Here is a 132,395-nt window from a genome sequence, read left to right as displayed (position 1 = left end):
AAACTAAGTTGGAATAGAGTTAACATTTACTATTTTCCAAAAAAATCATTAATTATTTAGCAAAGTTAATATTTTTAAGTTTTTATGGTTGTGTAATGAACCATTTGTTTGAAATTGAACAAAATTGAACTGCAATTGAAAAAATAATAATTTTCAAGTTATTTTTTAGACCGTAAATGTTAACTCTGTTACAATTTAGACTCATTAATTCTTTTTAATAATATAATGACTAAATTGATTCATTTAATAATAGAGAAACTATTTGATACAATCTCTACAATTAATGCAAAGTAACATTATTCAAAATAATAACTAATTAGCATAACTAATTCTAATATTAATTAAGTGATAATTAAGATGCTTTGGATTTTATTAAATAATAACTTTATTTTAAATCAACAAAATTAGCACAACTTCTTTTTTTACATCAAATTTTTTACGAATGGATGGAGCTTGATTTACAGAATCAGCAACACATAAATCTAGTGGGAGGAGTCAATTGGTCTTGTCTGTTCAGTCATTTGGCGCATTTGGAAGATTCGGAACCTTCACGTATTTCAAGGACTTTAGTGGAGTACTGATGAAGTTATCAAAACATCACTATGTTGGGCAAAACAATATGTTTCAATGTCAAATTCGCAAGGCATTAAATTTTCGAGATAGAAACTAGTTCTAATTTCTTCGGACGGTTGGGTCTCTCTAAATACGAATGGTTCGGTTAAAATTGAGGAGATGTTTGTCGTAGCTGGAGGACTTCTAGAAGATCATAATGGAAATTGGATCGTTGGTTTCACAAGGTATTTGGGTAATTGTGAAGTTATTGATTCAGAGTTATGGGGTATCCTTGATGGGTTGCAAATTGCTCTTGATTGTGGCTATCGGAAAGTCATCATTCGGATTGATAATCTTGAAGCTATTAAACTTATCCACGAAGTGAGTAATGGTTCTAATTCTGCCTTAGTCAGGAGAATACTTTTACTTTTGAAGCTCCTGAGTCAATGGAATATTAATTTTATTCCTACAGAAGAGAATAGAATTGCGAACAAGATAGTCAAGCTTAGGCGGGATAGGGAACTGGGTTTGCGATTGGTTGACAAGGATTATGTGTTGAGTTTTTTTAATATCTGATACTTGAGTTGTAATTTCTTTTTCACCAAATTTTTTTTAACAAATAATTGTAATTTAAATTATAATTATAATTATCATTTTTTTCTATATTTATTGATTAGAATATTCAAGTAACAATTCTATTTAAAATTAGCACTAACTTTTTAACTAATAAGTCTAAATTAAATTATTATTTTTAAATGTATAATTATAAAAAAATTTATTTTTACTTCAAGTTTTTTATTTTTAAATGTGATTTTAATAATATAACGGAAAATAAAAGGTATTCTCATCAATTTAATTTTTTTTTCTAAATTCATGATTATATATACTAGTTCCAATGTTACGCTTAATCACAATCAATTCCTTTTTCAAATCCCGTTGCGGCTGTGCGAGCTCTTCCCGTGTGCCATAAATGCCCTACGAATAGGAAGAATCCTAGAACAAAATGAGAGATAGCTAACCAACTTCTCGAAGAGACATAATTAACTGCACTGATCTCGGTAGCTACGCCACCTACAAAATTTAAAGACCCTAAAGGAGCATGCATCATATATTACGCAAAATGTCGTTCTTGCCAAGGTTGTATGTCTTTTTTCAACCTACTCAAGTCCAAACCATTGGGACCTCTTAGAGGTTCTAACCAAGGAGCACGCAGATCCCAAAACATATAGTTTCCCTCCAAAAATGACTTCTCTGGTCGGGGAACGCATTAGATATTTACCTAACTCAATAGGCCCTTAAGCGGATCCCAAGTTAGCCCCAAGACAACTAGAAAAGTAAATGCTTGAACTTGAGAAACTTCTGGTCTAGTGGGCCCGTAAAACTCATTATGTAACAGCCCGTTTTCAGTGAAATCAGAACAGTGGTTTCGGGACCACAAATCCAAGGTTGGAAGAAAATTTATTTTAATATTATTTTATGGTCTATAGTATGATAGAAATATTGTATGAAAATTTCGTAAAGAAATTTTAACGTTTACATGCCAAGCTTGATAAAAAGGACTAAATTGTATAAAGTACAAAAGTTGAATTCTAGTAGCTAAAGGTATCAAATAGCTACGAAATTTTAAATTGGCGGTCCTTATATAGTAAATAGACCATTTATAGTACTTAGTGAATAAGAATGATTATTTATCATTGGAAATTGGATAAATTATTAAGGTTAATTTTGGAAATTAGAGATTTAAAGTACTATTAAATAAAAAATATTTTTTGAGCAACCAATTTAGTCTTTACTTATTTCCAATGTGTATTTTGAGCCTTGAGGGCTAGCATAAGAGACAGTATAATTGATTTTGATTGGTTTCTGATATGAATGTTAGATGATATGAAATGTCTGTTAATTAATATGTAAAATTCTGATAATACTCCGTAACCCTGTTCCGGCGATGGATACGGGTGATGGCTGTTACACATTAGGATAAGCGGTATTATTGAACCGGACAAAGCAACAAACAATGAAACCAAAAACAGATAAAGCACCTAAACAATAAGACAAAAGATTCTGTGTGTTTGCTTTTTAATCATTAGAAAAACTATTAATTAAATTAAAGTTAGTCTAATTCATAATAAAAGTTTATTAATTTTGAAAATAATTGAGAAAATAAAATAATATTTTAAAAGCAATGAGAATGAGCAAGTGGTAAACAACCAATAATAAAATATTAAGTAAGTAGATAAAATGACTTGTCATACAAATTTATTAAAATCAAATAACAATTAAATTATTAAATATCATATAATAATAACTAAACTTTTCAAATAATAATGAAAACCCATATCTTTTTTTGTGATCGAAATAGAACCTAAAATATTATTTTTATTAATAATTCTTTAGATGTTATTTGAATGAAAATATTTTTCTAATGCATATATTTATAGTGTTAAATATTAGTTTTAATTGTTACATAACACTAATTAAGTGGCAATTAGTCTAGAATAATAAGTATAATTTAATATGTGTTCATAGTATAAGTGATAATTAGTCTAGAATAATAAGTGTAATTTAATATGTGTTCGAAGTATAATTATGTGATAATAACTATTAGGCAAAGTAAGGTCTATTGGCCGTTTTTTTAATTAATTAGTCATTTAGGCTGGTTTTAAAATTAATTAGGGAAATAGACTGATTTAAATGGAAAGCACATCCAACTATGCGAGCTTTCTGCACAGGTGTCAGGAAAGTTCGCCTAGTTGGATGCGCTTTCCAACAACGGTAAAATAAATAAATATACCAACGCTGAAATTTTTTTTACCTTATAAATACTCCCAAATTTCGTTTTTTTTTCATTCACATCCATCTCTTAACTCACTTGACTCTCTCAAACCCTTTCAAACACTCTCAACTCTCTCGTTTTAAATTTTTTGATATTTTAATTTAAAAATATATTTTGTAATTATCTCGTTTTTATTTGTTCAAATCGATTTCTCACGAATGGACGCCTTTCTAATCCGTTTCAATGGCAAGCATATTTCTGCCGCCAAATTAGCAATGGTAAGCTGAAAATTTAAATTTCGTTAGTTTCAATAATGTTAATTTTTTTTAATTTTAAATTGTTTTTATTGTGTAAATAGGCGGATGATCATGTTTTGAAGGCCTTCATTCATAATATGGGAAAGCCTGCGATCCTTGAAATTCGTGGCCACTTGCAAGCGGTTGGATTCTTACATGTGTCTCGCATGTCTAGGGGCTACAAACTCGATTTGGCACTAATCAGCACGTTGGTGGAAAGATGGAGACCCGAAACACACACTTTGCACCTTCCATGCAGGGAGTGTACAATCACACTCGAAGACGTAGCACTACAAACCGATCTGCTAGTGGATGGGCCAGTCATCACGAGATCAACGATTGTTCTGGGCAAAGTGGGCCTCTAAAAATCATTGTAGGGGAAAGTCCCAGACAAGTTTAAAGGTAGTTGGATATTGATGAACCGGTTAAAGGACAATTTCAATGAGCTCCCTGAAGAACTTGAAAATTGAACGGAAGAGATCATAACATAATGCACCCAACTATACATGCTTTCCATTTCTCTCTCCTAAAATTGACCTATTTCCCTAATTAATTTTAAAACTAGCTAATTAATTAAATTAAACTGCCTATAGGCATTATTTTGCTTATTACACTAAAAATCAAAACACTATTCATAAAATAATTATAATTATTAATAATTTATTATGAATGTAAAACCAATTTACTAGTTTCATATTCAATATTTAATAGAAACATTATTAATAAAACAATTACTATCATATTAAAATAAAATCATACTTATAGATTTAATTTTTATTAATTATAAAAAATATTTTAACTTTATATTTAAAATTAAACCACATCTATAGAAATTATATTTATTTAATTAAAACTTATAACTAAACAACTAGGGTTTTATTATTTTTATTTTATTCGATTATATTCAATAATTTTATAGATTTACATTTTTATTAATTAATAATATATTATATTATTTTTATTTAGAAAATTTAAAAGATATGACATAACTAATTAGTTTCACATTAATTAATGTACTATTATATTAATTAATATTACTTTTTTATTATCATATAATACTAATAAATGATTTTTAATGTCTATTTAGGATATGCTTGAACAACGAACAAAGTAATTGAATAAAAGTGTAATTACTAAATATATTGGTTGATAGAGTGTAATTACATCGTAATTTCCTATGTCACGTTTGGTAATACAAATTGTAATTACATAAGTACATAATTTACATTTAAAAAAATGTTAATTACTAAAAAAATTATCAGTATGGTAAAAATAATTTCTAAATAAGTAAAAAAAATAAAATAAAATCATCATATATATTATGTTAGCCTAAAAAGTACGTAGTTAATAATATAATTACTAATAAAAATTAAAATAAAAATAAACCTCGTATGCAATTTTATCTAATTGTTTTAGTACATATTTGTTACGTTATTCCCTCTTTAATATTTAACATATACTCCTTATCATTATTTGTTGGTCCTTGACCAAGTTCATCATCATTTGAATTTGAATATGCATCATTAAGATTATCAAGACATTTTTCTTCCATATACCCTTTAAAGTATGGATAATCTCAATTCCACCTATGATTCAAGTTATGAAATATACGATATGCTAGTACGATTCACCTTGTTTTTTTATGCTATACTGAGATGATATTGTTAATATGGAAAATATGCTTTTTAGAACAACAAATGTTTTTCCAACCACATTTCGAAGTCTTGAATGTTTCAAATTAAAGAGTTCGCGAGTTGTCTATTGTGCTTATGTTTGGCATAGTTCTCTCAAATAGTATCATGCCCCATAATATGATGCAAGAAAACTTTTTGTACTTGTATAATTAGGATCGGCTTTATAATACTTGGTTCACATCCTAATAATCTGTAATTTTAATTATAAAAACTTATATAAACTTAATTTAGAGAAAGATCCATTTTATAATACATAAAATAAGTAAGAAATAATATAAAATTTATAATATATAACATTTATAAAAAAATATATTAAGGGTATTTTTATTGGTTTAATTTTTTTTTAAATCCGTACTTTTATATATATTATAAATAGAGATTATAAATATTACATAATATTTATTTTTTAAACTTTATAATTTAAATTGAATGGTTGATATTTTTTTATTATTTAAATTTTCAGCTTCTTAAAACAGTAAAAATCAAAGAGGAAAAAAAAAAAGGAAAGTGGGTGTAGTTGGTTTTCCAACTACCGAAGGAAAGCTGAAATATAGTCATAAATATATGGCAGAGAGGAGATTGGGGGCAAAAGCCTGATATCATTATAGTCTCCAATTTGATCTCCATTGACATTCTAAGGGATTGTCAAAGAGAAACCTCAAAAAGAAAGGGTGTCCAAAGAGAAGAGAAGAGAAATGGTGGGTCCAGTTAGGCCACAGTTCGTCCTCTTTGGTTCATCCATTGTTCAACTTAGTTTCAGCAATGGTGGATGGGGTGCTATTCTTGCTGACCTCTATGCCCGCAAAGTACTTTTTTTCTCTATACTTGCCCCCTTTTTTTCTGGGTTTTTTTCAGCGTCTTTGTTGAGCTATGTTTTGTTAGCATACAGGTTAAATTGATTCACTGTTTATGTGTATATTAGTGATAAATGATAATATGGGTCATTTGATTCTAAAATAAGAAAAAAGAAAGTTTCTTTATTGACGAGTGATCTGCTTTGTGTGCTTGTTTTAGGGTGTGTTCTTGTTTTATGATTGGTTAGAGAGAAAAAAGAGAAAGAAAGTTTAATGCTAGTGATGATCTTTTTTTTTATGCTTTAATGCATTATAATTAGCAATTCTATAATTTTGGATGAATTAAAGGAGGGAAATTGCGAATTGTTAGTATGGATAGTGATTTTTGAGAGTGGTAGAATCGAAAATGAACATGATTTAGAAATAAAATTCCAAAATTTATGATGCTAAGTGCATTTTGTTTAATTATTTTATTTCCTCATGAAATTCAGCCCTCAAATTATTTGATCTCATTATTTTCCAGTCTCTTAATTGTATGTGTGTGGCTTGTGTTCTATAGGAATCATGCTTTATTTGCTATCCTCTCGCAGGCTGACATACTTTTACGAGGATATTTCGGATGGAATTCACGACGTGCCATACAGGTTCTCGATCATGTTTTCCCAAAGGTACTAAAGTTTTAATAGTTATTACATCAAACTTGTTGAAATAGTGATTGATGCTTATGGAACAGCAGTGTATTGTCTAATTTGATTCACTAGGATGCTGCTTTTCCGATATACGAATCGATTCTTAATCTGTATCGTCTATGTATGATTTGATATTAACATCATGGTTCTGTTCTTTCGCGCGTTACAGGATGCTGCTACACAGCCTGAATTGATAATAACTTATTTTGGAGGTAATGATTCGATGGGGGCTCATCCATCTGGCCTTGGCCCTCATGTTCCACTTCCTGAATATATCGAGAACATGAAGCAAATAGTGAATTATCTGAAGGTATTTTTCTCAAATCTCTGTATATCTTTCTGTTGAGGTTGATACATCAATGTAGGATTTACGAGAAACTGACTGTTCTGCTAGTAGTAAAGCAATACTTGCAATATAAGTCCTGAATCCCGTAGCTGTAAGCACGGTTGAGTGTTGAAGTAGTTGGAGATAATGAGAAAATGGCTTCGTATGCATTGGATTTTCAATTCTTCCTTTGTTTGCTTGTATTTCTTATAGCAGGTCTTGGTAAACAAGCAATGGTCATTTCTAATTTTTGTTCTTTTTTTCTGAAAATCAGGGCCTTTCAGATTCGACGCGTCTCATATTTCTTACTAGTCCTCCTGTCAATGAAGAAAGAGTAAATAAATACGCAAGGTGCTGTAATGCATTTTTTTTCTGCGCCTTCTTTTCCCCACCTTATTTCTTATTATGAAATGTCAATCTAAGACGTCCTTTCGGTAAATCAGTGAACATTTTAGCCACCTTGTTCGAACAAACGAGTTATGCCAGACGTACGCTGATGCTTGTGTAAAGCTCTGCCAGGAACTGGACGTAAAGGTGGTCAATCTTTTTACTGCTTTTCAACAAAGAGAGAATTGGATGACCGATTGCTTCACGTAAGTTTTCTCGTCTGTGTTTTAATCTTCTTTCTTGATGCAATCACATTTTTAAAGTTCATTGGCTTTATTTGTGAATCATCCATGTGCTTCACTTTCCACTTTAGGGAACTTTCTTTTTGATACGGTACCTTGTCGTCCACTTGTGTTCTGAAGTTATGAGAACTTTGATTTTTCCTTATTCACATGAAAAATATTATTCGATGAAAGAGTTGAGGATTTTGCTGTTGTTAAAAGATAATAAAAGGGTAAAAGTACCATGTAGGTCTTTGTAAGAGTTGGATTGCATTTTGCCCTCTCTGGTAAAAAATGGGCAAATTAGTCCCTTTACGTTAAATCAAAGAGCGAATTGGTTTTCCTACTAAAAATTGGTCCTTATATGTCAGAATGAGGTACACGTGGCACGTCACGTGTAACTGTTTGGTTATTTTATCAACCACGCCAGTTTTTAACATTAGAAATGGATGAAAGTTTTAATAGAAAGGACTAGTTTGCTCTTTATTCTAATGTACAGGGACTGATTTGTTTATTTTTTGAGTAAATGGGGTAAAAATGCAATCTGGCTTCTAGTACAAGAATCTCCATGATACTTTCGCATAATAAAAGCAGGAAACATGAGGACATTAAGAATATCTAGGGTGATCCATGACTGAGAACTGAGTCCAAAGTAGAACGAGAGGCTGAAACCAAAATTCTTAGTCAGTGTACTCGAATGAAGCTTAATGGTGCTCGAACCTAAATCTTAGGGAGACCAAAATCGAACTGTTACTACAGTAGCAGTAGGTTTGTTTCTTTTAAAGTTTGTCTGTTCATTAATTTTCGGAAATGAAAGTGAAGCTTATATCGAAATTGAATTATTGAATTTATGCTATTCGACAGAGATGGAGTTCATCTATCTGCTGAGGGGAGCAAAATAGTGGTGGCAGAGATACTAAAAGTACTGAAAGAAGCTGAATGGAAGCCATCTCTGCATTGGAAATCCATGCCAACTGAATTTTCTGAGGACTCGCCTTATGATATTGTTGGCGCTGATGGGAAAACCACGTTGAATGCGTCCGAATGGACTTTTCACCGAGAGATTCAATGGGATTAGAGTTCAGAGTTCTGTTTAAGATCATGATCTCCAAATCCCATGGAAATTAAAGGAAGACAGAGTTCAATAGATAAACAAGATTTGTAGGAAGGACTGAACTACAACCATTTGAGTCCTAGTTGCTTCTTGCAAAGCTATCAAGAGTTTAATTCCATTTAGTGCAATATATATACATATGGTTAAATTCCTCATAAATAAACCTAGAAACATCTATTACAAGAATATATATATATATACATTTTTTTTAGATCGATATGATAGAGATATTAAACTAGTTTTAAAAATTTACATGCATGAAAAATATAATACTGGCCTCTTAACCATTTGATTGTTGGCATGAAAAATATGCATTATCTTATGTTACATGTTTATTCGTGTCATGCAAATTTTTCTAGAGGCATTAAAAAAAATGTGGTTTTGAAAATTACACATGAACTTTAGTTTAATGTGTAATGTTACATAAGAATTTTGATTTTGTGTAATTTTATACATAATATTTTGATTTGATTCAATTTCGTAAAAGGTTAACATCATTATCAATATAAATAGACATGTTCATGGGTTAGGCTATCCATTCAGGCTTAAAAGCCCGCCTGAAATTTGGAAAGGTTGGGTAAAAAAATTAGGCCTTTTTAAAATATTGGTTAGGCTCGTGCTTGAACATTCAAAACTCGAGCCCAGTTTGGCCCCACCTATTTTAAGTTTATAATATTTTATATTTTGTTATTTTTATATGTTATGTAATTTAGAACAAATTAAAAAAATAAACATATACAAAATATATAATACTACTCTGTAAACATTAAAATAATGTTAAGACGACTATATAAAAAATTTTAATAAATAAAGAATGTATAAAAATATTAAATATTAAAATAATATAATATAAATATTTTTTACAAAAATTAAAAGTAATATGGGTGGGCCTAAAATGTTCTTATACTAGTCCTTTGCAAATATGAATGAGTTTGGGCAAAATTTTAGGTCCAGATTTTGGACCAAGCTGGGCTTGAACAAGCATAAAGTATATTAATATCATGCTTAGACCAGGCTTGACTCGGCTCATAAGCACATCTAGATATATCATTTTACATTTACATATTATATACACAAATAATTATATTTATTTAAAAAAATTGATGTATTCATTTCCTTAAACGTGTAGAGTTAAATCGAAATCAAATTATATATTAGATCGAAATTCATGCATAGTTTTTATATTCATCTCATTTAGATATTATAAATAAATTTATTAAAATTGCTAAAAATATAAAATCATTATTTACACATTTTTAAAAATATATGATTAATTAATAATTAATTAAATTTTATTTGCATTGCTTGCAAATTCTAATCAATTGATAAACATATACATAACTTTATATTAATTTTTATATTCCAATTAAGTATTTTTTTATTAAATATATTGATTTTATAATTAATATACTATTTCCCATTCTAATATAAATCATTAAAAAGTAATACAAAAGATAAAATAAATGAAATATAAATAAATATGTTAATATATTCAAATATTAATAAAAAAATCAAATAAATTTCTTAAAATATTTATAACATAGTAAATATATTATAAACATTAAACAAAAAAATTATTTTTTTCCTTTTCCTTCCGTTCCTGCGCCATCTCTCCTTTCCCATTCTTTCTCTCCTTACTATCCCCAAAAAAGATGGCAAACACCTAAACACTAACATCTATAGTAATTGTATGTATGAAAGTACATAATGGATACTAAAAATTTATTCTACGTGTGTGTGAAAATTACGTATTTAAAATATATGTATGTGTTTAAAAATAACATACAATAACTTATAAAATGTACAGTTTGGAATTAATAATAAAAACATACAAATTATAGAACAAATTGAAATGTATCTAGAATACAGCAGTGTATTTAAAAATAACATATGGTTTGAGACTAATTAATAATAACATATGCATTGTACGGTATTAAAATGAAAAATTAGATTAAATTGTGAGTAAAATGAAATTTAAACACATAAATACACCAGATTAAGAATGTTTATCATGATGTTACTATCGATTTTTAGTTGGTGTCGTGTTAACTTATTACACCAAATCAATCAATAATTTAAAATTTTATTTATCCAAATGGTATGGGTTAAATCTCATTACATGCAAATTTTTTATCGACTTTTTTTTAAAAAGGTAAAAGGATTAAAAGGCCCTCAAATAATATATCGATTTTTATATTTTTCCTAATTAATTTGGTGTCGGATTCAATCAACAGCTTAAATAAGAATATATTTCACTTCATTTTTTTACTACATATAATGTAAATTAGTTCATATTTTTATAAAAACTAAAGTACGATTAATATTTTAACGATTTAACCTTTGAATTTATTGATATTATTGTATATACGATGCATGTAAATTTTTAAACGAATTTAATAGCATATTAGAAATGGGAGCATAGGAGGATATTACTAGAACCTGAATTCTAGACTTTAGGGTGTCAATACTGACTTCTTAACCATTTGGTTTTTTGGATTGTCGGCATTATCATATGTTACATGTTTACTCATGCCATGTATATTTTTCAGAAGCATTAAAAAAATGTGGTTTTGAACAAAATAATTAACTGCTGAAATGAAGAAAAAAATAGGGTTATCCTTCAAATGTTCAGTCTTCAATTTTGGTCAATGGAACTGGGGCCTTCAACATTATTATTATTATTGTTATTATTTCTCAATTTGCTGATTGGATGGAATACTTGGCACCAAACTTTTCAAAGTAGTCTAAGATAGATTCGAAGTAATGGTGTTGTTTTCTTTCCACAAAATTCAAACAAAGCTAGGTTAACTTTTGTAATATGCGGACCCACACTAATTGGAGTGAAACATAAACTAGTATTATTTAATTATAGTGTTGGATTGAATTATGATGCGACTAAAACATTAATTTTTTAACAATGTTGGCGTGACAATTCACATGTACTTTATCTTGATATGGTACAATTCGTTTTATGTAATATGTCAACAAATAATTTAAAAGTAGCATGAAGTGCATGCAGATTGTCATGTCGATTAACGTTTTTGACTCTTTTTGAAAAGTTAGTAATCAAATTTGAATATTAAATTGACAAAAGATATAAATATTAAGGGCTAAATTTAGATTAAATGAAATTTAAAAGTTGATATTATTATTTAAATAATATTAAATTAATTTTATAATGAATTATTTGTAATGGGGTTATTAACCCAATGACAAACAAGTTTGGTTTGAAGAAATTATTAGAATAATAAAGAGGAGAAAAATAAAAAAAGGGTTTCCAACAAGAGTGGCCCTTTCAAGGGAAAATAAAAAAGAAAATACCCAAAAAGTTAAAAATATCATTTGGAAGTGAAATTTGTAGACCCACTCCAAACCTACCCATTTCAACCTAACATTTATTGGTCTTTAGAGACAAAAAATCCACTTATATTTATAATTAATATCTACTTTTTCTATTTAATTATTTGGAATAATTAACGACATTATGAAATAATGGCGTTAAATTAAAAGGACATATAAACCGTAAATTTGAGTGAAGTGTTTATTTTAATTTTCATGTTTAGAGTTCGTAGCTGTCTTTTTTAATAGTATCGTTTTCAGGGTTTGAACTTACATTTTTCCTTAAGAGTGTATAGGATTAAGACGGGTGGAAATGTGTTTTATTTTTATTTTTTAAAACAAAGAGTATGAAAATGTGTTTTATTTGTTAAACAGTGTTTTAACTTTTTTTTTTATAAAATAATAAGACAATAAAAAAAAAGAAGGAAGAGAATTAAAAGTTGTTCCTTAAAAAACAACCAAAGTATGGAATATATATATATGTCACCATATGGAAAGAAAGTAAGATTCTTTCTAACTATTTCGAAGTGTTTGTAGATATCGGGAAATGAAGCAGCTGTTCTCAAAGGTTCTTTCTCCGACAGACATAGAACATAGGTTGGCGGTTCCATCAGAGATTTTATGGGCATTCGAGTTCGACCAAGCTCGTCGTTGTGCTGATTTTGAAGTGAAAGACAAACATGGACAAACATGGGAGTTTCGTTGCTCAACCAGGAAGAAAGATTTCCATCCAAAACCAGTGGTTTCCAAAGGTTGGCGTAAGTTCGTGAAGGATAAAGGTCTTCAAGCAGGTGACAAGGTTGTCTTTTACAAGGATGTTGAAGGTGATTCTTCTTACAAAATCATAACCATGAAGAAAGTCTTCAAGTTATTTGGTGAAGAAGTCTGGCTTCCCTCATAATTACCAAAATGAAATAGGATCATTTTGCAGTAATTAAAAGATAAATAAACTAGCATTTCGTATTTTTTTTTCCCTTAATTTTTGTTGTAGTTACTATTCATTAAAGTACCTAGAAGGTCCCTGTATTATAGGGATTGATCAAATTAGTCCCTTTAGTATCAAATGACTATTAAAAAGATTAAATAAATCCAAATTATAATAGAATTAATATTTACTGTATAAAAAATATCTTGAAAATAATAAATGTTAACTCTATTCCGACTGACTTCATTTAATTTTTTAAAATAATACAGGGATTAAATCAACTCATTTAATAGTAAAAGGATTAATTTAATCAAATCTCTATAATAGAGTTACCTCTCTGATACATTCACCTGTTACTATTCTGTATTAATAAGCAACTTTGTATTGTTGTTTTCAATAATATATCAGCTCAGCTTTTATCAAGAAAAAAAACAATCATTATGTACTTCCTGGTAATGAATTGCAAACTTGTGTACCCTATATTAGAAAACAAAAATGTTTATTTATTTCAAGTACCAAAATCTTTACCAAGTGTTTTTCTTGCTGTAGTTACTATTTGGGTGAATGCATGTTGAGTCACATCTACATCTAACATATTTTTGAAAGGGTTAATATATATTTTCGACCCTGATTTCTACTTTGTTGGTTCATACATATTTTTTGGGATCTAGTTAGTCCCTGAACTTGTGTTCTATCAATCGAGTCAGTACCTTTGCACTAATACTGTTAGTTTGTGCTGACATGGCATTGTTTGCCAATATGGTGTGCCACGTAGTAACTTCTCAGTATGTCATGTGGTAAACATAAATTAAAAATTAAAAAAATATAAATTAATTAAAAAAAGATATATTTTTTCACATCTAGAATGAACTTGAACAAATAATTTTTCACATCTAGAAGTATTTTTTGGTAATTTTATTTTTAATTTTTCAATAAAATATTAATTTTTTTAGGTCCTAACTTGGGTGTCCGCCATTGTTAGCAATGACTAATTTCTATGCCACAAGCGGAGATCGAATCCTCAACCACGTGATTAAGGGATAATGTGAGCAACCACCACACCTCATGTTATTTTAAAAAATATATCAATTATAAATTTATAAAAAAAACATATCTAAATATATAAAGCCTATAAATTTTATTCATTTGAAATTATCCATTCACTATTTTTATTAAAATAATATATTTCATAAATTTATAATATATATTTTATAAATTTATATATTATAATTTTTTTATAATACATACTTTTATAAAATTATACGTTTTTATATATTTTTATATATATTTATATATTTTATATATTTTTCAAAAATAATAATCTAAAAATTTGATATTTTAGAAAAAAAATTAAATATATATAAATTACCAAAAACACATCTAGAATGAACTTGGACAAATGGTTTGTCCAAATTCATTCCAAATGTGAAAAATATATTTTTAATTTATGTTTTTCATTTGGCGTATTGAGAGGCTACTACGTAATACCACCAAATTGGTTAGCAGTGCCACATCATCACAAACTAATAGTGTTAGTGTTAATGTACCAACTTGGTTGACTGGAGACAAGTTTAGGGACTAACAAAGTCCAAATTGACAAGTTCAAGACCGAAATATATTTAACTCTTTTTGATATTAGATATAAATGTTAATCCTTCAAAGATGTGAATAAATTTTCAAAAAGAAAAACCTTAAATTACTCATGTTTGATGGAGTTAAGGTTAAAAGTTGTGTTTTGACATGTGCCACCAATGGCAACCACAACAATGTTTTAGTTGGCAAATTTTAACTAAGTCATTGTATTAGTTTATCTTATGTATTTAAGAAGGATTTGAAGTTAAAGAGGGCTATTTTGAATAAAAATATATAATACATGTTTAAAATTAAAGATAAGGATAGCAAGGGAGTTCATCAACATTACTAACTTAATGATTAAGCGAGTAGATAGTGAGGACTACACTTAGATGTGTAAAGGTGAGGTTACAATTTGAGCATGAAAATGTTGGACTTAAATCATTATTCTTATATTGTGTTGACCTAGTGGGTTAGTTCTCTAAGCTAAGATTCACAAACTTAGGTTAAGCCCGAATTCTTTAAAAAATTTTGTGTGCAAAGTTTTCTTCTTGTTTCAGATACCATGGTCATAACGCTTAGATTCTGTGTCTAATAAGTTCAAATGGAAACAATGAAGGCCAAAGGATCAACTACTCAACCACCACTCTTATATGGATCAAACTATTCTTTTTGAAAAGTAAAAATGAGAGCATTCATTAAATCTATTAACAAGAAAACTCAGAAAATTGTTCCAACAAAATGGGAGTATAACCCCGAAATGTTTGATAAAAAGTAATAATAGTATATCAAGAGTAACAAATTCTCAAGAATTGAGGATATTAATCAAATAGTAATCATAGAGATCAATTAAGTACATAAAAATAGGTATGAAAAGAGAATATCATAAAAGGACTAAAATAGAACTTTTGTAAAAGTACAAGAACTAAAATTTAATTTGACCATAAAATAAATGGTGGAAAATTAATTAATCATTATATATAATAATAATGTTGAAAATATATTGATATTTACACAATAAAAATCAGGGTATAGAATAAATTGTAATTGCCAAGAAATTATAGGGACTTATAGTGTAGTTGTCATTAAGAGAAAATTTATTAAATTGTAATTATACCATGGAAAAATAATATCAACATAAATAATAATTACATAAGGACACATATGTATGTTATATGTCAAATAAATGAGTGAAATGACTATTTAACCTTTTATGTATTAAATATGACAAAAGAAATTTTAAAGGGTAATTTATAGTCATTTTGTCATTAAAGGTTTTTTTAAATTTTAAATTAGAAAAAAAAAGACATTATTGATGGCATTAATATAAGACATTAAATTAAATTTTAAAATATTAAATTGTAATCATTTATTTAATAATTAAATAAATGAATAAATGATGAAAAGTGTGGAAAATCTAGGGAAAAAAGAAAATTCATTCTTTTCCTATATATAGAGAGAGAGAAGGGGAAAATGGAGTAGAAGAGAGAGAGAGAGAAGAGTTTTTACTTGAATTTTTCATGAAAATTTAGTTAGTGTTTTTCTTCATGAATTGAATCAACAAGCTTGGAGACAAAAGAAAAGGCCAGAGAAATAAGGAACATGAGGAATTTGGCAGACATGTGAGTGACTCATTATTAGTCTATTGGGTTAATAAATGAAAAAAAATTGAATAAAGTGTTGTTTGATAAATTAAAAAGTTATGTGCCGTAGAAATAAGTGTTGAAAGATTAAGTACTGAAAATTTAAATAGATTAGATAATGGTTGATAAATTGAGATATAATTCATTTTAAAAAATGTACTTTTGAGGTTGCAAAATGAAGTCCATGCTCACATACATGTGCCATATGGCACATTGGTAAAGAGCCAAATGACTACACTACCACATGGAAACTTACTTGAATGCATATCAGTATGCATTGCAGCCTATCAATGGGGTCACATGAGTGGAAGGGAACTGGGATGAAGCCTATTCTGCCTCCAATGGGGAGAGTTGTGCCTAGAAGGCCCAAGAAAAATAAGAGAATGGCCAAGGATGAACCACAGAAGTTTAGACCTGGATAGCTGAGTATGAGAGGATTAGTTATGAACTATAGAAATCATGGACTGCTCGGGCATAACAAAAGGAAATGCCCTCGAAAGAAATTATCAACTACTCAGGTATTTTATAGTTTATTTATGCAATTTTAGTCATTCCTTTCCTTACTAGTACTGTTTAAGTTTAAAATTAATTGCAGTTCTTTGCAACAGACTACAACTCATTGTGCAGATACTCCAGCTACTTCAGGGACACCTCAAAACCCTTCTGCAATTGCTGACAAAGTGAAGGGAAAGAAGCCTACAACTGCAGCCAGACCTAACAGAGGAAGAAGACCAAGTAGATTTGAAGGCATTGGTCTCTACACCAATTTGAATACTAGAGAGTAAACATTCCATGTAAGTGATGACATTTTATTACAATAATTTGTAAGCCACCAATCTTGGGGTCTGACATTTGTCTTCTTTTGTTATAGTCTGGGATCAGCACAAGGAGAGGCATTTATGAACTAAATAATTCATCTGATGCACAGTCCTCGAACAAGAAGAGAAAGGCAACTGGAGATGAGATTGGCACTCAAGAATCTGTTGCACCCAAGAAGTGAATATTGCATTATATAATGCATTATTTTGTTGGATCTTTTTCGTGTTACACCGTTTTGGGGTATATATTTTTTGGTATATAAGCACCTGGTATAGGCACTTCGGGCACCTTTTATAGGCACGTGGAATTTTTTGGTATAGTCTTGGTTTTGGTATAGCTGACAGCTGACAAACTTGGTACAGACAGCTGGTTAATTGGGTATAGAACAAAAAAAAAAGTATTAGGGCTTAATTGCAAAAAAGTTGAAATGTTAGGGATGAAATTTGCAATTAATTGTTATACATATCCTGCTGTTGTGTTCAAGTGTGAGTTTCTTATTACTTTTGCATTCCCTTCTAGACAATCATCATGGGTCCATCATCCACCTAGTCTCGAAGTTTCGTCTGAAAAGTAAAAAGATTTAGATAAAAATATAAACTCAAAAAATAGATTTAAACAAAAAAATATGGCCCATTTTCTAAACGGGTCAGGTCTTGGGTAAGATTTTTTGGTTTGACCTCACCCCAAATTTTGCTAAAAAAATTTTATTCCGCTCTTTGTTGATGTTTTGTTGTGGTTTTACTGCTATTTTGTTATTATATTGTTACTATTTTATTATTGATTGGATATTGTATAACTCTTTTTTTATTGTTAATTTTGCTACTATTTGATTGCTAAGTTACAACTATATTAGTGTTATTTAAGTATAATTAATGTATTTTTAATTTGTTAGGAATATTTATTTTAATGTTTTTAATATATTTAATTTATTATATTTTTAAAATTTATATATATAATAATATCGAAATTTTATTACAGGTCGGGCTGAGCTCAAGTTTAGCATTTTTTATTTGGATCAAGCTTGAACAAAATTTTAGACTCATTTTTTAAGTCGGACCTAAACTTACTCTTGATCTTTGCACGAAATGCAAATCAAATATAATAGCATCGACCTTACTAAGAAGTGATAGTGAGTATTTTCTTTATACGTTTGAACTGAGTTCAAATCTCGAAGTCGTCATATTTGAAAGGACTAATATAAATATTATATTTGAATCTCATCTCATACTTGATCAATAATTTCGATTCTTTTAGATTATGTGCTCTGAAATTTTGTATTAAATATTGTAATTTGTGATTATAACAAAATTTTAGTAATTTTTTATATCGAATTTGTTATATTAAAAAAATTGATGTAATAGTAGAGATGGATACAACGGTAACACAATTCAAATCTGTACCAAACGGGTGAGTCAAGACCAATAAATTAAAATTTTATTTTTTGAAGTTCTTAAATAGTTTAAATATTTTATATTCCCCAAAATATATAACTTATGAAATTAAATAAATAATTGATTACAAGAGTGATGAATCAAATTCTTGACACCAACAAGAAGGCCCATGAAGAAATATTATTATACTAATTATTTCCCTATTTTATTATTTAAAATCATTAAATATAAATAAATTTAGAAAAGTAAAAATTTACTAGGAGTCCCTACACTTTTATGTGAAGTTTATTTTAATCCCTTTACTAAAAATTATTCTAATTAGTCTCTATACATTAAAAATTTATTCAAATCATGACATGATTAACAAGTTATTTTGGGTATGCTATATCTTATTTAAATTATCAATAACTTACTAACGATATGACGCAACTCATAAAAAATCCAACCATCCTAAAAAAAGCATATATTTTTTAACTCTCGTATGGCTGAAAAATACGTTAAATCTATTCTTTTTTAACCAAACGATAATTCAAAAATATATGATTTTTTTAAAATAATCGAGTTTTTTATAGGTCAAATCAAATCATGTGTAAATTTGTTAGGTATAAAAAATAATCCAAAGTAAATTTTAATAGAATAACAAGGTTCTTAATAAACTTTTGACAACAAAGAATCACAAGATTGAAATTTAATTTTAGAGTTTATTAGAATGGTAATAATCAAAAACAAAACTTGTCACAATCAAAATCAAGCAGTTGAAAAACATTTCAACACATTGAAAACCAAAAAAATCCTTATTCACACATTTCCTATAATAAAAAACCTTCCATTGACTAAACATGGATGAGTTGTTTTTATCAATCAACAGAGTTCTCTTTTAATAATCTTATTATAAGTTCTGATCATATCTGTTCTTTTTTATACAATGTATAAAATTATTTATAACCTATCTTCAATCCATAAATAGGAGATAATATGTTTCAACGCAATCAAATCGGCATCTTCCTATATTAACAATAATGTCCATGCTAATCGAGTTAAAGACTCAATCAGTAGGGTGTTCAAATTTCGGTTAAAACCATATTAACTGGCTGAACAAATCTAATTTGGTTAATTGGTCGATTAACCAATCTAATTTTATTGGAGGTCAATTAATGATTTTTTGAAAGTTCGGTTATCAGTTAATTCGATTTGAAATCGGGTAATTAACTGAACTTAATAATTAATAATACAAATTATATGTAGTTTTAATTTGGATAATTTAGTCAAGTGAACATTATCATTTTTTAAAATATGTTTATACTTGTTTTAACTAAAAAAAACATATAAATTTCTGTTCGGTTAATTTTTTGAAAAAATTTAATTCAACTAATTTATTTAATACTAATTTAATTCGGTTAACCGTTTGAACACCCTATCGATCAGCATCAATAAGCAGAGTTGAAAACATAGTTTCATACATTATTTCCACCACACATTTTTGTTGATTTTGAGAACACTTTCCACATAAAATATGGGGAAAAGGAAGAGGTAGGTCACCGGCATAATTCAATAATTTTTCATAATTGTATTGACCAAACTCCAGTTAAACCATATCCTTTTTTCCTTTCTAAATTCAAAGTCAATTTCCTTTAAAATTAAAACCTCCCTGATATTTTAAAGAACATGTGTCCAATGCATGGACCCAGTTTTCATTGTGTTTGTTGGACCATTTTAGTTAATGGGTTTTGACAAAATTTAAACAACTTCAAAACCTCATGCAAGTCAAGAAGGGGTTACTTTTTAGTCCCTCAACTTAATTCACTTAACAAATTTAGATTAAATCCGAGTTCAATGACCAAAATAAACTTAATTGTGAAATTCAAAGACCAAAGTGAATTTAATTATCGAGTTCAAAAACTAAAAGTTATATTAACCCATTCAAGAATTTCAAATCGGAGTCTTAATCTTTTTAGCTTTTTAGTGTGAAATGGACCCAAATGATCAAAGTTGAATCCAAAACAATAACAAGATTAAACCATCTAATCTCTTATCCTTTGCTTTCAATGTTCACAAAATCCCTAAAAAAATGAAAAATCTTTACACTACAAAATGATGTGTATCTAGATAAATCATTGATGGAAAAACAAAAAAAGGAGGAAAAAATTTCAATCTGAAACAAATGAAAATGCACCACTAGAGATACTGCCATGGCTACCATCACAGACATTGAATGCCCTTTCCAAATTAGAAACAATGTCACCAATTATAGGTCTTTCTTTACCTTCAGAATTCACACAATGCATTGCAGTATATGCCATTAGTTCCACTGCTTCAGTTTCATTAAGCTCTGGTGGTCCAACCCTTTGGTCCAAAACCTTAACCAATTCACCTGCCATAATTGCAGGCACTGCATAATCCACTAAGCTTATTGGGGTACCACCATTGTCATCATTCTTGAATATAGCTCTCTTTCCTGTAAGTAGTTCTAGCATTACAACTCCAAGTCCATAAACATCGCTCTTTGTTGTTAATACATTTAAGCCATAGTACTCGGGGTCTATGTAACCGACTGTTCCGACGGCCTTCGTCGGCTTGTAATTGTGGTCAGATTCTGGATCCATGAGTGAAAGTCCGAAATCTGAAACTCTTGCTGTCCAATTCATATCAAGTAAGATGTTGGATGACTTTATATCTCTATGGATTATAGGTGGAACTGCATAGTTGTGAAGATATTCGATCCCTCGAGCTGCATCCAAAGCGATTTTGATCCTCATTTTCCAAGAATTGATCAAACTACTAGTTTTCACAACATTGTTCTTATCATGTAAATGATCATGAACAGCACCATTCTTCATGTATTCATAAACCAAAAGCCTTTCATCTTTTTCATCACAATACCCAACAAGCCTAACCAAATGTTTATGATGAAGCCTTGATAAAAATGCCAATTCTGATTCAAATGCAGTCTCTTTCTCTTGGAATTTCTTGGTTTTTTGACCTGTTTCGCCTCGTTTAATGGCTACCTCGCGACCATCCCATAACTTACCTTTGTAAACGATACCGAAACTCCCAGCACCGATCTTGTTTTCGGGTGAGAAATCATTTGTGGCAGCAGCAAGTTCAGATAAGGTGAATTCTTCAGCTCTATCAGCATGTTTGGATGATGTTCCACTTCTTTGACGTTTCATTGCTCTTGAGCTATGGCGTCTAATAGTAAATGACCTGGATAAAGAACTGTTGTTTGATCCTGGACCACCATTAGAACCAACTCTTGTGATTCTTGGTTGAACAGAGTTATGTACTTTCTTTCTACCACAACAAACACCAGTCCATAAACAGTAAATAATACTACAAATCCCCATAAAACCTCCTACTGATCCAACTATGACAAAAGCCAATAACCCTCTCCTCAACGGAGAGGACTGCGTCGTAACCACTGGAAGTGGAGGTGACGCCGGTAATGGCGGTGATGGAGTGGTGAAATTGAAACAGGGTGAAGGTTTACAAATGTTACCATTGCCAAAACAAAGCCTGCTTGATTGAGGATATAATCCACACTCATTACAAGAAGATTGAAGACAAGGCCCTGGTAAAATCTCAGCTCCAAAAGGCAACTCCATTAGAGAAGAAATTGAAGCTGACCCATTGCTTAAAGGCCATCCAGGACCCCAACAAACAATGGAGAAATCCCTAGTGGTTAATCCACAAGTAAAATTTAAACCTGTAACAACGGATTCCATCTCGATACCTTCAATGGCGGATTCATTCATGGAACCCCAACACACAACTGTACCATTTGATCTCCTTATTGCACAACTAAAACCATCACCAAGAGCTAACCCAGAAACAAAAGTTAAACCTTTGTTTAAAGGAACATTTAATTGGCCATTTGAGTTATCTCCTTTACAAAGCAAATCACCAACTGAGTTCACTCCACAAACATGGGAAAACCCAGCTTCGATATTTGAAATTGACATGTTCCCAAATTGTTCTTCAATGGTTTTGCCTATTGAGTTACTTCCCCAACAAGAAACCCTGTTGTTTTCACTCAAAACGATCCCACATGAAAACCCAAACCCGGATGTGATTTTACCCATGGTGTAATTAGCATTGGGTAACTCATCCTTGTTATTTCCATTATTTCCAATGGGTCTCCAGCAAGATACAGATGACGTCGCATTCGTCGACGTTGCGCAAATCTTTCCGTCGCCGATTGCGAGGGATTTTAGCAAAATGGTATCGTTGTAGTACAAGCGTTTAACTGGAAATGTTGGGTCGTTTGTTTCCCAGCACAGGAGGCTGTTACCATTGGAACGGACGGCGCAAATGATCGTTCGGCCACCAGCGACGGTGGAGTAAGAGATGTTAGGGAGGACGGAAACCGCAAACGAGGAAGCGTTGCCGGCGCGGTAACAGACAATGCGCTGAGATGGTTGGGCTGCTACGATGGCGCATACGGTGGCGGTGGCGTAAGCGACGGCGAACGTTGAACCAGAACCCAAAGCATGGGTTAACGGCGGGAAGGAGATAACGGTGAAGAAACTAACGGCGAAAAGGAAAGGGGAGAATGGTTTCGTCATTTAAAACAATCAAGCTTGACGGCGGAAGAAATGGCGTTTCCGTCCGTCATCAGCTTCATTTGTAAAATAGTTTAAGAGCGTCTTAAGAAGAAAGGGAAAAGAAGGCCGTGTTTGGTATCAGAGAAAATTGAATTAAATGAAATGTAACCGCCATTTTTATTTTTTCTGTTGAGGATTTTATTAATTTTCCTTTTATTCCATATTAACTTATAATTAAAGATTTCTTTCTTTTTTGTTTTTCTCGCTAAATTATTAATTTACGATTTTGATCACCCAACTTTAAAAATTTACAAAATAATTATTAAATTATTCAAAAATTTTTATTTAATCATTAAACTATTTGAAAGGTTTTATTTAAGTCACTAAATTGTTAAGTAACGATTAAATGATCAATGCGATGGATCAATACCCATTGATGAGTTAAAAGAACTTACATTAAATCAAAATTGATAAACGATCAGTGGCAAACATCAAAGAAGAAAGTTGAAGTATAAATTTAATGATCATTTTGTAATTTTTTAAAGTTAAGTGATTAAAATATAAATTTACTAACAATTTTTTTTTATTTTTTAAGAAGATCTTTTTTATTTTTCTTTAGGTCCACTTGAATTGGAAGATTTTATGAAAATATAAGATATTGAAAACCCAAATTGTATTTTTGAGATTTGGTTTCTAAATCTTTTTTAAAATCCCAGATATTATTGACAAAATATATATATAACTAAGGTCTCCTTTGAATTAGCGTTTACTTTCAGTGCAGTGCATTTAGCTTTTTCTTACCTCACGTTACAGTATCATTACCGTATCTAACCTCATCACCATCGTTATTTTTACATTAATCATAAATAAATGCATCGTCCATCCAAAAAGGTCTAAGTTTGCCTAAAATAATAAAATCATAAAATTTTTTTATCTAAAAAAATTATATACTTGTTTGTTTTAAAATTATATACTTTTTTTAAATTAGTTACGTGATAGTCATTAATATTATTATATTTTTGTCGCTCGACGGTTTAATTTCTATTTAAAAAATAGTGTTGCACCTTAATTCAAAGGTTAATGGTTAATTTGATCCCTAAGCTATGGTTAAAAATTCATTTTGATATTTTAAAATTTTTCTTAACAATAATTATAAAATTTTCAACCTTTTTTTTTTAAAATTTAATATAAAAAAGATCTTACGGAAAGGAAAATCCAAGAATTTTGCAATTAATTTTTTCATATCTAATCTTATAAAAAATCACAGTTTTTGAACTTTTACAAAAAAATTTATTTAATTATTTTTAATAATAAACACATTTATATTCTAAATACATGGTTTCCACGAACATATGCATGTAATAAAATTTCTAGTATTTTATAATGCTTTTGTTGATATAATGTCTAGAATTACCTATAACCCTTCTCAACCCATAAATTGGAAGATAATACGTTTCAGCATACTCGAACCCATAATCTTTCTGTTTTGGCAACAATACTCATATCAATTGAATTAAAACTCAATCGACAACTCCTCCTAATTTTTAAATCAAAAGAAAATACGTACTTAAAAATACGTATTTAAGTACACCCGAGCTGATACCTCCATTATTATTACAATTGATATTTAAATACTCAATTAAACTAATTCTTATCCATTCTTTTTATATAAAATTAAATAAATAAAATACTAATTTTGGATCAAACAAGTTTGGTGAGGTGGAAGATTAATATAAAGCAAACGCGCTACGCTGGCTTATTCGCCTTAGGTAAGCAACACTACTACAAAATGGGACATCGTTTACGCGCCTCCGCGGTGAATAACACATGCCTCATAATAACGTTAAAATATACCATAAGTCCTTGAATTTTTTAAATTTTTTAAATTTAGTCTTTTTTATTTTTCTACTTTCATAATCTGAATTAATAGTATTAAACCGTTAATTTTTTAAAAATAAAAAATATAATAATTAAATTCTAATTTTTTAAAAATCTAATTATAATTAATAAACATATTCTTATTGAAAGTGTTGTCCACATGTTACCTAATTTAGACCAAATTGTGCTCTTTTTTTTGTCTTAGGCATACATTTTTTAAAAGATTATAAAATCCCTAAACTTAATTTAATGGCTAAATTTTGGGTAATTATTTTTCAATTTTTAAACCCTAAACTTAAATTAGGAAATGGACATATGAACAAACACTTCCTCAATAGTATTGAATTTGTAAATCAAAAGGGAAATAGTTGTAAAACATGGGGAAGAAGAAGAAGAAGAAAAATGGCTTCAAAATGTTATTCACATAATAATTATTTAATCCACTTATGGACAAGATGTCATGATTTTCACCAAATAAAAAAGGTATGATGATTTGATGTGAAACATGGGTGTTTTGGGAGATTAAATGATTATCAACTTTCAAATTGTCCTCCACTTATGATAAAAAAAGAAAAGAAAAAAAGAAGAAGTAAATTTAAATTTTATTTTTTATTTTTAAAAACTAAGTGTTTAACTGTTAATATTATTAAATTTATTTATATAATAATTTAAAATTAAAAAAATATTCATTCAGTAGTTATATAACTGATATGTAATAAATTTTAATTTAACAGTGTTAACAATTAAATCTAAATTTTAAAATTCAAAAAATAGAAGGATTAAATTTTAATTTTATAAAAAAGTATAAAAATTTATGTAATATTGTAAGGAAATTTCAACCATTTGATAAATCATTAAGATTCTATTAGATATTTGATTTTAGTAATGAGAAGCATAAAAATATTATTTGTTATTATATATAATAATTTCTTACAATAACAATTCTATTTTAAATTATATATTAATTAACATTAAATATATATATATATTAAAGTACTTACTAGCAAATTTTAAATATATATTAATTTATTATGATAATTTTTAGAGTTTGTTGTTTAAGTTTGTTACTGAAACGATTAATACGAACGATACCATCATGGAAGAGGCCAATTAAAGTCATGATTTTAAGTATGATCTTTGACTTTCATGATCATTGATACATATGTATTGAATTTTACCAACGATAAAAATTGAGATCATATTTAAATCGATGCCTTATATGACTAGTGTCGAAGTTAAGGGGGGTAAGTAGAGGCACCAGCCCCCTTTAAATGGAAAAATTTCATTTAGACCCTTTATAATTTATAAAATTTTAAATTAGTAATGATAAAATTGCACTTTAACCCCCTCAAAAATAATAAAAATTTGTTCTATCCTTTAAAAATTATAAGGATGTAGTCTATTAAAATGATGAAATTACATTTTCATTATCTTAAAAATATACAATTTAATTCCAATCCCCAAATAAAAATTTTCTAGCTCTGCCACTACTTATATCACTTTGCCTCTTTTTGTTTTTTTCTATCTTTCCGTCTTGTAAACTTTTTATTTGTTTTATCGTGTTTGACTTTACTTTTTGATGCTTTTATAGAATTTCTTAATATCCTTTTGTTTGGGATTAGTGTCTTTTAAGAATGCAATTGTGATTTGGTGTAAGGTTTTTACAATTGGATCAGTAGTCAAATCGATTAGATCATTAATTTATCGGTTTAATTATATAAATTATTAAAAAATTTAAAAAATTCAGTTTAACTGATTTAATAATTTCCTCTAAATTAAAAAATAATCAATCTCTGATCCGATTCAACTATCAAATCAGTAAAAGAAAATGTGTACATAATATAAGCACATCAAACATGATGAAAGAGGTCATTCCATATTGGCAGTTCATTCAATAGAAAAGGAAGAAATTGAGAGTTGAAGACCCATTTTCAACATGATGAGGTAAGTTGACTAAAAAGCATAACATTATTATTGATTTTGAGTGTAACAGAAGGTAGCCAAATGCAACAAAAGCAATTGATTATAAATAGGGCCCTATACCTCTTAAAGGTAATCATAGTTGTTTTTCACGAAGACACCGACATTGATTTTTAGGTAATGCATTCCAAATAAACACATCTATTGTTTATGTGTGATCCACTTTTATAATCCAAATTAAAAGTATCCCCCGTCTGTCATTTGGTTGGAATTTGATCATTGTTTAGTAGAGAATGGGCAGGCAATGCTTTTGAGTGTTGAATTCGATATGAATCTTTAAAAAGTGAGCTCAGTTTCGAGATGTTGGGTGACAATTACATGTTTTTTAAAGTGTGAATTTTATTATTGGATCTCTTTAATTAGATCGAGTTTCGATTTAATTTTTGATTTAATTGATTGTTGAGATCTAGATTAGGTTGCCTTGAGTGTCGAGTATGACACGAATGTTAACATGCTAGGTGAGCATAGCTCTAAGATGTTGAGAGACAACAATGTGTCTTTTAAAGAATTGAATTTTATTAATGGGTCTCTTAAGTCAGATTAATCTCCAATTTGATCATTGATTTAATTGATTGTTAAAATCTAGGTTAGGTTGTCTTGAATGTAGAATCTAACATGAATCTTAATATGTTAGACAAGCTAAACTCTGAGACATTAGGAGACAATCCCGTGTCTTTTTAAAATGGGAATTTTATTATTGGATCTCTCAATTTGCATCAAGTTGTGATTTAATCCTTTATTTAATTGATTGTTGAGATTTAGGTTATATATATATATATATATATATATTTCTTGGACTTTATTATTTCATCCTTTATTATTGGGTAGCCTACCCGGTTCAATAAATTGGTTTGTTTTGTTTAATTTGAATAATGGTTTCTTACTTTAAATTGCTCCAGTTCATATGAATTCACGTTAAATTATTTTTAAGGTATTTGTATATAAATTTAATTATAAAAATATTAATATCAATATAAAATTATATTGTTAGTATTTTATTATTTTTAACAATAAAACAAATTACTTGAATGGAATGAGCTTCAATCTTGACCTAAAACATATTTTAGAATCCAGCCATAACCCGTTCGAAAAATGCATCTAATTAGCATGAAGTAGAAAGGGAATTCATACCATTTGGAAGCCGAAGGAAAAGTTTGTAACATTTATTTGGCTTACTTACCAGCTGTCATGTGTTATCATCTGATTGGAGTTTGATAACCATCTAGTGGAGCATTGGCTAATAATGTCTTGCGTATAGGATACGACGTATATTTTAATGTGCTAGTTGAGCTTAGCTCCAAGATGTTGGGAGACAACCACGTCTCTTGAAAAGTAGATTATATTATTAAATTTCTTAAGTTAGATCGATCTCTGATTTAATCCGTAACTTATTAAGTTAAAAAAACGTACAAATAAATAATATAATCTAGTTGGTAAAAGTATCAAGGAAGCCATTGTATTAGGAGTCATACTACATTTTACCCCATCTACTCAAAAAATAGGGAAATTAGTCTCTGTTTAGTAGATTATAGAGCAAATTGGTAATTTGTATTAAAATTTTCATCCATTTGTACTATTAAAAATTGACGTGGTTGACTAGAAAACTAGATAGTGACATGTGGCATGCCATGCCATGTGTATCTCATGCTGTGTACGAGGATCAATTTTTACTAGTATAAATAGATGAAATTTTTAACAAAAGGATCAATAAGCTGTTTGATCTAATATAAAGGACTAATTTGTCTATTTTTCAATAAAGTGAGCAAAATGTAATTTCACCCCTAATACAAGAATCTTCATGATGCTTTTACCTAATTAAGTTTTATTTAGAGATTGGAATAATGGGTTTCTGTCTTTTTTTTCTCAAAATGATTCCTCTTCCCCCCATGACCATGTGAGATGTTCCCAAATCAATCTCATTACAGCTTAACCACACTGTCCTGTTGGAAAAAAAGGAAGATTGAAACTCAGAAATGCGAACAGTTAACAAGAGGTACCAATCAAAAAAAAAAAAACAAGTGGTAGGATTTTGTCTTGACAGACCTCGACCCTTTTCTGAAAAGGAAATAAATGAGAAAATGTGAGTAGAAAGTGTGTGTGATAGCATAGGTTCCTGTGGGGCTGCTGGGCTACCTAATTGTATTCAATTTGCAAACAATTATTATCAGCTAAAAGTGTACAAAAACTGAACAGACAAACCATCTCTCATTCATGTGGCCATTGCTCAAATTGTCCTGCTGATTCCAGTTCCATGATACACAACATATGCAATGAGTTAAGTGACACCAAACTTAATACATTGAGTCATTAAGTCAAGTGATGCTATATAGATATAGATATAGATATAGATAAAATTGTGTAAGGATTCTTTTATTAAAGTGAAGAGACGTTACAATCTAACTGTGAAAAGATGATGGAGAAGAAAATCGAAGCAAACCTTAAAAAACAAGTACGATAGCAAGTGGTGGTGATAGAAGCAATAAACAGTCAAAGACAATGAAAGCTGTGACGGTTGTAACAGTAATAGAGAAAAAACTACAGAGAGAATTTTAAAATGCTATAAAAGATCAAAAATCCCTAAATGAAACATTCAAACCTCTATTTATAGACCCAAAACGAAGTTATTAATGAATAATTATAGAGGAAGGAAAGTGGGAGTCAACATGCTAAAGCAGTGATATTGAGAGAAATTAGTGAATGCGTTTCTAAGAAAGTACAATTACGAAATTTAGTAGTTATACTCTGTATTATCTCTGGTAAACAATGTGTTACTTGTATGTTCAAATACAATTGTATTTTTTGTTTAGGGTAAACTACGATAGAGGTTACTCAATTATTTTTTTTTAGTCATCTAATTATGAAAAGTTACAAAATGGTCATTCAATTATTAGTAAATTTCCTTTTTGGTCACCCAACTATTCAAATTTGTCTTTTTCTGTCACCTACTGGCTAACATAAAAATGAAAACATCTAAAAATCTAAGATAATTGGATAACCAAAAAAAACAAAATTAAATAGTGGATGACTATGTTGTAATTTTTCATAGTGGTGTGGCCAAAATATGAAAAAAAAAACCATAGCTAGGTGACTACTAATGTAGTTTACCATTTTCTTTAACTAGGAAACAGAACATTTGTATTTAAGAGAAAAGTTAAAGAAGTGTATTCCTTTAACAATGCCTTTATTCTGATCTTTTGAGCTTTCAAGCTTGGGAGATCCCAATTTTGGAGCAATCTAGGAATCCTGTCAACCTTCCAGGGTTAGCTCCAATGCGTTCTCAACATAATATTATTCGAAGGTTAGTTGTTCCCAACATAGTTTTGTTCCCAAGATTACTTCTCCAACTTTTTTAGTACGGAAAGCTGTTCCCAAGAGATAATCCTGCAGAGAATGATATTTTCTAGAACTACTATTGATAGAAGTGCTAGCAACCAAAAACAAGCATCTACAAACTGTAATAGGTAGGAAACAATAACAGATCAAAATCTAACAATGCAATCAGTCACTAACAGCCTCACAACCATGGCATATTGTAGAAAGTAGTATAGAAATCAACATGGTAAATTATGTGTAAACAGCAAATAATCATTGATTGAGAACACATTTACAAAATTCCCAAAGATGCATAAACATCCAACAGAATCGCAAAGCTTATAAACAAAGTTACACTAAGAATCAAGAATTTTTTGGCAGATCTTCATCTAAATACAATAAAAGGTTTACCTAATCAAATAAGTGATATCATCACATTCATCCTTTTGCAGGTCTCTGATGGCATTCATAGACACCTCTAGAATTCAAATGTTATACACAAAGATCATGAATCCTATGATAAGATGCTGCCTTTGGAAGATAAGAGGCTTGCACGAAAAGTACCCAGAAGAACCTAAGGCATTGCCTACTATCTTTTTCCTACAGTGACCAACAAGAAGAGGGGATACCCTGTTTCTGAAACCATTCAGGCATGCGGAACCTATCATAAAGAACTGGTCTCACATCTTTTTCCTGAGAAAGGTGCTTGAGAAGTGGAAGGAGAACACCGAGAAGCTTTTCAACATAAACCAGATTTAGAAGTAGTAAGTAAACAAACATCAAAGACAAACTGATATCATATAAGGGTAACAGATTTAGCTTAATGCAAATCGTGACGGTACCTGTGTATCATGTGGCCGCCCAGCAGAAAACGGAATGCATGGAATCCCATTTACCGGTTGCAACAGGAAACTGAAAGGATTGTTGTCGACAATAACAGTTCGGCATAAATCCTTAGATATGCAGGTGAGGTCTTTCACATGCTCCCGGTACTCCCTGTTTACGTCAGAAGTAAAATTTACCAGATGAAACAACAAAGTCTTCGATCAAACTTGACATGTAATCACTTGCTTACGCATCAAACATTAAGGAAGCTCAAATTTGCTCAAGGCATCTAAGCTTGGCAAAAAGCGTGTTGGCATCTAAGCTCAAATATGCTGCCTAAATACACCCTTTATATTTCAGATAGAAAATGAAACGACATAATAATGATTTCCTAAATTTTATCAAGCAAAACTGAAAAGATCAAGTCACTAACATCAGCTCCAAAAAATGAACTCATGAAATTCTATACAGAACTCAAAAGGAATTTCCATTTCCATTTTGGAGATCTAAATTGCCTATAAATTTTATTTCATCTTACAACAAGATAAAATGGAAAAAAAGGGAATTTATGCATTAAACTAAGAACCAGCTTTGGATTCAAGACAGTCTAAAATAAAGACAGATTTTGGCCCTTATTCATGGATTCCACAGGAAGACGAGTCTCCCCCCCCCTTTTCTCTAAGTAATCATGATTAAGATCCATTTAACATAGGATTAATAGAAGAGCAGGCAGATAATAGGCAGTGAAATAGAAAGAACCAGCTTCAGTATAATACAAAAAGGCAAGAAATGTGTAACACAAAAGATGAAAAGGTTCCGTCATTTTCCATCTAGAAATCACAGAGAGAGTAGGCTGGAAGATTATAAATGGAGCATGGATAGGAAGCATACTTACGTGCTAACTGTAGAAGGCCTATAGAGTCGAAGACTAAACCGGTTTTCAGCATCAATTCTGTCAACAAGTGGTCTAGCATAGCCTGTGGGTAGCCATTAAAAGTCATGAGATAGTGGCAGGGAGAAACATAAGAAGAAAATTGGGTAATAAGTTGAAAACGAAACAATGTGTTGATATCAGCAAACCTTCAAGGCCAGCGGTAAATAGTACAAGTTCAGCAAATTCACTTAGTTGATTTAGGAAATCTTGCAACCCTGGGCGCTCAAACACCGTAACATAATTGATCTTAGGCTTTCCTTCACATTCCTTCAAAGATCAAAGCATCCAAATGACAACAGCCATCATTTAAAATAGAGAATCAAATAATTATTCATATCAAACCTTGTCCAAAGATACACATTCCAGCTCAAACCACTTTAATCCAGCATCCATTGCTTGATTATGAAGGGAAGGAGGCAGACTAGATGTCTCGTATGCACATACTAGAGTTTCATCCAAGTCAAGAACTACCTGCAGGAGCATGAACCAGACCTAGTTAGAACATCGACAATAACAATACACCACACAAACAACAATAATATCCATGATACGCTTCATTTATTTTTAATTTTCACTTTCACCTGTTTGAAATCCTTACTTCTTAACAGAACTTAACCATTAATAAAATTGTAGACCTACACGTAACATATTTTTATATTAACTATCCGTGCATTTGATTCAATTCCCAAATTAGTTGATCTACCATATAATCAGACTCTTTATTTTCTAAAGTATCTAAGTTCGACATTTATGTAAACATATTCAAATGAGCATATATATATATTAAATGCATAGCTGTATCTGGCACTCACCTCGAGTTCGGATAATATAGTTGAAACTTACAAGTTATCAACCCAATTGAATTGGCTCAAGTTAATTCCAGTGTTCATTTCAGTTCCATTAATTTCTGCATCTCTCAAAGTAATACTAATAACCCAAAATTTTAAATTGCTTAAATTCCCTATTTATTATTCATGTTTAAATTAAACTAAGTAGAACTATAAGTCCAAGTCTATGACAATGTTTTCATTTCCTTAAGAAAATACGTAACAACTTCAAAGAAATTAAGTTCAACAAAGCTAACTATTTATCGAACATAATTGAAAACCTCTATTTTGGGGAAATTTTGAAAAATAAAATAAAATCATACCGTGAGTTTTTCGATGCGGTCTTCATCAGGTGAGTCCAAAACGGCAGCGATCTCGACCGTAGCGGGAGACTCGGTTCGAGTAGAGTCAACAACAGGCAAGGGCTTAAAACGGTGCGTTGAAGTCGAAGTGATCGACGACGACGAAGAAGAAGAAAGCAAAGGATATTGACCGACGGCTCTGATGATTTGAGCAAAGATCTGATAGAAAAAAGCCAACCAGTTCAAAAGCGCTCTCCATACTTGTAACGACCGAGGTGAGTACACCTCGGCCTGAGTCAATTCAGCCATCGGAACTCGTACGGTTTACGCTAAAACAGATATAAAACCTTTCTTCTTCGTATTTGGTTAAAAGATTTTACGATCAGAGTGGTGATGATTCGAGGAAGTCTAAGAGAGGGAAATGAAAAATGAAAGTGACGTTGATTCACGCGCCAACATGAAGCGAGTGAGTGTCTAATTTGGGAGTGTTCCAAGGTTTTCTTTCTTTGGCTTTATCACTTTGAACCTTTGGATTGTAGTTTAGGTTCAATTTAGCAATTAAATTTTGGGTAATAAATTGTCGTTTTTTTAATGTAATTTGTGATTTATTTATTATATCAGTCCCTATACTTTTATAAAATTTGATGTTTAGTCCATGCACTTTAAAACTTACTTTTTCAATATAAAAAATCCTAATTCAATCATTATTATTTTCGGTAGTCTCAACTAAAATTTATTAACTTAACATGTTTAGTTTTCGTCAATCATGTGACATGTCATGTGAGAGCAACATAATCAGCACGTCAAATTCAAAAAATTTTAATGATTGGACTAAATTTTTTAAATCAAAATAGTTGGAGGACTTAATTTTTAACTTATTAAGTATAAATATTAGATCTCAAATTTTTTTATCAAAGTACAAGGACTACCAACATATTTTAACTTTATATTTAAAAAGTTAAAATTTATTTATTATTTTTGTATTTAAAATTTTAATTCAATGGTCGAGGCTATTAATTTATTAGATAAACAACATAAATGAACACTAATTAATGATAGTTAACGAATGAGTGAACAAAATGTAGAACCTCATAACGTGGGTGACCCTATTATAACATTTAATAGTTAATGTAGAAAAAACAAAAACTTAACCGTAGCTTGGCAATCATTTATATAATGTATTTCGTAATTTTTTTCTAATAACACGTATCCTATCACGTTTTTCAACTTGACATATTCTTAAAATTTTGCCAACTTAATATATCACATATTAATGGAAAAATTTTAAGCACTTTCCATGTTAATAAATATGTCCAAGTTGACAAAATTTAACGGTGATCGAAATTCAAATTTTACCAACGATTTATTTTTACCTAAGATTATGTTTCATTTGTAACACAAAGTGAACAAATTTTTGACATAATTTGACCCTTCAATTTTATAAGAAAAATTATTTTGGCCCTCTATTTAATTATTCACATCTTTTATCCCTTAAACTTGAATTGTTTGTTAATTCACACTAAAATGAATGGAAAAGTTAATGTATTTTAACTTTGCTAATATGGTATACACGTGAATTGTCACATTTATCCATGTCAACAATTAATTAATTTCTGTAAAAATTAAAATTTTTAAATTTTTATAAAGTTGAAGGGTCAAATAAATCATTATGCATAATTTTTTTGGTATAATTAAAAACTATTGGTGTTCTCATCCGTTTTACAAATCTAAGATTACTCATATTCAAGTTGAGTGATATTCAAATAAATCCCTACCAACAATAATAACTCTAGGATTCGAACTTCAGTCAATTAGATTAAATATACCTTCCAATTTGGAGGGGATAAGATGAAAAGGTGATACAAGCTTACGATTAGATTATACAATAATTTAAAATTAATATAAAGATAATAACAACTTTATTTGAAATATTTCAAATCCTAAAATTATGTTGTCATGCCCTCGTAAAATCGATGATTGATAGAGAAGCAATCTTGGAAATCTTAAGATTACGTTATTATGCCCCTGCAAGATTGATAGTCGATAAAGCAGTAATTTTGGATTGATGATGACAAAAAAAAAAAAAACACATGATTAATTGGTGGGGAAAAAATGAACTTTTTAACTGAGGACATTGAAATGACAAACTCTTGCTGTAAGTTATGACAGTTATATCCTTATATAATCACAAGAATACTTAATATTTTATTCGAGTTAAAGAGTAATTTTCAGATAAACCTCTTTCGACTTTGGTCTAGATACTTGTCAAAGAAGTCTATTACCAATTTTTTTCAACCAATTATTATTTTTGTACTTTTATTATTAAATCATTTAATCACCTTTACTTTTAATAAAACTTTTATATTAATTACGTGGGTGTATTCAATTAAAGGGAAATGAAGTGAGAGTGGATTGCACGCGCTAGGAGAGAAAGTGGTGGTGTAAAAGACATCGGAGAAGAACATAGTGAAAGTGAATCGGTCGGAAATTTCAAATGGATTTGGATGGAATCAGCCAATCAGAAGAGACAAGCTTTGGTTCTTTATCACACTGTTGCTTCTAATTATTACTGTCAGAGTAGGAATCTACTGTCTCTCTCCCTATTCAGCTTCTCATGATCTCATTTCCTACGTCATTTAGCAATCTCAACTTCGAAAAAAGAAAATTACAAAATAGTCATCAACTATTTAAAAGTTTTCGTTTAAGTAATTAAACTGTTAAAATTGATATTGTATGGCATTCCCCATTCGTACCGCTTGCACCATTTGAATGTTCTTTTTTCTTTCTCTTCTACAATTCATTTTTTTCTTAAAATAACTTTGAACTTCAAGAATCTACGAACCAAAAGCTAAACAATTTTCTTCTTCGATTTTTAACATTGGCAATAAGATTGACTTGGACCAAAGTTATATTCTTATACTCGTCAGTGGGTACTGATCCATTGTGCCAATTGTTGAATCGTCGTTTGGAACTTACTAGTTGAACTTTTTTAATAAAAACTTAGCATCCTAGTGTATTCAATAAAAAACTTCTAAATAATTCAGTGGCTTCAATGAAAATTTTTAATATTTCAATGATCATTTTGTAACTTTTTTAAATCAAATTACCAAAACGTAAACTTACTAATAGCTTTGCGACATTGGGTGCGGTTACCGTTAAGTATGTAATCATGCATGCTAATTATAAGTTTAGTCACTTATATAGTTACATACAGTTTAAATTATGTTTTGGTCACAAAACTTTAAAATATTACAATATGGTTGCTAACATTATCAATTTATTTCATTTTAATTACTATAATATTAATTACAATTAACGATGTAACAAGTTGATCCCAAAATTTTTATTTTGATCCCAAAATTTATAATTTAAATTTGCCCCGGTGAAATTTTAATTAATTCCTCTACAAAGTATATAGTTTGTAAGTTAATATAATGAATTTTAACATCTCCTAAATTGTAAATTAATTTTGGCCCATCCAAAAATAAAGATTTTATGGTGTCATTGCCATAAGCAAGCAATTCTCCTCTTGAACACCTGTAACCAATAAATTAAATTTGTAGTATTGATTCAGTCTAGTATTGCTACGGAGAAGCATTAAATCAATTGACCCACGAATTGATACAGCTCGATTGAACTAAGTTAAAAAAAAGTAATTAAACTGATTTTTTTTTATTTTTTTTAGTAATTTATTTAATAATCTGATCAGTTGGCTTACTAATTTAATTTTAAATCTTTTTTTAAAGAAAAAGACAAAATATTAATGAAACTTGTCTACTTTATTTTTGTTGGTCAAATTTGAACCACTAATTTGCAATACGATTCTTTTTCGAATTTAATGTGAATCAAGTCATTAGAAACGTGTGATTTGGTTAAGCTACAGACAAATGTGAAGGTGCTTTGAATTTGTAATCATTGGCTAACAAAAACAAAAAGGTCAAAATATGTCACAAGTACCTGCACTTTAGAATTTAGATCATATACTTTAATTTTTAGAAATTTAATCCTTTTACTTATTAGATTTTAAAATTTAAATTAATTGTTAACACTTTTATTTTTATTAAATTTATTGATGTAACATTTTGAAATAAAAAATTCACTTGATAGTTGTGTGATTAAAAAAATTGTAATTAGCCTAAATTTAATATAAAATTTTAACAGTTAGATTTTTAGAACTAAAATCTGAAAAGTAAAAGGACTAAATTATTGAGAATTAAAGTATAAAGACTAAATTCTAAATTTTCAAAAGTACAATGACTTGTGGAAAATTTGACCAAAACAAAATTGTGTCTGAATTTCTTTGTCCACAAAGGCATGGGCAGGCAATTTCACATGTCCATCTGAAAAAGAACTGAAAACTTACACATGCATCCACAGATCCATAGGTGCTGTATTTTTTTTTTTTGCCACATGTTGAAATAAAATTTAGTTCGGAATAAGGATGGTGAAATTTAAATTGTCCAGTAGATTTTGAATTAATCTGTCTTAAATGAAGTGGATATTTTTAAAGAAAATGTGGGATTTGGTCGATTTTTTTTTAACAATAAGTTTGGTTCGTATGAAGCAGATGTGGTAATTTCTTGCTTCACTCCGCCCTACTTCACTTTACAAAATTATTATTTTATCTTTGTAAATATTTAACTATTAAAAGGATCAAAATGTAGTAACATATTACACAAAAATCCATATATTTTATGTTTAAATTTTTTTGAAGAATTATGTTTAAATGTTTAATTGACTTTAAAAAAATTGAAAATATTAAAGGTAAGTAGCAAAAATTAAATTGGGATGGAACTGGGTAGGGTAGGGATGGATGCATGCAACATTCAAGGAGGTGATAGTGCTTTTCAAGATTATAGACATATAATGAGCGAGGCGGGTGATGGAACAATGATGGGTTTAGCAAAATTTGCTCTTGTCCCACTCCATTACCATCATAGCTTGGAATAGATCAACATTTACACAAATGTTACGGGACAATTTGTTAAATTAAAACTAAATTGAAAAAATATGTAAATTTTGAGGGCTAAATTTGTTATTATATCAACCAAAATCATGTACTTGATTGAAAATATTAATATTTTGATTATTTGTCCTTAGTTGCTCACTTTCGAAATTGATAATGATTAAATTTCTCTAATTTCGAATTTGGTTGCTTGTCTTATTTTATTTTACTTTAAAAAACATTATTTTATTTTTTATTTAATAAAGTATTCTCATTAGCATTAAATAAAAATTAGTTTAAAAATTCAAAATATTTTTATTTTAATATTAAAATCAAGGGCTTTCATGACTAAAAATCATAGGTTGGTATGGCAACTTATTTAACTATAAAAGAGAAATAGTACAAGGGCTTGTTTAAACAAAGTGTAGTAGTTAAGGGTTTTTTTAGTATATTAACCAAAAAAAATCTCTCTAGAAAATAATTGGGTAAACTACATTAGTAGTCACCCAACTATTTATAAATTTATTTTTTGGTCATCAACTAACTAACGTACAAATGAAAATACTAAAAAATCTAAGATAGTCGGGTGACCAAAAAAGATAAAATTGAATAGTTGAGTGACTATTTTGTAACTTTTCATAGTTGGGTGACTCAAAAAGAAATTCACTAATAGTCGAGTGATCATTTTTTGTAACTTTTCATAGTTGGATAACCAAAAAAGAAATTTACTAACAGTTGGGTGACTACTACTGCAGTTTACCCAAAATATTTTTCCATAGGCCCTATTATATTTTCTTTTGGGCCTAAACCAAACCAGGCCCAATTAATTACCATTAAAAAATCCGCTAAGCCTAAAAAAACCAAATCCGACAAATCTCATTTCCCTTTTTCAACTTTTTTCTCTCATCTCGTGTCTTTTTTGAGTTCCGTACACACAGCTTCAAAATTACTCTTTTATTTTTCATGTAATAAAAAATAAATAAATAAAAAAGAAAAAGAAAATCCGTTTCTGGGAATAACCGACCGATCCGTTTCCAAAAATAAGACACTCTTCTCTTTTTCATTTTTTTTCTTTTTATTTACGCACATAAAAAAATATTATAAATTATAATACAATATTTATTTTGGAGAAAAAGAAAAAAAAAAGTATGGCTTCTTCTAGTCCTCGCACTGTGGAAGAGATCTTCAAAGACTATAGCGCTCGACGCTCCGGTCTTGTTCGTGCTCTCACTTACGGTGATTTTCTCTTTCTGTAAACCCTAACTTCACTCATCCATTTTTTTTAAAAAAATTATTAATTTTTTTTTGTTATGCTTTCGTTTGGTTTTGATTCAGATGTAGATGATTTCTACTCGCAATGCGATCCAGGTAAGCTTCTTCTTCTTTTTTTTTCGTTTTTTGTTTGTTTTTATTTGAGGAGTATAGAGATGAGAATTCTGGTTTGTCTGTGGGAGTGAACTGAGGTTGATAGAATCGATCTGATTCAATTTTGAATCGCGGAGTTCCATTTGCCTTTGCATGCGATTTTCCTCGATTGTTTCAAGTTTCTGACCTCTGTCGGTCATTGGATTTCAATCTTTATCGTGAGTTTCTTCTTAGGTAAAATTTAAAATTGAGTTTTTTTTTTTAAAGTGTAGGAAGTTGATTGGAAATTATAGAGGAAATTTTTATCGAAGTTACTTTTATCTTCTTGATTTAGGTCATTTTTATGCCAGTTGTTTGATTTAGATGCGGAATTGTTTTCTTTTTGTCTTTTTGACTGTTAGAATTTTGGTTTGAGTCTTGATAAGGGATCGAAAATTTATTCATATGCAGTAAGCAATACATATTTGGTTTCTGTTTCATTTTCCCCTACCTTTTTTCTTTTAGATGCTAAATTTGGTTGAGCAATGTCCAAGTTGTGTTTCATTGTAGGTTGTAGTATTTGTGGTTTTGAACGTGGATATAATTTTGTTCTTGAAGTATTTTGATTTGTTGCTGCTTAGATAAGGAGAATTTGTGTCTGTATGGACACCCAAATGAGGCTTGGGAGGTAGCTTTACCAGCAGAGGAAGTTCCACCTGAGCTCCCTGAGCCAGCCTTGGGTATCAATTTTGCTAGAGATGGGATGAACCGGAAAGACTGGCTTTCACTGGTTGCTGTGCATAGTGATTGTTGGTTGCTTTCCGTGTCTTTCTACTTTGGAGCTCGGCTTAATCGCAATGAAAGGTACATTGTTCTGGCATCTACCTTTTCCCTACTAGAATTGAAATATTTCATTTGCACTGATATTGTGTTTATGATCTGAGTTTTCTTCTGTTGCTAGTTGATACTAAACAATTATTTATCTTAGTCATAGTGGTATATGAATGGCTATGATTTGACATAACATGAAGCTGTGTTGGGCTGGAATTGGGAAAAATAAGCATCAGAATTCTGGTGATGTTGGAATACTTTTATCTATATTGGCCACTCTTAGAAGTAATGTCCCTTATTGAGTAGAATTTATTCTATCAAGGTCATAGTTTTATTATATTTTCTTCTGGTTTTGTCTTGAGCTAGATCAATGAATGTGAGACTGCTAGAATGATGAGGCATATGTTACATATGCTTTTTTTTCTCCTCTTACCTGCTTTGCGGACATTTTATATTTTAGTTTTTAAATTGCTGGCAGTTGTTTCCATGCTGTTTGTGTGATATTTTGAGTGTGTGAAACCGTGATACTCTATAGTCACATGAAGCCATGAATAGTCTTTAGGTGGTTTATTTTCACTGAACTTTAGCTTGTTGAAGATTCAGGGTGGTTACATTGTGCTGTTAGGATTGAGGGAGTGTGCAATGTTGATTTGAAATTGAAGCGAGAGTGAAACAATCTAGAAGGAATTTCATTGGGTGGGGATCAGTGAGTGGATGGCCAAGTGCTTGGAGCTGAGAGGTTTATGGCCATTTAAGGAACTTCACCGCAAGCATTTAATTGTCAGTACCAATAGAACTCCTAATTGCACTTTGAGTGCACTACAAAGTGATATTTATATCAGACTAGGAATCCTTTTTTCACATTGTGGGTTTTGGCTTCCGATGCATTGCATGCAATCTAGGTGGATTCTCTGTCTAGCCACCAAGATACTAACCTAGATTTTACCAATGCAGTGCTAAAGACTTTATCTCTTTTATCTAGCGTTATCCACTCTGTTTATGGATAGTTAGATGGGAATCTAGAGGTTTAATACCTTCTGTCCTCTATCTTAGTAAACCTTTAGGTGGAGACCGACATCTCCTTATTTAATGCTTTTATTCTCAATCTTGGGAGGCTACTTTGAAGGTCCTTCCAAAATAATCTGAGAATGATCCCCTGTTTAAATAATTGCCATAACTCTTAATTTTAATTGAATTAAGATGCTTTGCACCTAATATTGATGTCATTTGAACATTCATTTAACCTTTCTTGGAGTTTGTGGCAGGATAGGCTTTCTAAGCTTATACTTGGGTAAGATGTGAGTATGTTTTTCTGCCTTTCTTGATTTGTTCCCGAGCTAGTTTTGTCAATTAAGTTCCTGATTGTAGGCATTACTCTTGTTCTTGGATACCTAATATAGTGCTCCAATGATAAAAGAAAAAAAAGAGATTCTTTTTTTTTTTTTTTGTTCATAAGAGAAATCGTTTCCTTAACTGCAACCTGAACTCATCAAAGGCCTCTTTTAGCATTCTTTCTCCTTCTCTGCCCTCTTTTTTTTTGTCTCAATTTAGAATCCAAGACAGCAGCTTAATGAAAGTCACTAGCTTACAAACTAAAGGTTGTTATGTTGCCCCAAAAATTGTATTGCCAATCCCCCTCCCAACCTTTCCCTCATAAATTTTCATTAATATCTCAAATCAGCTCATCCTAGTTTGTATTAGGTCAAGTTTGTTGTTTATTTGGGTAAAATTGTATTTTGCTGTTTCATCAATATAACATTATGTCTGGCAAAATAGGATGTTGATCAAAGAGACTTGTAAGAACTCTTTCTATCATAGATGCTTTATATATTGTACAAAATGATAATATATATATATACATATGCGCCAAAGTAGATAGAGGTCAGGTTGAGCCAGCACTTTGGATCTTTGAAGCTAGCTATGTACTTGAGAATTTCCAGATTCACCATTTAGGCCTTTAATTGGTAACTCCTTTGTTCTACTTGTGCTAAACAACCTTGACATGCATGCATATTTTAACAAGCATGCATGTTTTTACCTAGAAAGTTACCTTCTCGGGCATGTGTTTCTGGTTGTGGACTAGAAGTTGGTGTGCCCTTTTTTTTTTCTTTTGGTATGACCAAGGTGTTCTTCATGTCCGTTTTACGGTCCATGAAGACTAATCCTTTTAGGGTTCATGGATGCTCCTCCCGGCAATGGCGTCTCCTGGGTTTAAACATGAGTTTTTTCCTTTGGAGTGCAATGTGCCTTACTATTACACCCAACCCTTGTAGGTGAAGTTGATGTGCCTTTGCATTGATATTTTATTCAGTTTTCCTTTTAGAAAAGGTGTCATGTAGTCAAGATCCCAAATCAAAAGGGACCCAGCCCAGCTATCAGGTTGTTGGTTCCTGTGATGTCAACCCTCTGCTCTCTCTCTCTATATATTTATGTATTCAGGAAGTTCTTTGTGACAGAGAGTTTGTGCCTTTTACTCAACAGGAAGCGCTTATTTAGCATGATAAACGATCTTCCAACTGTCTTTGAAGTTGTAACTGGAAGGAAGCCCATAAAAGACAAGCCCACAGTAGAAAGTGGAAGCAAATCACGAAACAGCACGAAGGTAAATTTGCAATGTCCCCTCCATTCACAAGAATAATGAATGCAATTGAAACTGTTAAATGTGAGCTTCATAACATCATTGCTCTTTCACTTGTTTTTGTATTTATAATTTTACCTTCTGCCTCTCAGAGATCAATCGATGGACAGCCAAGAAGCAATCCTAAGTTAGTTGATGAAAATTATGAGGAGGATGAAGAAGAGCAGGGCGACACCTTTTGCGGGATTTGTGGTGGAGGATATAATTCTGATGAGTTTTGGATCGGTTGTGACAACTGTGAACGGTGGTACCATGGAAAGTGCGTGAAGATAACACCAGCCAAAGCCGAATTGATTAAGTTCTACAAGTGTCCATTATGCACGAAAAAGGCGAGACAGTAGCCAGCCGATGGAGGGAAGGACGACTAACCTGATCGGTTTTTATTCACAGATGATGTTTTAAAGCAGCAGCTACAATGAATGGAAATTCTTTCTTTTTTTTTTTTTTACTGAAAAAATCCTTCCTTAAATTGCAAAACCAAACTACTTTGGTACTTTAGGTTCATTAATGAGATGCAGTGGCATAAAATGCATAGGATTGGTGTAGATTAAAACTGTCCTTTTTAAACTTTTTAACTTACATTATCGTGTCGAGAAGCAGGGAATGCAGTCTTCCAGTTTCCGAATGTTCGGAATCTGGTTTGATACTTAGTTGCTCTTCAGTCCTAATGGCTGTTCAGGTGGCCGATGGATTTAGTTTTTATGTGCTTATTATTAATTCACATCATGCTCATTTCCCTAACTTAAAATAGAGTTGTTCAATTGAACTACTTGCTATGATCAAAAGGTTCCTCTGATATTTAGACCAAAATATTTAAATAGCATTTTTTTAATGTTGTCTAAAGTGTTTTTTTTTTAAATTGCAAGCGGAACCCACCGTTTTTAATGTTCAAATATTTTTTCATTTTTAAATAACAGAATTAAAATTTTCACTTCTTTTATAATTTTTTTAATAAAGAAAGGCTGTTTTTGGTTTTGGTAATATATGAGGTTTAGGGTCCGATATTTGTATGCAAACCCTTTTCTTATTCTTTAATGTAGACTTTATTTTAGGCCTGTATATTTATCATTTTTTTTGAAGTACAATTATTGCCAAACGCATGTCTCAAAACTGGGTATGCCAACTACAGAAAGATAACCCAAAAAAATACCCTACCAAAAAGATTGCTTCATTTATTTATCATGGCTAAGTTAGTGAACCATGCTCCTATTTTTAGATATTTTTCATGTATATAAATATGAGTATTTACACCAACTTCAGTGTATCACTTTTCGGTTCAGTTCTATCACTTTGTTGTTTTTTCTTTACTTATATTAATTGTGATATTATTCTTGTTTATTATAAAATTCAAGTGAGTCATTAAATTTAAGATGTGTGTGCGAAATGAAGTTCTACTTATTTGATGCTTGAATAGAGGTGTGCATGGGCTGGGTTGGGTCAACTAAAAATTTAGGCCTGTTGTTAGGCTCGGGCCGAAAAATGAGCCTAAAATTTTTCCTAAGCCCGAACCGAATAAAAATGTTAAAACCCAGACCCGACCCGGCCCACCCATATTAATTTTTATATTTTTTAAAATATATATAAACTATCAAAAATACTAAAAACATCAAAATAAATATTTCCCAACATATTGAAAATAAATTTTAAAAAATATGTATACTTAAATAACACTAAAATAGATGCAACTTAACAAACAAATGCTTCTAAAATAATAACAAAATTAACAAATGTGTTTAAAATAATAAAATAAATTTTATATAATATCCAAATAATAACAACAAAATAGTAGCAACATAATAGTAAAATAGTAACAAAATAGGGAGAAAACAATAAGAAAATAATATTAAAAAAATAAATTTTTTGTCATGTAGTGAATTCAGGCTGGGCCGGGCTCGGGCCAAAAATGCCTTACTCGAGGCTCGGCCCGTTTTTTAAATAGGCCTAATTTTTTCCCAAGCCCATTTTTCGGGCCTATATTTTTGCCCAAATCCTCCCAAATTTCTGGCGGGCCTTCGGGCCACCTCTATGCTTGAATATGCTCTTTACTATAAAGATGTGCTAGGTTGTTGGGGTCAATGAGGTAAGATTATCAAATAATTGTATTTTCTGACGAGGAATGGAGAATGTTACTATTCTTTGCAAAATTTTGAAAGTCTTTTATGATGTTACTTGTGTTCTTTCTGGTTCTAATTATCTAAAGACTGATCTTTATTTTAGAGGGGTTTGGAAGGTTCACATGGTCTTCCTTGATGTAGTTAAATGACCTCATTCTTTTTTAACTCTAATAGTTAAGCAAATGCAAGAGAAATTTAATAAATATTATGCTAAGTATTTTTTGATATTGTCATGTGCTACAATTTTAGACCCTCTTTACAAGTTAAATTATGTGAAATATTGCTTTACTACAATTTATGATACTCGGACTTTTTGCAAACCATTCTTAACAATTTTAAACTCTTATTTGATGAGTATGTTAAGAACTCCAAATTCACAGCTTCCTCTTTGGCCAAGAGTTCCAATATTTCTGATAATGATCCTATAGATTCTAGTTTGTATCAATTCAATGTTAATAGGGCTGATTTGGGAGGAGATTATAGTGAGAGTGATGATTACAAACAATATTTAATTGAATCCAGTACTAAGAGTGAAATTATAGTTGAACATTTACTTGGAAGAACCATAGTTTGAGTTGAATGGCCAAACTGATGTATTGGATTATTAGAGCAAAAGTTCAATTCAATATCATAAGCTATTATTATTGGCTCGTGACCTTTTGACAATTTTGATATCGATTGTAGCTTTCAAGTTAACTTTTAGTATGGGGAAGAAAGTTATCACACCTTTGAGGAATTCATTTAAATCAAAAACAGTTCAAGCCGTTGTTTGCTTTGATGACTAGATGTGCAAACTAAAGGATTTTCAACAAGTAATTATTATTCTCGTTTTATTGTTATAATTTTATAACATTTTATCAATTCAATTATCTAACTATTGATTCTCATTTAACTTACAATTTATAACTTGTTATAAAATCAAATATGTTAATTGGTTGATATATAGATATTTTGGTTGGTTGAGTACATTTTAAAAGTTGTTTTTTTTGTAGTGTTTTGGGTGCTGTTTCACGTTGTTCCACTTTCGCTTTTAATATTGTTTAGATATTGTAGAATATTTATTCTATTGTTAATTTTGTTACTATCTTAATTGCAACTATTTTAGTACAATTTTTTAAAATATATTTTTAATTTGTTTTTGTTTACTTATATGTAGACTTTTCATCTATACTTAAGCACTATGACAACTATATGAAATTTTATTAACCATAGTCTCTTTATATCTATATTTTCAAATTCATTATCAATAATATATGTGTTTACAAGAATTACTCTAATTTTGCTCATATTTTGTAAAGATTTGTTATATAATCCAAATCTTGACCTTGTTAATGGGGGATTTCCAATCCTCAGTATTTGAATTTTATATTGTTTTAATTTGGGTAAATATACTAGTAATCACCTAATTATTGATAAGTTTATTTTTGTCACTCATGACTCAACTATGAAAAGTTACAAAATGATCACCTAACTATTCAATTTTGTCTTTTTTGGTTATCAATGAAGTAATGATGTCAACTTTTAAAATTGACATAATAGCAACTTTAATCCTCAATGTTTACACATTGTGTAATTTGGTCCTTTTGCAGTTTACTTTTCTTTATGACCCTTTCACTTAAAAAGCTAAATAAATAAATAAAATTTTCAGCTAAAATTGATTGAAAATATATAAAAAAATAAAACACCTAAAAATCCAAGATAATAATTTTCATAAAATATTGCAAAAAGAGAGAGAGACCAAATTACACAATGTATAATGTTGAGGATTAATTTTTTTAGAATAAAAACTAAATTGATATAATTATAAATTTCAAGCGTTAAATTGCTATTAAGCTAATTCTAAAAACTACCACTATTAACAACTAGTGACAGGAAAAAAATAAAATTAAATAGTTAAATGGCTAAAAAGATATTTATTAATAGTTAGATCACTATTAGTTGAATTTACCCTTTTAATTTTAATAATGTATTTTATACATATTGTTTTCATGAATGATAGATCGAGAGAGAGAGAGAAGGAAATGATCGTTGAAACAGTGGAAAGTGGCAGGCTGAGTCAGTGCAGGGGCATATCTTGTCTGTCTGTCACCCACCTAAATGGAAGTGAAACGCGTAAAAGGGTGGCTTACAACTTGGAATCTCTCATGTCTTTGTGTCATCCTCAATTTCATTTCATTTTTTATTTGTAAATAAGCAAAAAAGCAATACAAAGGGGACCCCTTTAGCCCTTTCCCTTTGAAAATTTGAGCTTCTCTTTTGGTCTTGGAGTTTGACCATAACAGAAAGAGCAGGGAAGATAACTCACACTTTCCTCTCTTCTTCCTCAAAAATCAACACCAACCCATTCTTTAAAAGCCTCTCTACTTTGCTCTTCTTTTCTCCCTCAAAGCTTTTCTTCATATCCAATCCATCTCAAAGACTGCTTTTAGGTAAAAAAAAAAAGACTTCGACTTTGGCTTTGATTCTGATTTTATGAATGTTTTGATATAATCCTTTTTATGAATTCATAAGTTTTAGCTTGTTGGGTTTTTTTTTTTAGTCAAAAGTAGTGAATTTTAGAGTAAATGGAATTGTATGAATGAATTTTTATGGTATTTGGAATTTTGGAGTTGGGGTTGTTTTGCTTTCAGTCCTTTGGTCTAAGCACAACTATAGAGTGTTTTGTTCTTGACTTTTGCTTATGGAATGAGACACTGAACTCTTGTTGTTGTAATAACTATGCAGGTTTGTTGGGGAATGTGCCGTGGTTCAAAATCTGAACTTGTTCCTTCAAATTTCACCATGGAAGGTGAGCTACAAGAGCATAAAATTGGTGCTCTATGTAAATGTTCACTTTTGCTTGAATTGGCTGCTTCTAATGATCTAGTGGCCTTTAAAAATGAAGTAGAAGAGAAAGGTTTGGATCTTGGCGAAGCAAGTTTGTGGTATGGTAGAAGAATTTGGTCTAGAAAGATGGGATTTGAAGAAAGGACGCCTTTGATAATTGCTTCCATGTTCGGTAGCGTGGATGTTTTGAAATACATCATTGGAAGCGGCAAGATCGATGTGAATGACGCTTGTGGTACCGATGGAGCTACTGCTTTGCATTGTGCTGTTGCTGGAGGTTCGGATTCTTCGGTTGAGATTGTCAAGTTGTTGCTTGATGCATCTGCTGATGCTAATCGTGTTGATGCTAATGGGAGCAAGCCAATCGATCTGGTTGTGCCGGCTTTAAAATCCTTGAGTAGTTCCAAAAGAAAGGTGATCGAGTTGTTGCTGAAAGGTGTTAGTGGCTGTGTTCTTAACGAGAAGGATGAATCTGAAAAGACGGTGTTGCCTCAGTTGTTCAAAGAAGGGTCTGAGAAAAAAGAGTATCCTATTGATGTATCATTGCCTGATATCAACAATGGTATCTATGGAACTGATGATTTCAGGATGTATACCTTTAAGGTGAAGCCTTGCTCAAGGGCATACTCCCATGATTGGACCGAGTGTCCTTTTGTTCATCCCGGTGAGAATGCGAGGAGGAGGGACCCAAGGAAGTACCCTTATAGCTGTGTGCCATGTCTGGAGTTTCGGAAGGGTGCATGTCCTAAGGGTGATGCTTGTGATTATGCACATGGTATTTTCGAATCTTGGTTGCATCCTTCTCAGTATCGAACAAGGCTTTGCAAAGATGAAATCGCCTGCGCACGTAAAGTCTGTTTCTTTGCTCATAAACTCGAAGAATTGCGTCCCGTGAATGCTTCCACCGGATCTGCTATGCCTTCACCGAGGTCTGCTGTTATCAATGCAGCGGATATGGCTAATTTGAGCCCTCTAGCACTTGGTTCATCTGCCTTGCCATTGCCAACCACTTCAACGCCGCCCATGCCTCCTTTGGCTGTTGATTCCTCTCCAAAGTCTGGTGGCTTGTGGCACAAGCAAGTTAACCTCACCCCACCTACGTTGCAGCTACCGGGTAGCCGCTTGAAGACAGCTTTTAATGCCAGAGATTTTGATTTGGAAATGCAACTACTTGCGCTCGAGAATCATGCTAGCCAATTGCAGCAGCAACAATTGATGGATGAGATATCTAGTCTCTCCTCTCCATCTTGTTGGACTAAGGAATACAGTAGGCTTGAAGATTTAAAGCCTACCAAACTCGATGATGCTTTTGGATCTCTCGATCCATCTCTGCAATCTCCGTTGAAGGGACTGTCAATAGAATCCGTAACACAAACTCAATCACAATCTCGCCAAAACATGAACCAATTCCGTGCAAGCTACCCACCGAACCTTTCATCATCTCCGGTGAGGAAGCCCTCAGCCTTTGGTTTTGACTCATCTGCTGCTGTAGCTGCAGCAGTAATGAATTCCAGGTCTTCGGGATTTGCAAAACGGAGTCAGAGTTTTATAGACCGTGGAGCAATGACCGGTCGTGCTGGGCTTACTACATCTGCTAACTCAAAAACTATGATGTCTTCAAATATTTCTGATTGGAGCTCCCCTGATGGGAAACTGGATTGGGGTATTCAAGGAGATGAGCTGAACAAGCTTAGAAAGTCTGTTTCTTTCGGGTTTCGAAACAACAATCCCACCGCTACAGCAACAACGAACATGATGCCAACTGATGCTGATGAGCCAGATGTATCTTGGGTTCATTCCCTTGTGAAGGATACTGCACCTACGGAAGCTCGATTGCATCAACAACAACGATACAGTCTCAGTAAAGGTGTTCGAGAAACACTTCCACCATGGATGGAGCAAATGTACATAGAGCAGGAGCAGATGGTGGCATAAGAAAAAGATCCCTTTGCTCATTGCCTTATTCTAACTTATATTATTTCATATTGTATCAATCAAGAAGTAAACCTATATGAGCAGGAAGAATTAAGTGACTGCTCATATTAGAGAATTAGGAGAAAGATGGGATAAGCAACATGGAAATTTATTGATTATTTCATATTTTCTTTAAATAGGAGGGATAATTCTCTATGTTTTTAACGAGGAATGTGTTCTTATGTATTTTAATACGATTGAAGAAGTTAAATAACTTAATTTATTTCTTATCTTTGGTAAATTGAAGGACGGAAACGAAATGGTTCAAGAAAGATAATTAGTCTGCAAATAATATAAAACAACTTTACTAAGCATTCATTGTAATGACTGCTACAACGAAAACAGGCAGCGTAAGAGAAATAATAATAATAATAAATGACACAACTAATCGTTGTTTACGTAATTCAGGCACAACAATCTTACACTATAAGAGTACACTTCTTTCCCTATGGACTAAAACTCACAATTCCTTCCCAAGCATGTGCAGCCCCGGTAAAGAACTAATTATCCCACACCACACAATATCCACTCAACAGTGATTCGACCAAGTGTTACAAACTCCTTAGTCAACTAAGCAAACACTCAAAAGTAGAAAGAAATAAACAAGTTGATCGAACACAAGATGCACACACTCTCGGTAGAAAATTAACTCTCTGTTACAATTGTGTGACCCAAATTCTAAGAGATTGCTTACAAGTCAAGTTAAACAAAAATATATTTTCTTTCTAGAAGATTTAGTATTTATTAGTATAATATATTTAGCATTTATTAGTATAGTTTATTTGACTTACTAATTTAGCTTATAAATAGGCTCCTTTACAATCTTAGAATTAAGAGACACCCATTAGATTAGAACTCATAACACATTCAGAGAATTTTGTGTTTACGTTTGAGGGTTCTTTGTTTTTGGGTTTTTGGGGTTTAGTTTTTATCTCCATCTTTTGTACTCTTCATTCTTTTGCCATTATAGTAAATTTATCTTTGCCCGTGGTTTTTTATCCTCTTTTGAGGGGTTTTTCCACGTTAAATTTGTGTGTTCATCTTCTCAATTTCTTCTACTATTTTTACTTGTTCGTTGCTTAATCGGGACGATCCTAACACTCTCAAAACTTGATTTCCTAAGGGAGAATGTCACCTATTTACAGGCTCAGAGAGCAGCAAAATATTCTCCTCTAAAACAACTGATAAGTTCTTGAAAAACTCTCTTTTAAAGAGATAATAAGATTTTCATGCTTATCAAACTATCTCAAAGAAGTCGATTGAGAGACTAAAATTTTTAGTCAAACCCATACTACTATTTTGTCAAATATGTCCTATTTAAATGGACCAAATTTAGTTTAACCAAAACCTGTATAAGGCCCAAGCAAAGAAAGAAGTTCATTATAGTTATATGGAATGAGTAGCAACAACTTCCCTAAAAATCTCCCCTTAGCATTTTGAACAAAATGACTAAAGCACCTCCAGCACAAATGCATAGAACACCATATACAAAAGAATGTAGCATGATATAGATAACTGTGGGAACAAAAATGATAATTGCAAGAAAATTGAGTAGTGCTACGAGCAATGCCAATTGCTGCAAGCACTAGGGAAAAACAAAAATGAACACAAAGATATGTTTACATAATTCGGTTTCCTTATATTTGCGGGGCTTTGCCCATAGTGATAATTCATTATCTTAGCACCTTGTACAATAGGTGATTACAAGAACTAACACTTACCATATTAGTAACCTCACTTTCACTTTTGCACCTAAGATTTAGATTATTCTCCTCAAAGTTTTTCCCTGAAAACTTAGTTTGTAAGCTAAGTGACTTGCTAAGATAAAGATCAATTGCAGTCAATCTTTCCATCAACATAGCAAGGTAATTAGCATGGATAATATCTTCAATATGATCAATATAAGCTTTCAAATCTTCAAGATATGTTAACAAGGTACGTGATCCAATCCAATCTTGGTTCCCATAACAGTGTTTGGATATCATTGATAAGCTTGTACACGTCAAAAGCATAAACATAGATCATAACTTAACGATTTTGTTATCAAAATTTGCCAACACCATATACGGCAAGTTAAGAGATTAGGTGTCCGACACTGCTCTTGGGCAACTCCTCATAAACTACCTCAACACTACTTTAATTAAATTTCGTTTGGTTGGAGAAAAAGAGAATAAAATGGATCGATAAAAAGAAAAACTTTGATCATTCTTTTGGCATGAAAGAAATAAATTAAAAGAAAATTAAAAGGGTAATTATTTAATTTATTGGCCGTGAAAATTTTTAACTCTACAAGTAGGGTTGAGATGTCCTATTTATTTTTAAATTTTTTAAATATTTAGGCACATGACAAATTCCTGTATTTAATTTAGCCCAATTAAATATGACAAAAATATTCACTCCACTTAAACTAATAACTTTTCTTTTGTAGTTCAATTATGATTTATCCATGATGTAGATGAAAAAATTATGTAAAAAAAACTAAAAGTTGAAGGTTTAAAAATTATATTATTAAGTTTAAATCTCATTATATATTTTTTTATTAATTATATATATAAATATTAAGATTTAATTTGGTATCTGAGTTTGACACTTTTTTTAGTATGGTACTTTTTTTTTGTCCACAACGACATCTATATTTGGTAAAAATTATGGTACTTAAGAGTAACAGTTTTAATTTTTTAGTGTTGGGATAAATCACAAAATTGTAAATGAATTTTGGCTTAATACGCAATTTTATACATAAAATATCGATTTGAGCTAAATCTCACAAATTATTAATATATCATCATTTTATGTTTATATATTGCATACAAAAATAATTATATTTATCTAATATACAAATAAATCGATGTATTTATTTCTTCAAATGTGTATGATTGAATCAAAATTAAAGTTTGATCTATACATTTAAACCACAATTGAAGTTTCATGTGTATAATTGCACTAAATTAAAGTTTACATACCAAATTGCACATTTAATTACAGTTCATGTTTAACTTGAGATTTTTCCTTTTAGTGTTTAATTCTAATTTTAGAGTTGATTTGATGAAAATTCTGATTTTACTAGTAATTTTAGCAATTAAATTTTTTCAAATCAATATTAAAACTTGAAAAATATCACAACCATTAGACTGCATTTAACAAATTAAATATAAAATTAAACAAATTCACCATTATTACTAAATTTATTATAATAACAAAACCGTGAAAATTCAAATATAACACTATTAACAATTAACTTCCGTCAAAACAACTCTAAAACCCGAATCAAACTCTAAAAAAATAATATTGTTACCTTTGATACCAAAGTGTATTAATTTTGATAAAATACATGTACCACATTGGGAAAAAAATGTCAAAATCAAGTGTCAGATAACTTGTTTTGTAAAAAAAACATTGCTTTCTAATAATTTCTCAATTGAGTTGAAACTCGGTTAATAAGTGATACCAATGCAACCAAACATTTAATAAATAATATAAGAAATTTTATCACACTATGCGTGTGGAAACTATGTACTTAAAATACATATGTTAATTTAAAAATAACGTATGAAATATATACGATATTAAAATAAAAAATATATTAAATTATGAGAAAAACTAAAATTTAAACACATAAATATATTATATTAAGAATACTAAATGTATTACAAGTGTTTATCATGATGTTGACATCAATTTTAAATTAATATCGAATTGACTTGTGACACAAACTCAATCAACAATATTATTAATATAAACAAAACTCCCATATATAAGGAAACAAACATTGTTTTCCCCATTTTCTCCTCACTTATGTTTCCCATATTTTCTTCCCATCCAAACATCATATTAAGAAAGACATTGTCCCATGATTCTCTCTTCCTCACAGTCAAATTTAAAAGACATAAATAAATAAATTCATCATGGCTTTGGTTTCCAGTAATAAATAAAAATAAAAATTAACACATGTTTTAACCACATTTCTTAAATAAAAAATATTATTATTTTTTAAAACAAAATTTTTAATCTCTATCCACTTAAAGACATTTTCTCTCTATACAATACATTATACATCACTAATAAAATTATTAAATATTATATTTAATACAAAATCTTAATATTAATATAAAAACATAAAAAAATTGTTGAGATTCCAAGTGTTTGGTAATCACATTAGCTTCGATTAAATTTATAATTAAGTTGAATTGAATTGCTAAACGAGAGGTAAAATTCTCTCATTATTTTTTTTTTCATCCACAAAATTCGAATTAAGACCTTATTTAAAAAACATCGAGTTACTTACCCATCACCTAAACATAAGTTGATAAAACTTTTTAACTAATCTTGAAAGATAACATTAACCATATTACTATTTATTAGAAACCAGGTAAGATTAACTAGAAGAAATTGACTAATAGAAAATAATGAAAGAACAATTTGTAATCTGAAAACAATTTCTGATTTGATTCATGAAAACTTGCTTAATCACATGCTCTTTTGAAAAGCCTTTTTTAGACCTTCCTTAACTACTCCTAACAACTTAACAACCCTTAGCTCTATCAACAGCTTATTAACAGACTAACCACCTAGCTAACTGATCCTTTACACTATTAATCTAATATATGATAAAATTATATCTAAAAAAAGGTTAAAACATGCTTTAAGTTTTTGTACATTTTTTTTTATATTTGTGAGAGAATGTCTCTTATTTTGACCACAGTTTATTTTGATTTTTTTTCCCAATCAAACTCTATTTTTAATTCTCTATTTAAACTCTGATTAACCTAGAGTTGTTGTAATTATATATGCTACGAATTTTAGCTTATAAATAGGCCTTAGTTACTCTAAGTTTTACACAACAAAAATTATTTAGATTGAGAGAATTTTGTTATTTGTTTTAAAGGGTTTTTCTTTTAATTCTCTCAATCTCTTTTACTCTACTTTATTATAGCGAAATCTTTTTTTGCCCGTAGTTTTTTATCGTCTCTTAAGGATTTTTTTCACGTAAAATTTTTCGTGTTCGATCTTTTCGATTCTTATTTTATTCAGTTTGTTCGTTGCTTAACCGGGTTTATCCCCAACAATGTTTGAAATTCAATCTCTTTATTTTTTATTTTTATGAATTTAGTCTCTTTACTTTTTAAAATCTAAAAATGCAATTCTAATTGTTAATACCATTAAATTTTTTACCAAGTATATAATTTATTTTTATTTTAAAATATCACACCAACACATTTAATATTTTTTTGATGAACTTAAATTTTTAAATTTAAAAATTAAAGAGACCAAATTCTAAAAATTAAAAATAAAAAATAAAAAATCCAAATTTTGAATACAAAAAGATACATAAACTTACAGTATACTTTAACCATAAAAAATACAATTAACAACTTATTTACTTCAACCCACTAAATTTAATAAATTAAATTAAAAAAATCTAGTTTGAGACACTTTATTAACAAAATACATTCCAAAATACCTAATACAACCAATAACCATTGATGGCCACAATTTCCCTAAGAACAAGGCAGCAGGCTGCCACTCCCTGCAAAAAGCTAGGAATAATTTATTGGATTCCCAATATCACCATGCTGCTTGCCTATTGTCTTCTCTTCCCCCCCATTTTATCCTCTTAACCATATATTATTAATGCACTAAAAGCCTGAAAAAGTGATGATTAAAAAATATTTAAAATTTGAATTTGTGGGTTAATTATTTTTTGATGTCTGGTTATACTGACATTATATAGAATTGATTGCAGGCTCACCCATGTGCAACATCTATGACATCAAACCAATTTTAACATTTGTTAAGCATGTTCCAAGTTTTGTTATTTTTAACATTTATGTTTTTAAATTTCAAAAATTAAATTAAATTAATTTATTATTTTCACGTAAGATAAAAAAACATGTTATTTTAGTTAATAGATTTAATTAATTATTACGGTTTGGGTCATGACTAGAATTTAAACTTCGAAAGGAATAGAAACTGATAACATATTTTTGACTAAACTGATTTAACTATTACAGATAAACTCGATATTAAAATCAAAGCTGTATATATTTAAAGTAATTTTCCATTTCCTCAATTCATGCTTGTATAACCTAAAGTAGTCTTGCACCAATCTTTGACAACAAAAAAAATGTATACACATTTAATATATACTTTTTTTACAAAACAAGTTAAGGTTATTGTTTCTTCTTAATGTAGACTTAAATTTTCCTTTATTTAAGCATATGGACAATGTTAAAAAAACCATTATATATTAAAAGAGTTAAATTGATTCGACTGATTCGTCCGGTTCGATTAAATAAAATATTAAAAATCTATAAAAATAAAAATATAGATAAAATTAGTTCAGCTGATTTTAAAATTCAATTTTCTTTTCGAATAAATTTTTTAATATAACCAATCTAATTTGATTATGCAAATATTGTAGAAAATATTATACACAAATTATCAAAAATCTTCAATCTTCAAAGATCTATATACCTAAATAAAAGTTGTCTCCTAAAAAATATCCTGCTGGAATGATGGCACGTGTGAAAAGAAAAGCAATTATACGATGTAGAGGAATAAGTCACGGGTATAGATTTTCTTTAAAATAATTTTAATAAAAATTTTGATTAAATTAATTTAATATGTCAAAAAAATTTAATTGATTAAATAGATTGCTTTTTTTAATTTAAGAAAATAACCGTTTTTTGAAGAGAGAGTATAAGAGCACGTTCAATTGGGCATACTTTCTACATAGTTGATAAGAAAGCACGGCCAGTTAAACGAGCTTTCTTTAAAATTAATTGTTTTGATATTTTATTTTTTTAATTATTATATTTAAGAAAAGATAGTGTAAAATTTATAAAAATAAATAAATTCGGTAAAAGTACCATGAACGTTATTATATTAGGAGGTGGATTGTATTTTGTCTCATCTACTCAAGAAGTGGATAAATTAGTTCTTCTACATTAGATAAAAGAGCAAATTGGACTCTGTTAAAAAATTCACCCGTTTTTTACTATTAAAACTAGTATTTATAATTCACTATGAGGTACATGTGACACGCTATGTGTAACTGTTTGGTTACTCCGTCAATCACACTAGTTTTTAACAATAGAAATGGATGGAATTTTTAATAGAAATGACCAAGTTGCTCTTTGATATAATGTATAAAGATTAATTTATCCATTTTTTGAGTGAAAGAGACAAAATGCAATCTGACTCCTAATGCAGAAACTTTCATGGTGATTTTATGTAATCTTATTCATTAACCGTACATAGAATTATACGGTATTAATGTATCAAATATAATTTTTTTTAAAGAATCAAATATAAATCTTTGAAATAATTAAATTAAAAATCAAAGATTTGATTTTAATTAGTCCACACGTAAGAAAAAATAATACATACACACGTGTGACACACCCACTTTACTATATATTTTCAACAACTTTTATATTTCTGATATATACATATTATAGTATACAACTAAGGGTCCATTTTATCTTTCCATGTCCATGGCATTTTCAACTCACAAGCAACATCAACACCTGCCAAACTTGTACGGCGCCACCGCAGCCCCACCGCCAACCCCTTCCGCCCAACCCAACCATCACACTGTCACGTCATCCGCCGCCGCAGATGCACTCTCCAATCTCCTCCACCGCCTCCCTCCTACTCTTTCCCTCCCTAAACGCCGCTCCTCCACATCCGCCACCTCTCCTCCTCTTCCTACCCTCTCTTTCTCTGACCCTAACTTTAATCATCTACTTGTCTCCTCCGGTTCAGAACTCGGCTTCCTCCAACTCACAAACCATGACATACCATCCCAACTCGCTAACTCAGCCGAGACTGAGGCTCTGTCTCTCTTTGAACTCACCAGAGACCAAAAAGAATCGTGTTTCCCCAAAAACTTGCCTTTAGGCTTTGATGCTGATGACGATGACAAGGAAGAAGAAGATGGGGATGGAAAGGGTGAGTCCTTTTGCTTGGATACTGAGTGTTCAACTGAGACAACAGCCGATTTATCATTGACTTCTCTAAGAGAGTTCACACGGGCTTTAGAGAAACTGGGTTTGAAGATCATTGATAAGTTGGCAGATGCAATGGGGTTTGATAACTCGGTAGGAGAGGATCCGACCCGGTTTCGTTCATTGATGTGGATATCAGAGGGTTTACATGGGGACCATGATAAACCATCGGGCGGGTTTTACCCGTATGTGATCGGGTTGCAATACCAAATCAGGTGTCAAAAATATTCCTTGTTGAAGGATTCGGGTTCGGGTTCGGTTTCGGTTTCGCCCCAAGTGGACTCAATCATGGTCACTCTTGGTGACATTGCTCAAGTAACTTTTATTTCACCCTTAATTCATTTATTAGTATTAATTTTTAATTAATATTTGCCTAACTTTTATATCTTCCTTTTTGGCAATTTACAACGATCATTATCAACTCATAAATTTAATTTCTTTTCCAATCTCAATTTCTAAATTAATTTTTCAGATTAGGCTAAATTATTAGAAAATTTCTTGATAAATAATATGGTTGAAACTCGTACCAATCGAGTATTTGATAAAAAAAAATTAGTAACTAATCTATACATGTCAAAATAAAATAGTGATTTATGTTTAGAGCTTCCTTATATATGAATTAAATGTTAGGATCAATTTGGATTAGACCGGTTGAATCGAGAATCGATCGGAGGATTAAATTAATGATAGTTTTTCTTTATGAATTTTGTAAGCTGGCAAATCTAAAATTCAGTATATGTATTGACAGGTTTGGAGCAACGGGAAACTTAGCAAAGTGCGAGGAAGACCAATGGCATGTTTAGGCTGTTGAATATTGGCAATATCCCACATTAGGAAAAGATAGAAAGGGAGGGGGTTTGGTTTGTTATATATAGAACCCCTCCCCTTTGGTTGTATCATCCCAAAATCTTCTCCTTTGTAATATTTCTAGAGGAAATATTAATTTGGTAGTGTCCGAGGACGTAAGCTAAATTGGCCGAACCTCGTTAAAACTCTGGTATTTTATTTCTTATTTGTTTGCTTTTATTTAATAGCTTTATGTTGGTTATATTTATTTAGTTATTATTGCTATAAATATCTAAGTGAGTTCTGTCTAGTTGTTGGGTTTTAAGCGGGACCATTGTGACCCCTCCAATTTAACTGGGAATTTTCTTAGTATAATTGTTGGCATAATAATTATCTAAATATTTCTGATAATATTGTTATTAATATTATCGTCGCTTCCGCAACAATTGGTATCCGAGCCAAGGTTTTGTAGTATGCTCTGTGTTTGCAGCTTAGTCTGATCTTACACATCAGAAACATTTCCTAAAGCTTGTGGGTATTCTGCATTTGGTGGCTATTAAGTAGAAGCTATGGCAAAAATGACAGAAGAAAAACCATCCATATCAACAACTTCCACTTCGTACATTTTGCCGAGGATTGGAACTGCAAATACGAGATTTGTAGTGGAAATTTTTGATGGAACAGGTCATTTCGGCATGTGGCAAAGTGAGCTTCTAGATGCCCTATTTCAACAGGGTCTAGATATTGCCATTGAGGAAGAAAAACCAGAAGGGGTTGATGATAAAGAATGGAAGACCATCAACCGATTGGCATGTGGTACAATTCGATCATGTCTTTCCAGAGAGCAGAAGTATATATTCAGTAAAGAGACTTCTGCAAGTAAATTGTGGAAAGCATTGGAGGAGAAATTCCTGAAGAAGAACAGTCAAAATAAGTTGCATATAAAGAAAAGACTGTTTCGTTTCAGTTATGTTCCTGGTACCACAATGAACGAGCACATTACCAATTTTAATCAGCTGGTGGCTGATTTGTTGAATTTGGATGTGACTTTTGAAGACGAAGACTTGGCGTTAATGTTGTTGGGATCGCTTCCAGAGGAGTTTGAGTACCTTGAAACTACTTTACTTCATGGAAAGTCGGAAGTAACTTTCAATGAAGTAACTGCTGCATTGTATAGCTATGAACTACGCCGAAAGGATAAGTTGAAAGGTTCAAGTGAAGCAGCAGTGGAAGCATTGGTAACAAGAGATCGTCAGAAAAGTCAGTCTAAGGGGAAGAGAAGAAAGTCCAAAGGTCGAGTTGTTGCCAAAGATGAATGTTCCTTTCGCAAAGAAAAAGGACATTGGAAGAAAGATTGTCCAAAATTGAAGAAAAAAGGGAAGACTCCGCAAGATGCAAATGTTGCAGAATGCAATAGTGAAGCAGAGTCAGACTTTTCTCTTAGTATGACATCTTCAACATTACATGCAGATGAGTGGATCATGGATTCTGGTTGTTCCTATCATATGTGTCCCATTTGGGAATGGTTCTTTGAATTTCAAAAACTAGATGAAGGGGTTGTTTACATGGGTAATGATAACACGTGTAAAATAGCCGGGATAGGTTCAATTAAACTGAGGAGTCATGATGGATCTACTAGAATTTTGCGGGATGTACGATATGTCCCAAAGTTGAAGAAGAATCTCATCTCTTTGGGGTCGTTAGAATCTAAAGGCCTAGTTGTGACAATACGAGATGGAGTTCTTAAAGCAACTTCAGGAGCATTGGTGATGTTGAAAGGCATAAGAAAGAACAATCTGTATTACTACCAAGGTAGTACAGTGGTCGGGACAACAGCAGCAGCAATTTCGAGTACCAAGAAGGACGCTGAGGCAACACAGCTGTGGCATATGCGTTTGGGCCATGCTGGTGAAAAATCCTTGCAAACTCTAGCCAAGCAAGGATTATTGAAAGGTACAAAGACTTGCAAACTTGAATTTTGCGAGCATTGTGTTCTGGGAAAACAACGAAGGGTGAAATTTGGCACTGGGATTCACAATACTAAAGGTATTCTGGATTATGTGCATTCTGATGTATGGGGACCGTCCAAGACTCCATCACTTGGAGGAAGACGTTATTTTGTCACCTTTATTGATGATTTTTCCAGACGAGTTTGGGTGTTTCCTATGAAGAACAAAGATGAGGTGCTTGAAGTTTTCCTTAAGTGGAAAACTAAAGTTGAAAATCAGACAGGAAGGAAGATTAAGGTTCTCCGATCAGACAACGGTGGAGAATATAAAAGCGATCCTTTCCTGAAGATATGCCAAGATTGTGGCATAGTAAGGCACTTCACCGTAGGTGGAACACCGCAACAGAATGGGGTGGCAGAGCGTATGAATCGAACGCTTGTGGAGAAAGTTCGATGTATGTTATCTAATGCTGGATTAGATAGAAAGTTTTGGGCTGAGGCTGTGATGTACGCTCAACATCTCATCAATCATTTGCCATCATCTGCTATAAATGGCAAGACTCCTTTGGAGAAATGGTATGGAAAACCTGCTACTGATTATGACACCTTGCGCATTTTTGGTTCTATTGCATATTATCATGTGAAAGAATCAAAGTTAGATCCAAGAGCAAAGAAGGCTCTATTCATGGGCTTCAATGCTGGTGTTAAGGGATATCGTTTGTGGTGTCTAGAGGCAAAGAAGACGATAATCAGTAGGGATGTTACCTTTCATGAATCTGCCATGTTGAATAAGGTAAATCCAGAAGGAGTGAGTAGTACTTCGCAGCAGGTGGAGTGTACTCCGCAGCAGGTGGAGTTTGAGCAGAGTGTGGTAATTCCAGCAGAAGGTACCACTAGTGATTCTTCATTGGCAGATGCAGAGTCAGATGAGGAAGAGGTTTCTACCCAAGAACCTCAACAGCAATCAGAGCCAATTGCAGTCAGAAGGCAGAGACGAGAAATTCAGAAACCAGCTCGTTTCACTGACATGGTAGCTTATGCACTTCCAGTTGTTGATAATATTCCATCCACTTACACCGAAGCCATTCAGAGTTTAGAGAATAATAGATGGTTAGGTGCAATGGAAGAGGAAATGCAATCTCTAGAGAAAAACAAGACGTGGAAGCTGGCACAACTACCAAAAGGGAAGAAGGCGATTGGTTGCAAATTTGAAGACACTATTGAAGTTAGTGTTATGAGAAGATGTTCGAAGATGTGGAATATCGCCAAGGTGGAGATTTGTTGAATATTGGCAATATCCCACATTAGGAAAAGATAGAAAGGGAGGGGGTTTGGTTTGTTATATATAGAACCCCTCCCCCTTTGGTTGTATCATCCCAAAATCTTCTCCTTTGTAATATTTCTAGAGGAAATATTAATTTGGTAGTGTCCGAGGACGTAAGCTAAATTGGCCGAACCTCGTTAAAACTCTGGTATTTTATTTCTTATTTGTTTGCTTTTATTTAATAGCTTTATGTTGGTTATATTTATTTAGTTATTATTGCTATAAATATCTAAGTGAGTTCTGTCTAGTTGTTGGGTTTTAAGCGGGACCATTGTGACCCCTCCAATTTAACTGGGAATTTTCTTAGTATAATTGTTGGCATAATAATTATCTAAATATTTCTGATAATATTGTTATTAATATTATCGTCGCTTCCGCAACATAGGCGACGGAAACAAGTCTCGTTTCGTATCAATGTCACTATTAGTGACGCTTCCATGTAATAGTAGAGTTACACCTTTGCTTCCAAAGGTCGTCGGTGAAGAGGGAACTGGCGACGACGATGATGAAAGTCAAGTTTGTGGAAGTAAGGAAGAGCAAGAAAAGAGATTGTTTAATTCATTTTCCTTCGAAGACTATGCATGGAGAGTTTATAATGAATGTTACCTCTTTAATGATCCACTTGATAGATATCGCATTTAATGGTTTTTTTTTCTCAATTTTAGTACCGTTGTTGTTATAACAATTTGAAAATTGTGGATTTGGGTGTGTTTAAAAAGTAATATTTTTCAATTTGATCAATTGGGATTTAAAGAGATGTATGAGTAATTTAAGAAATATATATATTTCTTTTATATTTATAAATAATTGAATTTTTGTCAAAGAAATAGTAGTGTAATTTTGTTTTGTATTTTTATCATTATATGGTATAAGTTGTTATTATTAGGGTTGTTTTAACATTTAATTAAGTTAGTATTAATCGAATTTTTTAAACTTTTAACTGTTAATCGAACTGTTTTATGCTTAGGAAACACTAAGGGTGGTGACACTACCCTTTTTGGGACTAGGATTTGTCATCCCTATTATGTAGATGGGCTTATTGGGTACACTTATATGTATTATTTGGATTTAACCAATTTATACAATTTAATTAACCCAATAACCAATTTTTCAATTTCCCAAAATATCAATTAATTAAATTAATTCACCCAATTAAATTATTTTTGTAACTCAATTCTAATTTTATTAAAATCATGATGACGTTAGCGTACTAGAATTTATGAGGAAATATTTTTAATTTCCCGGTTCAATAAAACTATGATTTTTCATTTCGAATTTCAATTATTTAATTTCAATCAATTAAATAATAGTTTGAAGAAATTGATTTAATCTCTAATTCATTGTTTGTACTTATTGAGAAAATGCATTCAATGATGAAAGTGATACATGTGATTTATTTTTCTTAACCATCATTTTCATTCATGTCATAATATTAGTTCTACATGCAATCTATTTTAGGTTTTGTTAAGCTAGCAGAGTGACCGACTGGACATATATAATTTGTGCTCAAATAATTTGTAATTGTTGCGGAAGCGACGATAATATTAATAACAATATTATCAGAAATATTTAGATAATTATTATGCCAACAATTATACTAAGAAAATTCCCAGTTAAATTGGAGGGGTCACAATGGTCCCGCTTAAAACCCAACAACTAGACAGAACTCACTTAGATATTTATAGCAATAATAACTAAATAAATATAACCAACATAAAGCTATTAAATATAAGCAAACAAATAAGAAATAAAATACCAGAGATTTAACGAGGTTCGGCCAATTTAGCTTACGTCCTCGGACACTACCAAATTAATATTTCTTCTAGAAATATTACAAAGGAGAAGATTTTGGGATGATACAACCAAAGGGGGAGGGGTTCTATATATAACAAACCAAACCCCCTCCCTTTCTATCTTTTCCTAATGTGGGATATTGCCAATATTCAACAAATCTCCACCTTGGCGATATTCCACATCTTCGAACATCTTCTCATAACACTAACTTCAATAGTGTCTTCAAATTTGCAACCAATCGCCTTCTTCCCTTTTGGTAGTTGTGCCAGCTTCCACATCTTGTTTTTCTCTAGAGATTGCATTTCCTCTTCCATTGCACCTAACCATCTATTATTCTCTAAACTCTGAATGGCTTCGGTGTAAGTGGATGGAATATTATCAACAACTGGAAGTGCATAAGCTACCGTGTCAGTGAAACGAGCAGGTTTCTGAATTTCTCGTCTCTGCCTTCTGACTGCAATTGGCTCTGATTGCTGTTGAGGTTCTTGGGTAGAAACCTCTTCCTCATCTGACTCTGTATCTGCCAATGAAGAATCACTAGTGGTACCTTTTGCTGGAATTACCACACTCTGCTCAAACTCCACCTGCTGCGGAGTACACTCCACCTGCTGCGAAGTACTACTCACTCCTTCTGGATTTACCTTATTCAACATGGCAGATTCATGAAAGGTAACATCCCTACTGATTATCGTCTTCTTTGCCTCTAGACACCACAAACGATATCCCTTAACACCAGCATTGAAGCCCATGAATAGAGCCTTCTTTGCTCTTGGATCTAACTTTGATTCTTTCACATGATAATATGCAATAGAACCAAAAATGCGCAAGGTGTCATAATCAGTAGCAGGTTTTCCATACCATTTCTCCAAAGGAGTCTTGCCATTTATAGCAGATGATGGCAAATGATTGATGAGATGTTGAGCGTACGTCACAGCCTCAGTCCAAAACTTTCTATCTAATCCAGCATTAGATAACATACATCGAACTTTCTCCACAAGCGTTCGATTCATACGCTCTGCCACCCCATTCTGTTGCGGTGTTCCACCTACGGTGAAGTGCCTTACTATGCCACAATCTTGGCATATCTTCAGGAAAGGATCGCTTTTATATTCTCCACCGTTGTCTGATCGGAGAACCTTAATCTTCCTTCCTGTCTGATTTTCAACTTTAGTTTTCCACTTAAGGAAAACTTCAAGCACCTCATCTTTGTTCTTCATAGGAAACACCCAAACTCGTCTGGAAAAATCATCAATAAAGGTGACAAAATAACGTCTTCCTCCAAGTGATGGAGTCTTGGACGGTCCCCATACATCAGAATGCACATAATCCAGAATACCTTTAGTATTGTGAATCCCAGTGCCAAATTTCACCCTTCGTTGTTTTCCCAGAACACAATGCTCGCAAAATTCAAGTTTGCAAGTCTTTGTACCTTTCAATAATCCTTGCTTGGCTAGAGTTTGCAAGGATTTTTCACCAGCATGGCCCAAACGCATATGCCACAGCTGTGTTGCCTCAGCGTCCTTCTTGGTACTCGAATTGCTGCTGCTGTTGTCCCGACCACTGTACTACCTTGGTAGTAATACAGATTGTTCTTTCTTATGCCTTTCAACATCACCAATGCTCCTGAAGTTGCTTTAAGAACTCCATCTCGTATTGTCACAACTAGGCCTTTAGATTCTAACGACCCCAAAGAGATGAGATTCTTCTTCAACTTTGGGACATATCGTACATCCCGCAAAATTCTAGTAGATCCATCATGACTCCTCAGTTTAATTGAACCTATCCCGGCTATTTTACATGTGTTATCATTACCCATGTAAACAACCCCTTCATCTAGTTTTTGAAATTCAAAGAACCATTCCCGAATGGGACACATATGATAGGAACAACCAGAATCCATGATCCACTCATCTGCATATAATGTTGAAGATGTCATACTAAGAGAAAAGTCTGACTCTGTTTCACTATTGCATTCTGCAACATTTGCATCTTGCGGAGTCTTCCCTTTTTTCTTCAATTTTGGACAATCTTTCTTCCAATGTCCTTTTTCTTTGCAAAAGGAACATTCATCTTTGGCAACAGCTCGACCTTTGGACTTTCTTCTCTTCCTATTAGACTGACTTTGCTGACGACCTCTTGTTACCAATGCTTCCACTGCTGCTTCACCTGAACCTTTCAACTTATCCTTTCGGCGTAGTTCATAGCTATACAATGCAGCAGTTACTTCATTGAAAGTTACTTCCGATTTTCCATGAAGTAGAGTAGTTTCAAGGTACTCAAACTCCTCAGGAAGCGATCCCAACAACATTAACGCCAAGTCTTCGTCTTCAAAAGTCACATCCAAATTCAACAAATCAGCCACCAGCTGATTAAAATTGGTAATGTGCTCGTTCATCGTGGTACCAGGAACATAATTGAAACGAAACAGTCTTTTCTTTATATGCAACTTATTTTGACTGTTCTTCTTCAGGAATTTCTCCTCCAATGCTTTCCACAATTTACTTGCAGAAGTCTCTTTACTGAATGTATACTTCTGCTCTCTGGAAAGACATGATCGAATTGTACCACATGCCAATCGGTTGATGGTCTTCCATTCTTTATCATCAACCCCTTCTGGTTTTTCTTCCTCAATGGCAATATCTAGACCCTGTTGAAAGAGGGCATCTAGAAGCTCACTTTGCCACATGCCGAAATGACCTGTTCCATCAAAAATTTCCACTACAAATCTCGTATTTGCAGTTCCAATCCTCGGCAAAATGTACGAAGTGGAAGTTGTTGATATGGATGGTTTTTCTTCTGTCATTTTTGCCATAGCTTCTACTTAATAGCCACCAAATGCAGAATACCCACAAGCTTTAGGAAATGTTTCTGATGTGTAAGATCAGACTAAGCTGCAAACACAGAGCATACTACAAAACCTGGCTCGGATACCAATTGTTGCGGAAGCGACGATAATATTAATAACAATATTATCAGAAATATTTAGATAATTATTATGCCAACAATTATACTAAGAAAATTCCCAGTTAAATTGGAGGGGTCACAATGGTCCCGCTTAAAACCCAACAACTAGACAGAACTCACTTAGATATTTATAGCAATAATAACTAAATAAATATAACCAACATAAAGCTATTAAATATAAGCAAACAAATAAGAAATAAAATACCAGAGATTTAACGAGGTTCGGCCAATTTAGCTTACGTCCTCGGACACTACCAAATTAATATTTCTTCTAGAAATATTACAAAGGAGAAGATTTTGGGATGATACAACCAAAGGGGGAGGGGTTCTATATATAACAAACCAAACCCCCTCCCTTTCTATCTTTTCCTAATGTGGGATATTGCCAATATTCAACAGTAATTAAGTTTCGACTCTTCGTCTATTACTTACAACATTGTTTAATCATGGGCTCATTCCATTAAAGTACCGTGATTGAACTTTTCCTCATTATATATCATTACGAAAACAATTATATAGAAGCTTGCCTAATGATCTTGTCATAAGTGTGTTACCCTCATGTCATATCCTTAATCTCTTTGAGGTTAAATCAGTTCACCAATATGATCCTATTTTATCTCATGGTAACCGTTATATCTTTCATCATGAAAAAGTTAATTACTAACAAATAGTAATTAAATCATTCATTTTAGGAAAATGACCCGTGGCCACATGGGTTTTCTATCTATCATATAATGCTAAAGAGAGAATATCATTTACCCTTAATCGAGCAACGAATTCCACTATTGTAAATAAATTTATGTCATGTCGAAGTTGTATACTGATCTGTCATCAATGAATTTTTGTTATTTTAGCATTATGATATGATCACATCCTATAACTTAGTATAAGTTAAACATTAAGTAATCATTGAGTTAATATTTGCTTACATTTTATTTTGCGTACAAAAATCGTTTAGGACAAATACAAATAATATTAATGTCTGAAATTTTATTAAATCAATCTATTAAAAAAATTAAAAGATTATATTTAGGGCACTAGATTCAAACAGGCTCAACTAAGAGGCCAAAGTGAGTTAAGAAGGAATGTGTTATCCAAAGTGTAAAGGGATTATTAGAGTGAAGGATCTAATTCTCTAGAATAATGTTTGTATTCTAATGAATTTATGGTTTTTCTGGATCAAAGCAGGTTCACTACGGGTGGCTTGGATCGAGCGTTATAGGTTGAAAGCATGAAGTATCTTGCAAGCACAACCACTTTATGGATAAAAATGTTGAGGCTTAAGCCTTTAATTTTCGGCCAGGCAAGGCCTAAGATAAGCCTAGATAGAGGAGAGCAAAAGACCCTTAGCATAAGCTGATCTAGGGAAGCCTTACTATACCAAGACATTCTTTCATTGTTTGGTTGATTATACCAGACTAGCTTTCAGTGAAAACCAAATTGATCCTGGTTGTATTCTATGCATGGAGAGTAGGAAACTTGGGACCATCTCTTTGGTAGTTGTCCTTTGTCGAGGCAATTGTGGGAGCTTATTGTACAAGCATGTAGGCTACAACTAGTCCATATCTCCTTGCAAGAAAATTTTGAATGTAAATCCTTGTTTATCATCTATCCTTATAATTGCATCCAATGCTTTCATTTACATTATTTGGCACTTAAATTTTAAAGGGTCTTTTTTCCATATATTAGATAGATTTTTAGACTTGAACAGATATCTTATCCCTTAAATAGGTTTATTCATCATCTAATTTATCGATAATGTATATACATTATCAATACAATCAAATATTAACCCATATAAAATTCATCCAAATTATTTAATGTTTACAACGACGTTGAGTAAGAAAATATATTGTTGAATCAATTATAGAAAGTACATATACCTAAATTGATGTAGATGGACCCTAGAGATAAGAATATTGAAAACAAGTGCAAAAGCAAAAAAAGAATCTTTAATTGTAAGGTATTGTATTCTATAGCTTCCTTGGCTTGGAATAAAAGTGATGGCCCACCCTTCAAAACTACCACCCCCATAAAAGAGTGAAGTGAAGTACTCAAACCCAAATATAAATTATATTAAATTAAATTGTTAATACTTTTATACTTTAAAAATATTTAATTTATTCGATTACATCTTAGCTCGAGTGTGCTGAAGCTTATTATCTTTTTATTTAAGAATCGAGAAAAAACTATAAAAAATTCTAAACATTGTATCAAAAAATAAAAAGATTAAACATCTTGAAACTACACTAAATATGTTCAATAAACTAATGTGGTTGTCACCCAATGTGATATTTACCTAAAGGTGTTATTTTATTAAATTATTATCCTATAAAACATCTTTCCACGCGTTGTGGACAAATAAATATCACACAACTTTTATATCATTTATTTATACAAGATTTTGTTGGGAAAAAGAACATATGTATATATATATAAATATAATATTAAATATACAATAATTTTTGGTTTGGGGAGGTTTATGAACATTGCACCAACTAAAAACATTGACATTTGGAAGGATGATTAGGTGAAATATTTTACCATAATTATACTTTAAAGAAAGGAAAATTATAGTTATACCCTTTGAAATGAGAAAGTTACTGGATTTTGCTCCTTTAATTGTTTTTTTAAAGGGTGAATAGGAGAACTCAAAATCAAGTTTTTATCATAAGAATAAGGGTTAATATACTATTTGGTACCTGAGTTTAGTTTTAGTATTCAATTTGATGTTTGAATTTTGCGTTAATGTTCAATTTGGTTCCCAAATCAAACAGTCCAATGAATATTTGACACGTGTATTCTAATTTAAAAAAAAACACATTTACTTAATTAAGACCAAAGAAAAAACTCAAGTATCAAATTGCACATTCGAGTATCAAGTTGGGATAAAAAGAAACTCAAGTATCAAATTCAATATTGAAGCTAAACTTAGGTACTAAATAGTATATTAACCCTGAGAGTAACAAAGAGTTAAAGGTAATAAAAGAATATAAAAATAGAGGTAATATACTATTTGGTACCTAATTTTGGTTTCAGCGTTTAATTTGGTACCTAAGTTTTTTTCGTCCAATTTGATAGCTGAGTTTGACTTCAATATTTACTTTGGTACCTGAGTTTTTTCAATTTGATATTTGAGTTTCTTTTTGTTCCAATTAAGTATCTATGTTTTTTTATTAGAGCACACTTGTCAAACATTCATCAAGTAACATGATGTCATTTAGTTTGGATATCAAATTAAACATTGAAACCAAACTAAAGTACCAAATTGAGATAAAAAAATTTAAGTATTAAATTGAACATTAAAACTAAACTTACGTACCAAATAATAGATTAACCCTTAAAAATAGTACCATATCATCTTTTTTATTTGATATAAGCTTTCTTCACGAAAAGGATTGAATGATTATTATTTTTTTCGCTTGACCTTCTGCAACGTTTGCAAACTAATCCAACCCCACTTGGGAAACAGATTCTGAAATGCATCAGGGCCCTTCATTTAATCTAACCCCACATAAGAATCACACTCAAAACCATCTGATTAGAATACATCATTTTTCTTCCATCCTCTCTAGGTTGGCTGTTGACCATTTTGAGTTCCAAATTCCAAGGGGGTGAGAACCTGAAGTTTTTGGAGGATAGACAACAGGTTTCCATGTCTGATGAAGCTTCCATATCAGGATGTAATGGAGAAATTTGGGTCTACCTGAAAATAGTTTTCAACACCACACCTACCAATATTCAAAGTCTGTATCTTATAGTTTGGATTAAGACCAACCAAGACAAGCTTTGAAATCACTCTTTGAGCTTTCTTTCTGAGGGGGAGATTGTTTTGATTGAAAAAGAAATGTAAAAGAAAATATATATATGAAAACTTGAGAAAGACAACTCTCCCTCCACCAGAATATTTGCTAACCAGTTTTCATTTTGAAGAAAAACACCTTGTCACCACCAACCCTTATTTAAACAAAATACGCAGTGAAACTACCTGTCAGGTCCTTTTATTATAGGGAATGATTCAAATTAGTCCTTTTATTATAGGGAATGATTCAAATTAGTCATTAGTAAGTAGATCAATTTAGGTACTGCACCAGTAAATGGACTAGTTTGAAGCAATACTTATAATAGAAGGACCTTCCATGAATTTGACCCGAAATAAACCTAATTGTATGGTCTCCTAACATGTGTATTTCTTCATATTTTTTCCCCTCTCTATATATTCTTCTCATGCAACCAGGTCGTGTTGTAAAGTAAGACTCTTTGGAGTGAAAGAAGAGCGATGAAGCAACGCAAAACCAACAACAATCTTCCCATATTTGTTGTGGTTTTCACAGTGTTTTTGTTTGGGGTTTTCATGTACGATGAGGACGTCAAGTCCATAGCCGAGTTCCCATTTTCAACCCCTAAAGCTACCCCAATCCAAGACCAACAATCCAAACAAGCCAACAACCCAGAAAATGTGGTTCTGCCATTGAACTCGAAAGAAACAACAAAGGAACCAGATGATGATGATCATCATCATGACTTGGAGGAATCCATTGTTGTGAAAGATGATGAGCAGCAACAAAAGATTGAAATACCAGTGGTTGAAGAAGACGATGATGACGTTGAATTACCTCCAGAAGATTGTGACCTCTTCACTGGACAATGGGTTTTCGACAATGAAACATATCCTTTATATAAAGAAGATGAATGTGAGTTTCTTACGGCACAAGTTACTTGCATGAGGAATGGAAGAAAAGATTCTATGTATCAGAATTGGAGATGGCAACCTAGAGATTGTAATTTACCCAAGTAAGACCATTTCTTTATACACTTTTTTTTGAAGATACTGATAGATTCTGACAGTTTTTGTTTTGTGATTTGTCTGTTACTAGGCTTAAACCAAGATTATTCCTTGAGAAGTTGAGGAACAAAAGGCTTATGTTTGTTGGAGATTCATTAAACAGGAACCAATGGGAATCCATGATTTGTCTGGTTCAATCTGTTGTCCCTGCTGGAAATAAGAGCTTGAACAAATCTGGGTCTTTATCTGTGTTCAGAATTGAGGTAAAAAAATTTTCCATATGAACAAAGCTTGCAAAACACTTGGTTTCATAGTTCATGATTTTCAGACAATTTTTATTTTTTGTCTTTGAAGGACTATAATGCAACAGTGGAGTTTTATTGGGCTCCTTTTTTGGTTCAATCAAATTCAGATGACCCAAAACGACACAGCATCTTGGATCGTATAATTATGCCTGAATCAATCAAGGAACATGGCAAGAATTGGAAAGATGTGGACTACTTGATCTTCAATACATACATTTGGTGGATGAACACTTTCACTATGAAAGTCTTGTAAGTGGTTGAAAAAACATTAACATCAATGTTTGATTCTTTCTTTTCTTTTTCCTTTTTAATGGATCTGATGTGGGTGTGCGTACCAGACGAGGATCGTTCGACCGAGGCGACACCGAATACGATGAGATCGAACGTCCAGTAGCGTATAAGAGAGTATTGGAAACTTGGTCTAAATGGGTTGAAGAAAATGTGAATCCGAATCAAACCACCGTCTTCTTCAACAGCATGTCTCCTCTTCATATCAAGTAATAGATCACTGGTTTTCCTTCTATCCTTCGTTTAACTTTGAACCCGAAGTTTAATTTAATTGGTTCATATATTTGTAGGAGCTTGGATTGGAACAATCCAAATGGGATCAAATGTGCCTTAGAGACTACCCCAATTCTCAACCAGTCAATGTACCTAGATGTGGGCACAGACCGTCGACTACTTGTCATTGCCAACAACATTACTCAAAATATGAATGTTAAGGTTCATTTTGTTAACATTACAAGCCTGTCGGAATACAGAAAAGATGCACATACTTCTGTCTATACAATTCGTCAAGGTAAAATGTTGACACCAGAACAACAATCTGACCCGGAAAATTTTGCAGATTGTATCCATTGGTGTCTTCCCGGACTACCCGACATATGGAATGAATTCCTTTACACACGTATCATTGCTAACTCGTGACTTATAGACATAACTCATGTTATCCATTAAGTGTTTTTTTTTCTTTGACTCCATTATTACTTCAGTCATATGGATCATCAAAAAGTTTTGATTTTGTGCCATTGTTGATTTAATGGTGATTGGAGTAGGGAGTCTAAGAATGTTAAATTTTATCACTCATTGAGCAAACTTAGCCCAAGCACACAAAATTGTATAATTAAAGCATATGTTGGAAACTTTGCAAGAGGAAATAAAGGTTAATATACAAGCACTTTTTCTTCTTTAATAATGTCATGTTTGGTTACTTTATGTGTAATTTCTTTCTCTTTTCTTTCCTCCATTTACTTAATTAACCTAATACACAAAAATGTATTATAATCTTGTTTTTGGAACATTTAACTACAGGCATTTAAATGTAAGAAGTTTGAGAGAAAATCAAACTGTCACAAATATAAGGACTAATTCAGTTGAGTTTAAATATAACTCGATTGAAGGTTGAAGTTAATTGTTTAACCAATACTTCACTCGTAGAGAAAGGGGAAGAGATGAACGAGGAAAAACGAGCTAATTATACAATGCATTCAATTATGTTCATATAATTAATGATTGTCTGATTTATAGTATAATTCATTTTATTACATTATACATATTTCAATTCAACCGGATCAATGATTATATAATAAATGTTTTAAAGCATTCACTTACGTTCATAATTAGGTAAATGCAAATGCGTGTAACGTCATTACACTTGTATAGAAAGAATTTAGTCGGATCGTTAAATGTACAAGTAATTATAATTCATGTGATCAAGTTCATAAAATTAATTGTAGAAGTGGCAACCAGGCGAGTTTGGGTGGGTTCAAGTCAGATTATTTCGGGTTTGGATCTTTTCAAGTTCAGGTTTTTTTTAGTTCAATCTCGGAGCTGGTACACCGATTCGAAACAAGACAAAAATTCATTTGACTGCGACTCGGTAGGGATTGGTTGAACTGGATTTTATATTTTTTAAATAACTATTTTTATGAAATTTTATTAATTCATAATAATTGTTAAATCGAAAATATGTTGCTTAGTCAATTCAACTATTGGTTCAATTCCAAAAACATTGAAATACTATGAGAAAATATAAGTTTAAGATATGGATCATCAATTAAGTAAGTAGCAAGTAACAAATAAAAATGAGTTACATATTTAGGGTGAGTTTGGATAGACAGTGTGTCTACTTGTGGTAAGTGTAAAAACAGCTGTGGTGGTGAAATTAAATACTATAACAATATTGTAACGTGAGACAAAAAGTAAGTTAATATGATGAAAGTGAAGCGGAAATTCTCTACAATTTTATTTTTATAAGGAAAAGACAAATGATTGTAGAGAAGAAATATTATACTAATTTATTTGGCATTGGACTTCTTTCTTGTAGAATCTGATGTCAATGAAAATAAAGACTGTTAATCGTAAAATACAATTTGAATGTACTTATTTCTTAATAAAGAAAAACAAAAGGGGATGTAGCTCAGATGGTAGAGCGCTCGCTTAGCATGCGAGAGGTACGGGGATCGATACCCCGCATTTCCATTTTCTTTGCTTTTTCCCTTCTCAAATTCAAAGCTGCTCGTTCGTTTGGGCAACTACAGCAATGCGACATGCTGATGGTTTTAATCTTATCGGTCTTTGTATTTGTGAGGTCCTTTTCTACTAGTAAAATTGAAAGGCTTAATCCAAAAAATAATCCTTAATTTTTTCCGTATTCTTAAAATGATACTTTTTTTTTCAAATGTGGCACTCAAATTTAACTTTCGTTACCCATTTTACCTCAAAAGTTAACATCGTTGAGAAAAAGAATTTTTTTTGAACAATTTCCTTATAGATTTTGATTATATTTATTTTTTTTGACACAATGCTTAGAATTATCTATAGATCCTCTTCAACCCTTAAATGGAAAGATAATACGTTTCAACGCACTCAAACCCACGTCCTTCTGCATTAGCAACAATGTCCATGTCAATCATGCTAAGATTCAATCAGCATACATGACAACATTTTAACTTCACTAACGGAATTAAAAATAAATAAACTCCACCATTAGTGTATCAAATAATATTCACAAAAATATTGATAGTATTAAACCATAATGATATTTTTTTCAAACAATAAAGATTAATTCTATTAAAATCGGAACTTATTTAATTATTTTTAGTAAAAGAAAATTAAATTAATCTATTCAACAACAAATGGATAAATTTAAACTAATTCCTATATAAAAACCCGTTTCAAATACAATAATTGTTGGAATCATATCCGTCGATCGGATCGATTTAACTAAGAATCAATCAATATAGTAATTTAAATAAAAGAGTTATACATTTAGTTAAAACTAAATTGATAATAAAATCAAAAATTAATGATTTAACTGATTTCATCACCGGTTTTACTTTTAAAATCATGTGGTAAAGCAAAGGTTGTTAAGCATGAGTGCCCACTTGACAGTTGACAGCTTTGATATCACGACAACGGGACATTTTTCTAAAACAAATCTGCCAACCCAACCGCTGTTCTTTCTTGTCTGCTTCGATTTCCAGGAAAGACGACATCAACTACTGAACAACCACCAAAAGCAAAAGGCTCCCTTGAATATGTAAATAGTAATTTTTCAAATAATAAATATTAGATTATAATATATTAATTACTTGGGTGAAAAAGTTTATGAAATAAATTTATAAAAAATTGATGTATAAGGTTGAAGGTGAGATATTAAAAATCATAGTATGTTGAATTTAGATTTATTAAAATATGAAGACATAAATATTTTCGAAATAATATTTGTTACTTTACAAAATGAACGGGTTTTTAATAATTTTACAATTGAATCGAAACTCATATACCATTGAATTTCAAAAGTTGCTTTTCGACCCTAAAAGTGTTGTCAAAAAGTGCTCTTGCACCCAAATGTAAAAGTTGAAACTTAGGTGTTGGTGCGTAGGGATAAAAATAAATTTATGAGAAATTGATGAAAGTTTTAAGGCGTGTATCAATGCCATTTTTTTTTTAAGATTCTATTCGTCCCCATTTATATTTTGGTATGCAAAAGAGTTATTGACAAATAAATTTCGAAGATACAATGAAGGTCAATTACTGTTGATGTTTTACACTGACGGAAATGATCCATTGAGCATTGAGTGGAGCACAACAATAATATCATTTTCTATTAAAAATTTCTACAGTAATTCTTTCTTAAGACAATCTAGATCAAATCTACAAATCAACTAATTTTTTACCTCTCACATGACCAATACCCCAGCCGATTTTTGGTCCACCTAATCTGTAAAAAAATGGTAATATTTGGTCAACCTAATGTCGGCCCAAATGAAAATAACTTTGGGCTAATTTTACAGACCAGAACTTCACGGGCCGGAGATTCCTTTTGGTTTTTGTCCAAATAAAAATTTGTATTATTTTCCTTGGAATTGAAGCAAGTTTTGTAATTCGTCCAAAAGAAAAGTAGATTCGCGTAGCGCATTTGAACCCAAGAAGACAAAAGTTTGGTAGAGCGGTCCAAGGCAGGGTGGGTCCGCCCAACTTTAAATGGTAATATTTGGATTCTTCACCATTCAACCTCTGAATATTCATTTATTATGTTTTGTCATCTTCCCATATAATTTATGTTTCGGGTAAATTATGTCATTAATTACTAAATTATGAGTAAATTTTATTTTAATTATGAAACGAAAAAAAAATATAATTTAATTATTTGTTATTTAATAGTTTTTATTTAAGTCACTAAACTATTCAAAAAGTTTTATTTAAGTCATTGATATGTCGTAACTTATAAATAGTTTAACAACTTAAATGAAAACTTTCGAATAATTCAGTAACCATTTCATAATTTTTTATATTAAGTAATCAAAATGTAATTTTATTAATAGTTTGGTGAGGTGTAGTTTACCCTTTTAATAAATGGTTCGTTTAATTTAGTGATAAAGAATATATTACATTATGTCATACTCACTTTGTAAGTGAAATTTAAGGCTTAAATCACAAAATGGTACTTAAATTATCTAAGAAGGTACCTAATTTTTTTTTATCAGAAGTGATATATAAACTTACCTAAAGTGGTATCTAAACTACACTTAGTTACTCAAATTACCTTAGCCGTTAAAAAAAAAAAACTCTTAACCAATCATTCGATGAGATGTGGCACTTATAAATTGAAAAAAAAATAATTAAACTAAATTATAAAAAAAAAATAATTAAATTTAAAATTTTCAATTTTTTTAAGCTCTCTCCTTCCATCATTCTTTCTTTTCTTTTAATGCATTTTTTTAATTGTTAGATAACTTTTCTTTGCAATCTTTTTACTGTTTTTTTTTCCTACTAAGCGTTTTTCTAGAATCAGAATTTCATGCTTTATTTGACTTTTTTTTATTATATAAGTTCACCCAACATCAATTATTTATACAAAGAATAGAAAAGAATATAAAAAATTATTTTTTAAGAAAAATAATGTACAGGTTTTGAATCGGGATGAGAAAAGAATCGAAATAGAGGTTAAAAACGAAAAAGAAACTCATTGAAATTTGGATTTAGTTGCCGAAAATTGGATTTTGATGAGTTTTTTTAAATTTTCTATCACTAGAGATCTTAAGTGAAGAACAAAATAAATTAATATGTTTATAAAAAGATTTAATAAAATAATATTTAATTTTTCAAACTTTTTAGTTAAAAATTACTACGTGCCATGAAATAATTAGTTAAGAGTTTTTTTAATAGTTGAGAAAATTTGGATAACATAATATAATTTAAGTATCACTTAGGTAACAAAGTATAATTTAGGCATCACTTATGACAAAAAAAATTTTAAGTATCGACTAGGAAAAAATGATACAGTTTAATGATCATTTTATGGTTTAAGCCATTTAATAATTGTTAAATTTTATAACACTTCGAGTTCAAATCTTGTAATGTGTAAGTATTTTTTTATATGAAAATACAAAATTAACCTTAAAATAATATCATCTGCTTTATAAAAATAAGAGGCTTTTGGTAAATTTATGTCTGAGTTGAGACTTAATTGATAAACGACACCAACTCAATTAAAATCTTAAATATAATAAAAAGATAATAATATAAATAGATTGATTGATATTTTTTTCAATATTTAGTAAAAAGTTAAACATTTTTAATTCACTTAAAAAATTGAGATTTACAATTTAAATAATAAAATAAAAAATAAAAAATCAAATAAAATAAATGTAAAATTCTGAGTCAATAGCTTTATAGTCACTGAGAAAAGTATAATATTTGAAAATTCAAAGTGGTGCATTTTGTTTTCTTTCTATTTTTGGAATTATTAAGTAGCTAGGATGCAGGGGCTGTTTAACAAATCAGACATTGATAATTCCATGTAGCCACATTGTCAATGATGCCAAAAAACATTAGCAAAAATAAATAAAGTAATTGTCATTTTCAATACATATTAATGTGAATGTAGTCGAGAGATTTTTCTATTATAGGGATCTGATTGAATTAGTTCATTTATTATTAAATAAATTGATTTAGTTATTGTACTGTTAAAATGAATAAAATAACATCAGTTTGTAATAGAGTTAATATTTACTGTTTAAAAAAAATATTTATTATTTATCAAAGTTAAGATTTTTAAAGTGTGTATGATTTTGTAAATGGATTTTTTTTAATTGGAATGCAATTGAGAAAAAAAGTAAATTTTAAGATATTTTTTATAGACTAAATGTAAATTTTATTACAATTTGAATTTATTTGATTTTTTTAATAGTATAAGGACTAAATTGATCCATTTAATAATAAATAAATTAATTTGATTTAATCTCTATAATACAGGGAACACTTAGATATTTTAACCTATATTTTGAAGTTATTTTCAATGCAAAGACCATAAAAATGCATCTAATTATGAGAAATTATAATAATTTAAGTTCACAAACTCAATTTAAGTAAATAAATAAATAATATATTTATTATAACTAAAATTAAATTATTTTAAAGCATAAATAAATTGAAAATCAAAATATATTTGATTCAAAACCAAAACAAATCTATCAATGTCACACATGATGAGACTTAAATCTTATAATAAATAAGAAAATAAGTCACCATGTAATATTTACGTAGGGCAGCGTTTGGGGGTTAGCAGGATCTCGATCTTCTTACAATAAAAAAATTTACTTTTGATTTTTTAAGTTTTCCAATATTTTAATTTAGTAAATAGTAAAATTACACTTTATCCCTTAAAAATGATAAAAATTTGATTTAGTTCTTTAAAAATAATAAAGATATAAACTATTAAAATTTTGAAATTACATCCTTGCTCTCGTAAAAATTTACAACTTAAATTTGGCTTCTTAAAAGTTCTGGTTTCGCCCTTGTATTTACACATGATGAAACTCGATACAATATCAAAAATGCAAAAACTTCAATCTTAACATTACAACTAATTTACTCTTGAAACCATGGTAGTCCATTCTGTTTTGGTACTGCCCATACCTACTGTAATGCTCCATTCTGATAGTAAACCAGAACAACAAACTTTAAGTTTCAGTCAATATCAACCGTACCAGTATGTACCGGTTGATTTTGCTTGTACCAACCGAAATATGGTGTACCGATGGATACCAAAAATTTAAATTTAAATTTAAATTTTAAATTTTATTATTTATTTTGGATTTTTTGAATTATCAATCGTTTTATACATGATATGGGATGACCCTATTATTTAATTTATAGAATAGTTTTTTTATTGTTTATTTTGTTAGGAAACTTATTAAAGAAAATTTTATATTTAAGTTTATTAGTATCATAATTTAATATTTGTAAATATTTTTATCTACATATATTAAATATATTTTAAAAATAACGACAAAACAAAATAGATCAAATAAAAGACCTTACGTTCACTGATATGGTACTAATATATTAATAATATTAATTAATGAGATTTAGATTTCATCTTTAATAAAATTTACAAATACAATTTCATTTAATAAAATAAAATAAATATAAATTTACATAGAATTTAAACATTTTATGAGAATAATATTTTAACTAAAAATTTTTATTTTTATTTCTCTTAAGAGTAGAACTAATTTTATTAAAATTTAAGACAAAAGTTTATTATAAAAAATTAATGTAATAAAGAGTGTTGTTATCGATAAAAAGTTGTTATAAAAAATAAAAATAAAAAAACAAAAATAAGGTTTTATAATAAAGATAATTGCTATTATGAAAGGTTGTTATAGAGAGTCCTAATTGTGCAATAATATATTGTTTTTATAATATGATCCCATAAATAAAAAAGGTTAATTATGTCATAGGTTCTTGTACTATTTACAAATTTAAAATTTAGTTCATTTACCTTTATTTATACGAATTAGTCCTTCTACTTTTTAGATTTTTATATTCAAGTCTAATTGTTAACATCGTTAATTTTTTCTGTTCTATACATTTATAATAATGTCTGAGATATATATAACAACATTTGAGATTTGAATTTAAATTATTTTAAAAAATACTTAACATAAATTTATCACCATTTAATACTCCTTAAGTGTTATTTAGATCAAAACAAGGTTTTAATTTTTTTAATATTTAATACCAGTTTAATACAATCATCACTCTTTATAACATTTTATTTATTTATTAAAATTTTAAATGTTGTAAATACACAATTGTAATTTGTTAGTGTGACATTTTAAAACTAAAAAAAATACTTGATATCAATGTAACTAAAGAAATGACATTATAATAAATATAAATTTAACAAAATAATTTTAACAGCGTTAATAGTTGAACTTAAATTTTGAAATCTAAAAAGTAGAGGACTAAATTCTTAGAAATTAAAGTATAGGGACTTATGGGATATTTTAACCATAAAAAAAAAAAAAACCTCCCGTTATTTTATTTTAATACATATGCTGTAGGACTAATGGAATTTACTCATTGTTCCTTCTTCGCTTTTGTGTCATCATCAGTGGCTTAGATTGGATCGGTCTCTGCTTCTTTTTCCTTTTTCAGTTCTTCCGCAAGATTCCATCTTCATTTCATTTATCTTCTCAATAGATTTTCAATTGTTTCTTTTTAATCCCTGCTTCAGATCTCTTGGCAGAGTTTTTCCATTTCTTTTGGCGACTCGTTCTCGGTGTTTCCTTTGACTCGCAAATTGAAAGATTTGATCTCGGGCGTAGATCTGCTCCCGATTCGCCAATCCTCGTTCGTTGATCTGAGCCACCATGGCGGCTGCGAATGCTCCTATTGCCATGAAGGAGGTCTTAACTGTAAGTCTTGTCATTTTACTATTGTTTCGATTCGATTGGTTTTTATAGAAAGTTCAGCTGAATTATGGTTTGTAAATTGTTATTGAGCTTAATCTAATACTTCATAATCCTCATTGGATCTAATATCTGTTAGCATCTGCTTATGTTTGGTTTAAAGTTTGTCTATATGCTTTGAAATGGTTAAAATTTTGAGTGATATGAATGTTGTGATGTTTTGCAGTTGCCAAGCATTGGCATTAATCCGCAGTTCATTACATTCACGAATGTAACTATGGAATCTGATAAGTATATTTGCGTGAGAGAAACTGCACCGCAAAATAGTGTTGTGATAATCGACATGAGCATGCCGATGCAGCCGTTGAGACGGCCTATTACAGCGGACTCTGCTCTTATGAATCCAAATTCTAGAATCCTGGCTCTGAAAGGTCAGTTATCATTACTGCCAGAAGATATTTGTTTTTTATTAGATCACTTGAATTGCTTTATAATTGATTGTGATTATGTAGCATTTTTGTTATTGATTAGAGGATTGTATATTAAATATGTCTGTTTTATATGACTGTAGAGTTCATAGTGGATTAATGGTATTAAACTGGTTTTCTTATGTTGTTAGATTAGGCTCTGGCTGTTCAAGAACCTAGTTGCGTATGAGAGTATCTTTTATGGAACACTTGTGCAGTACAATCTTGTTTGAATTGACACTTAGGCTTCTTTTGATTGTTAGTTTGCTACTAGCTTTATGCTTTCTAAATTGAACAAAGAATGTGATACCATACTTGTTAATGAAGAATCCTGCTTATGGCATCATAGTGCGTTTGAATTACAGCATTTATAGTGATTAACACTTTTCTGCTCCACTGTTTTATCAGCATGCTGATCGGTTCAGTATCTGCCCATCTGCTTGTTTACTTTGCCTGGTACAATTTTCAGTAGTGTTGAGTGGTTTTTAGTTTCTTCATATAGAGAGTTGGCAATAATAGATGAAAAAATAACTTAATCACAACATAAAATATGGCACTACATTGAACAATAACACGAATATGACTCAAATTCAAAATTCATAGTAATATAAAATACCTTAAACAAGATTACGACACAGATATAAAAATTTCTGGGTCTATATGTATAGAAAATTTTGCTTCAATTTGGGTCTGCAAAGAAATGAAATATATGCTTCAAGTAGAGGTCATGAAGTACATATATTCCTGTAACTTGCTTCAATTTAATGGAGAAGGAATTCAATATCTCTAGTATTATGTTTCCTTTGATTTTGTATTTATCTATGCAGCATACTTATTATCTTTGACATTGCTTTTTGTAGCTCAACTGCCGGGAACAACTCAAGATCACTTGCAAATATTTAACATAGAGATGAAAGCAAAAATGAAGTCACATCAGATGCCTGAACAGGTCAAATTCATTTGTTATCTCAAATTTTCTTTGTAATGGTTCTATTACATTCTGCCATTAGCTTTTTGGCTCTCCACCTTCATTGTTTTTCCTTGATGGTAAACTTGATTGCATGAGCTTATCAAACCATCCTGGGTTCTTGTCCAGGTTGTATTTTGGAAATGGGTTTCCCCAAAAATGCTTGGCCTAGTCACGCAAACTTCTGTGTATCATTGGTCAATTGAAGGTAAGGTGTTATTTTCTTATCTGGTATCACAGGCAGCTCTGCTTTGTTAGTCTCAAAAAATTTCTGTCTTGAATGTGTGTGTGTGTTTATTGTATAATTTCTTTGTTGTTATGCGTCTCATTGCATCTTACTCCTGGCAGGCGACTCCGTACCAGTTAAAATGTTTGAGAGAACAGCAAATTTAGTGAACAATCAGATAATAAACTATAAATGTGACCCTTCTGAGAAGTGGTTGGTTTTGATTGGAATTGCCCCTGGTGCACCTGAGGTATGTGGTTGCCTTATTAATGCTTTCTAAAGGTGATACTTTTTCGCTGTGAAGAAGAGGATGTTGCTTCATTTGAATTCAGTTTTAAGAACAGAAAACTGCCACATATAAAGTAATTTTGTTGCGTGTCCCAAAAAACAACTTTTGAATTTTGAAGTAACATATTCATAATGCATCTAAGCTAACTGGGCCTAAGAAGTTATTCAAGCTGTGGTTTTTGTGTGGCCCACACTTCAAACTGCTAAGGTGAACTCTGTGAATTAATTTAGCAACTCATTATATGTGATTATCTCAAGGCTGTCATTTTGGATATGCATTCTGTAATCCCTCTTTATTTTTCTTTGCCTTTTCCTTTTTCCTCATTCTGTCTACTATTATCAGAATAGTTCTTTGCATAATCATTGTTACTTGTGAAATTCTCTCTAATAGAAAATCATGTTTGCTGTCACTATACAGTTTCAATTTTGACTGTGTCTTGTCTCTGTCAGAGGCCGCAATTGGTTAAGGGGAACATGCAACTTTTCTCTGTTGATCAGCAACGTAGTCAAGCTCTTGAAGCACATGCTGCTTCATTTGCACAATTTAAGGTCAGGGGTTTCTTATACTTGCTCTCTTTCACTAGATGTTATATTCCCTGATGAAGAGCAACTTATCGTACATGCTTGTAATTTGTTTATTTTGAGCAGGTTCCAGGAAATGAGAATCCTTCTATTCTAATTTCCTTTGCAACGAAGACTTTTAATGCCGGTCAGATTACATCAAAATTGCATGTAATTGAGCTTGGTGCGCAGCCAGGTCTGCTTTCTCTGCTGTCCTTTATACTTTTGCTATCTCCTTGTTATATATTGGGGGGACATGGAAGTCTTTTGAATGAACACATAACTGAAGAATTAAAATTAAAGAAAGAAAGAAACAAACAGTGTTGCCTCTTCAATGATGGAATGAACAAAAGTACAATCAGAAGTTCTTTTGTGTTCGGTGGGGACACTACTTTGGAATGTTTGTGGGATTTTAGTTCATAATCCTAAAATTTCATCCATTGCAAGCTCTAACTCCTGATCAAGACTATTTTAAGTTTGAACTTTTGATGGGGTCATGTTTAATAACTGTTCTTTTAATCAATATAGTAGCTATAGTATTGGGTTGTGTGTCTTTCAGTCTTTTATCTTTCATCTTCTTACAGAACAGATTCTGTATTGGCAGGTAAGCCATCGTTTTCAAAGAAACAGGCAGATCTGTTCTTTCCACCAGATTTTCAAGATGATTTTCCAGTTGCAATGCAGGTAGTATAAAATTTTCTTTATATTGTTTAGTTTTCTTGTGAAGCGTATACTGTTTTGCTGATAATAAGAGAAGCTTCTATTGATTGGCAGATATCCCACAAATATAGTTTGATCTATGTTATCACCAAGCTAGGACTGCTTTTTGTTTATGATCTAGAGACTGCAAGTGCTGTATACAGAAATCGGATCAGTCCAGATCCAATATTTTTAACCTCTGAAGCTACATCAGCGGGAGGGTTTTATGCCATCAACAGGCGAGGGCAGGTGTTGCTGGCTACTGTAAATGAAGCAACAATAGTGCCATTTGTTAGCGGTCAAGTATGTTTTATGTCTTCTACTTTTTTGTTTTCTCGTACCACTATGGTCAGACATGCTGGCTTAAATATATTATTGGTTCTTTCTGTTTCAGTTGAACAATTTGGAGCTTGCTGTCAATCTAGCTAAAAGAGGAAACCTTCCTGGTGCAGAGAACCTGGTAAGTCAATTGATTTCTAATTTTCTGTTCAGTGGTATCTTTGCATTGGGATGATCATTGAGAGGTATGAGACTCATATTATCTACTTTAGCTTTTAGTTTTAGACGATAATATCCAAAGGAAAAATCTAAATATAATAAACAAAGTGAAGGGGAGGGATACTTTTGTGCTAACTTTCTCCATGGATTGTGGGAGTTTTTTCAATCATGCTGTAATACTGAGGCTGAAAACATTCTGTCTTCCTGTTTCTTCCTTTACTTTAGCATATTTACTTTGATGTGATCTGGTCAGATTGCATTATAGAAAATGAGATTGAATACTTTATGTCTTCAATCAAAGTAAATGAATACTTTATGTCTTCAATCAAAGTAAATGAATACTTTTGTGGTAGCTTTTAGTGCTGTTGCTAACAGTAATATCTAATATAAGTTAATCAATTGGATCTGTTATGCTATTTAGCTCCTTATTCTTGTTGACTTTGTTCTTTCTGTATACTAGAACGTTGACTCTGTGATTTTGGATATCTCAGGTTGTTCAACGTTTTCAAGAATTGTTTGCTCAAACGAAGTATAAAGAAGCTGCTGAGCTTGCTGCAGAGTCTCCACAAGGGATCCTTCGTACACCTGATACAGTTGCCAAGTTTCAGGTCTTATTTTTGCTTTCTTAATCATGCAGATGTCTTTGTTTTTTTGGTTGATTTTATCTGAGGCAAGTCCTTTACCTGAATGCTGCAGAGTGTTCCTGTGCAAGCTGGGCAGACTCCACCGCTGTTGCAGTACTTTGGTACGCTTTTAACTAGAGGGAAGCTCAATGCATTCGAGTCATTGGAATTATCTCGGCTTGTGGTAAACCAAAACAAGAAAAATCTTCTGGAAAATTGGTTGGCTGAAGATAAGTTGGAATGTAGTGAGGAACTTGGAGACCTTGTGAAGGTTTGATTTGTACCCACTGGAACTAGCACCTTATTCAATTTTATCTAATTTCTACTTGAAAAGCAGTGCACTGATTTGGCTTTTTTTTTGTCTGTTTCTAATTGTTACTTGGATTTCGGGGTAGACTGTAGATAATGATCTTGCTCTAAAAATATATATTAAAGCTAGGGCAACTCCAAAAGTTGTTGCAGCTTTTGCAGAACGGAGGGAGTTTGATAAAATCTTGATTTACTCGAAGCAGGTGATTTCCACATTCTTTTTCCCTTTTGTATTGGCATTTTCTGGTTTGATTGATACCTGATCTCTCTAATCTGTTTGCTCAGGTTGGGTACACTCCTGATTACTTATTCCTTCTGCAAACAATTCTTCGTACAGATCCACAGGTTTGTTTCTATTTTCTGTAGTGTTTAGTGTTTGAAGTATTGAAGTTTTTTAATTTGAGTCACCCAAACAATAGATAAATATGTTCAAACATATTATGTGTTTTCATTAAAAGCTTTTAAGTTAGTTTTATGAATATTTTTATTAAATTAGGAGTTTTTCTTAATATATGTTTTGCTGATCAATAGGTGTTAGTATTATGGACTTTTTGGTGAGATTGGATGTGTAATTTCCATGGGGAAACTAGGTTTTTAGAGGGAGATGAATTATCAATTGTTGTTTTACTTGCAGGGAGCCGTAAATTTTGCATTGATGATGTCTCAAATGGAGGGAGGTTGCCCAGTTGATTACAACACCATTACTGATCTTTTTCTTCAGGTTTACAGCTGATGAATTGTTTTTCAAAATAACCTACTTTTTCTATACGAAATTCATGAGATTGATTTCTTTGGATATCTGCCTTTTGATTTCAGAGGAACTTGATACGGGAGGCTACAGCATTTCTATTAGACGTTTTGAAGCCTAATCTGCCTGAGCATGCTTTTCTACAAACTAAGGTTATTTCCTTGTTGTGCTGATTATGCTAATCTAGTTTTGGTTGTATTTTTCTTTCTTTTGAAAAGAGCATATGCTTAGTTCCATTCTTTTCTATTCAGGTCTTGGAAATCAATCTAGTTACTTTTCCAAATGTTGCTGATGCCATTTTAGCAAATGGCATGTTCAGTCACTATGACCGTCCTCGCATTGCACAACTCTGTGAGAAAGCTGGTCTCTATGTCCGAGCTCTGCAGGTAATTATTATTAAGATTAGTACATTTTTCATTGGTGTGATTTTCTACACTGAATTAATAGTATCTCTTGATTAAATGTAAAATGTTTTCTGCAGCATTACACTGAGTTACCAGATATTAAACGTGTCATTGTGAATACACATGCTATTGAGCCACAGGTATGTGTTGTCTACTATATTTATCTCTTGGTAAAATGGTGACTATGATGCCCCGACATTTTTTAAAATAATGTTTCTATTTTCAGTCACTTGTTGAGTTTTTTGGTACTCTTTCACGAGAATGGGCTTTGGAGTGCATGAAAGATCTTTTGCTGGTTAATCTAAGGGGCAACCTCCAAATAATTGTTCAGGTAAAGTATGTATAATGGTATGCTAATAATGTTTAGTTAATCACCCAAGGCTAAGTTTTGTGTCTGTGCAGGTTGCCAAGGAGTATTGTGAGCAGCTGGGTGTTGATGCTTGCATAAAGCTTTTTGAGCAGTTTAAATCTTATGAAGGATTGTACTTCTTTCTGGGCTCTTATTTGAGCTCAAGGTAAACTATATAGCAAACAAGAAATTTCCTTTGTTTGCTCATAGCAGAGCTATTCCTAATACAGTACTTACTATGATGTTTCCTTCCAATTATTGGACAGTGAGGACCCTGATATACACTTTAAGTACATCGAGGCAGCTGCTAAAACTGGACAAATAAAGGAGGTTGAGCGTGTGACCAGGGAATCCAACTTTTACGATGCTGAGAAGACAAAGAACTTCCTGATGGAAGCCAAGCTTCCTGATGCTAGGCCGTTGATTAATGTTTGTGATCGGTTTGGGTTTGTTCCTGATCTCACTCACTATCTCTACACAAATAACATGTTACGTTACATTGAAGGTTATGTTCAGAAGGTATGTAGTATTGCCTTCCAGATATGTTCATTGACATGCTGCTTGAAGTTAATTTAAACTCAAGTAATTGTGTTTGTTTACTTCTTTTGATAGGTGAACCCAGGGAATGCTCCTTTAGTGGTGGGGCAGTTGCTAGATGATGAATGCCCTGAAGATTTTATCAAGGGCCTCATTCTCTCAGTCCGTTCTTTGCTTCCAGTCGAGCCCCTTGTGGAGGAATGTGAGAAGAGGTGAATTTTTTACTGCATCCTCTGTCCTTGTTTCCTCCTTGATTACTATGTGATTCTCATTTTTCTGCTTTGCGGTTTCCAGAAATCGTCTTCGTTTACTTACACAGTTCTTGGAGCATCTTGTAAGTGAGGGAAGCCAAGATACACATGTCCACAATGCTTTGGGTAAAATCATCATTGACAGCAATAACAATCCAGAGCATTTCCTCACAACCAACCCTTACTATGACTCCCGGGTTGTTGGCAAGTACTGTGAGAAGCGTGATCCCACCCTAGCAGTTGTGGCTTACCGAAGAGGACAATGTGATGATCAACTTATCAATGTCACAAATAAAAACTCATTGTTCAAATTGCAAGCCAGGTATGCAACTATTTAGTTTATTTATGATAATTAATTGGATCTTAGTTTTTAAGTTGCTTATCGGCTCATCTGATCACAGGTATGTTGTTGAGAGGATGGATGGTGATCTTTGGGAGAAGGTGCTAAATCCTGAAAATGAATACAGAAGACAGCTAATTGATCAGGTTGTGTCGACAGCTTTGCCAGAAAGCAAGAGTCCAGAACAAGTCTCTGCCGCTGTTAAAGCTTTCATGACTGCTGACCTGCCCCATGAACTGATTGAGCTTCTTGAGAAGATTGTTCTCCAAAACTCTGCATTCAGTGGGAACTTCAATCTGCAAAATCTTCTTATTCTGACAGCTATTAAGGCAGATCCATCTAGAGTTATGGATTATATCAATAGGCTAGATAATTTTGATGGACCTGCAGTTGGAGAAGTGGCCGTCGAAGCTCAACTGTATGAAGAAGCATTTGCAATTTTCAAAAAGTTCAACCTTAATGTTCAGGCTGTCAATGTTTTATTGGATAACATAAGAAGCATCGATCGGGCTGTGGAATTTGCATTCCGAGTTGAAGAAGATGCTGTTTGGAGTCAGGTGGCAAAGGCACAACTGAGGGAGGGGCTAGTAAGCGATGCAATTGAATCGTTTATTCGTGCAGATGATGCTACTCAGTTCCTTGATGTAATCCGAGCATCTGAGGATGCTGATGTGTACCCTGATTTGGTGAGGTACCTTCTGATGGTTAGACAGAAGGTCAAGGAGCCCAAGGTGGATGGTGAACTCATTTATGCATATGCAAAGACTGATAGACTGGGTGAAATTGAAGAATTCATTCTCATGCCAAATGTTGCTAATCTTCAAAATGTTGGTGATCGTTTGTTTGATGAAGCCTTGTATGAAGCTGCTAAAATAATATTTGCATTTATATCAAACTGGGCCAAGTTGGCTGTTACACTGGTGAGGCTTAAACAATTCCAGGGTGCCGTTGATGCAGCCCGAAAAGCAAATAGTGCCAAGACATGGAAGGAGGTTTGCTTTGCTTGTGTTGATGCAGAGGAATTCCGATTGGCACAGATATGTGGTCTTAACATTATTATACAGGTGAGTCAATTTTCATGTTGAATTACAACTTTGGGAAACAGCAAAGTTGATATGTATGCGCACACGGTTAGTGTTGGTGTGCTGGAGACTGTTTATCAATGATGATTTTGACCTTTGTGTTTTGTTGACTTTGTAGGTGGATGACTTGGAAGAAGTTAGTGAATACTATCAAAATAGGGGATGTTTCAATGAGTTGATCTCTCTCATGGAGAGTGGTTTAGGATTGGAACGTGTACACATGGGGATCTTTACTGAGTTGGGAGTTCTTTATGCCAGATATCGTTATGAGAAGCTTATGGAGCACATTAAATTGTTCTCTACTCGTCTCAATATCCCCAAGCTGATAAGAGCCTGTGATGAGCAGCAGCATTGGAAGGAACTTACGTACTTGTATATCCAGTATGATGAGTTTGATAATGCTGCTACTACTGTGATGAACCACTCTCCTGAAGCATGGGATCACATGCAATTCAAAGATATTATAGTCAAAGTTGCAAGTGTTGAGCTTTATTACAAGGCTGTCCACTTCTACTTGCAAGAACATCCTGATCTCATCAATGATATGCTTAACGTGCTTGCACTTCGAGTGGATCACACCCGTGTCGTTGACATTATGAGAAAGGTTCAATTTTAGCAGAAAATTGATATGAATACAACTTACTTTAGTATTATTTTAATTTATTTTATGATGATAATTTCCTTCCTGAATTTCAGGCTGGTCATCTGCGTCTTGTGAAGCCATACATGGTTGCTGTTCAGAGCAACAACGTGTCAGCAGTAAATGAGGCATTGAATGAGATTTATGTGGAGGAAGAAGATTATGATAGATTGAGAGAATCTATTGACTTGCACGATAACTTTGATCAGATTGGCCTTGCACTAAAGGTGAAGTATTGTTCTTAACATTTTTGTTTGCTGTTAATTTGCTTTCTGATATTGACTCCGAATTGCTCGATTAGATTGAGAAACATGAACTGCTTGAAATGAGGCGTGTTGCTGCATACATTTACAAAAAGGCAGGTAGATGGAAGCAGTCAATTGCCTTGTCAAAGAAGGACAACCATTACAGAGATGCAATGGAAACAGCTTCACAGTCTGGTGAACGTGAACTTGCCGAGGAGTTGCTTGTTTACTTCATTGAGCAGGTACTCAACTCATTCTAGATATGCATAAAATATATGCTGACCGATAAATGATTTGGTATTGAGATGATTGTCTCCTTGGACGGTATAATTTATTACACCACCTTGGTCAACCAGTGCTTCTAATTATGTTAGTTTGGCTTCTCCTTTTCCTTTTGGGTGCAAGTATAAAATAAATGAACAAGCCTAAGTACAAAACCATAGTTGTTGATAACAACACGATAGGATATGGGAAGTGAAGGTAGTGTTTGGTTTCAGAAAGAACAAGCATTTTCTAGTTTCATTTTCTTAAAAGTAAAATACAAAATAGAAAACATCTTTGGTGCATAGTTAGAGAAATATTTTGTAGAAAATGCACGAAAACATACCCAATTTTGAAAATTAAGGGAAAAAATGGAATTTTTTAAGTTTTCAGAAAAAGAAAAGGAAGAGAATAGAGAAAATATGGAAACACGGATTAAATATGAACTCACTTTATAATAACATGGTTTTTTCCCTTGTTTAAGTGTACATGCTCTCATTGGATTAAATATTTTATGGTCATCAAATCGGTGGACCCATGAGGAATAGACTCACTTTTACACATTTACATTTCAAGAAAGAACACTACCAAACACATTCCCATATTTTCATTTTGAAATATAGTTTTTCATGTTCGTTAACCAAACACATTTTTATTAAGTTAGAAAATTGGAAATGAAAACTTAGAAAACAAGAACAGAAAATGAAAAAAAATATAAAATGTTTCTTAAAGCCAATCAAGCAAAAGCTTTTAATGCAAAGCATGTTTTGCATTATGGTACTTTTCTTTCTTCTGGATTTGTCACAGTAATGCTGGTTAAAATTTTTAGCTGAATATAATTTCACTGTTGATGTTCTATGTACAGGGCAAGAAAGAATGCTTTGCATCATGCCTCTTTGTCTGTTATGACCTAGTTCGACCAGATGTTGCTCTTGAGCTAGCCTGGATAAACAATATGATTGACTTTGCATTCCCGTATCTATTACAGGTAATTTCTTTGCTGTTTTTTTCTTCAGAATGATCACTTGATTGTGGTTTTATTAGTTAAGAGTTTTCGTAATTTGGAGAAATAATGTCAGAACCTTACTTGAATATGTTTTTCCAGTTTATCCGTGAATACACTGGCAAAGTTGATGAACTTATCAAGGACAAGATTGAGGCTCAAAAGGAAGTAAAGGCTAAAGAGCAGGAAGAGAAGGACGTGATCGCACAACAGGTATTGAAACTTCCAAAGTCAAAATAGAGATTCCCTTTTCTAGAAAATTAATCTTTATTCTAGGGGTGTTATCGAGCCGAGCTGAGCCCGAATATTGCCAAGCTCGAGCTTGAGCCCGACTCAAAATTTGGAGCTCGAAATTTTGCTCAAGCTCGATTGAACATCTATTTTTAAGCTCGAGCTTGGCTCAAGATATAATTGAGCTACTTGAGTTTGAGCTCGATTAAGCTTGTTTACCAATTTTTGTACTCAAGCTGGAGCTTGACCCAATAATTAAGCTTAGGGCTAATAATATATTTTATAAGGGCAATAATGTAATTTGATAATATAAAAATATGAACAGCTCGATAAGGCTGGCGAGCTATTCGAGTCAAGTATTACTAAGCCTGAATTCGGCTTGATAATTACCGAATCAAGTTTGAATTTTTTTCGAGTCGAACTCGAGTAGCTTGTGAACACCAGTCTCATTTACATCCCTACTTTATTTCATGGTTTAAACGATCTTCTAACCAATTCGAATGCCTTCTATTACAGAACATGTATGCACAGTTGCTACCTCTTGCCTTGCCCGCACCGCCAATGCCAGGCATGGGAGGTTTTGCTCCATCACCACCACCACCACCCATGGGAGGAATGGGAATGCCTCCAATGCCAGCTTTCGGCATGCCACCAATGGGCAGCTATTAAGTCATAACAGGTCTGTTCAATTGAAACATTTTAGGTTACGGATCAATGGGGCTCTATATAGCTGCAATTTCGAGGCTTTCATTCTTTTTCCCCTCTTTCTTTTTCATTTGTCTGATGAGTGAAGATCAAAATTTGGAATAATGCCATTTTTGTGTTTCAAGTGTGTGATATATGGCCTTGTAATATTCTTTTATTTAGAAGAGGAATTTTTTGAGGTGGTGATAGAGAGCAAACCGAGGATTTCATGAATTTGTAATTTGTAGTATTATTTCCTGTCGGTCATTGGAACGACCGAGCATGTACCAAAAAAACTTACACACCAATCATATTTTTGGATTTTAATGTTCTTATTTAAACTTTGTTTCCCCTTAAATTCACTGCCAAACCATCTTAGAATTAGGATTTATGTATAATTAAATCAAAATTTGACATGGATGTATTCATATTAAAATACTTTACTGAATTGATGTAAGGTTTATTTGGGTTGTGTAGGCATATTAATGGTGAAGTGAAAATTCAGCATCTGAATTTTGGATATGTATATATTTTTAGAGAATTAGATCTCCTGTCTTGGGGGTGTTATTTCGAGATATTTCATTTATGAGCATCTTCAAAGCAAGATTGATTCAATGATCCTTAAATGCTGTTGACGAGGGAAAAAAAATGAACCTTATAGGATGTTACCAATGAGAAATAATTATTGGGAATAGATACCAGTGAGCCAAGAACAGCCATGAATACGACCCTCGGGTAGGCTAAAGTGTAAAACTTGTTCATATAATTATCGGTCAAAAACTAGTGATTTTTTTTTTAAATGGAAGAGTGATTTAAGTTGAAATAGTTAAATTGTGACTTCATTTGTATTGGTTAATTAAATCACTTTTATTCTCCTCCGGTGGTGCTTTTTAATCAATTTGGTGTTGATGCTATTGGTTATGTCACCAAAAATTATCTTTATTTAATTTATATATTTCCTCTGCTATTATAAAAAAATTACTTTTATAATAATTTTTTATTAGAAATTTAATTACAAACTGAACAAATAACAATTTGTTTAAACAATAATATAATAAAGTAAGTTTCACACAAAAAATAAGATAAGTACTCTCAATCTCGTATAAATTATAAAAATATGTGTTTTAATAATTAATTTTTTTAATTAAAAAATATTTTTATAATTTTTTTTTTAATTTTGGAATGATTTGAGAAATAATATATGTTTTAAGGGTTAGAAAAAAAATCTTTATGAAGTTTTGATGAATTAAAATATGTAATTGATTTAATTTTCAATGAAAGAAAATTTCATTTTCTAAATAGATTTTCCTTTATTTCTAATGTTCTCTTTCTCTCCTCTCCTTTAACCAAAACGGCGCCGTTCCAGTTCTATTTAATAGTTCATTTTTTTTCCTTTTTCTGAAAATTTCTAGTTTTCATCGTCCCCTCCATCGGACGACTCTAAAATCCTTCTCCCCAATTTCCGATTAAAAAAAAAGAAGGAAAATAGATTTCAGATCATGTTAAATTGGATTCTTTGTTGGTCTCTAATCACTCTCCCACTTGCCACAATCCTTTTATTAGCTTCCCAAATCCTCTACCACCGTAGAAACAAGAAAAGAGCCGTCGGATTCTTTCATCCCTACACCAACGATGGCGGCGGCGGTGAGAGAGTCCTTTGGTGTGCCGTCAAAGCCATCCAAGAGCAAAACCCAGATCTCGATTCCGTTATCTTCTCCGGCGACGACGATGCATCCTCTCAATCCTTAATGTCACGCGCCACTGATCGTTTTGGTGTTCACCTCCTTTACCCCCCAAAAGTAACTCCATTTTTAATTACATACCCCCAAAACAAAAACCCATATTTTCTTTAGGTTTAATTTGGGTTTTTCTTATTGTTTTCAGGTTGTGCATTTGAATAGAAGAAAATGGATTGAAGAAACAACGTACCCACACTTCACAATGATTGGTCAAAGCTTGGGATCAGTTTATTTATCTTGGGAAGCTTTAAACAAGTTTACACCTTTGTATTATTTTGATACAAGCGGATACGCTTTTACATACCCAATTGCACGTTTATTTGGATGCAAAGTTATTTGTTATACTCATTATCCTACTATCAGTCTAGACATGGTTTCTAGAGTTCGTCAACGAAGCTCAATGTACAATAATGATGCTGTAATTGCTAAAAGGTCTGCTTTTGCTTAATCTCTCTTTTTTTTATCCTTGTTAAATGATAGGAATTTGCTTGTTTTTGGATTGTTGGATAGAATTGTTATACTGGTATTAATAGTTGCATTGCTAGTTTATGTGAGTTCTCTTATTTCAAGCTAGCTTCCTTTTTGTTCTCGAAAGGGGTAAATCAGTATTTGGACCTTGGTAACTTTTTTCACATTATAGCTTCAACATTTTTTTTGTCCAAGTTAGTTCTTGAACCTAGCAATTACTCCCATATGAGCTTGGACTAAGCAACTTTTCTCACCTTGGAGTTGAACATTTCTTTTGTCCAAGTTAGTACCTAAGCTTGGCAATTGCTCTCAAATTGAGGCCTGAACTTGGCAATTGTTCCCACATTAGAATCTAAATTTTAGGATTTTCAAGGAATAGCTTGGAAAAAAAAGTTCAAGCTTTAATGTAAGAACAATTGCCAAGTTCAGGACCTAACTTGGACTTAAAAAAAAGTTCAGGCCCCAATGTAGAAACAATTGCCAAGTTCAAAAAAAAAAAAAAAGTTGAGACTCCAATGTGAGAAAAGTTACCAAGTTTAGGCCAAAAAGTAATTTAAGCCTTCTCAAAATGATTCCATGTCGATTGGCTTTTAACAGTTTATCTTTTGCACGAGAGGTGTAGTTCTATTTGTTGAATTAATGGTTTTTGGAAGTGAATCAGTGATTGTTAAGATACATTCTTAAACTTCACCTGTCATGTTCTCATTGTTTTATATCAGATTTGCTTTTAGCAAAGGTTCCAGGTCGAAAACTTTTAACTTTCTATTAAACCTTTGTTTGATCAATTTTCCTGGTTAACAGTTAGTGCTGCCTTTGTTTCCGAAATTAGTAGAAAATTGAATTGCATATATGGCGGTTCGATAGTATAGCAGCCTATAATGTCTTAAGTTGGGTGTCAGCAATATATCTGGCTTCTGATCTTGTTATCTGGATCCTGACATTATCCTTCCATGGCAGCACGTGGCTATCCCGGTGCAAAATTATCTATTATACAGTTTTTAGCATGATGTATGGAATGGTGGGATCTTGTGCACATCTTGTAATGGTCAACTCTTCATGGACTCAGTCTCACGTCGAGAAGCTTTGGGGAATTCCTAAGCGCATTAAGCGACTTTATCCACCTTGTGATACTTCAGGACTTCAGGTTCTGTTTCTCGTTATTCATCACCAATCATAGTGCATTTTATATTTTTTAGTGTCATTCATCTGTGATTTCTTACCAGTTTACATCTGAAACAGGCACTTCCTTTGGAAAGGTCAGTGGAAACTCCAAAAATCATATCTGTTGCACAATTTCGTCCTGAGAAGGTGCACATACTTACATAAACCTTCAAGCTAAATTTTTAATGGTTCCGGTGTTTCGGTTTTGCAACCTTGATTAGTTCTAGAAACTCTTTACAGTTTGATTTTTTTTAACTTAGGCACATAGTCTTCAACTTGAGGCCTTTTCTATTGCCATAAAAAAACTAGATGAACACTCTCGAAGACCTAAGTTGCAGTTTGTAGGTAGTTGTCGAAATAAATCAGACGAGGAAAGACTCCAGAATTTGAAAGACAAAGCAGTGCAATTGAACATTCAAGACGATGTGGAATTCCATAAAAACGTGATGTATAGGTAAGAACAATTATGTATAAGTTTAGTTGGATCCTCTCGCTAAATGAAAATCATCCAAAAATTGATGATCGGCAGATAATCAAGTTTGTCTGCATTTGCGTAACTGCAATATATATGTTTTAACTCTTTGTTTCATCGGTTTCATACACTATGCAGGGACTTGGTAAGTCTTTTGGGTGATGCTGTTGCCGGAATCCACTCAATGATAGACGAGCACTTTGGCATTAGTGTTGTAGAGTACATGGCTGCAGGAGCCATACCTATAGGTGAGCTAGCATGGCAAGTGATATTCTAGTGTCTGATACGGGCTACTTTTCTTTTCCATTTTAAAATGACGATAATTTTGCTACATCCCCTTCAGCTCATAATTCTGCTGGCCCGAAAATGGACATTGTTTTAGATGAAGATGGACAACAAACAGGATTTCTTGCTCAAAATGTAGAAGAATATGCAGATGCAGTCCTGAAAATTGCGAAGATGCCCGAGTCTGAAAGACTCAAGATAGCTACAGCAGCAAGGAGAAGAGCTAGCAGATTTTCAGAGCAAAGATTTTACGATGATCTCAAAGCCGCAATCCGACCAATTATAGGCTGTTCTTCCTAGTTATAGGATTGCATTAGAAGATCACACTGACATAGAAAACAATAGTTATACTTGTTCTTGTTTATTGGGGTTCTTCACCCTTTCAATCCAGTCATTAGAAAAAGCTTAGTTTAGATTTGTCAACAAAAATAGATATACTCTTAATTTTGATTTGAAAACATACTTGAAGGAATTGAGGATCATGTTTGGTTCATTGGTGTTTTAAGTTATCATTTTATAACTTTTTTTTAAATGGAGTAATTAAAAGGTAAATTTATTCATAATTTAATAATGTTGACTGTAATTTACTTTATATTTACAAATATTGTTTATAATATAAAATATTGTTTAATATTAAAAACAATGGGCTAATGTTAGAAAATGGTTTCAAAGGCACAACATCAATATTATTATCGTACTAATATTGCAAACAATATTTAAATTTCTCTTAATTAAACGAAAAAATTAATATTTAAATATCATTATTAGTTTTTCATATAAATTAAAGTTTCTATGCTAAGTTTGATAGGGAATTAATTTTTCCACACATTTATACGTTAATTAGCAATAAGCCAATAAGTTAATTTTATTTTGTAATTTTTATTCATTCACATGAATTATTTTCAAATATATATATATTTATTTTAGAGAAGTCTTAATTTTTTTTACTAAGGTTTTACTCATTCTTTTAGTTTTTAAATTTAAATTAATTATTCTTTATTTTATAAAAAAAATATGTTGTTTTTCTTTTTAATATTTAAGTATACGGTTTATGGCGTTGTCCAACCATTGCTATAAATCTCGATCCTGACGAACAGGTACGCCTGTTGTGCATTGCTAACGTACGTTCCAAGTTCAATCCTCCATTGCCATCAGGATATTACGGGAACGTTTTGGTCTCTGCAACAGCGATTACAACAGTTAAAAACCTCTGCCATAATCCTGTTGGGTATGCAGTGGAACTAATAAAGAAAGCAAAAGCAAACGTGACAGAGGAATATATAAAATCCACGGCAGATTTATTTGCGATTCGAGGTAAATCACTCTATGTCTCGGCTGTTATTGGGTCGTATTTGGTTTCGGATTTAATGCACTTGGGATTTGAAAATGTTGACTTCGGATGGGGTAAGGCAGTGTTTGGAGGACCAGCAAATGCCACTCGATTGACAAGCTTTTTCATACCAACCAAAAACAAGGAAGGACAGGTTGGCACTTTGGTGCCAATATGTTTGCCAGCATCAGCCATGGAAAGGTTTTCCAATGAATTGGACAACATGCTGAAACACCAGCATATTGAGGGTTAATTTCATCGTAATAAGGATGAGTTGTGAGAACAAGTAAAAATCCGAATAAATAGAAAATTGATTTTAATCCTATGTTAAATTCTATTTGAGTTTGTTTTTTTTATTTAGATAATATTTAAATAAATTTTGTTGAATTTATTTAGACTTTTAAAAACTCGTAATTATTCAATCATATCTGAATTTTATGTTCTTTTAGAGTTTAGAATTTTTTTGATTTAACAATATACTAATATTTAAAAGAAAAAGTTCATATTAAGATGATCTAAAAACTTTAGACCAATCAAATTTCGTCATATCATCAAAATTTAAAGATATAAAATTATTATTATACGTCCATCCATATTCAACCAACTCTCAAACTCTAGTTTTTTCTATAAAAAAACATAAATAATTAAAATTAAAAATCAAATAACATAGAAAATTTAAAACTTACATAATTTTTACTTTTAAAAAATGTATAATATGAAATAGAAAACAATTTAAAATGAAAAAAAAAAACTACCATTTAGGAACTAAATTTGGAGCTTTGAATGGGAGGGCCTAAAATTGTAAATTTTGGCTTAAAAATGTATATTATGAAATTGAAAACAATTTAAATGGTTAAAACTTGATTTATTGGTTAGATTTGTTAATGTGTGGAGTTTTTTGTGCAAGTCTGGAAAAACGAGCACCGTGGAAATACATACCGCTCAGCCAAAGAAAGATGATGGAGAGTTGGCCGAAATGGGCACTAAATATTTTGCGAGAGATCTCCTCCAAATCACTGGTATGGCTATCGAAATCGTGAGCATCGGCATGTAGGTTCCAGATCCAAGTGGTAGTATCGGGTCCCTTAGCTATTGTTCTTGAGAAATGGCCCGGCCTAGCCCATTCCTCGAAAGAAGTTTTTACGGGATCCCTATCTACCAAAATTTTAAAATTTCAGCCTGAAATTTGGAAGGGTATGGACAAAAATATTAAGCTCAAAAAATGGGTTCGGACAAAAAAATAAGGGTCGAGCTCTGGCTTGACACAAGCCTAGCCTAACCCGACCCCTTTTTTTAAAGTTATTAATGTTTTATATTATGTTGTTTTTATATATTATTTAATTAATAACATATAAAAATTAAATTTATAATAATATAATGTAAACATTAAAAAATGTTAAGATAATTATATATAAAATCTTAATAATTAAAAAATACTAAATTAAAAAAATAATATAAATATAAATTTTATTTTTTAAAAAATAAAATGGAAGGGCCTAGAATAGGCTTAAGTTAACCATTTAAAAATATAGGTGAACTTGGATAAAATTTTAAACCCATATTTCAAGCTAAGCTTAAAAAGTATAAAATGTATTAATATCATGCCTATACCCGACCCAATTCATAATTTCCCTTATTTGGATGCGAAGTTATTTGTTATACTCATTATCCTACTATCAGTCTAGACATGATTTCTCGTGTTCGTCAACGAAGCTCAATGTACAATAATGATGCTATAATTGTTAAATGACAAGAATTTTCTTGTTTTTGGATTGTTGGATTGAATTGTTATACTGGTATTAATACTCGCATTGCTAGTTTATGTGAATTCTCTTATTTCAAACTAGCTTTCTTTTTGTTCTCGGAAGGGGTAAATCACTATTTGGACTTTGGTAACTTTTTTCACGTTATAGTTTTAATATATTTTTGTCTAAGTTAAGTCTTGAATCCTAAACCCTAGACTCTAAAACCCAAAATTCTAAACCATAAACTCTAAAACCCTAAACCCTATGGATCTGGATTAAGTAACTGTTCTCACCTTGGAGTTGAACACTTCTTTTGTTTAAGTTAGTCCCTGAACTTGATAATTGCTCCCACATTAAAGCTTGAATTTAACAATTGTTCCCACGTTAGAACTTAAACTTTAAGATTTTTTGGAAAAAAAAATCTAGACGCCAATGTAAAAATAATTGTTGAGTTAAAAAAAAATTTTGAGGCTCCAATGTGAAAAAAGTAATAACCAAAATAAAGTATAAGAGCCAAACTGATAAAAAAACAGTAGATATACCAAAAGTTTAACGTTTAAAAAATTATGGATTAGATGTAAGTTTGGTCTATGAATTGATTAGTTGCATTAGTTAATTAAAGGGTTAGGCATGTTTAAATTGAATTAATGAATAATTAATTTTCAACAAAGATTATCTTTTGAAGGCATAGAATAAATTTAACTTTCTAATGATTACATTTTTTTTTGTTAATTTTTTTTCTATTTTGTTTTTTTGTTAAATTTGATCATTAATTTTTAAAAAGAGTCAAATTACTTTTTTATGAAAATATTAACTAAAATATTATTTTTTTAAACGATGTTTGTATGGCAATCCAGGTTGTAGTCCACATGTATTTCATGTTAACATGGCACTATTTATCTTATATGTCTCATTAACAAATAATTTTGAAATTTTAAAAATAAAAAAATTATAAAAAAAATTCATAAAAATTAATAACAAAAAGCTTGAAGTACACATGATTGCATGCGGACTACCATGTTTTAAAATGTAAAGTTTTAGTCAGTATTTTTGTTAAAAATAGCAATTGGACTTTATTTTAAAGGTTGATGGTCAAATTCGACTCTTTTTAAAATGTTGGGATCAAATTTAACTCAAAAAAGAAAGGACCAAATTGATAAAAAAAATTCAAATATTGAGAATTAAATTTATCATTATGCCTTTTTTTATAAAAGTCAATTCTTACCTAAATTTATGCTATATTTATTTGTAGATATTAAATGAAATAAATTCAACTTTTTTTATAATTAAAATCAATAACTTTAGCACAACATTGCGAATGAAACTCGACTTTAGCACAGTATTCCACCAGAAATTGATGGACAATCTGAAAGAGTTATTCAAATTCTGGAAAACATGTTAAGAAGTTGTGTTGTTGATTTTCGAGGCAATTGGGAAGAGTTTTTATCACTTACACAACAATAGTTTCAAAGCAAGCATAAAGATAACACCATATGAAGCACTTTATGGGCGAAAATGTTGCACACCCCCTATATTGGACAGAATTGAAAGAAAGAAAAATAATGGATCCTGAATTGGTGTAGGAAGCCGAAGATAAAATGCGTCTAATTCAAGAAAGATTAAAAACGACCTCAAATCGACAAAAGTCATATGCCGACCTAAAGTGAAAAGATATTGAATTCAATGTCAGAGAATAAGTCTTCTTAAAAGTCTCGCATTGGAAAAAAGTTCTAAGGTTTGGTAGAAAAGGAAAATTGAGTCTTCGTTTCATTGGTTCTTACCGAGTACAAAAGCGGATCGGCCTTGTGGCTTACCAACTTGAACTATCTCTTGAGTTAGATTGAATCCACAATGTGTTCTCTGTGTCAATGTTACGACGCTATTGTTCTGGTCCTTCCCATATCGTTCCCGTTGAAGAGATGGAGCTCTGACCAAACTTATCTTTTGAAGAGGAACCAATTAGAATAATAGATAGAGATGTTAAAACTCTAAGAAATAAACAAATTCGTCTAGTTAAGGTTTTATGGCAAAACCATAGAACCAAAGAAGCAACGTGGGAACTTGAGGAGTTGATTCGTCAACAATATCCTCACTTGTTCGGATAAGTTAAGTTAAAATTCAAGGACAAATTTTTTAAAGGAGGGAGATTTGTCACATCCAAAAATAGGGTTAGAAGAAGTAGAGATACAATTTAGATTTTATTTTTTTTAAACATAGGGTAAGAGAATTAGAATGCCTTAAAAATTATTTGTGTTAAAAAAGTAACAAGAATGAGCCTGTTGGTTCAGTTGTAAGGCCTTAACTTCTCTTTAGGTCTCAGGTTTGAAACCCTTTGTGCACCTTTCAGTCAAAATATTGTATTTTCTTATTTTTACCCCATAAAAGTGTTGAATTTTCAAACTAGCCCAACCCAAAAACTGTTTTTAAATTTAATCATTAATTTAAAACAATCCTAATTCTACATGAATTCCTAAAACCTATTTTCATTAGGAAAAAAGAGTTTTATAAATAATCAATCTTTTCAAACCCTATAATTTTTCATCTAGAAAATTTTTCAAGAAAAACTCTTAAAGTTCTTTCTTTTCTCCTCCATTGTCGAATCAATTTTCAACTAAAGATTTCAAGATTTTCAAAATCATCCCTCTCTCCCAATAGATTACTGAACTCCTCATCCAAAAATTAAGGTTTTTGTGTCTTCAATCAGGTGTGGGATCTAAACTTTAGTCATTATGTATGATTAATTAAAGTTTTACAAAAGTAAGTAATCTGTACATACGAACCCCCCGTATGCGAACCTTGTGTATACGAACCCCCCGTATGCAAACCCTATGTATGCGAAACCTTATAGGAAAACCCCCTGTATGCGAACACCTATAGGCGAGCCCCATGTATGTGAATCCCTATAGGTGACCTCCCATATATGTGAACACATATGCAAAACCTTATAAGATTTAGCATGCGATCTCATAATATATTTATGCGAACCCTAGGAGGGATATACATGCGAACCATATCTGTTATGCCATGCGAACTCTATCTGTATAACATGCAAACCCTACATGCACTAATATGCGAACCCTATATGTTATTTATGCAAACTCTACATGCAAGAATATGCGAACCCTATTTGTTTATTTTGTGAACTCTATATGCAAACCTTGATTTGTGTGAACTCTATACATGTGAACCCTAGATGTGTGAACTCGAAATGTGCGAACCGTAGATGCACGAACCTTACTTGTGAACTTGTATGTATGTGTTAGCCAAACTAGGCATGTTAATGAAGCTACTATATATATGTGAAATTGTTTAAGTTCACATAAATTAATTGTTTATGTGAAATTGATGTGAATGAATGCATGAATACATGTCATTAAATGATAAAAAATGAAATGTTGAATGTAACATCAAATGATGAAAAAAGAATAATATGCTAAGTATATGTGCATGATTACATAAATCGGGTATGGTGGACGGAGGAGTTCCGTAGGAGAAAGTGGCAAATTAAGTCGACACCAAAAGACAATACTGCACGAAGTAGGCGACAATGTCATCGAAACCGGGTAAACCGGGATGATAGTTTAAAATGCCATCAAAATCGGGCGATTGGAATGGTAAGTTATTGTAGTAAAAGTCATCGTCATCAGAAAACAAATCCATAAAATAAAATTAACTTATTGGCTTATTGCTAATTAAAGTATAAATGTGTGTGGATTAAGAATACTTACATTGATAAAATGAAGTTAGGGTCAATGGTATAGGGATTGATAGTCATTAAAACTTTGCTGCCAAGCAAAGCATTCATAAAATGAATATAACAGTCCTAAGTAGATGAGGTTATCTATATATATACCTATATAAAAACGTGTTCCACTATTATTATTATTATTATTATTATTATTATTATTATTATTGCATTATAAGAAAAATGATTAAATTTTATTTTTAACCTCTCTATTATGTCTAAATTTTAGTTTTAATTTTTATACTCTAATTTTTAACATAATCTAATTCTTATATTTTATAATGTTATTAATTAATCGAAATAGTTAATATTCTCGTTAAATTTTTGACTGAGATTTTTTTTAATAAGAAACTTTATTTTGGCATTATTAGTGGAAATAAGTTTTTTATTTATTTAATAAATCATTTGATACTCGAGTTTGACACTTTTTTTAATGTTAATTGTTTAGCATTTAATTCGAGTTTTAAGTCGATTTGATGAAAGTTAATTAATTACTAATACTATTAGATTTGAATTTCATGATTTTGTTAATTGAATAAATAGTGTTGAATGTGAATTTGTTTAATTTTACATTTAATTTATCAAATTCAATCCGATGGATGTAATTTAAGTTAGGTTTTAGTATTGATTTGACGAAAGTTAGTTTCTAATATCATTAGCTAAAATGATTTTTCATCAAATCAACTATAAAGCCTGAATTAAACACTAAAAAAATTAACACCGTTATCTTTAGGTACCAAAATGCATACCTTTTGTCACATACATGTACTATGTTAGACAAAAAACACATATACTACATTAGAAAAAGTTGTCAAATTTAAGTACAAAATTATGTATTAAGCCTTTTTTTTTTTAAGAATCCACGTCAAATACCGAAATTGTTAAAGGTGTTGGTTATTTGGACTAACTAATGATAGAACTTTTTTTTTCTTTTTCAATCATTATAAGATAATGGTAAAATTGCAATTTTAATATTTCTACTATGCTTACATTGAAATTTAGTTGTTATATTTTAATTTGACATAATTTGATCCTCTACTTTTACAATGGCTTTAGTTTAGTTAGAATAATTAACATCTTTAACTATTCGATTAAAATGATGATGGGAACTTCCCTTCAAACGCATTTCTATTATTTTAAAGGTTGATGGTCAAATTCGACTCTTTTTAAAATGTTGGGATCGAATTTAACTCAAAAAAGAAAGAAGGACCAAATTGATAAAAAAATTCAAATATTGAGAATTAAATTTATCATTATGCCTTTTTTTATAAAAGTCAATTCTTACCTAAATTTATGCTTTATTTATTTGTAGATATTAAAAGAAATAAATTCAACTTTTTTTTATAATTAAAATAAATAACTTTAGCATAACATTGGGAATGAAACTCGACTTTAGCACAGTATTCCACCAGAAATTGATGGACAATCTGAAAGAGTTATTCAAATTCTGGAAATAATGTTAAGAAGTTGTGTTATTGATTTTCGAGGCAGTTGAGAAGAATTTTTATCACTTACTGATTTTGCTTACAACAATAGTTTCCAAGCAAGCATAAAGATGACACCATACAAAGAACTTTATGGGTGAAAATGTTGCACACCCCTATATTGGACGGAATTGAAAGAAAGAAAAATAATGGATCCTGAATTGGTGTAGGAAGCCGAAGATAAAATGCATCTAATTCAAGAAAGATTAAAAACGACCTCAAATCTACAAAAGTCAGATGCCGACCTAAAGTGAAAATATATTGAATTCAATGTCGAAGAATAAGTCTTTTTAAAAGTCTCGCATTGGAAAAAAAAGTTTTAAGGTTCGGTAGAAAAGGAAAATTGAGTCCTCGTTTATCGAGTACAAAAGCAGATCGGTCCTATGGCTTACCAACTTGAACTACCTCTTGAGTTAGATCGAATCCACAATGTGTTCTACGTGTCAATGTTACGACACTATTGTTCTGGTCCTTCCCATATCGTTCCTGTTGAAGAGATCGAGCTCCAACCGGACTTATCTTTTGAAGAGGAACGAATTAGAATAATAGATAGAGATGTTAAGACTCTAAGAAATAAACAAATTCCTTTAGTTAAGGTTTTATGGCAAAACCATAGAACCAAAGAAGCAACGTGGGAACTTGAGGAGTTGATTCATCAACAATATCCTCACTTTTTCGGATAAGGTAAGTTAAAATTCAAGGACAATTTTTTAAAGGAGGGAGATTTGTCACATTCCAAAAATAGGGTTAGAAGAAGTAGAGAAAAAATTTAGATTTTATTTTTTTAAACATAGGGTAAGAGAATTAGAATGCCTTAAAAATTATGTGTTAAGAAAGTAACAAGAATGAGCTTGTTGTTTCAGTTGTAAGGCCTTAACTTCTCTTTAGGTCTCAGGTTTGAAACCCTTTGTGCACCTTTCAGTCAAAATATTTTATTTTCTTATTTTTACCCCATAAAAGTGTTGAACTTTCAAACTAGCCCAACCCAAAAACTGTTTTTAAATTTAATCATTAATTTAAAACAATCCTAATTCTATATGAATTCCTAAAACCTATTTTCATTAGGGAAAAAGAGTTTTATAAATAATCAATCTTTTCAAACCCTAGAATTTTTCATCTAGAAAATTTTTCAAGAAAAACTCTTAAAGTTCTTTCTTTTCTCCTCCATTGTCGAATCAATTTTCAACTAAAGATTTCAAGATTTTCAAAATCATCCCTCTCTCCCAGTAGATTACTGAACTCCTCATCCAAAAATTAAGGTTTTTGTGTCTTCAATCAGGTGTGGGATCTAAACTTTAGTCATTATGTATGATTAATTAAAGTTTTACAAAAGTAAGTAATCTGTACATACGAACCCCCTGTATGCGAGCCCCATGTATGCGAATCCTTATAGGCGAACCCCCTGTATGTGAACACCTATAGGCGAGCCTCATGTATGTGAATCCCTATAGGTGACCTCCTATATATGCGAACACATATGCAAAACCTTATAAGATTTAGCATGAGATCTCATAATATATTTATGAGAACCCTAGAAGGGATATACATGCGAACCATATTTGTTATGCCATGCGAACTCTATCTGTATAACTTGCGAATCCTATATGCACTAATATGTGAACCCTACATGCACTAATATGCGAACCCTATATGTTATTTATGCAAACTCTACTTGCAGGAATATGCAAACCCTATTTGTTTATTTTGCGAACTCTATATGCAAACCCTAATTTGTGTAAACTCTATACATGTGAACCCTAGATGTGCGAACTCGAAATGTGTGAACCCTAGATGCACTTGTATGTGTTAGCCAAACTAGGCATGTTAATGAAGCTATTATATATATGTCTGTGAAATTGATGTGAATGAATGTATGAATACATGTCATTAAATGATAAAGAATGAAATGTTGAATGTAACATCGAATAATGAAAAAAAAGAATAATATGCTAAGTAGAGGTGTGCATGGTGGCCTGACCCGCCCGAAATGTGGGAGGGTTTGGGCAAAAATATAGGCTTGAAAAATGGGCTTGGGCAAAAAAATAAGGCCCGTTTCAAAAACGGGCCAGGTCTTAGGTAAGACATTTTTAGCCCGAGCCTGGCCTGGCCTGGCCCGGCCCGGCCCGAACTCACTACATGACAAACAATCTATTTTTTAATATTTTTTTCTTATTTTTTTCTCCTTATTTTGCTACTATTTTACTATTGTGTTGCTACTATTTTGTTGTTATTGTTTGAATATTGTATAAAACTTATTTTATTGTTAATTTTTTATTACTTTAAAGACATTTGTTAATTTTGTTATTATTTTAGAAGCATTTGCTTGTTAAGTTGCATCTATTTTAGTGTTATTTAAGTATACATATTTTTTAAAATTTATTTTCAATTTATTGAGAAATATTTATTTTAATGTTTTTAGTATTTTTGATAGTTTATATATATTTTAAAATTATATAAAAATTAATATGGGCGGGCCAGGTAGGGCCCGAGTTTTAACATTTTTATTCTGTCGGGCTTGGGCAAAATTTTAGGCCCATTTTTTGGGCCAGGCCCGGGCCTAGCAAGCCTAAATTTTTAGTTGTGCCCGACCCGAACCATGCACACCTCTAATACTAAGTAAATGTGCATAATTACATAAATCAGGTACGGTGGACGGAGGAGTTCCGTAGGAGAAAGTAGCAAATTAAGTCCACACCAAAATACAATATTGCACGAAGTAGGCGACAATGTGTGTGGATTAAGAATACTAATATTGATAAAATGAAAGTAGGGTCCATAGTATAGGTATTGATAGTCATTAAAACTTTGCGGCCAAGCAAAGCATCCAGAAAATGAACATAACAGTCCTAATTAGATGAGGTTATCTATATATATACCTATATATAAACGTGTTCCACTATTATTATTATTATTGTTGTTGTTGTTATTATTATTGCATTATAAGAAAAATGGTTAAATTTTATTTTTAACCTCTCTGTTATGTCTAAATTTTAGTTTTAATTTTTAACATAATCCGATTCTTATATTTTATAATGTTATTAATTAATCGAAATAGTTAATATTATCATTTAATTTTTGATAGAGATTTTTTTAATAAAAATATTGCTCTAACAAAAAACTTTATTTTGGCATTATTAGTGGAAATAAGTTTTTTATTTATTTAATAAATCATTTAATACTCGAGTTTGACACTTTTTTTAATGTTAATTGTTTAGCATTTAATTCGAGTTTTAAGTCGATTTGATGGAAGTTAATTACTAATACTATTAGGTTTGAATTTCATGATTTTGTTAATTGAATAAATAGCGTTGATTGTGAATTTGTTTAATTTTGCGTTTAATTTATGAAATTCAATCCGATGGATGTAATTTAAGTTAGGTTTTAGTATTGATTTGATGAAATTAGTTAGTTTCTAATATCATTAGCTAATATGATTTTTCATCAAATCAACTATAAAACCCAAATTAAACACTAAAAAGATTAACATCATTATTTTTAGGTACCAAAATGCATATCTTTTGTCAAATACATGTACTATATTAAACAAAAAAACACATATATTGCATTAGAAAAAGTTGTCAAATTTAATTACAAAATAATGTATTAAGCCTTTTTTTTTTAAGAATCCACGTCAATTACCGAAATTGTTAAAGGTGTTGATTATTTGGACTAACTAATGATAGAACTTTTTTTTTCTTTTTTCAATCATTATAAGATAATGGTAAAATTGCAATTTTAATATTTCTACTATGCTTACATTGAAATTTAGTCGTTATATTTTAATTTGACATAATTTGATCCTCTACTTTTACAATGGCTTTAGTTTAGTCAGAATAATTAACATCTTTAACTATCCAATTAAAATGATGATGGGAACTTCCCTTAAAACACATTTCTATCATTAAACCTGAAACTTGTTAGTTCGCTCTTAATTCCTCCTATATAAATAATTTGAAAACACTTGATTAAGCACCATACGCTAGGTATTCCATTCTTTTCTATTATCTCACATTTTCGTGTCATGGCAACACCTTCTAGCATCCCTCTTGCATTCACCGTTCGACGATGCAAACCCGAACTTGTCGCTCCGGCCAAGCCTACACCACATGAACAAAAACTATTATCAGACATTGATGATCAAAAGAGTCTTCAGGTCCAATTTCCAGCAGTCCAATTTTATCGGTACGAACCCTCCATGGAAGGGAAGTATATTGCTAAGGTTATTAAGGAGGCACTTGCACAAACCCTAGTCTTTTATTATCCATTTGCTGGTAGACTAAAGGAAGGTGCTAATGGTAATCTTATAGTAGATTGCAATGGTGAAGGTGTGATGTTTATAAAGGCTGATGCTGATGTTACACTTGAACAATTTGGTGAACCACTTCAACCACCATTTCCTTGCTTTGAAGAACTGTTATTTGATGTACCTGGCTCTCAAGCAATGTTAAATTGCCCATTGCTGTTGATTCAGGTTATAAATTTCCTATCAATGATGGTTCTTTTTCTCTCTCTTTATTTGTTTTTTAATCAATTTTTTAAAAATATTTGTTACATAATTTTCTTCGCTTGTGTTATAGATATACCTTAATCTAATTTATATAAAAGTATTCACTGCCGATTTTAAGTAGGACTCACACTTGGTATGCATGTTATATCCAAGCCTACACTAAGGCTTCCTTTAAATCATCGGTGAGATTAAAAAAAAAAACTTTCTTCTACTGAAATTTTCTTGAACGACACCTATAGACACTACAAATTTAATTGGAGCCAAGAATTAGGCTATGGTGGTTTCAGTTCCACCTTTTTTACTTTCACGATACATATTTTGTTGCATAATTGATATTAGTTTTTTGGTTAATAGGTAACACAGCTGAAATGTGGTGGTTTCATCTTTGCCCTTCGCTTCAATCATGTCATGTGTGACGCCTTCGGCTTTCAACAATTCATGTCCACAATTGGTGAAATGGCGCGAGTTGCAGTCACTCCTTCCATCTCACTTGTTTGGGAAAGACATCTCTTAAATGCTCGAGACCCACCACGAGTCACATTCACCCACCATGAGTATGACCAAGTGGAAGCTACCGTCATCATGGACAACATGGTTGAATGTTCCTTTTTCTTTGGCCCCGTTGAAGTTTCACTTCCTCGTAGTCTCCTCCCTCTCCACCTTCGCCATTGCACCAAGTTCGAACTCATAATAGCTTGTTTATGGCGTTGTCGAACCATTGCTATAAATCTCGATCCTTACGAAAAGGTACGCATGTTGTGCATTGCTAACGTACGTTCCAAATTCAATCCTCCATTGCCATCAGGATATTACGGGAACGTTTTGGTCTCCGCAACAGCAATTACAACAGTTAAAAACCTCTGCCATAATCCTGTTGGGTATGCAGTGGAACTAATAAAGAAAGCAAAAGCAAATGTGACAGAGGAATATATAAAATCCACGGCAGATTTATTTGCGATTCGAGGTAAATCACTCTATGTCCCGGCTGCTATCGGGTCGTATGGGATATCGGATTTAACGCACATGGGATTCGAAAATGTTGATTACGGATGGGGAAAGGCAGTGTTTGCAGGACCGGCAAATGCCATTGGATTGGTAAGCTTTTTCATACCAACCAAGAACAAGGAAGGACAAGTTGGCACTTTGGTGCCAATTTGTTTGCCAGCATTAGCCATGGAAAGGTTTTCCAATGAATTGGACAACATGTTGAAACACCACCATATTGAGGGTAAAAAGAGTAAATCAATTTTAATTTCATCTGCCATGTAAAAGAAGTAATAACTTCTTTGTAATACCGGAGACCAAGTAAAATACTTAAGTAATGTTAAATACCAAGTAAAATACCTAAGTAATGTAAAATACTTAAGGAATAAAATATATTAGAATCATTCTAAAAAGTATTGTTTTTAAGCACCAATAAAATAGTGTCACGTCATTAAATTTTAAAAATAATAAAGTATTATTATATACTCATTTATATTCAACCTACTCTTCAACTCTAATTTTTTAAAAAAAAACATAAGTAAATAAAATAAAAAATCAAATAATATAAAAACTTTAAAATTTACATAAATTTTATTACTGAAGATTCAATGCTATATAATTTTTACTTTTAAAAATGCATAATATGAAATAGAAAATAATTTAAGATGAAAAAAAGAAAAAAAATCCACTCTCTAGAAACTAATTTTTTCATACACAAAATTTAAAAAAAATAACTAAAATGATATTGTAAAAGAAGAAAAGATTTTTGTTTATAGTTTACAAAATTAATCTTTTTAAGTAATTTAATTAAAGTTAAATTCAGTTGGAGAAGATAGTAGATATAGATGAATGTATAATAATACTTTGTTATCTTTAAAATTTAATGACGTGACACTATTTTATTGGTGTCTAATAACTATTGTTTTTTAAAATCTTAAAATATGAAGAAAGTACAATCATAATTATTATTAAAAATCCTGTCACACACATGTATGCATGTGAAAACTATAGATTTAGAACATAGATGCGTATTTAAAAATAGTATACAATAAATAATGAAACATATTATTTGAAATTAATTAACTATAATAATACATAAAATATGTATGATATTAAAATAAAAAAAATAGATTAATTTGTAAGTAAAATGAAATTTAAACATACATAAATATATCATATTAACAATACTAAATGCATTTAAATTGTTTATCATGATTTTGTCATCAATCGTGTGTTAGTGTCGAGTTGACTTGTGACACCAACTCAATTAACAATATTATTAATACTAGAAATCCTATCAGACCTGTATGCATGTGGAAATTACGGATTTAGAACACAAATGCTTGTTTAAAAATAATATAAAATAAATAATGAAACTTATGGTTTGAAATTAATCATAATAACACATAAAATATGTACGATATTAAAATAAAAAATTAAATCAAATGATGTGGGTTCAAATTCCACTATATGCATATTTTTATTTATTTTTGTTAAAATAAAAGACTAAAATACCTTCAAATGATATAACTTATTTTAATTACGAAAAGACATTTTTGTAATTTTCCTAATTGAGTTGGTATCTAGTTGACTAGTGATACCAACTCAGTCAGGAGCTTAAATAATAGTAAGTATATATATACACACATACAACTGATTGAGATAATAAATTATGCATATTAAAATTAAAACGTATAAACATATCAAAATAAAGCTTTGATTGAGTGTCAAATATAATATTTTACTAATTCAATTGGCGTGGGTTCCAAATTCATTATATGCAGTTTTTATTAGTTTTTCTTAAAATAAAAAGATTAAAATACGAAATAAAATTTCTCTTTCACATACTAAACATTAAATCAATTTCCAGCTGATTAAATTTCTAAGAAAATCATATTATATAGTTTATAACATATAAAAATTAAATCTACAGTAGTATAATGTAAACATTAAAAAATATTAAGATAACCATATATAAAATTTTAATTAATAAAAAATTAAATTAAAAAATACAATGGGAAGGCCTAAAATGGGCTTAAGTTAACCGTTTAAAAAAATGGATAAGTTTAGGTAAAATTTTAGGCACATATTTTAAGTTGGGCTTACAAAATATAAAGTGTGTTAATATCATATTTATGACGAACCTGACCTATAAATACCTCCAATTAAGTATATAATAGATTCAAAAAATGACTAAATTCATAAATGACTAGGCTAATTAATTTAAAAGAGAAATAAGTACAAATTTTAATTTGTTTTATCAAACGATCTCAATTTTATTACTTAAAGTAAGGTTGTACGAGGAACCGAACAGTATATCAATATAAAGTAAGATAAAAAAAATTGATTGATTTGTGAATCGGTATGAACTGGTTAAATCAAATTAAAAAATTAGTTGAATAAATGGTTGAATTGAAAATTGAAATTTTTTTTTATTTTTATAATTTATTTAATTTAAACCAAATGGGCCGAAAATTGGTGACCTAACCAGTTCTAAAAAGACATTTTATTTTGGGCTGAAATCTGGTTAGATTCCATTAACCCAATATAATATCAGAGCCCAATTCCCCAACACTTGCCAAACCGCACTATTGATGCTTCTAGGGTTTAGCTATTCGATATATATGATCTCAAATGAGAGTGTTCTTCCTTCAATTCTCGCCGCGTGCTCTCTAGAAGATACCCGATCCTGAGACTGCAAAAGGAAACGAATTTCGAACCCTTTTCACCATGAGAGCTAAGGTAAAAAGAATCTACACATCTCTCTGTTCTTTTCATTGATTCTTTCTCATTGAAAAACTGATGGTTATATTTATTTATTTTTCTCTTTTGGTAATTACAGTGGAAGAAGAAGCGTATGAGGCGTTTGAAGAGGAAGAGAAGAAAGATGAGACAAAGATCTAAGTAGCCTAATGTTGCTTGATGGGTACTTTCTTTTTTGTTAAAGGATTTGAGATTTATCTTTATAATTTTTATGGTTTAGTTTTGTATTTTTGTTGAACCCTTTTTTCATCTACATGAACAATGTTTTCTTTTTAGAACTAAATGCTTATCTTTTTTTATGTTAGCTTTGTGATGGGTGTCTTTGTTAAGTGCTGCAAATATAGTTTATTTTCTCTTTGTTTCACAATGCTTATGGTGTTTTTGGGGTATGGTTCAGAAAAGGTCATATTCTTTTGATAGGAAAAGCCTAGAATCAATTGAGCACCTATATTTATTTATGCCTAAAGAGGGATTGATGAAGAAAAGGTCGATTAGTGGATTTGCTTGGGATGAATTCAAATGACCTCGAGAAACAACCAAATCAGTTTCTTGCCCCCAATGGAATGTAATTAGTTTTGTAAAATGATGAAAATGTTTTGAGGGACTTTGCATCTATTCTTTGCCTTAGCCTTTTGCTTGGTTGGATGATTAATGATTTTCATCCATTCAATCAATCAATTGAGTTGAATGTTGTAGGGGTCATTGCTGTATGCATACTTGTGCCCTTTCGTTAATGATAACCGTAAGTTCATCGATTTGATTGTTAATTGCACTAGTGTGGGGAATGGAAACATTAAAGAAAATAATAAAAATGCGCATACAGGAGGAATCGGAATAAAAAGTTGTCCAAATTCATTTGAACTTGAACAACTATTTGTTCATATTCATTCTGAATTAGTGAAAAAAACTAAAAAAAAATTTAATTTTACTAATAAATACTAATAATTGTAGCTAGTTTTCATCTTTACTTCATATTGATATAGGGGTCATTCCCTATTCGAAAAGAGAGTTCGAACATGCTTAAGTGTGTGTTATCTTTACTTTAGGGTTTGAATGATTAAGCTTTATTTAAGCATTGAATAATATATATGTTATTATGTAAAATTTCAAATAAATGAATTTAAAATTAAATTTTAAAAATTTGTTCTTGCTAAAAAAAGGAAAATTTTGTTCGAAATTACAAATTCTAAGAAATTCACTTGAAGAGCAGAGGAATGCCATAGGATAATAACATGGACGTACGATTGAGATAATAGACAACACCCCATTCCATCACGTCCCAACTCTAACCCCAACAAGGGAGAGTTAACGTCACCGCCGATCACCTAAAGAAAATGCACGGCCGATCCTCTGCTGTGCTTCTCCTCAATTCATTCCTCTTCCTCTTTTATCTTCATCCACCCTCCATCTCACCCCCCAAAAACCTTAACTGCTTCTTACCATAAACTCTCACAACACCCACTCCTCTGTTGGTGGCGGCCGGGAGCCACGGCTACGTTTATCAAGGCATGGGGTGACTTTTTTCAAGACTTAACAGAGGTAAACTCCGTCGAAATGACTTGCAAGAAGTTGCTGACACAGTTAACTCCTGTCAAAACGGCGTTAAGCCTAAGAAAACCGATGTCTAGTGCAAGAACTGGATCGACACCTTGAAGAAAAAATACGAGGTGGAAAGAACTAAACCGCCACCTTTGAGATGGCCGGTTTTTAATCGCATGGATTCTCTCATCGGTGGTGATAAAAAGCTTACCGGCTTTACTTTCATGCTCAAATCCAAATCGAAATCGGGGGTAAAGTCGACGGAGAGTCATCGGCGGTTGGAGGATGTTGGATTATCCAATGAAGCTAGTTTTAGTGAATTAGCGAGATCGATTTTGAAATTCAGAGAGATCTATGAGAGAATCAAGAGCTGGAAGCAACATCAAATGATGGAACTCGAGAAACAGAGAATTGAGTTCACTAAAGATGTGGAGTTTCAAAGAATGAAGATGCTTGTGGGTGCTCAGTTGGAAATGGAGAAATCAAAGCGGGAAAAGCATTTCAATTGCTCAGCTCTTATAAATTTGCTTCATTTACTATACCCATGTTTAAATTTTACTTCCTTTGACTAAAAATTGAATTTTGATGATCAATGAAATAGGATCAGTGCTTTTGATGGTTTATAGATGGTTTGACTAGGTAAAAATACGACGGTGGTTTGGTAATTTTTTTGTTAAAAAAATTATTCATTTCTACTTTTGAAAATTAATTAATTTCGCACGTTACTTATTACATGTCACTACTTGATTATTTTATTAGTCACTCTAATTTTTAACCGTATACGTAGATGAATTTTTAACATAAATGACTAATTTACTCTTTAAAATAAAATAAATCTGACTCGTATTATAAGTTCTCCTTTGCATGCATTAAATACAGGGAAGAAACAGAAATCTGAGAATAGAAGCTGAGTCTGATAATCCATGTGACTATAATATCTTCTTTTGTTTCAACTAACTATGATGTATCCATCTAATGATCCAACCACAAAGATGAAGTGAAATTGCTGGTTTAATGGGGATAACATGCATCTTATTGTACATAAATTAGTTGTTTCTCTAGTTGTAGTAATGAAATCTTGTTTATCTACCACTCTAGTTTTTTTCAGGGAAGGGGTATGTGTTATAAATGATGGTTTAATGTCAAAAGCAAATAAAGTTTTAATACTTATCACGTGTAATTATATGTATCGATTTTCATGCAATTGTTATATATGAGTTTTAATCCAATTTATTATGTGTAATTATGTGCTTTAGATTGAATTGTATTAATTCTTAGTTCGTTTGTACTATTTTTAATTGTTCTTCCTTTTTGTCTCGAGCATTTGTTTTTCATGAGTACATTTTAAAAGACTATTCCTATAGCACCAAAAAATGTAGGAGTCAAAACAATCACCATTTCTCATTCAATTTCATTTGAACTTTTACATACGATTCATTCTTTGATCTACTCTGTAATATTGGATAAATCCAATTCGAAAATTCTTAAACCATACTCAAATCCAAATCAAAATTCTCTCGCAAATTAACATTTCAAGAATATATGGTCATAATTCTCTATATCAAGAAGACATCGTTCATCAATAGTAGTAACTCTCCTTTGCCACTATTTATTCACCAACTTTTTAGGATGTTTTTTCATATAGTTTTGGCTTAAATAACATCAACGGCTTCTTAACACAACATTTCTTCACCATAGTTTCATGAAGCAACCATGAGCTCCTCGTACTGATGTGCCAGGCTTGTCTTGCTAATAAAGCTTCGTTCATTCGGTGAGCTTGTCTAAAACCTAGCCCTCCCATGTCCTTGGGTAAGCAAATATCACTCTATTTATCCAAGTACATCTTCCTCTTTCTTAAATTTGATCCCCACTAGAAATCTCCTACTATTCCATCTATCTTACCGCAAATGTTGGTCAAAGCTTTAAAGTAGGCCATGGGTTACACATATGAGCTAGAGTCTTTGAGTTAATTAGTGTTTGCCCACCCTTGACCCCAAGGGATTGTGCTTCCAACTTGCTAACTTGTTTTCCAACTTATCAATCATTGTTTTGGAAAACTTAGAATCCCAAATACTTTCCTGGCTTATCATAATTAAGCTTGATATAATAATTTATCGTATTTTAAAGTATTTTTTTTATTTATATAATGTTTAAAAATTTTGGGTTTTTTTTATACAATACAATATCAAACTCATTCACATACCCACACACTACCGCACAGGTGAAATTGTGGATCAAATTCTAGTTTCAATCCTAAACTCTAAAATTTTATTTGCATGTACAAGAAAATAATACATATTATTCTACATATGAAAATAATATTGAAAAATATTAGTACATTCAAAACGATATCTCGAAACACACCAATAATGATATATATCAGTATTAAAATTAAAAAATATTTTTTTTTAAGATAGGATGGGATATCATATGACTTGAGAGTAATAATTCATAGGCCAAAGCTTGTGAACAAGAGCATGTGATGCTTGTTTGATTTGGCAGGAGAGTTATCCGAAATGAAGCCACCACTCTGCCCTACATTTTGGAGATTTTGGCTTACACTTTCAATTTCACTTTGTCCTTTCAAATATACCCACTCTTTTAAATATACCATTTACACCAAACCCTTTCTGATTTCCGATATTAATTCAAGATTTGATATTGAGGACATAGAATAACAGATTCAAGGAAGAGAGAAAATATTTATATATATGGAATTTGGCTAAAATCATACATATTTGCTTCTTGATTCAATTCATATGAAATATTCTGGTTAAAACTGCCGAAAGATACTCCGCAATCAACCGGGAAATCATCGAAAGGTCCGGTGATAACCCGATGATGATCATCGGAACTGAAGATAACGGAAGGAGTTGCGACATACCGAGCCAAACATGCTCTAGCAAGGGCTAAATCGTGTTGCAGTTGGATCATCTTCCTTTGCAACAAAGCTATGGCACCAATGCAACCATGGACAGGGTCTCTAAGCCTTGCCTCAGCCTCATACGCCAAGGAGTTCACCGTGTCTTCGCGCTGTTCTTCAGGCACTTCAACCAAGATCTTGCTTACATTGCTAGCACCAAAAACCTTGTGGACTTTGGCGAATTTCTTCGCCTCGTCGGATCGGAAATAGGGTGCGAAGATACAGTTGGGACTGCACCTCCTTTTCAAGAGCTTGCAAGCTGCACAAGAAGAAGTGGAACGTGGTTCGTGACCCCTCATTGCTTCAAATTAGACTCACCCAAACTATACTTTTTTCAAGGCTTTAACTTCAATGTCTTTTCTTCCTTGTCAAATTTGCATTTAAATAGGCTCTAACGTTTTAAACTGTAAGGTATAGATATTAGTATTTTTCTTAGGTTTTCATAGCAGGAAACAGTGTATGGTCTATTATTTAGATACTTCGTGCTAACAACACGAATGCCCCAAGTTAAAAACAAACATGAATCAATTTCCTTTTTCTAAAATAAATATTTGATGCTGAATCCCATTTTTTTTTTATATTTTTCATATCCGTTTTTTTATAATTTATATTCAAGATTCTTAACTATTCTTTTCAACAATGTTGTATAGTGAATGCCACATTTAGGGTAAGCTTGGTGGGCGGTGGGGTGCGGTGCACTCGGGTATAGTGCATTTAGCTTACTTTTTGTCTCACGTTACAGTATTTACTCTCATCGCCACCGTTGTTTTTACATTAATCGCAGATCAACACACCGCGCACCCATTCAAACCCACCTTAATATATCATAAAGGATTTATCTTTGATTTCCTTTTTCAAATCTCAAACTCAATTACCATTTTTATTATAGGATAAATACAGATATAAATAATTAAAATTTTTAATATTTCATTAAATTTGTTAATAAGTTATATGAATTTCCAAGTTAAAATATGCTTTAAGTTGTACACTTTTCATGCTTTTAAAACATTTATTTTTATTTCCAAAGGATTAAGCTATCTATCTTTCTAATTTTAAAATTTAAGTCTGATTGTTAATACCATTAAAAATTTTATATTAAATTTTCTATTGAGACATTTTGAACTATAAAAAAAATACACTTAGTATCAATTGAACAAACAAAATGATGTTACCTAAATTTAATAAAAGAAAATGAGGGATGGTAAGCATCTACCATATCATTTCAATCCCGATGTATGGATTCACCTTAGTCCGGATAACATGTGACATCTTGGTCATCTTGCTCTTGGTGATAACTTTCTGAGAGTATAACAATTAAGTTTTATAAAGTGTTGGAGTTGAAAATGTTTAAATACTAAACGATTTAGTAATAAAATATATCTTAAATATTGTTATATCAAAAGTTTAGAATATCAAAACTAACATTTCACATCATGGGTAGTATAGAGAACCACTAAAGATAACATTTTGTTTGGGCTAGGATGATGTTTGAGCAAAATGTTGTCAATGAGGTAGTTAGGTTCTCTTTTTCCTCTATTGTGTCTGAATTGATGTTAGAGGATGGTATTTATAGAATGAGGCAAACTTGGCTTGGGTCCCAACCATCAAGCACCCTACCTCGTAAGTGTAAGGGGTAGAACGGTGGATGTCGGCTAGAAACACTACAGAAGTCTATATGAGGAGATTATGAAAGAAGACTAGGTGAAGTGTCACTACGCCTAAGAAGGTGATAGATTGATAGATGTTGACAGAAACTCTTCTCATATATTCTTTAAGGATTGTGTAGGCCCACTTATTGTGAAAAAGATATTTTAGTAAGGCCGAGTTAAGCTATTAGCAAAGCTAGGAGACTGAGCGTCGTCGAGTTTTACCTTCAAACATAGACATCAAGTAATTCAACATGAGGTAATATCATCAATCTTAGAAGACATAAAGAAACATTAATTAAATATTTGAAAAGATAATAAAAGAAATTATATTTGTTTTGTTTATATATTATGGAAGTGGGGCTAGAAATAATTGTAGATGGGGCACCATTATAAATATTTATGGGAGTGGTTTGGTTGAGATATGACAGTTCATAAGATAAAGATGAGACTTTCATGTGATTGAAAGAAAAAACTTTCACAATAAAAGTTAAGTTTGGGGATTGATGGGGCATTTTCTTATCCCCTCCATGAAATTTTGTAATATTACATTAAAAATAATTATTTAGTATACGGATAGTGAAAAGTTTTATTTTATAAATGATATTTTTTAAATTTTTAAATATAATTTAAAGATAAGACGATTGAGTCTTAACTTGATTGGCATGGATATTATTGTTAATGTAAAAGGGCATGTGTTTAAATGCACTGAAGCGTATTACGCTTCTATTTTTAGATTGGGGAGAGACTATGAATAGTTTTAAACATTACTTAAAAAAACAGGTATGATCAAAACTTATAACGAAATTATTCAAAATATATATATATCAAAAACTTCAACTCATAGTAATATTTGAAAGTTCTTTGTGTAAGATGATTGGGTGTTTTATAAATCAATGGTGAAAGGAAAGGACTTAAATCCAATGATATAAGGTTACCTTTTCGACTTTTCCCAACAAAATGTTTTTCTTGCCTTAATTTAGTATTTTATTTTTAATATTTACAATTACATTTGGAGCACATTACTCAACTATACTATTTTTAACTCTAGTTGGTCTAACTGATTGAGTATAAACTCAACTAGTATGAGTATTATTGTCAATGCAAGAAGATGTGAATTTGAGTGCGTTGAAGCGCATTATCCTTCTATTTATGAGTTGAGAGAGATATGAATAGTTCTAAATATTGTTTAAAAAAAAGAAAGGAAATTGTTCCAAAAAAAACCCATTTGGTCTAAGAACATATTTATTTTATTTTTAATAAATAATTTATATTCTTTAATTTTTGGATGACAGTAATTAAAGTACCGAATCTTAAAAGGTTTAGGTTTGAAACTCATCCTATGTAAAAATATGTGTGAGTATTATCCAAATTTCTTTTAATTTAAATCCCTAAAATTATCTTAATATACTCTTTCTGAAGTAATGTTTAGAACTTTTCATAGCTCTTCCCTAACTCATAAATAAGAGGATAATATGCTTCAAAGCACTCAAATTTACGTCTTCACATAATAGTAATAATGGCCATACCAATTGAACAAACACTCAATCGACAATTAGATAAACAAATTTTAGATTATAATGTATAGGGGTTTTGTTTTTCTTTTAATTGGGAAAAAGGGGGGGAAAAAGTTAGAAGAATATCACTTCAAATGAAGCAAAAGGATTTGACAAATAAAATTTTGTGTGGTAGGGAAATATTGAAGAATGGTGATAATGGCTTGGAGCAGCCCACTTGGTTTAATGCCTGTCGTGTCGTTTTCTCGAAACCCACTTTTTAACAGAAAACCAACATTATATGGATTACACACCATCCTTCGGATTCATATCTGACGGACAGTGATTGACACGTGAATAAGGCTTGCGTTTCAATAGAGAAAAAAAAAAGTAAAGGGGAAATTATGGGCCGGCCCAACAACTCTGATTGATTAGATTATTAGATAAAATAGAAAGCTCCATTTTGAGTTGAATTTTCTTCTTTTCTTTTTGGATTAAATTATTTTTTAGTTTGAATTTGACAATTATTCTCGTATTGGGACCTGAACTCTTTTTATATAAGTTAGCTTATGAATTTTTTTTGAAAATCTTAAAATTCAAGCTATTGTAGGAATAATTATCAAGTTCAGGGATTAATTTAGATAAAAAAAAAGTTCAAGCCCCAATGTGAGAATAGTTGTGCAGCTCAAGCCCCACTGTATGAACAATTATCAAGTTTGAGGTCTAACTTAAATTTAAAAAATTTTAAACTTCAATAGAAAAATAATCATCAAGTTCAGGCTCCAGATGATAATTTAAACAATATAAAAATTGTAAATTAACATTGGTAGTGCAACTAGTCGATAAAAATAGGCATAATGATAAATTTAACCCTCAACATTTATATCTTTTGTCAATTTGGCCCTTATTCTTTTTTTGACTAAATTTGGCTTTACCCTTTCAAAAAGTGTCAATTTACTTTTTTTAATGGAAATATTGACTAAAACCATAATCATTTAACAATGTTATCATGGTAACATGTCTGGCAGTCCACAAGTACTTCATATTAACATGACATTATTTGTCTATGTGCTACATTGACAAATAATTTCAAAATTATAAACATATTAAAAAAATGAAGTACACGTGGGTAGTCATACGAGTTGTTACGTTTAAAAATTTTAACTTTGTATTTCCATTAAAAATAGTAATTCAACTCTTTTTGAAATGTTAATGATCAAATTTAACAACTTTTAAAAGCTTGAGGTTAAATTTAGCTAAAAATGGAATAAGGACCAAATTAAAAAAATGTAAACTTTAAGAACTAAATTTATCTTTATACCTAAAGATGAGTTTTTGTGAAACACATTTAGTGAAACATGTTTTTAACATTTATACTATTAATAAAACTCTTGACTAAGTTGGTGTCATGAGTTAACTGGGTGCCAACTCGGTTATGAAATTATTATTATAAGTTTTTATCAAATTGATGGCTTTTTTGTGTTTTCATACTTTTATATAATTTTTAAATAAAAGAACTAAAAAAATTAAAATACATAAGAACTAGACCTATTCATGGGTCGGGCCACCTGACCCGATCCAAAGGTTCGCCTGAAAAGTGAGAAGATTTGGGTAAAAATATAAACACGAAAAATGGGCTTGGGCAAAAAAAGGCCTATTTATAAAATGGGCCGGAGGCCCAAATCGAATATGAAAAAAAAAGTTCTTTTTATTGTTTTGTTGCTATTTTCTTATTGTTTTTCATTAGCCACAATTTTACTCTTATGTTGCAATTATTTTATTGTTATTGTTTGGATATTGTATAACTCTTGTTTTATTGTTAATTTTGTTACTGTTTTAGAGGCATTTGTTTGTTAAGTTGCACTTATCTTGTTGGTATATTCTTCTACTCGTCGATGGGTATTGATTCACCATATCGGTCGTCGAATCATTACTTGGATCTCGTTGGTGAAACTTAAAAAAAACTTAACAATCAGTGACTTAAATAAAAACTTTTGAACAGTTTAACAACTTAAATTAAAACATTCAAATAGTTCAGTGACCAAATTGAAACTTTTTTAGTTAAGTGACCGAAACAAAAACTTACTCATAATTTAATAACTAATGGTATAATTTATCCATATCATTATGTGTAATTTTTTTATTTATAAATATACAAAAACACAAAATACCCTTAATAATATAATTTATTTTGTAAAAAAATAAATTTTTGATGATTTACAATTAATTGAAAGTTGTGGCTTCAATGCTCCTTAGAGCAATATTTTTATTTGCCATTGACATTGTATTTTTATGATTATATGTTTGCATTAAAATGCAATTTTATGATGTAGAAATAAAAATATTAAACATAAATTTCAAAGATATTTAGGGTGGGTTTGGATGGACGATTGGGTGTGTTGCGGTGCGTTTAGTTTACTTTTTGTCTCACGCTATAGTATCGTTACAGTATCTAATCTCACCACCACCGTTGATTTTACACTAACCGCAGGTAAACGCACTGTTCATCTAAATCTACCCTTAATTTATAAATTGAGAACTAATACTAATGTCATGTCCCCTTATAGAAAAGAAAATGTTACTATAAAACAAAGGATTGTTACATTTAAATTGAGAATTTTATTCTTAACTTATTTGTTATACTATTCACGATAATAACAGTAGAAATGATCGTAAATCAATAAGAACAGGTAGATTTTACGTGAAAAATCCTCATCAGGAAAAACTACGAGTAGAAAAGAAAAAATTCACTAATGTTGAAAAATAACAATACAAGAGGATTTCTGTTATATATGTTTTAAGGATTAAACAACCCTTTTTTTATAACCAATGTCTAATAGAATAAGTATAGTCGTATACGGATTCAATACATGTCCTAAAGATTGATTTAGATTAAACAAGTAAACATTTTATAAATATATATAAAATTTAATATATTAATTTAATCATAATTAAAAAAAATAATCTTCAAAATTTATAAATAATCTTAATTTCATCTTAATTTTATTAAAAAAATTAAAGAAATATATAAAAATAAATAATTATTTTTTAAAAAATATAATAATAAATTTAATATTTATAATATTATTAAATAAAATAAAAATCACCTCATCCCTCCCTCTCTCCTTCCCCTCCATCAACGACAGCCCCCGTACCCCCTCCCTCTCTCTGCTGCAGAGCCATCAAAAAGCTTGGCGCTTAATCACATAGACCAAAAAATCTTTTATTATATTAAGATGGTGAGAAATCAAAATTTCAAGTTTACCAATTACCATTAATGAAGCCAACCACAACCCTGCGGATAGGGACGGTGATGGAGATGAGGAGAGCGGGGGGTACGGGGACGGTCGAGGGGGAGGGGGAGGGGAGGAGGGAGAAGGACGGGGTGGGGAATTTTTATTATTATTTAATATTAATATACAATTTAAATTTATTATTATATTTAAAATAATTATGTATTTTTATATATTTTTTCGAATCTTTAAAATTAAGATCAAATTAAAATTATTTGTAAAATTTGAGAGTTAATTTTTTAAGATTAAGACAAAATTTACAGGCACAATATGATGGACTTTAAAGCCAAATTTCAGAATTAATTGATTTGGCCTATACATTTACATATTAGGTTAGTAACTTTTTTGTATTTTGATTTATATGTATTGCTAAGGAATTATCTTCCTCTGATAAGGTGCTGATATCGCCAAGGGAAAAAGAAAATAGTTTGATGTCGAGACTGAGAGCACAGAGTAACAAAAGACAAATTATCTTCCTCTCAACTCCTTACGCAGAAGACTTCTCGAGAATTATTGATGAATTTAATCTTATAAAAGAGAGGAGGGTACAATTTAAGATACCTAGTATTGAAAAATAGGATTAAGACCAAGTTTTTTTAATTTAATTTTGAAATTATAATGATATTTATAAAAATTTTAGTATAATATTAATTATTTTTTTGTATATTAGAAGGAAACATTTAATTTTATATAACGTAATTTTTTTTAACTTTTCTACAGTTAAATCATTAATACTTTTTAAAAAATATTAAATTAATTCGTTGAGAGTTAAAAGTTTTACCCTCTTCAAAATAAAATCTTGAATCCGTCCCAGGTTCATAATACTTTTATCTAAAATAATCTATGATAATTTTGTAAATTTGCCAATTATTCCCTCCCTTGGGGAGCTTGCCTGCTGACAGCTTTTTCTTTTTTCCTTTTTCATTGAAAGCTGGAAGAAAGTGCTTGATCTTGTTTCCACATTTTTAAAGTTTAGGCTGGAATCTTATTTTACTATTTTTTTTCATATAATCAGAATCATTCATATCATATCAAAATCTGCCAAACATCAATAATATAAAGAGAAAATAAATAAATGAAAAAAATCTAGATATTATAATTTATTACTTGATTATAGTATTAAACTTTTCATCATTAACAAGAGATTCTATCATTATTTATTAAGGTACTGTTTTCTTAGCATGAGTTTGAATAGTTGGTATATTTATTTACGGTTAATGTAAAAATAATAGCGATGATGACATTATATATTGTAACAATATTATAGTATGAGATAAAAAATAAATTAAACACACCGTACCGTACCACACCATTCGTCTAAAAAGGTACTTAGTCTTTATTTTATGAGACCAATTATTTTTAAGTTAGGTTATATTTATATGATTTTTATGTATAAATAATTTAGTGTGTTAAATTTAAGAAAATTTGTATATATTTTACTTGTAATTAATGTTAACGTGTACATTAGCAAAAGCCAGCCTAAAACCCACTGTATCACGAAGTTACAAGTCAATTAAGGAGTCTCCAAACTATGGATTATTGAGATTCCAATGGGAAACCACGTGAGATAGAATAATTAGTCACTCTTTTATAACATATGGCAACCTGGAAAATACTGGAAATTATATTATTCTTATGTTATTGCCTGGCTATTGGGTGAAAGCTCTTATACTAAGAATTTATTGCATTTGTAGAAGTATGTCTCGTATTTTCGATTAAATAGTGTGTGATGTCGCATTGAGGAGAAGTTCTTCATCTTGACGTGCACTTCAAGTTTCTTCTTAAACTTCGATTAACTTAGGGATACTTTAGTCATATATACTACGAATTTTAGCTTATAAATAGACCTTAGTTACTTTAGGTTTTACAATAACAGAAATATTTAGATTGAAAGAATTCTATTTTTTTTTGAAGGGTCTTTATTTCGGGGTTTCGAGTTAATTTTCTCCATCTTTTGTACTCTCTTTTTATTATAGTGAAATTTCCTTTTGTTCGTGATTTTTTATCCTCTTTTGAGGGGTTTTCCACAAAAAATTTATGTGTTCAATCTTGTCAATTTTACGTTATTTATTTGTTTGTTGCATACATGGGTTATTTCCCTAAAACATTTTTTTCATTTAATAAAAAAACAAGTAAATTAGTCCCTATACATTAGATTAAAGAACCAACTAGCCCTTCTGTTAAAAATTCTATCCATTTTCTCTGTTAAAAACTAGTCCATGTACATCAATATAAAGTACACATGGCACATCACATGTTATTTTGTTAACCACACCAATTTTAATAGAAATTGATGAAATTTTTAACAGAACAAACCAATTTGCTCTAAAATACAATCGGACTCCTACTATAATTTTCTGCATAGTACTTTTACCTCGAATCTTACTTCACACCTTAAAATAATAATAAGGGTTAATATCGCAACTAGCCCTTAAACTTTGATCCAATATGCAATAAGGTTATACCTCTACAAATATAATGTCTAATTTAATACATGTACTAAACTACCACGTATCCATGTGTCCCAAAACCTTAACACCATTTAATTCAGATGCTGACTTTGGAAACCACAAATAAATGGATGCCATGTGATTTCATATGATAGGTTCTAGACTTTACCGAGTCATTATATTATTTGATTTTTTTTCTATTTCAAACATTAAACAAAATTATAAAAAATAACTTAAAATTTAATCAACCCATGAATATTATATAAAACCCAAAATCAATAATATGAGGATTATTGCTAAGTCATTGATACATGATAAAATAGTGCATGTATTAAATTGGGTTTGTTTTTTTAAGGTACCACATTACACATTAGGTGAAAGTTTAGGGACCAACCGTGACATTAACCCTAATAATAATATACTACTTTTGAGAAAAATATACATGCATTTTTTCCACAGTCAAATGCGCTAACGAAAATTAGTAGAAGAAAATAAATTACGTTTCTCTCTTTTTGTTTTTATTAATCTAATATATAGTTTTAAAGCTACGAAAAAGGATAGCTAATTCGCCGGTGACCGGAGGGATTACAAGACGGGCACCTAACCAGACCATTGGTGTTGCAATCGGCACAACTTCGGAACCCAGTTTTTTCAGAGTAGATCTTATGGCTACCATTGCATTGTGGACAAAGAATAAATCTCAACCCTTCACATAAATTACACACACTTGACCCAACCACCGACGGTAACCCACCGATCATCTTCTTCAGTTCACCACATTCATGTAATCGTTTCACTTCCTCTGCTCCGCCGATATACGTTTCGCCGATGAACACCAAGGGAAGGGTGAAACTTTTGTTACGCCCAATGGTCCCTTGTAACTCGTCTAAGAAACTAGAATCCAATGACACATCTCGTTCGTCGATGGGAACATTGAGTCCTCTAAGGATTGATCGAACGGTCTTGCAATCTTCAAAGGTTTTTCGAACGACACGGAGGCTGGTGAGGTAAACAACGACGCGTTGGTCAGCGTTGGGGAGAGTAAGTGGACGGCGGTTGGAGGAGGACCAGGCGCGTAAGACGGTGGTGGAGAGCTTGACACGGTGGAAAATGGAGGGTCTTTTAGGGGATTGAGGATAGAGGACTTGTTGTTGTTCTTCTTCTTTGAGGATAGCATCAATGTCTTTGAATGAAGAGAAAGAGAAATGGGAAGGTGACTTTGTGGGGTTTGTTGTTGCTGCCCTGCTTGGTGATCTTAGCCATTGGGGAATCATTTGGAGAGGGATTTTGATTTTGGGAGGTGTTTTTTTGTAAGGTTTGTAGATATATAGGGGTTTTTAAGATAATGAAGGGAACCCTAGATCTAGATGAGAGTATGTATGGAGAATGGGGATTTGAATTAAAGATATTCAGATTCAGAGCTATTGGGGGGGGGGTGTAATAATGGTGATGGAAGAGAGAGAGAGAGAGAGAGAGATGGGGCATTTTGACATTTCAGGGCATCATTTAGGGGGTGGATTATGAAAGAAGAAATGAAGATCTGCCAGCTGTGTCTATACATATATATATTTGATCTAGCAAAGAACACTTAGAAATGGGATTTTCTTTGAAAGGAAAATGGGGACTTGGATGAATATTTACTCCTACTACCATTTGTAACTGTTACTAAAAATGACACTTTAAAAAAATTCGTGAAGACATAATAGTTGGGATGGTCATTATTTCACTTATGATTTAGATTTTAGTTGTGTTTTTATTAAGACTTTATTTTTTTTATAATTTACAAAAAAATGCACTTCAAAAGATTAACCAATAAATTTAAAATTGTGACATAATGATAGCTCACTTTATCTTTTAATTATATAGTTGAAAGTTCAATTTTTATTAATAATATTGAGTATACTTTATGCTCAAGTGTTTACATCATTAGAAATCTATCATAATAAAAGAATTAGTAACTGTTATCGATAATTGATACCCTGATTCTGACAAAAAAAAAGAGTAAATCTAAATCAAGGCTTAATTTTATCTTCTACCCTTTTTATCTTTAACAATAGCAAATAAGTAAAAAAAAAAATCTTACCCAAACAAGAATATAATCTCAGTAAAAGTACTATGAAGGTTATTGTATCAAGAGTCAAATTATTTTTTGTCTCCTTAATTTAAAAAATTAGCAAGTTAGTTCCTATATATTAAATTAAAGAACAAATTAGTCTTTTCAATTAAAAAATTGACTTATTTTTACTGTTAATATCACATTCTAAGAATTGAGTTAGTGAACTGAGAGTTGTCACTCCTTAACTTTTAATGTTATACTTGCATGTTTATAAAAAAATAAGTTACTAGTCTAATGGTTAAGTATTAGTGAAATTATCTTTAAGACCCAAGTTTGATTCTCTTTCCTCGCATGTGTACTTCTTATCGACATACATAGATCAGTTTTCAATAGTAAAAAAGGATGAATTTTCTAACAGAAAGATAGTTTTACTCTTTAATGTAACATTCAGGACTAATTTACTCAAATTTTAAATAAATGAACCTCCATGATAGTTTTGTGTATAATCTCTTAAATTGTAAATTGGGCATTGTTAACGATGAGTCAATGGAGTGGAATGTGCAGCAACAAGATGTGTTAGGTGCTTGATAAATGCGTTTTGAATATTAGTTGGAATTTTATTGTTTCAATGATGACTATGAAAGGAGGCAGCATGGGATCCTAGGGACACAATTTTGCACAGCCGAGTGCATGTACTTAGTAATTACATAACTGAGTACTATAGTTATTGCATATGATTACTACTTCTACATCATAAGTTAATAATGGTGAATGACAACCAATGTCTCAAAAATGAACTACTAGTATTTTCGTTTGTATACAATATTAGAGGTAAGAGATGGGATTAACATGGTTTAAATTCGTATTAAATAAGTGTTTAATAAAAATTTTAACCATCACCTCATACAAGTCAAGACAACTGCTATTATTTTCTTATATATATATAATGCTTACATCTATTTATTTAAATCCTTCAAACTTTTAAATCAAAAGAAAATATGCATATAAGAAGATTTAAACCCTTATTTATTCAATAATTATAAAATCAATGATTTCAACTGAATTAAAGTTTAATCGAGATTAATTTTTTTATTGGTTGAACTTACTTTTCCGTTTGATAGCATCCCTATTTTATTTTACAAAAAAAATTAGTATATGAGCAAAAATAAAGTGAATATTTGATTGATTTGGTTTCTATGTATTAATAATTAGATATTAAAACTAAATCAAATCTTGATAAAATTAAATTAATCAAATTGAATATTTTTGTTATTTGGTTCGGTTTATTTAATTTTGATTCTTTTGATTTTTTAGAATTTATTTATTTACAAAATAAATTCATGTAAGTAACAAATAAGTAAAATAACGAAGAAATTGAAAAGATTGAACAGAAAAATTTTACGTGGAAAAATTCCTCCGCAGAGGATAAAAAACTACAGACAAAAAGAAATTTTACTAATAAGAGAAAAGTACAAGACGGAGAGAGTAAAAAACACTCGAAACCTCGAAAGAAAAAACCCTTCAAATTGGAACACAAAATTCTCTCTTAATTGTGTTATTTTCTTATTTAGGTCTAATTCACACACAAATCCTAGTGCCCATTTACCCTAGGTACACTTTAGATGCTAATTAATGCAATAAATTATTAAATGCTTAAGGTCTAATTAGGAAATAATCTCAAAATTACCGTCCAGGGAATCAGCTACATATTTTCATATATCGTCGCGTCATTGGGACGGAAATTTTCTTCTCGTCGTGACGACGGTTGCTCATTGCGACATCACTCCTTATTTTGACCTGAAATATGAAGCATACTCCAAAATCTCTTCTTCTTTTTTTTACCCTTTTCACTCGTAAATTTGAGACTACAAATGTTAAAGGAAATGAACTTGTACAAGACAATTTTATAACAAGAACAATATAGTAAAATTTACTTTTAGGGAATATTACATTTTATCAACCAAAAACATGAATATTACATTCCATTCAAGTGAACCACACAAAGATAATCTTATATTTCACTTGTAATCTAATATTCCCGTAATCTTATTATGAAACTTAATCAAAGGCTCGACAAACCAAACGCACTTTAAGATTTATGTCTGACATAGTTAAAATCTTTTACACTCATCATCATTAGAGGCAAAGAGGAAAAATAGTAAAGTGATTTGAATCGAGCAGAAAAAATAAAATCAATCTGAACGCTTTTTGGAATACAAGTTAAAAAACAATGGTTATCCAAACCGAGCTAAATTTTTTTATTTGATTTGATTTATATTTTATTTTATTTACGTAAAAATAAATCTATTTTAAAAAAATACTATATAAGTAGTATTAATTAATTTTTATTTACTTGAAAAGTTAATCGTAGATATTTATAAAGAACACATTGAAACTTTACTAAATACCCAGAAACAATAAATAAAGTATATTTTTTTCATCAAAATAAACCTAAAAATTTAAAATTCAAAAATAATATGGAAGACTAAGAATTGAATTATACTAAACCAAATTATCATAAATAGTGCAAAAAATACGATTAAACCTAACTAAACTCACCTCTAATCACTATCCCACTATTAGATCTTCAGAGTCAATGAGATACCTACGTTATAGCCTTCGAGTAAAGCGAGGAGAAAAAATAAAGAAAATGCTGAGAATATTACAAAAAGAGAAAACTAGCAATCAACAAGTGTTGGGTACAACGGTTGCACTCTTAAATAAAGAATGCGAATTTAAATTTTGAAATGAAATTATTAAAAAGAATAGTCACGAATCTTAAATATGAAGAAACATAAAAGAAAAAAGAAAAAAAAATCAAGAAAGAGGAAAATTAAGGTTAAGAAAAAATGGGTGATGATGGATTTCTCTTGGTTAGACGTATTGGGAGAATGGTTTTTTGTTTTGGACCATAAGCCCACGCTCTCCATTAATTCATGGAAACCATATGTGTGTATATATAGTACTATCGTCCATGTAAAACGAATTTAAGTATTCATATTTTTTTACGAGATACTTTTATCTTATATTTTTCTTATTCTTTCGGTTTATAAGTATAATATATATCCAAGTAATTATAAAATAAAATTAAGCTAATATAAATTATAAAATTAACTCATAACAATTACACATGATGAATTTCGAATTAAAAAATTTAACTATTTAATTTTTGCCAACAATGTCAACATTTTGTTGGCTCATATTACATAACTCATTATCTTAAGTGCAATACAATTGATGAATTAAATATCTAAACACATACTAGTACCCAAAACTTGAAATCAATTTGAGACTGGTTACCATTAAGTGTTAGGTATAATGGTAAGGTTTATTGGACTCCAAAAAGAAAGTAGGTTCGAACTTTGAAAATCATATTATTGAGATGGAGACAATAAAACAAACATGAAAAGTATGAAAAATAATAGATTGGGTTAGGTGTAGAATGGTGAATGTGTCTCATAATGATCCCCTATTAAGCAAGTCTGCTTCCAATTGCCAAGCTATCAACAATACTCATCCAAGCAATCACCGCATGCTTGAAATTGAGCCCAAATCAACCTATGCCTAGGTACCGTATCACCTCTTGGTCTTAGTTCTTGCCAAATAGTTGCCGCAGCATATTTATATCCAGAGAAAAGGCCATACTAGCGTCCCATTAGTATATTCATGGTGACCTGTAGAGCTTTCCCCTCAAATGCAAAAGCTTTTTCCAATATTCCAACTTCTACTGCTTTTGATAGGGACTTGTCATATACTTTTATCTTTGAGAACATAGCATTTTGTCTATGCAATCCAAATGGATCCAATTCAACTAAGGATGGCCCAAAGATTCCTAAAAATACTAGCCAAGCTCAAGGATATAATTGTTGAAAAGATAATTGTATTTCAAAAGAATCCCACATCATTTAGTTAAGTCTGTCAAAGTGCAAATTTATTGATTCCTCTCTTGTGTGTGAGAGTAAGGTGAAG

At 31.2% G+C, this 132,395-nt stretch overlaps 14 protein-coding genes, 1 long non-coding RNA gene, 1 other non-coding gene and 1 pseudogene across 17 annotated transcripts; 13 read left to right on the top strand and 4 right to left on the bottom strand.

The window, feature by feature from the left end:
* Positions 1–5,794: 5,794 nt before the first annotated feature.
* On the top strand, positions 5,795–9,056 carry LOC107944907 (GDSL esterase/lipase CPRD49). The gene is made up of 6 exons (XM_041084428.1): positions 5,795–6,121; positions 6,700–6,777; positions 6,968–7,108; positions 7,398–7,474; positions 7,567–7,716; positions 8,596–9,056. The coding sequence occupies exons 1-6, from the start codon at positions 6,011–6,013 to the stop codon at positions 8,807–8,809; spliced, it is 771 nt and encodes a 256-aa protein (XP_040940362.1). The 5' UTR covers positions 5,795–6,010; the 3' UTR covers positions 8,810–9,056.
* Positions 9,057–12,731: 3,675 nt separating this feature from the next.
* Positions 12,732–13,085, top strand: LOC121212751 (B3 domain-containing transcription factor NGA4). The gene has a single exon (XM_041086162.1). The coding sequence runs from the start codon at positions 12,732–12,734 to the stop codon at positions 13,083–13,085; it is 354 nt and encodes a 117-aa protein (XP_040942096.1).
* A 7,510-nt stretch (positions 13,086–20,595) lies between these two features.
* Positions 20,596–23,265, bottom strand: LOC107920736 (putative serine/threonine-protein kinase-like protein CCR3). The gene has a single exon (XM_016850584.2). The coding sequence runs from the start codon at positions 23,094–23,096 to the stop codon at positions 20,682–20,684; it is 2,415 nt and encodes an 804-aa protein (XP_016706073.1). The 5' UTR covers positions 23,097–23,265; the 3' UTR covers positions 20,596–20,681.
* Positions 23,266–30,497: 7,232 nt separating this feature from the next.
* LOC107920218 (carboxy-terminal domain RNA polymerase II polypeptide A small phosphatase 1) lies at positions 30,498–33,684 on the bottom strand. Its single transcript, XM_016849798.2, has 6 exons — positions 33,155–33,684; positions 32,347–32,475; positions 32,151–32,271; positions 31,966–32,047; positions 31,088–31,241; positions 30,498–30,980 (listed from the first exon to the last, which is right to left on the bottom strand). Exons 1-6 carry the CDS (start codon positions 33,440–33,442, stop codon positions 30,846–30,848), a joined length of 909 nt encoding a protein of 302 aa, XP_016705287.1. The 5' UTR covers positions 33,443–33,684; the 3' UTR covers positions 30,498–30,845.
* A 5,261-nt stretch (positions 33,685–38,945) lies between these two features.
* On the top strand, positions 38,946–43,537 carry LOC107920219 (PHD finger protein ALFIN-LIKE 2). The gene is made up of 5 exons (XM_016849799.2): positions 38,946–39,314; positions 39,414–39,446; positions 40,064–40,286; positions 42,735–42,855; positions 42,984–43,537. Exons 1-5 carry the CDS (start codon positions 39,227–39,229, stop codon positions 43,230–43,232), a joined length of 714 nt encoding a protein of 237 aa, XP_016705288.1. The 5' UTR covers positions 38,946–39,226; the 3' UTR covers positions 43,233–43,537.
* A 3,469-nt stretch (positions 43,538–47,006) lies between these two features.
* LOC107920053 (zinc finger CCCH domain-containing protein 29) lies at positions 47,007–50,024 on the top strand. Its single transcript, XM_016849554.2, has 2 exons — positions 47,007–47,434; positions 47,730–50,024. Exon 2 carries the CDS (start codon positions 47,742–47,744, stop codon positions 49,764–49,766), a length of 2,025 nt encoding a protein of 674 aa, XP_016705043.1. The 5' UTR covers positions 47,007–47,434; positions 47,730–47,741; the 3' UTR covers positions 49,767–50,024.
* A 7,238-nt stretch (positions 50,025–57,262) lies between these two features.
* Positions 57,263–62,679, top strand: LOC121212151 (gibberellin 2-beta-dioxygenase 4). The gene is made up of 3 exons (XM_041084426.1): positions 57,263–58,129; positions 58,563–58,617; positions 62,258–62,679. Exons 1-3 carry the CDS (start codon positions 57,296–57,298, stop codon positions 62,512–62,514), a joined length of 1,146 nt encoding a protein of 381 aa, XP_040940360.1. The 5' UTR covers positions 57,263–57,295; the 3' UTR covers positions 62,515–62,679.
* Positions 62,680–70,527: 7,848 nt separating this feature from the next.
* On the top strand, positions 70,528–72,908 carry LOC107918821 (protein ESKIMO 1). Its single transcript, XM_016848405.2, has 5 exons — positions 70,528–71,424; positions 71,508–71,679; positions 71,771–71,970; positions 72,060–72,218; positions 72,300–72,908. Exons 1-5 carry the CDS (start codon positions 70,910–70,912, stop codon positions 72,646–72,648), a joined length of 1,395 nt encoding a protein of 464 aa, XP_016703894.1. The 5' UTR covers positions 70,528–70,909; the 3' UTR covers positions 72,649–72,908.
* Positions 72,909–74,129: 1,221 nt separating this feature from the next.
* On the top strand, positions 74,130–74,202 carry TRNAA-AGC (transfer RNA alanine (anticodon AGC)). The gene has a single exon. It is a non-coding gene; the product is annotated as a tRNA-Ala (tRNA).
* Positions 74,203–80,586: 6,384 nt separating this feature from the next.
* Positions 80,587–92,681, top strand: LOC107919459 (clathrin heavy chain 1). 2 transcript variants are annotated; one of them, XM_041084425.1, is made up of 31 exons: positions 80,587–80,647; positions 80,753–80,933; positions 81,154–81,358; positions 82,255–82,343; positions 82,491–82,569; positions 82,710–82,837; positions 83,326–83,424; positions 83,524–83,632; positions 84,041–84,120; positions 84,211–84,438; positions 84,530–84,595; positions 85,125–85,241; positions 85,330–85,527; positions 85,652–85,768; positions 85,851–85,910; positions 86,200–86,286; positions 86,382–86,465; positions 86,565–86,699; positions 86,795–86,857; positions 86,944–87,048; positions 87,120–87,232; positions 87,333–87,585; positions 87,679–87,815; positions 87,898–88,176; positions 88,256–89,258; positions 89,395–89,880; positions 89,973–90,143; positions 90,218–90,403; positions 91,288–91,410; positions 91,528–91,638; positions 92,173–92,681. In XM_041084425.1, the coding sequence occupies exons 2-31, from the start codon at positions 80,889–80,891 to the stop codon at positions 92,323–92,325; spliced, it is 5,109 nt and encodes a 1,702-aa protein (XP_040940359.1). In that variant the 5' UTR covers positions 80,587–80,647; positions 80,753–80,888; the 3' UTR covers positions 92,326–92,681. The 2 variants fall into 2 exon arrangements, with proteins under 2 accessions (XP_040940359.1, XP_040940358.1); XM_041084424.1 differs by having other exon boundaries at positions 80,596–80,933.
* Positions 92,682–93,683: 1,002 nt separating this feature from the next.
* LOC107920703 (GDP-Man:Man(3)GlcNAc(2)-PP-Dol alpha-1,2-mannosyltransferase) lies at positions 93,684–96,958 on the top strand. Its single transcript, XM_016850526.2, has 7 exons — positions 93,684–94,139; positions 94,225–94,511; positions 95,505–95,691; positions 95,787–95,855; positions 95,969–96,162; positions 96,319–96,428; positions 96,524–96,958. The coding sequence occupies exons 1-7, from the start codon at positions 93,840–93,842 to the stop codon at positions 96,763–96,765; spliced, it is 1,389 nt and encodes a 462-aa protein (XP_016706015.2). The 5' UTR covers positions 93,684–93,839; the 3' UTR covers positions 96,766–96,958.
* Positions 96,959–97,125: 167 nt separating this feature from the next.
* LOC121212750 (benzyl alcohol O-benzoyltransferase-like) lies at positions 97,126–98,048 on the top strand. The gene is made up of 2 exons (XM_041086160.1): positions 97,126–97,137; positions 97,563–98,048. Exons 1-2 carry the CDS (start codon positions 97,126–97,128, stop codon positions 98,046–98,048), a joined length of 498 nt encoding a protein of 165 aa, XP_040942094.1.
* Positions 98,049–108,625: 10,577 nt separating this feature from the next.
* Positions 108,626–110,720, top strand: LOC107919040 (benzyl alcohol O-benzoyltransferase). The gene is made up of 2 exons (XM_016848572.2): positions 108,626–109,240; positions 109,631–110,720. Exons 1-2 carry the CDS (start codon positions 108,791–108,793, stop codon positions 110,543–110,545), a joined length of 1,365 nt encoding a protein of 454 aa, XP_016704061.1. The 5' UTR covers positions 108,626–108,790; the 3' UTR covers positions 110,546–110,720.
* A 2,015-nt stretch (positions 110,721–112,735) lies between these two features.
* Positions 112,736–113,327, top strand: LOC107918684 (uncharacterized). The gene is made up of 2 exons (XR_001690197.2): positions 112,736–113,002; positions 113,103–113,327. It is a non-coding gene; the product is annotated as an uncharacterized lncRNA (long non-coding RNA).
* Positions 113,328–114,352: 1,025 nt separating this feature from the next.
* On the top strand, positions 114,353–115,840 carry LOC107919460 (trihelix transcription factor ASIL2-like; annotated as a pseudogene).
* A 1,335-nt stretch (positions 115,841–117,175) lies between these two features.
* LOC107918884 (LOB domain-containing protein 21) lies at positions 117,176–118,046 on the bottom strand. Its single transcript, XM_016848463.2, has one exon. The coding sequence runs from the start codon at positions 117,782–117,784 to the stop codon at positions 117,266–117,268; it is 519 nt and encodes a 172-aa protein (XP_016703952.1). The 5' UTR covers positions 117,785–118,046; the 3' UTR covers positions 117,176–117,265.
* An 8,608-nt stretch (positions 118,047–126,654) lies between these two features.
* LOC107918348 (uncharacterized protein At5g39865) lies at positions 126,655–127,944 on the bottom strand. Its single transcript, XM_016847881.2, has one exon. It carries the CDS (start codon positions 127,642–127,644, stop codon positions 126,916–126,918), a length of 729 nt encoding a protein of 242 aa, XP_016703370.1. The 5' UTR covers positions 127,645–127,944; the 3' UTR covers positions 126,655–126,915.
* Positions 127,945–132,395: the final 4,451 nt, after the last annotated feature.

The sequence above is a fragment of the Gossypium hirsutum genome, chromosome A13, assembly GCF_007990345.1.
Source record: "Gossypium hirsutum isolate 1008001.06 chromosome A13, Gossypium_hirsutum_v2.1, whole genome shotgun sequence".
Classification (NCBI taxonomy): Eukaryota; Viridiplantae; Streptophyta; class Magnoliopsida; order Malvales; family Malvaceae; genus Gossypium; species Gossypium hirsutum.
The sequence above is the reverse complement of the archived record's forward strand: the minus strand, read 5'-3'. Positions and strand labels throughout refer to the sequence as shown.

Excerpts from the sequence above, each read along its gene's own strand:
- LOC107944907 (XM_041084428.1), top strand. The coding sequence starts at position 6,011 with ATGGTGGGTCCAGTTAGGCCACAGTTCGTCCTCTTTGGTTCATCCATT. Across the intron at positions 7,109-7,397 it reads AAATAGTGAATTATCTGAAG|GGCCTTTCAGATTCGACGCG; the intron begins GTATTTTTCTCA and ends TCTGAAAATCAG. Across the intron at positions 7,717-8,595 it reads TGGATGACCGATTGCTTCAC|AGATGGAGTTCATCTATCTG; the intron begins GTAAGTTTTCTC and ends GCTATTCGACAG.
- LOC121212751 (XM_041086162.1), top strand. The coding sequence starts at position 12,732 with ATGAAGCAGCTGTTCTCAAAGGTTCTTTCTCCGACAGACATAGAACAT.
- LOC107920736 (XM_016850584.2), bottom strand. The coding sequence starts at position 23,096 with ATGACGAAACCATTCTCCCCTTTCCTTTTCGCCGTTAGTTTCTTCACC.
- LOC107920218 (XM_016849798.2), bottom strand. The coding sequence starts at position 33,442 with ATGGCTGAATTGACTCAGGCCGAGGTGTACTCACCTCGGTCGTTACAA. Across the intron at positions 32,476-33,154 it reads ACCGCATCGAAAAACTCACG|GTAGTTCTTGACTTGGATGA; the intron begins GTATGATTTTAT and ends ATGCTCCTGCAG. Across the intron at positions 32,048-32,150 it reads ATTTACCGCTGGCCTTGAAG|GCTATGCTAGACCACTTGTT; the intron begins GTTTGCTGATAT and ends GGCTACCCACAG.
- LOC107920219 (XM_016849799.2), top strand. The coding sequence starts at position 39,227 with ATGGCTTCTTCTAGTCCTCGCACTGTGGAAGAGATCTTCAAAGACTAT. Across the intron at positions 39,315-39,413 it reads TGTTCGTGCTCTCACTTACG|ATGTAGATGATTTCTACTCG; the intron begins GTGATTTTCTCT and ends GTTTTGATTCAG. Across the intron at positions 40,287-42,734 it reads CGGCTTAATCGCAATGAAAG|GAAGCGCTTATTTAGCATGA; the intron begins GTACATTGTTCT and ends TTTACTCAACAG.
- LOC107920053 (XM_016849554.2), top strand. The coding sequence starts at position 47,742 with ATGTGCCGTGGTTCAAAATCTGAACTTGTTCCTTCAAATTTCACCATG.
- LOC121212151 (XM_041084426.1), top strand. The coding sequence starts at position 57,296 with ATGTCCATGGCATTTTCAACTCACAAGCAACATCAACACCTGCCAAAC. Across the intron at positions 58,130-58,562 it reads CTCTTGGTGACATTGCTCAA|GTTTGGAGCAACGGGAAACT; the intron begins GTAACTTTTATT and ends ATGTATTGACAG. Across the intron at positions 58,618-62,257 it reads AAGACCAATGGCATGTTTAG|GCGACGGAAACAAGTCTCGT; the intron begins GCTGTTGAATAT and ends TCCGCAACATAG.
- LOC107918821 (XM_016848405.2), top strand. The coding sequence starts at position 70,910 with ATGAAGCAACGCAAAACCAACAACAATCTTCCCATATTTGTTGTGGTT. Across the intron at positions 71,680-71,770 it reads TATCTGTGTTCAGAATTGAG|GACTATAATGCAACAGTGGA; the intron begins GTAAAAAAATTT and ends TTGTCTTTGAAG. Across the intron at positions 71,971-72,059 it reads ACTTTCACTATGAAAGTCTT|ACGAGGATCGTTCGACCGAG; the intron begins GTAAGTGGTTGA and ends TGTGCGTACCAG.
- LOC107919459 (XM_041084425.1), top strand. The coding sequence starts at position 80,889 with ATGGCGGCTGCGAATGCTCCTATTGCCATGAAGGAGGTCTTAACT. Across the intron at positions 84,121-84,210 it reads ATTTTCCAGTTGCAATGCAG|ATATCCCACAAATATAGTTT; the intron begins GTAGTATAAAAT and ends ATTGATTGGCAG. Across the intron at positions 90,404-91,287 it reads TTGTTTACTTCATTGAGCAG|GGCAAGAAAGAATGCTTTGC; the intron begins GTACTCAACTCA and ends TTCTATGTACAG.
- LOC107920703 (XM_016850526.2), top strand. The coding sequence starts at position 93,840 with ATGTTAAATTGGATTCTTTGTTGGTCTCTAATCACTCTCCCACTTGCC. Across the intron at positions 94,512-95,504 it reads GATGCTGTAATTGCTAAAAG|CACGTGGCTATCCCGGTGCA; the intron begins GTCTGCTTTTGC and ends CTTCCATGGCAG. Across the intron at positions 96,163-96,318 it reads CATAAAAACGTGATGTATAG|GGACTTGGTAAGTCTTTTGG; the intron begins GTAAGAACAATT and ends TACACTATGCAG.
- LOC107919040 (XM_016848572.2), top strand. The coding sequence starts at position 108,791 with ATGGCAACACCTTCTAGCATCCCTCTTGCATTCACCGTTCGACGATGC. Across the intron at positions 109,241-109,630 it reads GCCCATTGCTGTTGATTCAG|GTAACACAGCTGAAATGTGG; the intron begins GTTATAAATTTC and ends TTTGGTTAATAG.
- LOC107918884 (XM_016848463.2), bottom strand. The coding sequence starts at position 117,784 with ATGAGGGGTCACGAACCACGTTCCACTTCTTCTTGTGCAGCTTGCAAG.
- LOC107918348 (XM_016847881.2), bottom strand. The coding sequence starts at position 127,644 with ATGATTCCCCAATGGCTAAGATCACCAAGCAGGGCAGCAACAACAAAC.